This window comes from Pituophis catenifer, unplaced genomic scaffold (assembly GCF_029215685.1).
Source record: "Pituophis catenifer annectens isolate HBS135680 unplaced genomic scaffold, rPitCat1.0.hap2 SCAF_4, whole genome shotgun sequence".
In the NCBI taxonomy this organism is placed as follows: Eukaryota; Metazoa; Chordata; class Lepidosauria; order Squamata; family Colubridae; genus Pituophis; species Pituophis catenifer.
The window spans coordinates 34,060,148-34,204,326 of record NW_027256884.1 but is presented as its reverse complement, the minus strand read 5'-3'; the positions used below and the strand labels follow the sequence as shown (position 1 = coordinate 34,204,326).

The window sequence follows — 144,179 nt, the reverse complement described above, 5'->3', positions numbered from 1 at the left end:
CATTTAGATCAGCAGTGAAGATCTAGTGAAGACAAACTTCTTCCATTACGTAGGGTCCCAAGTGCAAAGTGATGGTGGCAATGATGGAGGAGTATGTGCATGAGTGAATAAAACATGGCTGTGGTCAAAGATTACTGGAGTACTCTGTGATAGGCGAATGCCAAATCATTTAAAATTGAAAGTATACAGAATGATGGTTTGCTCAGTAGCACTGTACAGTGCTGAGTGCTGTCCAACCACCAAAGAAGCGAATGCCTCCATATTCCATGAATGCTGTGTTGGTCATTACGCTTTTTTGACCACCCAACAACACAGTCCATTAGCAGATGAGTGTTGCACCAATAACAGAGGAAATGCAGGAAAAACACCTATAGTGGTATGGCCACATCTTATGAACAGCACCCCTACATGCATGGCCTTCCACTTTAACGCCAATGGAAAACACCTGCATGGAAAATTAAAGCAAGGGTGGCAGGACACAATCGATGCGGGTATAAAGATCACCCATTAGGACCCAGATGCTGCAGCCAATCATATGAAATAGCATTTGTTAATCTGAAAAGCAGACCCTGCCCACCCTGGGAAAATGCAAGGAAGATCATCATGAGATATGTATTAATTATGCTTTCAAAGTTTAATAAAACAAAATAAACAAAAGCCTGAGTTTTTTTTAAAAAAAAATAGATGTTGCAAAATTATTCTAATCCTCCATGAACTTCCACAGGAGAGGTATGTTCATAAATAACTTTGTCTGTCTGATGCCTAAGGTTAGAACAGTGTTTCTCAACCTTGACAACTTGAAGTTGAGTGGACTTCAACTCCCAGATTTCCCCAGCCAGCATAACATAGCTGGCTGGGGAATTCTGGGAATTGAAGTCCACTCATCTTCAAGTTGCCAAGGTTGAGAAACACCTGGTTAGAGGTTCTGGCAAAGAATTTCTGGGACTTCACTGAAACACAACCTCTAATCACTTTTTTAAAAAAAGGGAAACGCAAAAGAAAAGAGCTTAAAAGAGGACACTTTGTTCATAGATTTATATATATATATATTTTGCAGCGTAGCCTCTTGGAATGCGCCCATCACCCAAGCGTCCACCCACAAAGCTAGAATTCTCTCCTTTTAAAGAGCGCGCGAAGGACGCAGCCAAGGCGTGACGTAGCAGGCGCGTCACGTGATTGGCTTGTCCTCTCTCCGTCCTTCCGATCTTCCTCTCGCCCCGCCCGCAAATCAAGCGTCTTTGGAGCCGCGCGTGCGCGTTTTGTAGGCTATACACAGCGAGGGAAGCGGGGAGGCCCTTTCTTTTCCCTCTTTCTTCCCACCCCCCCTCCCTCGTTTTTTTTTTTTTTTTTTCCCCTAGCATGGCAACCGCGGCGGTTGGGCGCGTGTTGGCGGGGGGCCGCAGCTGGAGCACGGCGGTCAAAACGAGAAAGCTGCCGGTGGGGTCGAAGGTAAGGTCCGGGGGCGGGGCTAATAGAACCGAAGGCGTCGTAGCGCCGCTTCCCCGTGTTGTAGCCGCAATGCCTGAGCTCTGGGTCCTCCTCCCTCGGGCTGCTTTGATTTCAGTCCCCCCCCCACCCCAAATGTCTGACGTCGGGGCGGCGGTGCAGCAGAGCGAGGCCGGGACTTAACTCCAAGCCTCCGTTTTGATACCTTCCTGGGGCAAACCGAATATGGCCGTCCGCATGCGCGGGAGGCAGCGCTTCTGAAATATCGGAATCATTTCATGTTTTGTTGGTTTCAGGACCGTCATTTGTAGGCGAAAATGTCACATCTGGGGGACCCCAGAGGTCCACCTGCAGTGTCAGTTCAAAGCAGATAAGTTTGCAAAGGGATGATAGAAGATTATGATGATGTACTTTGCAGACAGATAAATGCGACTGATGCACACTGGCGAGATTTCTGTGCTGCTCCATCGTGTGACAGTAACAGGCTTGGAAGGGACCTTGGAGGTCATTTAGTCCAACCCCCCCTGCTCACGCAGGAGACCTATACGACGGATTCGACCCGCCAACCTTTCTGATGGGCAAGCTGAGGGTCTTAGCCACTGAGCCACTAATGTATGTGGGTTTTTTTTAAAAAAAAATCGGTAGAGTTCGAAATCTACAGCATTAAGAGAAACCTGAAGACTTTTGCTTGGAGGCAGAAAAGCAGAATCTAATTCAAGGCACAATTGGGTGGCTCCTAAAGTGCATGCATTTACAGACCTGTGCCAGTTTCTTGGCACATGTGGCATCACTGCTGCACAAGCTACATTGGCTTTTATTTATTTATTTATTTATTGGTTCGATTTATATGCCACCCTTTTCCGGAGACAGGGCAGCTTACAATGAGTTAAGCAATAGCCTTCATACTTTTGTATATACCTCCTTAGTAGGGCTTTCCCCCCCCCCCAAGCAGTGTTCTTTTTTATTCAAAGTCACCTTATTGCCCCCACAATCCGGGTCCTCGTTTTACCTACCTCGAAAGGATGGAAGACTGAGTCAACCTTGAGCCTGGTGAGATTTGAACTTGCAGTAATTGCAGGCAGCTGGTGTTACTTAACAGTGCTTTAGTCTGCTGTGCCACCAAGGCTCTTCTACTGTGAAATTCAAAGTGGTTGTTATTTTTAAAGTCCATCATGACATACATAGGACCAGATTACTTACAGGACCATCTCTCCCCATTCTACCCTATCTGGCAAAAAGGCATGCTCCAGGTATTTGTTGGCTGGTGGGCCCAGAAGGAGAGCCTTTTCTAAAACCTTTGGAACATCATTCTCCTCTGAGATTTAGAGTATCCCATTCCTGCTGGCCTTTTGTAAGGCCTTAAAAAAATTGACTTTATGCCTGAACCTAAGCATGAGTTAGTCTTCTGATTGTGTGAATAATAATTTAGTTTATGCCTGCTGTTATTATTACTTTTTATATTTGTGTGTGTGTGTGTTATAAGCTGTCTATAGTCATGTAAGCTGAGATGTGCAGCTATATGAATAGAATAAATGAATAAAAACAGAACACTTGAGAAGAAAAAATGTGTTTGGCAAATATGGCCAGCCTTCGGTTTTAAACTGAATTTGAAAAGTGAATGGGGTGAGAAATGAAATGTGTGATGTAAGAATTTCACAAAGAATTGTAAAATTGCTGAAATCGGCCTTCTAAAACCATTATGTGGGGGGAAAAACCTCACTGGCTTATAAAGTTTTTTTTTTTTAATTTGATTTATATGCCGCCCTTCTCCGGAGACTCAGGGCGGCTTACAATGCATTAAGCAATAGCCTTCATACTTTCTCCAACGCGCAGCTTGGAGAATCCAAAGCTTCGGGTTGTTCAGTAGTTGATAGCCTACACTGAGTGTGTTCCTTTAAGAGATTTCTCTTCAGACACGCCCACTTGCTCAACAGAGTCCCAGTTTAGTTCACTCAGTTGAGCCTGTGACACTGTCTGAAAATTTCTCTGGTTAACAACTAGGAACTATTCCTGAAGCTTTGGATTCTTCAACCTTGCCCTTTGTAATTTGCTGGGGGTGAGTCTTCCTGCGGATTCAGGCACGCTGCCAGTGACTTCTGCTCGAATTGAAGCCTGGCTTCCTTGCCTGCCCTTTGACAGCCGCGTGCGTGTGTGGTAGGCTTCCCACATTACGCTCTGACTAACTGGACTGCCTTTAAATTAGCGGCTCGAGATTGACGCCCTGCGCCCAGCGGCGTCTCTCTCTCTCTCCCTCTGCCTAAATTGGTGGTTCCTGGCGTCAGGATCACTTGTGAGTGATCGCACGCTGCCGCCCTAGCAGGGATCGTGATTCAGCCTCCCCCCACGGCCATTATCATCGCCGAAGCCTCTCCGGGCGCCGGAGCGCCCCTCGTCACGAAGCGCTCTCCTTAAATTGAGCAGCTGGGGAAGCGCTTCTGAGCCTTCGATTGCCCCCCCCTGCATTCTAGCCTGCTCGGAGCTCAAGGCGGCGGCGCTTGGACGGCTTTTCAAAGTGCGCGCCCTTTTTAGCCGCCTCACCGCTGGGAGCTGCGCTCAGCGGCAGCTCGCGCTCCTCGCCTTTTCTGACGTGGTTCTGTTCTCCTGCCTGGCCGGATTCACCGCCTGCTCGTGGTCAGTGAAGAGAAAGGGGACAGCAGCCTGCCTGGCCTCCACTGTCCTCCTGGGCCTGCTGCCCTGTTTTTCGGCGCCATTTCTTTGCCCAGAGTAAAGTCTCCAACGGCTGTCAATCTCTGCCCGGCAACAGCCTCCACGCCTGCGCAGTTGGTCCCTGGAGGCAAAACCTCATATTCTGCTGCATTAAGTGCATAGTTTTTTTCGTTTAAAAGTTTCTTTTTTCTTCTGTTTCCAACACCTCTCCGCCTCCTCCTCTGCTCCGGGACTTACCTGCCAGCCTCTCCTTCACCTGCCTTCCTGTAAAAAAAAAAAAAAAAAAAAAAATATTAATAATAATAATAATATAAAAAAAAAAAAAAACAACGAACGGGAAAGAGACAGAACAGGAAGCGAAGGTTCCGACATGGCAGAACGTGCTCTCTCCTCGGATCTGGAGGACAACAACAGCTCTCCCGAGCACCTCCACGAACAGGCCAAGCAGCGTAAAAGGTCCCGGAAACGCGCTGCACATCCGTCTTCGTCGGCTGCTCCATGTTCTAAAAAGACAAAACACTCGTCAGCTGCTGACAAGGACGCCTCCAGGAGACACAAGGCCCTGGAGCGCCAGTTTGAGAAAGCACGCAGCCAGTCAAGGCAGGCGGCATCCACTCACTTACCGGTTCCACTCTCGCCCGTAGTCGTGGCTACTGCCCAGCCCGTCCATCAGGATCCTCAGCTTGTTCCGCGACCTTTGTCTCACACGCCAAGCATGGGGGCTGTCCCTGAGGCGTTATCGACACACTACACGGAACCGGTGGACCTCTCGCGCACTGCCTCTCTCGACGGCCGCAACCGGAGGCAACCTTTACTCCTACTGCTGCGGGTTTGCGCGACTTGGAGACAGCCCATCCACCTTTTCAGTACGATATTCAGCAGATCATCTCTGACACGGTTACCAGGACTCTGGCAGCAACTTCTCAGCATGCTGCTCCATATGGAGCTTGGCCTCAGCCACAATTTCCTCCTCCTCCTCTTCTGGCCCGGGTCTCTCAACAGAACCCTATCCAGTATCAGGCTACAACGCATGAGTCCGATCCGTATCCGGACCATGGTCACCGCGAGGAGTCTTCGGAGGAGGGAGAATGCGACCCGTCGGACATGGACTTGTCTGATGATGCAGATATGCCACCCGAAAAGCCAGCTTTCTCTGGGCTCTTTAGACCCTCGTTATTCAAATCGCTCCTGCGCAAGGCCAAGTTGGCCACAAATATGGCTGACCCAGTCTCTCAAGTTGATCAGCCCGGTACCTCTCAACAACATGAGGCCTTGTTTACGGCGCCTAAGGCGCAAGCGGACTTTATTCCGTGTCCACAGCTTTTTTCCGAGGTGGTCCAACGATCCTGGTCCACGCCTTCTTCCTTGCCCGCTCCTTCGGGGCTAGACAAAAAGCTCTATTGTTCGGCGCCTAGTCTCCAAGATCTCCTTCAGTTACCAACTGTAGACGCGCCAGTGGCCAATCTGACGGCTTCCTCTGTAATTTCCAACGACGTCGCCGATGGTTTACGCTCAGAGGACCGAAAAGCTGAGTTTAACTTCCGACATATGCACAATGCGGCCGCATGGGTGGTTAAAGCAGCCACCTCTGCTTCCTTCTTCAGCCGTGCCTGCTTAATTTGGCTCCGTCAACTCCATGAGCGCCTTCCCTCTGCGGATTCACGCCTCCGCCAAGATGTCAACAAACTGGTGGCGGCTACCGAATATACGGCGGACGCCTCGCTCAACGCCGCAAAGTTTGCTTCGCGCGCCCTGGTGTCCTCCGTTACATCTCGCCGTTTATTATGGCTTAAAAATTGGAGAGCTGATGCCAAGTCTTGTTGGCGCCTCGCTTCAACTCCGTATAAGGGTTCCCGTCTTTTTGGAGAAGCCTTAGACCCCATCCTGGTCGAGGATAAGGATAAACGGAAGGTGATGCCATCCTCGTATAAGAGGGCAGATCGTAGACCATCGTCCTACTTCACCAGGCAGCCCTTTCGGAACGACTCCGGCCCTTCGGGGTCCTTCTCCTCAAGGCCCTATTCTCAAGGATTCGACCGTTCCCTCGATAGATCCTCCTTCAGAGACCGTGGTCGAAAGGCCTCAGCACCCAAACGGCCATTTCGAGGTACGGGATCCCGTACCTTTCGAAGAGGGAAGTGACTACATCCATCTTCCCATTGGCGGCCGTCTGACTCATTTTCTTCCCCAGTGGGAGATCTCGTCGTCGGACGCCTGGGTGCTCCAAACAATCCGTCTTGGCCTTACCCTGGAGTTCCGCTCCAGACCTCCCTCACACTTTGTCCAATGCCCTATTTCTCCCAACCTGGACAAGCGCCAGCTAATGGAGGCAGAAATCCACCACCGGTTCAAATCCGAGCCATCGAACCGGTTCCCCACCATCATCGCGGGACCGGCTTCTATTCAATTTTCTTCCTGGTCCCCAAATCATCCGGGGGTCACAGGGGCATCCTAGACCTCAAGAGGCTGAACGAATTTATAGTATATCATCAGTTCAAAATGGAGTCCCTCCGATCAATTCTGGCTTCCATTCGACCATCGGACTGGATGACCTCTATCGATTTGAAAGAAGCGTACCTCCACGTACCCATACGGCTGTCCCATCGTAGTTTCCTACGCTTTGCCTACAACAACAGGCATTACCAATACAGAGCAATGCCCTTCGGCCTCTCCTCCGCCCCAAGGACCTTTACAAAGCTCCTGGCAGCAGTGGCGGCCCATCTACGTCAACATCCGGTCCGCCTCCACTGCTACTTGGACGATATCCTAGTGCTCTCCCCTTCTCCGGCCCGAGCATCCCGAGACCTAGCAGTGGTGTGTCGCTGCCTTCGTCATCATGGCTTCTCCCTCAACATCCCGAAGAGCCAATTGCAGCCCACTACTTGCATTCTCCATCTTGGGACATTAATAGATTCTGTAAGGGGCCAGGTGTTCCTGTCAACGGACCGGTGTTCCAGTCTCCAGTCATTAACATCCCAGGTCCTCTCCTCTCGGAAGGTGCCCTTGCTGCTCCTGTCCCGCCTGCTCGGCAAAATGATTTCCTGCCTGTCTGTCGTCCCTTGGGCGAGATTCCATTCACGCCAGCTCCAGTGGTTCCTCCTCCCCTTTCAGAGAGCCAGGAGAAGCAACTCTCCCACGCAAGTTTCCCTCCCGCCAGAGGTCTCAAGGTCTCTCCTCTGGTGGTCCTCCCAGAGCCTACATCAGGGCAGCTACTTCCAGAATCTACAGCGCCTGGTAGTGACAACGGACGCCAGCCTGACGGGATGGGGAGGTCATCTTTTATCCCACGTTGCCCAGGGAACGTGGTCAGCAGAGGAGAGCCTCAACGGGATCAATTGGTTGGAACTCCGTGCGATCCGCCTCTCCCTCCAACGGTTCCAGCGGATTGTGTCGGGGCACCATGTCTTGATACGCACGGACAATGTAACCGCAAAGGCGCACGTGAACCGCCAGGGGGGGACTCGCTCGGGTCCATTGATGGAAGAAACGACCCTACTGCTGATCTGGGCGGAAAAGCACGTCCTATCCCTTGTGGCGGAGCACATTGCCGGGACCACGAACATCACAGCGGACTGGCTCAGCAGACAACACTTGGACCACGCCGAGTGGCGACTTCACCCAGATCTGTTCGCCGAGATCATCTGCAGATTCGGTACGCCTCTGATCGATCTATTTGCCAGCCGCGACAACACTCACCTACCCAGGTTCTTCACCCGGTACCAGTGCCCTCAGGCGGAGGGAGTCGACGCCCTCGCCTCTCCCTGGCCCAGGGGTCTCCTCTATGCCTTTCCCCCTCTACCGCTCCTTCCTCGTCTGATCCGCAGGATAATAGCAGAGAGGGCAGACGTCGTTCTGGTCGCACCCCACTGGCCTCGGAGGTCCTGGTTTGCGGATCTGGTGGACCTGTCGGTGGCACGGCCGTGGAGGATTCCAGGGGACAGGATCGTTCTCAGCCAGGGGGTCATTCTGCACCCAGACCCGCAGTGGTTGCAGTTGACCGCCTGGCGCTTGAACGGATCTTGCTAAGGCGAGCCAACGTGCCTAGCAATGCGATCCCCACGATTCAGGCATCAAGACGGCCGTCAACATGCCGCATTTACAACGCAACCTGGAACTCCTTCTGCTCCTGGTGTACTAAATTCCACCTGGATCCAACATCTGCTTCTGTCCCCGAAGTGCTGGGATTCCTTCAGCGGGGCATGGACAAGCACCTTGCGCCTAACACTCTTCGTCGCCAAGTTGCTGCACTTAGTATGGTCCTTTCGACTTCTGCAAAGCTTCCTCTCTCCCAGGACCCGACGATTCGCGACTTTCTGCGAGGGGCATCCAACCTGCGCCCTCCTGTTATACATCGATACCCGACCTGGGATTTGACTCTGGTCCTTCAGGCCCTCATGCACCCTCCATTTGAGCCTCTCGCCTCAATCAGCCTCCGCTTTCTGACTCTTAAGGTGGCATTTCTGGTTGCGATTACTTCGGCTCGCCGTGTATCCGAACTAGCTGCACTGTCTGTGAGAAGCGACCTTTGTGTCTTCCACGCAAATCGCGTGGTATTAAGACTAGACCCCTCATTCCTGCCTAAAGTAAATTCCACATTCCATCGAGCCCAGGAATTGATCCTTCCGGACTTCTGCCCCGATCCTCGACATCCTCGGGAAGCAGACTGGCACCTCTTAGACGTCCGACGGGCCCTGCGCCGGTATATTAAGCGGACTGAGCATTTCCGGAAATCTGAATCGCTCTTCATTTCTTTTCTGCCCGCCTCCATGGGCCGGAAGGTTTCTTCCACGACAATTGGGAGATGGATTAAATCCTGCATCTCTAGGGCTTATTCGGCTCGGAACAAACCGGTTCCGCAGAGAATTCTTCCACACTCCACCAGGAGCGCCGCCACTACGGCCGCCTGGGCCACTAATGCCTCCATTCCCGGGGCGGCTACCTGGTCATCCTTGAACCCCTTCATCAGGCACTACAAGGTGGATTCCTTTGCCTCGGCGGAGGCATCCTTCGGCCGCCGGGTGCTCCAAGCTGTATGCAACTCTTCAGACGACGTACAGCAGCCGGGTTCCCTCCCTGTCTGAACTTGCTTGGGTAAATCCCGAAGCTTTGGATTCTCCAAGCTGCGCGTTGGAGAACGGACGTTGCTTACCTGAACGTCCCTTCTCGACGCGCAGCTGGAGAATCCAACCCACCCACCTGGCTGCTGGACATTCCTTCCTGACGCTCTACTGCTCCTTACTTCGTGAACAAAACTGGGACTCTGTTGAGCAAGTGGGCGTGTCTGAAGAGAAATCTCTTAAAGGAACACACTCAGTGTAGGCTATCAACTACTGAACAACCCGAAGCTTTGGATTCTCCAGCTGCGCGTCGAGAAGGGACGTTCAGGTAAGCAACGTCCGTTTTGTATATTTATATAAAATCATCTTATTGCCCCCACAAACTGGGTCCTCAATTTATCTACCTCAGAAAAGATGGAAGGCTGAGTCAACCTTGAGCCTGGTGAGATTTGTACTTACAGTAATTGCAGACAGCTGGTGTTAAACACAATGCTTTCAGTCTGCTGAGCCACCAGGCCCAGTTATACAATTATACAATTTATATTCAACATTATACTGTAATTGTCAAAATGTGGTAAATAACCAACTTCAACTTGAGATCTTCATACCCAGAGTAAATGTAGTTTAATAGGACACAGTGGAAACCTGATTGAGATGACTCTTAAGACTGGAATATACAGTAATCCTCAACTTGTGGCTATAGTCGAGCCCAAAATTTCTGCTAAGTGAAATATTTAAGTGAGTTTTGCTCCATTTTAAGACCTTTCTTGCCGCAGTTAAGTGAATGACTGCAGTTAGATAGGTTAGTAACCTGGTTGTTAAGTGAACCTGGCTTCCCCATTGTCAGAAGATTACAAAAGGTGATCACATGACCCTGAGACACAACAATGGTCATAAATTGGAACCAGTTGCCAAGCATCAGAATTTTGATTGCTTGAGTATGGGGATTGCTGCAAAGGTCATAACTGAAAAATAGTCATGTCACTTTTTTCAGTGCCGTTGTAACTTTGAACAGTCACTAAATGAACTGTTGTAAGTCGAGGACTACCTGCAACAGTAGTACAGTACAGTACAGCACAGCGCAGTACTTTGATCAAAAGGAACAGTGGCCATAGAAAGGGAGAACTTTTTCAATATGTTAAAAATAATTCATTCCTGCTCAGAAATCCAAATACATGAACTTGCCATTGTAGAGACTATCAGAATTAAATAAGTGAAGGAACAAATAAAAGTAATATTGTAGTGTCTACCATTGCCTGCTCAACTAAAGAGAAGATGAGTGAGAAACTTCCAAAAACAAATTTTAGATCTTTCAAGGATGCTTGAAAATATAGTGATGAAAATTATAAGGAGAAAAATTGTACCAAGTATGTTCTTCCAAGATGTATTCCTGATTTAAGGAATGGAGCTTGAAGGCACAAAAAGGTTCAGTTATTCTTTACAAAAGTAATTAGTAAATCAGATTAAATTGAGAAAGTGGAAGTAGCAGGAATATTGGAGAAAAGTGACCTTGCAGTGCTACAGGTATTGACACTAAGGAAAAGTTGAATATAATCAACTGTGTATTGAATTTTAAAAATAGATAATACATTCAGAATTATAACCAATAGGAACCAATGGTAGGAAAAGATAATAAAGGAGCTCAGTGTGAATGAGAGTTTATAAAGATGATGATACTGATATACAATTGCAAGGAATTTCTATAAAAGAAAAAAAGGACATTAAATGAAGCCAGGGTACCTTGCTTAAAGATAAGCTTTCACAAAGATCTGAAAACAAGGACACATACAGAAAATGAAAAGAAAGCACAAAGAACAGGTTCCAGACAAACTTAACAAATAATAAGTATACCATCAGGATATTCTGAAGAACAAGACAAAGTGGTGTAATTTAAGCTTCAGTATAATTATATTTATAAATATATTTAATATAATTATTTTCAAAAAGAGGAAAACTTGCACAGTTTTCACAAAAAATCTGAGATCAGAGTTGTCTGTTGTCAGATCAAGAGACAATTAGAACTGTCGCTCTCACTTAAAAGAGGATGATTTCTAGTCCATTAACACCTTGTGAATAGGAGGAAGAGGAATTGGAATCTTGATCTTATTGAAAATATAGTTTAGCATTTGATACATAGTCCAGGATTTTTCTCATAACAGCTTATCTATAGTAAATCTATATGAAGCTTGATCCTCTGTTTATTGCTTTGCAGTCCATATTATATCATGGCAGGCATCTAATATACCGTATTTTTCAGAGTATAAGACTCACTTCCCCCCCCCCAAGAGCATGGAAATGTTGGTGTGTCTTATACACCGAATACAGCCATTTTTGGTCTCCTGAAGCCGCGCTCCACTTGTCCCATTTTTGCAAAAAACAGGGTGCACAGAGGGTTTGGGATGCCTGCAGAGTGTTCCTGGGGGCTGGGGAGGGCAAAAACGCCCTCATTTTTGCAAAAATGGGGTCATTTTTGCCCGCCCACAGGAGCACTCTGCAGGCCTCCCAAACCCTCTGCGCGCCCCATTTTTCTCAAAAACGGGTGATAAAATGGGCCCATTTTTGTGAAAAACGGGGCTCGCAGAGGCCTGCAGAATGCTCCTAGGGGCCGGGAAGGGCAAAAACCTTTTTTTTTCTTTCTTACCTCTTTGAAATTTTGGTGCATCTTATACACTGGTGCATCTTATAGTCCGAATAATACGGTAGATCTAGATCAGCTGTTGATCTAAGGAAGCAATCCATGGTTGGTAATCCTAAAATGAATTGGGAGAATGCATTAGTTGTTATTGAATAAATGAGTTGTTATTTATAACTAATAATCTTGAATTCAAGATTATTAGTTATAAATGATCTTGCAAAGAAATTTGCATGAAAATAAAACTAGATGCTGTTGTTTAAATAAAAGTCTGAAGAGCAGTTTTGCACCAAGTTTTCTGTCTAATTCTGAGAACCCACAGAAAGTCCGAGTCACAACATGGGAAAAACTGCCACCAATTGCTGTCCCTGAATATGTGATCAAGGCAGTCCTCAGCATTTTGTTTTGTCTTCTTTTCCCACAGGGCCTGTTGCCTTCAGCCCTTTGACCATTAGATGGCAACAAAGATGCCATCTCATGATGGCAGTCTTGTGGTCACCCTGATTTCTGTTGGTCAGATATAGCTGCTACTTAGGTGTATTTGGGAATTTCAAACATTTGGGAAATAGGGTTGAGTAGTGGGCTATCGGGACATGGTGGCTCAGTGGCTAAGCCGCTGAGCTTGTCGATTAAAAGGTTGGCAGTTCAGCAGTTCGAATCCCTAGCATCGTGGAACGGAGTGAGCTCCCGTTACTTGTCTTAGCTTCTGCCAACCTAGCAGTTTGAAAGCACATAAAAAATGCAAGTAGAAAAATAGGGACTTTGGTGGGAAGGTAACAGCGCTCCGTGTGCCTTCAGCGTTTAGTCATGCCAGTCACATGATCACGGAGACATCTTCGGACAGTGCTGGCTCTTCGGCTTTGAAATTGAGATGAGCACCGCCCCTAGAACTGGAAACGACTAGCACGCATGTGCGGGGGAACCTTTACCTCTATCTTAGTGGGCTATCAATTGTATCCACACATTTTTTCCAAAGTGCTTATTGATCTATCCAGCACTCATCATTTCAACAGCAAAGACTTAGAATGTTTTTATGCCTTGCTTGCCATCTAGCAGTCATTTGGATTTGTGAAGGCGCTAGATAAGTGTTTTTGAAATGTTGGAGGTTGAGAAGATGGTTTTGCTGTCGATGTGTAGATAGATAGTCCATCTTTCTCTTCTCTACAGTGCATAAAATAGCTGTGCAAGCCATGATTCTGGTCTCCTTTGCTGCCAGAGCAAAGGGACTCTCTCTACTCTCCCAGCCTCCTTCCCACCATCTATCCCTAACAGAAACAGAAGGATCCCTACCTTATATAGCATAATGGAAATCTTATTCTAGAGCAAAAGTGCAATGTCTATCTCTCAGTTGTTTTAAAATTGCACCATTCATTGGTTGAGGCAGCAAGCACTCTGCCAGTTATGCCAGTAATCAATCAATTATGTTATCTTTATGGAAAATACACACAACATACAAAGAAAGTGGCTGCAGCAACTGGGAATTCCGGTCTCCTTCACAAATAAAACTATTGCAAACCATCAAAATAGCTGATTAGCCCAAAGAAGGGGATCATCTCACAGCAGACCTGAAGAACCAATAGGATCTGAACATATTGCTATCCCCAACCTTGTCCATCTCCTCCATGTGCACTAGTTTATCAACATGGGAAGTCTTTTGATGACATGAGAAATAACATAACATGAGAAATAACTCTTTCTTGATGGAACACTTAAAGAATTCTTTACACTGCCTTAGCCATGGGCTTATGATAAAATAGAGGTGACATTTTGAGGATATATCCTTGGAAAGTGATGTAGCCGCAGTTAAGACTCTGGGTTTGTTGACTCGGAGGTTGGCAATTTGAGACCTGAGCACTGCGCAACAGGATTACTTGCCCCAGTTCCTGCTAACCTAGCAGTTTGAAAGCACACTAATGCAAATAGATAAAGGGAAGGTAGCAGTGTTCCATGTGCTTCTGTGTATAGTCAAGCCACATGACCATGGAAGTGTCTTTGGGCAACGCTGGCTCCCTAGGCTAAGAAAGATACTGAGATGAGCAGTATCCCTAGAGTCAGACATGACTGGACAAGGTAAACCTTTAGCTTTTTTTAAATATGTACATGGCCTCTATATTGACTGGCAAGAAATATAGTACAAGTGATTGTCAATAATGGTAAGTGGGGCAAAAATTTCCACCACTAAGCAATACAATTGTAAAGTGTGATGTCTCCTAATGTAATTTTAGGATGACGCATAATCCCAATCCTTCAGGAACTAAAATCAATTTCTCTCATATGTTTCCCTAAAGTAATACTTAGCAAATACAGCAACTTTACTTCTATATTTGCTTCATTAAAATCAATTTAATTTATATTGGAAAAGATATATTTAAAATTCTGCAGAGCAGAGAAATAAAATGGATATGTGTCCAGTACTATCCATAAAGTATCAGCTGAGTGGGCATATTTTCTAAATTGTTTAGCTTAGTCTATTGGATATAGCAGCCAAATTGCATCCTCCAAGTTCTGGGGGCTTTCTTCACTTGTTTCTTTCCATGGAGACAACTTCGATAATCTGTTTATAGAATAATTAGACTGCTGAGAAGCTTTGTTAATATGAACATAGGACAAATAAAGAAGTGCATGAAGATGGCTCTTTGCCAAGCTTGAGCCATTACTGCTTTGCCAGTGCTTCTTCTGTTCTTTTGGCAGAGTGCTTGATTGAAATTACAGTTGTCTTACCCACTGATTATCTTGGTAAAAGAAAAACAAATCTGTCTAGCCATATCTTGCCATCTTCCACAAAAGCTGGAAGATAACTGCCTTTGAGAATCATTGTTTTGAGGAGGAAGTGTACTTGCTATGATGCACTAGGGTTTTAAGAGGGATGGAATAAATTGTTCAGCTTCTGAATCAGGATTTTTAAATGGCCTTTCTAGGTCTCGATCGTAAGTTGTAGAAAAAGATGCTCAAAAGTCCTCATCGGATGTTGTAAAGAAGCAATTAGCAACTTCTGACACGAGTTATACTGTTCATCTTTCCTTAAACCTTCTGTCTAGGTGCTTTGGTATAGCTACAGTAACTAATGCCCAACACAGTAAAAAATGTATTCCAAAATGTCTGGAGGAGAACAAGTTAAAGAAAAGTGATACAAACAATTCTTGCATCAAGTATTTATTACTAAGATTGTGTGTTACAAATTGTCTGCCTTTAAACTTCTTTCAGAATAAATAATACCAGAATTCAGAAGAAATGCAGAATCAGTGCAAGAACTGTCCATTGCTTTTATAACTGCTCATTAAAGTAAATATGTGATTGAGCTGTTGAGGTGACATTTGGCATCCTGAGTATCTTGATTTTTAGCAGCAATAAAATCTTAAGTAAACCCTTTATTGCCCTCTCATAGGCTTCTGTGCTCTAGAAGCAGTGCACAGAACAGTCTTCCTTGCTCTGCACTTATCAAACTCTCACAGGTACACTTTGCCTGATTATTAGTTATTTTCAGTAGAACCACATAAAAGAGTCGTGCCTTAGTGTTTGAGGCAGGCAGTTTGCAAAAATAAATGGTAACTTGCTTCACTGTGACATCTGTTCCAAACACAAAGTTTATTAGGAAAGAATAGCCCTTAATGAGAATTCATTTACAAGTCAGATGCCAAGTATTTTTCAAGCAATCATTAATCTTAGTACCATATTTATTTGTAGTATGCTTGTGTTAGAAAGTTGCTATTAAAAGTAGTAAAATATACTACTAGTAGTACTAGTTTCTGCTACTAGTTTCCTATAATGTCAAGTCCATGAATACTTAATATTTAATATCAAAATACATATTTTCATATGAACAATATGAACTGGATTATTTTATATGAAGATTTGTTGAATCATACAGAGGTTCATGCAGTTTAGCTTCAGAAAAACTTTTCAGATGAATTTCTTAATGAGGATTTGCTACAGGACACTGAGTAAGTGTTTAAAGCTGATAACAAGCAAAGGAAGCATTGCTAGATGACAAGTTTTTTTCAACAAAGCTAATTTTTTACTTCTACATGTTATGCGGCACTTTTTTAAAAGTAGTTGTGTTTATGCTGGCCTTTCTCAGATATTAAGGCAGTGTTTCTCAACCTTGGAAGCTTGAAGATGGGTGGACTTCAACTCCCAGAATCCCCCAGGCAGTGCTGCTGGCCGGGGGATTCTGGGAGTTGAAGTCCACCCATCTTCAAGCTACCAAGGTTGAGAAACACTGTATTAAGGCCTTCCAGATCTATCTGCCCATTTGTTTGTTTAAATTTATTGGCTACCCATTTCCAATGGACAATGTTTCTGGTTGATGATGTTACATTAATTAATTCAAAATACTATTGTTTTAATATTTATTATATGTAACAACAAGGAACCAGGGATGGAGAAAAAATGTTAAATCATTTTTGTCTTGAGCAAATCCAAATCAGCCAGTTACTGGAGTGTCTTTTAAATTTGTTGATTTTGCAACACTCAGTGTAGTTGATTTTTATTAACAAAAAATATTTTCACCCAACCTTGTCCACAAAAATAAAATAATTTGCTAGTATTCTCATCTACACATTTATATGGGGAAAGTACAAACAGATTTTCTTCTGAATTTATTATTTAATGAGGTGTGATAGTGATGGAAGATAACTATTTGTTTAGTGATTGTTTGAAGCTACAAAAACACTGAAAAATGACTTACAACCGGTCCACCAATGCAGCATCCCCATGGTCACACGGTCAAAATTCAGGAAATTGGCATGTCTTTGACTTACTACCACCATTGAGCTCAAATTTTCCATTGTTAAGCAAGGCAGTTGATAGATGAATTTTGCCCTACATATACTTTGTGTTGTGACTCCGACCCCCGAGCCCGTCTTATCGGAGGGAGAAGACTCCGAAGATGAAGGAGAGGAATTGGCCAGGCCTCCCTCTCCAGGACCCTCCTTTCTGGCAATGCCTCAGGTGTCTCCCAAAGGAGAAGAGATTGGCCAGGAGCCAGGTATCTCCAAACAGTCGCAGTTGGACAGTGACAGAGATAAGTCTTGGCTGGATCCACGCCAGCGTCGGAGAGACAAGCGCATGCAGCAGAAAAGGAGGCGTGCCAGAGATTAAGCTGAGTCACTGGACCACACCCCACAGGGGATAAAAGGGGGTGTGGTGGCCATTCAGGCTCTGTGACGGACAAAACTAAACAACTAGCGAGTCGTATTGTATCTCTGAAACTACGTTATCTGCCTGCCTTGGATTTAATACGGACTGGACTTGACAATTCTGTGGCTTTGTGTATTTGTTTTGGTTTATCTGATGGAGGAGGAACACCTCCCTCTGTAAGTAAAGTTCTTGGCAAGCAGCTACTGGGTTGCTGCCAATCCTGTTATCGAAGGAATTTATTGTCTGCAAGTTTTATTTAACTCCTGGCTGACTGTTTGTGTACGTATGTGAGACAGGGACAGAACACTTTGTGATATATTGATTGTTATTAATACAATAAAAAGTATTGCTCATGTGTGGATTTGGGTATTTGTTTATTTGATTTACAAGCTCCCCAAGTCAATTAAAGTAAAATTTCTTCGTTCTAGACTGTGTGTCGGCAACCCATGGCTCTGGAGCTGCATGTGGCTCTTTCAGCCCTCTACTGCAGCTCCCAACACTGCTGCTGCCGCCTCCAAGGCCTGCACGCCATGCGCATCATGTGGAAAGCGCACTTCACAATGGGAGAGACGGGGTCGTCTCCTCCTCCTGGATCCCATTACGACATGGAGCCACAATGTGATCCTCCCCACTCGCCCCTGGCAACAGCAGCAGCGTTGGCTGCAGTGCAGCATTGGGCGGGCCAGTGTCTTGGGGTGGAGAGCAGATTGCGCATCCAGCACCAACCAACGCCCGCCATTTCCTGCTGCAGTCAGGCAGTCAGAGAGAGAGAGACAGATTCAGCTTGATTTGGCTCTGCCAGCTCCCCTCTCTCTGCCTTTGCCCAGTTTTGCAAGGACGCTGCCTTGGTGATGGCGGGGGGAATCATCCCGTACTTAGCTTGCCAAGCATCTACAGGGGCGCCTGGGGACTATATTTTTTGGCCACTTTGGACCGAGTTGCAGGATGCGTATGTGTGCCTGTGTGAGTGTGCTGCTGCTTGGAATGATGCTTCTCTGAAGTGCGTGCAGTGATCTAAGGCAGCAACCTTGTGGCTATGATGTAGTCACTCCTGACAGTCACTCCTTTTGCAACACAAGGTTTATTTTTGCATCTTTCCAGAGACAGAGAATGTGGCCGAATTTCCTTACAGTTATTCCCTTGGTGTGTGGGGTGGGGAGGGGGGGGGAGAGAGAGAGAGAGAGAGAGAGAGAGAGGTGGGGGAAGAGAGAAGGAAAAAGAAAGAAAGAGAAAGAGGGGAGATGGAGAAAAAGAGAGAGAGCAAGAAAGGGGGGGAGGGAAAGAGAAAGATGAGAGACAGACAGAGACAGAGACAGTCATGTGACCGGGTGGGAGTGAGTGACATCGAGTTGGTCACGCCCACCCAGATTTTGTGGCTCCCGGTGTTTTCTGTGGGAAACGGGTCCAAAGGGCTCTTTGAGTGTTTAAGGTTGCAGATCCCTAGTCTAGATCTTGGGTGGACAACGTAGAGCTTCCAAAACACGTTTTGTGGCTGTTGGAAGTTCCTGTGTCCCCAATGACAGGAGAAAAAAAGGTAACCTTGTTGGGTTGCAAAAATCTGGATAACTATTAAATAGCAACAAGCAAAGATTTTCTGCATCTCTTTTAGGCCATGTAGTGACTATCTAGAATTTGCACTCTAGATATGGTAACACTAAGTTATCTGATTTTCAGATAAATGAAGATAAAAGACAAAACATGTAGTTTAAAAAAGACATGAAGCTTAAAAAAAAATCTCTTCAAAACTTTATTTCCCTCAACCGTCCAAAATATTACTTGTGATCCTTTGTCTCCACAAGGGCTGCCTGTGATTGAACTGTAACATATTTTCCTTATATGTAGGTGGAGCACAGTGGTATGCATGTGTGTGTGCACAATGTATTTATTTATTTTATTTATTTTTTTGTCATCAAATCAGAGTGATATATAAAGACTCAGATAAAGTCTCATACAGATACTAACGAAACCAAGGCTTGTTTAACTTCAGCACAATTATTGTATCATGTATCTTCAGATGTTAATGAACGCTGCAGTTTTTAAAAGCTTCCTTGTGCTTTTTCTTCTTAGATGGTAAGGCTAATCTGCATTAGCACTTCAGCATCGCAGAAGACAAGTAGTGCTCCTTCAGGACCTAAACAATATACAGAATCTTTTATTAAAAAACAGATTGAAGAGTTCAACATAGGAAAGAGACATTTAGCTAACATGATGGGAGAAGATCCAGAAAGTTTTACCCAAGAGGATATTGATGTAAGTATGGTTGCGCAGTTGGAGAAGTAATTTACTGCAGAGCTTCAGAATTGAAAGCTCTTTGCTTCAGCATGAGTCCCTCAGCTCTCTGTGAATTTTAATCGAACTGTCAGCATACCAGAGAATACTACTGTACATAGAAAACATTACAGCGATGGCTTTGAATAGAGATTCTACCCCTACTACTGTGCAAGGTCAGGCTTCACAGGGTAGAACTCTATATTCTATCTTGCAAAAGCACAGCGGGTTCTTTTTAAAACTACTAATGGATAATCCCCTTGATCTGAGTTCGTTAAGAACCACTGTTGGGCTTTATATAGCATTTCGAAGCATTTATCTATAATTTGACCTGCTAGGTATATTTATGCTGGGGGGGTTCACATATGATACTATAACAGCCAGCAACTCAAGTGACCTTTCCCTAAGACCAATGTTTTGGGCAGCAGCTATTGCACCCTGCTTTAGAGGTTGATCCATGGGAATTTATTTACGAGAAAATATGCCTAAAACTAGACTTCTGTTTCACTTTAATTTCTTATTTCATTAAGTATTGGGTAGTGAGCCAAAAGCCTGTAAATGTATTTTTAGTATTACTTGTGCTAGATTATCTGTTTTATAACATTTTGTGGAAATTTTAAATAAAACTACTAAATTTAACACTACTTCTCTTCTAACCTAATTCTCCCTCATTCCTTTTTAAATGATTTTTATACTTGACCATCAGACTAAGGCAGAGGTCGATTGGCTTGATGATAATTTAACTTCCACATGCTTCTAAAGATAGAATGGTGGGACAAATAAGGAAGAAATATTATCATTGTACCCTGTCTCTTAGCACTGGAAAATATCTAACTGATTACTATTGAAAATTGAATACTATGCTGTATTCTTTTCTTTTTTAGCAAGACAATTCTTATATTTTACTTTCATTTTTTTTTAAAAAATATGTTTTTTAATTCTCCTGTTGGTGTATTTTCTTTCTTTTTTTAAATGACTGCTGAAAGATTCATGCATGTTTTTTAGTAGGAAGTGTACAATTCTTATATCTGGAACTGAATTCTCTTATGGGACTTAAACAAAAGGAGATATTTTCTACTTAGATCATTTTACAGTTTATTAGCAGTGTGGCTCAAGTTTTGACCTTTCTGCTAAGTATACCAGCATGAAGCCATATTTATATAGGATTCCATTGTTCTCAGGGTGATTGTACTGAGCATATGCTTACAGGGCCATGCAGCATTTAAACCCTTCTAATGAGTAGCCAATTATTTAGGCTTGAATATATATGTGTTGTTTAATTTATTAAGGGTAAAAATCATTTTGTTGGGCATGTTTAGAATGTTTCAGGAGCTCCAATTTCCTCTTGAATCAAAGCAACATGTCAGAAATATATAATATATTCCTGATTTTGATTATTTATTTTTCACAAAGCTCAGTTTTTCATAGTTAAAATACAGTCCAAAGTTTACCCTTTCAGCTTCACAGTTCTTCCTGAGAAGAAAGGAATAATAAGATGGAATATATGTTCATCAGAAGAAGGATAAAGCAAGTCTGGACATTCAGTAGGCATGAACAGTTATTCAGATTTATTTCAAGGCTTGTGAGGAAGAGGAGGAAAAGTAAAAATCAAGCTCCATTCAGCATGTGAAGAACATTCTTAGGAGTTTTGTTAGCATAATCTAGTGATTGCAAATAATGAATTGACTGCTGGAGTTAGCAAAATCAAAGCAGGACTGAAATGTTATTTTATCAAACATAAAATATAAATATTGAGAAAATGAAATTTAAAATGTTTTTCTTGCTCATTTTTCATGTTCATTGGAATTTAACTATCCATACTTCAATTCTTGCGTTTCTCTTGCAGAAACTTTTCTGCTTCTATGTCACCCAAGTCCTTCTTCTTAATATCTTTGTTTTTTATATAGCATTTGAGTAGAGATGCTGAAAGGAAATGTCTGGCACCTTGACCAGTTTCTTAACCTATTGTGTTAACGAATACTGATTTGGCCCAGAAATTAGGGACCTGGTAAAGAGAGGGAAATTTTAAAAACAAAACAACCAGTTAAAGTTCGTTTATGCAGTACAATGACAATATATACCCATCTCCCTGCTGTTTTCTCCGTCATTGATTAACTGAAGTCTTCAATGTGGTCAATGAAGAAGCATCTAAAGCAGGGATGTCAAACTGGCGGCACGTGGGCCAGATGTGTCACACGCAGAATACGCCCACCCCAGCTCCGTGAAGGCAAAAAACGTCACGATATGTCACGTGATGCCATGCGTTTGACACCCATGATCTAAAGGAATACGGAAGTATGGAAAAATGGAGCATGTTTGGTTGCCCACATTTTCTTTGCAAGTAGCGCCTTTCCACCTAACTGCTTTTTTATATATTGGCTTACTAGTACTCATATGACAGCACAGCTTGCTCCCAAACAATCTGTATCATGTTTTTCTTGGGACTCAGCAGAAATGAAGGAAAATATGACCATTTTTAACAGACAAGAAAGCAGCATCTTGAGCAACAAAAATCATTTCAAATCTAGACAAAAGCAAATAGCCCCCAGAAGTGGGGAGACAGAAGGAGTAAAATCTAGTAAAGTCATAGCATAATTTACCACAACTCTTCTAGGATATCATTGTTTCCTCAATAAAATGGGTGTATTCTGAAAATATTCTGAAAATTGTACTCGTCTTATTTGAAATGAACTCATTTTTTTCCTTTTAAAACAATGTCAATAAAGAATAAGATATTATTTAGTAAGTTTGTACTTATTAATAGCTGCTTCTAGTCCATATCCAGACTGAAGCATGCATGTTTTGTATGGAGACAGACCAAAGCATGCATGTTCTAGATAGAAGTGTTTGACGGGGACAGTGGGCAAAAACTAAGCACATCACTAGTGGCATTGGCAACCAGTGGGATGTAGGGAAATGAAGACTCTGGAAACATTAATGGTCAGATATGTGGAAGAGTTGTACTGGGCTTTCTCTCTCTGTATGACCTCACTGGATTATGTTTTGGTCAAAACCTGAAAGAACTAAAACTTTCCAGTTAGGTTTTGCCAAATCCTCCTGAGAATTATTTGCAAAAACTTCGAAAGAGAGTACATTTCAACTTTGCAACAAAACAGTTTCTGGAGTTTTTTTGCACAGTGCTGTTACTTAGCAAAGCATAGTGTCTATAATGAATGTTCAATTTGCTCTTATAATAAATATCAGGTGTTGTAAATACTTAGTTTGTGTAACTGCCTGCTATACATAATTAAATTTCTGTTACAAAATATAAAAGCCTCTTAATACTATGGGCAGAATTATCAGGGTTTACGCTTGGAATGGCAATAATTCCTTCTGATTAGCGTTTAGGCATCTCCTGTTGTCTGCTGTTAATCAGTGCATGCAGTGCATTTCCAAAGTAGACATCCTATGGTTCTTTTCTTTCTGGCATTTTGGATACATGTTTTGAAACAAGTCCTACAAAGAAATATGTTGACAGCATTGTCATTGCTTTCACAGGTGGTTTTTGCTCAGAACAGTATTTTACTAGAGGCTTTATTTTTTAGAAATAAGAAAGCTAAGCTATAAATTACACCATGAGTCTTGGTGGTGGTGGGAGCCCAGTAAATTGATATATAACTGTACAGAAGCCTACCAATTGCTTTTTAATTGGTATTATAGACCGTGCTCTGAAATCAGGATGTTTTATTCTCCTATGTGTGAATATGCAGTATGAAGTTTCTCTAATTGATTCGCTTTGCCCATTCCATTTGATGTATCATTTTTCACAATATTTCATAATTTGTGCTCATTTCTAATGAACAGAGTCGTTAGGACAGGCATGTCTAAGTACAACTGACAGCTAACATTAGGTGCCAGATGCAGTTTATAAAGCTATGTAGAAATCTAGAGAACAGTTTAAATAAATTAGCACCTGTACATTAGTCTCACTTGCTGGTAATTTATAAGCGAATCAGTAGAGATGACATTTAGGTAAGTCATTGATCAAGTTAACAGCTGCATACCCGCTGCCCAGCTGGGATACCTAATTAATAGAGATTGCAGTCCTGACCTAGTGCTTTTCCCTGACTTGAGAACATAATCTTTTTATTTTGTGATTTAACTTTTAGCATAAGGAATAAAGAATCTGCCTTGTTTTTGAATAGTCAAATCCTTTAACGTTAAGCAAATAAAAAGAAATCTGAAACAATCATAATTTCTAATGGAAATAATGCTTGATTAAATATTGCAGAACTATGTACAACTTGATACAACTTATTTTTATTCGCTTTGCTCATTCCATTTGATGTATCATTTTTCACAATATTTCATAAGTATTGAGCATTGCTTCTGATGATATTGTAAGTGTGCCCATGTACTTTCTTGGCAACAATATAGAAATGGTTTGTGATCTTATTTCAGGATTTTTTTTCATCTGGGTAATCTGATCTGTAGCCCTGGGATTTCTTGAGGGTGGTCTCCGATCAAAATACTAACTAGGTCTAACTTTATGTAGCTTTTCAAAACCAGCCAAGCTTGGCTATGTGCTGCCACCACTTGGATACTGAATTACTGTGAGATTGTGAAGGACCTTAGTGGGTTAAGGGAAGATCAAACATATTGATTGTTAGAGGAAAAATAGGACATTTGTCTACTGTTCCAGTGTAAAAGAAAAGTTTTAAGAAACTACTTCATTCACAATGCTTTCTTCAAGTAGTAGAGAAAGTATGATTTTTTTCTCTTTTTTTAATGGCAAGATAACTTTTTTGCAAAAGGAATACAAAACAGTAATTATCATTTATGTTGAAAGTGTCTTTTCTTGTATGTCTTTTCTTTTCTTATTCTTCACAGTACTGTATACAGTACAGGAATACTATAAAATGTTGATATGTATTTAAAAACACTTTTAATGTTATCTTTTGAAAATATTAATTTTATCTTCACAAAACTGTGTATGATAGTAAAATAATGCATTTAATAATTCCTGGGACAACACAAACATAATATTTCAAATGCTTAAATGTCCTAATACATTCTGAATGATAATTTGTTTTTTGGCAATAAAATACCATGATTGATAAAATAAAAATTATAAAGCTCATCTAAACTATATTGTCTGATGTAGAATAGTTTGTGTTTGAAGAGGAATTATGTATAATTATTTTGAAACAAAATATCTGTTTTTTCCTCCTATGAAGCTATTACAAATCCTGCTTACGCTAATTTTCTGTGAAATTCTTTTGAACTGTCAAATTACAACAGAATTTACTTTAAAAACATTGTTATGGTCTCAGTGTATATTTCTCTTAATAGGTGGGCCACAATGAATATTTCATTACTGGTATATATAATACAGTATTGATTTTGAATATATGAACTCTTACTTTATTGTCTCCTTTTCTCTCAATAGTTGTTTTTTTTTAATTTGATTTATATGCCGCCCTTCTCCGGAGACTCAGGGCAGCTTACAATGCATTAAGCAATAGCCTTCATACTTTTGTATATCTATACAAAGTCAGCTTATTGCCCCCACAAACTGGGTCCTCAATTTACCTACCTTAGAAAGGATGGAAGCCTGAGTCAACCTTGAGCCTGGTGAGATTTGAACTTACAGTAATTGCAGACAGCTGGTGTTAATCACAATGCTATCAGTCTGCTGAGCCACTAGGCTCAGTTTAATCCAACGATGCATCCATTGCTAGTTTTTATTTTGAAATTGAGATGAAGGAGTCACTTTATTTGGACTAATAGTTATGGTATTAATTTTTCAATTTTTTAAAAAATACTGGTTTGAAGGCAGCTAATGTAATAGTTGATAAGGTACTGTAGGAATGGACAAAATTAGAATTACTTAGGAAATTATGGTTTGAGCTCCATGGCAAGTAAACAAAAAATAAAAGGTTTTAAATAAATATGTGCACAGGAAATAGCAGAAATTTTCATTACAAAATGTACTGTTCTTATCATAATAGTAGCACAATTATAAAGTTGGCTGGGCTGTAATAAGATTTCTTATTGCCTTTGTACTATTACTTCACTTATGGTCAATTGACTATGGCAGAATCAGACATTTTTCTGCAGGTAAAATTTCTATACAGCGGATCTCAAGTGCTGTTAGATTAGATGAAAAAGAGCCTTTTGCATTTATTATGCAATATCTCGAAAGTATTATTTAAAGTCAGAGCTTGCCAACCCACTTTCCTTTTCCTTTTGTGAGTCTAACAGGAGATTTTTGTGAGTCCTTTTGTGCAAAGTGATACTTGCTTAGTAGATATCCATTTTAATCATTGGACTTTAATTTTCAGGAGATGAGCAAGGTGATTGTTCCCTGATAGGGACATTATAGTAAAAAGTGACATGACCTGCAAAAATCTTAATTAATGGTGTACTGGTCATTGCCTTAGGCTTGTTTTCTATGTCTTTAGCATATATGCAGATATTGGGCTATTCTGCTTTAATTATAGCAGTGTTGCAGTCAGGATTTTTTGCTTTCATAGCTGAGATTATTTGAATCATCAAACAGAAGCAAATATAGAGAAAACTACTTATGTATACACAGTTGGTCCCAATATTCCATAATATATTCTTTTGACATGTTGCTTTATGTGGTGTTTAATATCCGTTGGCTCACTATGGGTTTTTCTATTGTCATTATAATTAATCCCCATTTGTTCACAAATGGATGTTCACCTATTTTGTGTATGTACAATATCCCCATTGACTAACAAATGGGAATTCATCAAGCCACTAAGAGAATCAAAATACCCTTCTATAAAATCAAGCTAATCCTTTTTGTTTGCTGCTGAGTTCTCAGAATCCCTGTTTGGAATGCCAATAAGATATTAATAAAGTAATAGGTGAGATCTTTATACACTCCACACATATTAAGTAGGTTGACAGTGCTGACAAACCAGTCTGTGTCCACAGAAAATACCATTGATAAGAAATATCCTTGAGTTAATATAATTATAATGCAACACAGTTCTTCAGAAAAGAAAATATTAACTGCTTGCTTGAGTCTATTTCTTATCACTGTGGATAATTTTTTTTGCATTACTATTTCTTGACACAATAGTTTAACATTCATTCTCATAATGAATTATACATGATTGTATATGACTGCACTATGTGGGTATCACGGCATTGCAATAAAAACATTTCAAAATAATTAACAGGTGTAACAAATGATCATTCAAGCACATCATGCCTCCTTAATACAAAATTCTAAAAATACACAGCCTTCCTCACAGCCTTTCATGTACTAGGCTCACAAGGAGCACGTAGCCACCCTAGGTCTCCATTTATTATATCCTTGGGAGCAACTAAACATTTCTTCATTGTTGCAAACATTTGTGGGATAAACTTCTTAGTAAATTTAGTCCCACCTCCACCCTGAAAAAAACTTGTGCCTCAGAACTGTTTCCTTATTTGGTTCCATTACTTAGCACCATTCCTATTACCCATCTCTGTTGACATAATAACTTTGGGTAACAAGTTTGCTGCTCAGAATCCTCTAATTAGAATTTGCAAAGCAACAGATTTTATTAACTGTACAATGTTGAAGTAAAATTAAATCAGCCTTCTTATAAGCCTTCACTTAAAATAAGTGAATTATTTTCTTTTATCTTAGGAAAAACCAAGACTTTACTTTTAAGTCACAATTCAATTGCCTATTGAGACAGAGCAGTTTATATATTCTTGTTTTAAATCAGGGGTGTCAAACTCCCAGCCCACGGCCAGATGCGTTACATGCTGGCCACACCCATGCCTCGTTTAGCGAAAGGGGAAAAAGTCCCAATATGTCAGGTGACACCGCCATGATGACATGAGTTTGACACCCCTGTTTTAAATATTTTTTTTCTCCCTGAATAAAACAGTTCTCCATTTTGTCAACTAACTTCCTTAGAATCCCTTCAGGTAATCGTTAGAAGGTTACAATATATTTTTCTGCCTATATACTGGAACAAACAAGCTTCATACAGGAGTGCAATAAAAGCTTAGAATTTGAAATAATTCAAATTCATGGCTGTTTGAATTCCAAAATTTTGCATTCCAGTAGTTACAAGCTTGTAGCTTGTAGCAGTTCTCTACCCATTATTCAATTCTTCAAGTACTTCTGTGGTTGAGAGAATCTACATTTCTAGTCTGTTGATTGACAGTACATTGCCTGAATTTTCACACAGAATTAGTTGTAACAGTGAAAAATGACCAGAATCCAAAGAATTGTAAAGTGCTACTATTTTATAGACCAGTGATGGCGAACCTATGGCACATGTGCCACAGGGGGCACGCAGAGCCCTTTCTGTGGGCACGCCAGCCGTCACCTCAGCCCAGCTCCACCGCACATGTGCGCACCTCCCATCGGCCAGTTGGTCTTCGGGTCTCTGCCGCGCATGCACGGGGGCAGGGCCTTCCCTGATCTCTGCAGGTTCCACCCTCTGCAGATGCATCTCCGTGGCAGGAAAGCAGGAGAAAGCTAGGACGTGATGGGAGAAACTGCAAAGATCAGAGGAGGCACGGAAGGCAAGAGGCACTCAGTTGGGGGGAGAAACTTAGAGATTGTGGAAGGCAAGAGGCAGCTAGGATTTGATGGGGGAGAAACTGCAAAGATTGGAGAAGGCAGGAATGCAGGAGAAAGCTAGGACATGATCTCCACAGTTTCTCCCTCATCGAGTCCTAGCTGCCTCCTGCCTTCCATGTCTTCTCTGATCTTTGCAGTTTCTACCCCCCATCGAGTCCTAGCTACCTCCTCCCCCCCACCCTATTTTGGGCCTGAAAAGCCTCCTGCACCAACTTGGACGCCAAAACGGCCCAGGATGCATGCGCAGGGGGGCGCATGCGCAGGGAACATGCATGCATGTGCAGGGCATTTTGGGGGTTGTGGCACATGCACATGCATTCGTGTGTGTGTGTGCGTGCCTTGGGCACGTGGCACCAAAAAGGTTAACCATCACTGTTATAGACAAATGGAAGCTATCAGTCAAAAGAGCTTGAAATTGTCTTGAATGGATTCAACTTTCCTGCTTCTCTTGCATTAACATTAACTCAGTTTTTAAAAATCAAGCTTTATCAATAATGCCATTATTTTAATAGGAGAAAAGTGGAGCTAAAATTTATGCCTGTCTAGAGAATGATGACGGCAACGATCAGCAAAGTTTATATATAGTCCCTGTTATTTTAGCTGCATGGAAATAAAACTCCTGAAATTTCACAGAAATCTTTATCAGTGCTAATGATCATGTTTATTTTTCCTGAAAGCACAAACAAAACAAAATAAACTAATCTGAAATTTTCTTATGGGTTTTCAAAAGGGAATTTATTTCCTTCTCTTCATTCCAGAACATCCTGGGGAACTCAACTATATATGTTCCTTTATTAGAAGGACAGTACATGAATTAATTCTGATATTTAGTATTACCAGGTATTACTAACAAGCAAATTATATAAGAACTTAAAAATAGAATTCTGAAGTTATGAGCCAATGGTAGATAACTTTGTGGTTAATACTAGATTGATTAGATTTCTTAATTCTGAATGATTTTTTCACTCTTAAATTAACTTTTGCTTTTGGAATGTGAATGAAGTGAATATGCATTTGAATATCTGCTTTAAAGGTCTCCTTCCTTCATTCTGAAGTTATGTTAATACCCACACCCCTTTTTTCTTTTTTGCATCTACTATCACTTAATGGACTTACACTTTCAGTTCCATTATCTACTAATTGAAATAATAATTATATGATATCAAAAGCCAATATTCTAATAGGAAGTTATGATTATCATTATATTTTTTAAAAGTCTAATTTCATTTTTGTTTACAGAAAGCAATTGCCTATTTATTTCCTTCTGGTCTATTTGATAAAAGGGCCAGGCCTTTGATGAAGGTAAGAACATTATGCAGTGCTACCAAAATCAGAATATAATTATCTCAGTACAGTAATAATTATATTAATAAACTATTTTTTCTCTACTTTAAATAGCACCCTGAGAAAGTGTTTCCAAAGACAAGTGGTAAGTGGAGATTTGCATATGCTTTGTATATAGGGTAGGTTCCAAAGCATTAATATATGTCCCATCCAATGTCTGGTCTGTCAACTTAAATTCTTGGTTTTTCTTGTTCTGTTATCCAAGCACATAATCAGATGCTTTGCAAAGTCTCTAGTTGTGTTTTACTTGGGATAAGAGTATTGTATATGGAAAACAATCCTATGATCATTCACATATATTGTATGATTGTTTAGATTTAAAAAATTGATTGAGAGGATTATGGAAATACTGTAGTTAATGTTATCTCTTTCAGATACAAAAGGCGTCCTCTTTGGGGTGGGGGGAATTGTATATTCGCTTAGAGTTGTATAGTTACTGCTGTTTATGTTATATTTCTTCAGTTATTCAATGGGATGAAGATGGTCGTCCATTTAATTTTCTTTTTTATACTGGCAAGCAGTCATACTATTCTTTAATGCATGTAAGTGGTTTAATTTTTTTTCTCCTCAATGTACACATTTAAATTGCAATATTCTTTTGAGAAAAACTAATTACCAAATAAGGAATTAATAGCTTATTCTCCAATTAAGCTTTGGTTTGGTTCCATCAGTATTAAATAGATCTAACTATTAAAAAATTATTTACTTTGTTCATCAATATACCACACATTTCCAATCATAGGCCAGTCTTCAGTGGTTATAATTCTATTTAAAATATAGTATTTTTCAACTGAAAGCATTATAAAAAATATATTTATGAAATTCTTACAATACTTTAACATTTAAACATTAATTCAGATACTAGCTTGAGATTTGGGCACACTACAAATCTGTTTATTACTTCTGTGATGGTTTGCAGTCAATCTGATATATAAATGAAAAGTGGTGGACTTCACCATAGTTGAGGCTGCTCTGTTTAAAATAAGATGTCTAGCAAAGAATGACAAGGTGAAAACTAAAAATATGAGAAGTGGGTTGAAAGAAAGTTGAAGGAGTAACCAGGGAACAAGAAGGAAGACAGCCAAAGTGCTTCTCATAGTTCTTGACCTACAACCTACAAAGTTAGTGATTGTTCCAAATGACTGTACTGAATAAATTGTGGTTACAACCAATCCTTTTAGTTCAGGTCATCCCATCTGTCACATGAGCACAATCTGTGTGCCCTGCAACCTGTTTTCAGTTACGGCCAATTACTAAGTACCCTGCAATCATGTGATTTCTATTTGCAACCTTTTGTGTTGGCTTTCCCAGAAAGTCAGCGGAGAAAATCACAAGTTCCTGGACTAAGTTTCCCCCACCTGTGCATCTTCCCCAGCCACTCTGCTTGCACTATGTCAGCCATTGTGCATCCTCCCTGATCCATGTGATACCTTGTTGCATCCCCTTGCACCCTTTTCAACCCACGCAGCACCTCTCATGCAGCCCCTTGCATCCTCACCAACCCGTTCCTGACTGCCCACTCATTCTCCTCGTCCTTTTCCAACCTGCAGTGCACCTCTCACACAAACCGTGTGCCCCTCCGACTTGCGCTGTGTTTCTCACATCTCATATCTACAAGGTGCCTATAGCATACCCCTTTACTCCTTCCCGAACCTTTCATATATCTATGTTGAGCCTCTCACACACTCTTCTTCTCCCAACCCTGTACACCCCTGTCTCCGCCCACCTGGCAATAATCATTTATCTCCCTGCAGACCTGGAACTTGCAACTACCTGCCAGTTTCCCCACTGCCTCTGATTGTGGGAAGCCAGCAGGAAGTTGCTTCACCAAAGGACCTTGGGATTCAGTTAACAATGGCTACTGCAGAGTTTGCCATCACCAAGCTACTCATGCTTTAAGCATGTACTAATCATGCTTTTTGACTGCATTGAATAGCAATGGAAATTTTGGTCCTGGTTGCCATTGTAAGTTGAGGGCTACCGATAGACATTCTTATATGAGAGAGAGCTCTAAAGAAAGTGAAGAACATGTAATATGTGTTTTTAACTTTTCTTAGAGCATTCTGAAGCAAAGTCTTAATGGCCAAAAGTTGCTTTAAAAGCTTACTATATAGCACTTACAAGTAAATAAACAACAAATTTCCACCTCAAATTCAATTGCAGGGGAATTATCTTTAAAACCTTTCTATAGGGGCTATAGACACCATCCTGCAGCAACTTTCAGTTCACCATTCTGGCACAGCTCTTATGGCTGTTTGGTTGAAGTGATAATATACTAGTGGCTCTGCCATCAAAAATACTGATAGAAATCTTCTAATCCCATGATCGGTCATTAATCCGTATTTATTCTGTTTTGCATTTCAATTGCTTCCTTCAGGTGTTTTCATTTAATAAATTATTAGCTAGCATATGGCCTTATTTTCCATTTGAGAGGTTTTTTTTTATTAGCTTGGAAAATTATAAAAAAATCTGGATATGCTCTTTTAGTATGGAGAGAATCTAAAATTATTTCTGCAGCTTTTCCTAAAAATTGCTCATCTGTAAGATACAGAGACAAATGAAAGAACTGCCTCTTTTTAAAGAAACAAGCAAACATTCAATTAGAATTTGCTTTCCTGTAAATTAAATTAATTAGTTGTTAGCTTTTGAATGAGATAAAACCAGTGTTTATTTTCTACTTTGTGACATCTTTTCAAATACTTGGAGAATGGTATTGTACTCATAATCAATCATCTTTCCTAAAGGCTAAACAAGCCCAGTTACTTCAACTGTTCTTTGGAAATGTGATGAACATTTCCTCCATTACTTGATCCAATTAATTAATAGTATTGAAGAATAAAAACAAGTTCCTTCTGCTGTTTTATGTTTAGTCTTCATTGATATTACTTAGGGGTCTGATTTCATTATATCTTTAAAAATTGCTCTCACTTTATTAAAATCTGCTTTTTTAAGTCCAATATTTCATTTGATTGTATTCAGTTGCAATTTCCTTTTAAATCTCAAAAATTCAAGGATTATACTGTTTCTTCCCCCACTGTTCTCACTACAATTACTACGTGGGTTTCCACTGTACGCTCTGAACTTACTTACCTCAAAGTGCAACATTTATTGCATTTGCACAATATATGCATTTGTAAACCTTAGTCTATTGACTTCGGGAAACCTGAATCAGTATTGATAGTTACAAAAAAATGAAATGCCCATTTTCCTGAAAAAAAATAATAATACTTTTCAGCATAGTGCTGCTGTCAAAAGACAGTTTCTCTTGTTACTGGGTGCTGTAACACTAAAGGTGCAATAGCATTTAGAGGACTTTCTCTGTGAAGAGGATTGTTTTCCTGTGTTTTTTGGAGTTATCTTCGTTTGTACTCTCTGCACCCAAAGGACAAAATCCCCACTTGTCAGGTACATTTATTTCTTTAGAAGGAGAAGAGAGGAATTATTTTTTTTTTCTTTTGGTTGACCTTGGGCAAATGAGCTTCTTGCCCTGGCAGAAATGAAATGAATGATAAATGTAGAGGGTGTCTTTGCTGAGTAATGGAGCTGCAGCCTAGGCTTTCCAGAGAGTTTTCTCCTGCACAGCCTGAGGCAGCCTGAGGACCCCTACTGTTCATTTAAATAGGTATGTCAAATCTGCCTTGAAACGCTGCTGGTTTGATCTGTGGTAATATTTGTGAAGGTTCCATATGGACTTGAGCCCCCCTGCAGTGCTAAGAAATAATGTACAACGCTTCATGGTGCAGACGCAAATTTTCTCTGAAAAGGGATGCAGCACTGCGTTTTAGCTGTCGGAGAGGATGATGGAGCTGACGCACTATGCCTGTCAACTTGTTACACGGATGGGTTGCACGCAGAGAGGCTGTGGAAAATCTGTGCCTTTTAGCTTTTCTACTTAATCACGGTTGTAGCATTGCCTTTAGACTGTATGCTACATTAATTCTCTTCCTGCCTTCTGCCTTTCATCCCAAGTTTCACGGAAAAAAGTAAAGCATGCAGGTCTTGTAGAGGGGCCTTATCAAGCAGCTGTCATCTGACAGGCCATTTGCATTTGTTTTGGCTGAAACAGAGCAAGCCAAGGGCAAGATGTTTTGTTGCATTCCATCATAATGAAGAAATTATAGAAAAATTACAAGGAGTACAACTTCTTAACATTCGTAGCTCTTGCCTTTGAAAAAAAAACAGTGTTGGTGATTTTCTAGATGCACAGTATTTTCAAGTGGCCAGGCTCCCCATTTGATTAAATGTTTCTTCATTTGAAATTCTTTCAACAAACAAAGTGTAATTATGGTAGGATATTTACGTAGTTGCTTAGATAGTATCAGTGCATTTAGAAATATTTCCATTAAGAAACGGATACATATTTTATTAAGCATGATTTGTCATGCAACCATGCACAAAGCACGAAATGCGTACTGCGCTTAAGCTAAGAGACACCAGAAGCATATTTAAGTTCAAAACCTTCACTTTAAAATTTAATTTGCTGTGCGTTGTTTAGACAATCCTTTATCATTTATAACATTGTTTAACATTTCTGACATACTGTATGCTATTTTTCCTAAATATATGAGCATAATAATACCTCTAACTGAACGCTTTGGCTATTTATACAGAAAAAAATTGTAAGATAATAATATTAGACTTCTTTGGAAAATCAATATTAACCTTTATCAACTTAGTCCCTATCATTTAAATTGTTATGAAATACAATCTGGAGAATTTTGACCCAACATTTGGAGTATAGTCTGTATAGTCTGAGATACATTAGTTGAAGAAGTTAGCCTACACTAGCCACCCTCTTTGTTCTATTTCTTATGTAACTTATATGTTTGAGCTCATAATGCCTGCATACTTTCAACAAGCTTCTGCTGAACACTGGTTAGTGCAGACCACAAATTCTTGTTTATTTAGACAGAACATTGTTTATATTATCCATCTTATTAAGTAACAAACTTAGAGATACTATTCTCCTGTATCATGAAAAAATACAAATATGGCACATAAGTCTTTCATAAAATGTATTTCAAAATGGTTATTGTATGTATGTCATAGAGGCATTGACTGATTGATTGATTGATTGATTGATTACCATCAAGTCATTTTTGACTCCTGGTGACCACATATATATTCTTCATGATAATCTATCCCTAACCTAGTCTTTCAGGTGTTCCAATGGTGTACTCATCACCACTTTAACTGAATACATTCACCTTGCTTCTGGTTGTCGTCTTGTCCATCCACCTTTTCCAGTATTAGAGCCTTTTCCAGTGAGTTAGGCCTTTGCATAATGTGTGGAAAATAGGATAATTTGAGTTTGACCATTTGTGCCTCTAGTGAGAACTATGGGTTCATTTGTTTGATGATCCATTTGTTTGTTTATTTTTTGGCTGTCCACTGTATTGTCAGGAGTTTTCCCCAATGCCAAAGGTCAAAACTCTCAATATTCTCCATATCCTGCTTCTTCAAAGTCCAGCTTTTGTTTTCATAAAGTGTCAGAAGGAATAGCATGGCTTGCACAATTCTTATCTTAGTAGGTATAGAGACACCACATTTGAATATATTTTCCAAGGTCCTCATACTACTCTACCAACTGCTACAACAGTTGGTAGAGTAGTACAACTGCTACAAAATACAACATATTTTAAGAGACAGGAATATCTGTTAGTAAAATCTTTGCCTATCTATTTTGAAGAAGTTAAGATACATTCTTCAACTGTTTCAGATGTGAATGCTTTCCACATGTTAATCTTTGTATATTTTGTAAAACTTTTTCAGATAATATATATCATTATATTGTCTGTTCTGTTTGCTTGTGAATAGTATTTACCTGCCCTTACAGTGTTTATTAATATATTATGAACATTTTTAAAGAAAACTTGGAAGTCAATTACAAGTAACATTTTCTGTATTGAAATGTACTTTAATAAGATGTAAAAAGTCTTCAAATTATCTTTAGTTTATGTTCATTGTTTATTTAACAGTAAGGTACTGTATATCATGAAGGTGATGAACTCTATCCTAGATACAAAGGACTGTTTTTAACCTACAGTTTGAACACTTTTATTTCATAGCTAAATGCACATAATATTATAATACAGCCTGGGGAATCAGTTGCCATGCATGTTTGGAATTACATATTTGAATAGCTTGGTTTATTTATTTTTTATCAAGATGTTTACAGCTCATGTCAGTGAGAAATTTGGAAGATGTATTTGGTTCTCCATTCAGCCCACTAAGTGATTGGAGCCCACATACTTTCTCAAAGAATTGTGTGGAAATGAAATGAAAGGAATCCTGATGCATACTTTCTGGAATTCTTGGTGGAAAGATTGGATATGAATGCAGTAAATGAATATGAAAATTAAGGGACAATTTAGCAAGGATACCAAATTATATTTAGAATTTATAAAAACAAGAATTTGATTTAAATAAGAAATATTCTGCTTTAGAACAAAACTCTACTTCAGCATTCTGTTCGCAAATTACTCAACCGTTTAAATTCACTATTGGGTCATGAGTGCAGTAGTATTCACATATTTGTTTTTTTTTTCATTAGTTAATATTCATGTTATCCTGACAGTCACTGCCTGATTTCCTGTCTGCAAGTAGGAAATATACACTGCTCAAAAAAAGTATATATTTTCTTGAAGTTGAGCTTTAACTTATAATTTACCAATTTTTTCTGTGGAAATTTCACAACTGGAACTGATTTATATATATTTTCTGTATTCTAGGAGATATACAGTAAGATACTGCACATTCAAGATTATCAAAATCAACTGAATGCTCAAGGATTGCTTTCTGAGGATAAAGCGCCTATGTAAGTTGTCTCTCAGATTATAATGAATAAGGAAGATAGGTGTAGATCAGGGGTGGGTTCTAAAATTTTTTACTACCGGTTCTGTGGGCGTGGCTTATTTTGTGGGTGTTGCTTGATGGTCATGTGACAATTATTTAGGATTTAGCAAAGGTACTGGTCTACCAGGCTTTTAACTGTTTGCAGAGCTGTACCAATTTACCCATTTATTTTTTCAGGCACTGGTTTACCTATTTATTTTTGCAGGCACTGATCTACTCATGCATTTTTGCAGGCACTGGTCTACCCATTTATTTTTGCAGGCACTGATCTACTCATGTATTTTTTTTTTAATTTGATTTATATGCCGCCCTTCTCCGGAGACTCAGGGCGGCTTACAATGCGTTAAGCAATAGCCTTCATACTTTTGTATATTTATACAAAGTCAGCTTATTGCCCCCACAAACTGGGTCCTCAATTTACCTACCTTAGAAAGGATGGAAGGCTGAGTCAACCTTGAGTCTGGTGAGATTTGAACTTACAGTAATTAAAGACAGCTGGTGTTAATCACAGTGCTATCAGTCTGCTGAGCCACCAGGCTCTCTATTTTTGCAGGCACCGGTCTACCCATTTATTTTTGCAGGCATCGGTCTACTCATTTGTTTTCTTTTAACACTGATCAGCTATAGGGCGGCCCTTTGAAGCTCCGCGGCAAGAGTTTAAACAGTTTTTTTCCCTCTAGCTATCAGCTGGGACTCGGGAGGCAGCAATAGATTGGGGGTGGGGCCAAATAAAAGGTAAGAATAACGGGGTGGGGTGGGGGGCAGAACCGGTTCGGTGACATCATCATACTACCGGCTCGGCAGAACCGGGCGGAACCAGTGTAGATGCATTTCTATATAGTCATTTCTATGTAAAATTTCCATCATTTTATAATGATGTAATGAAAGAGCATATTTGGTTATCCCTCTGATGGATCCAAAAGGTGATATGTGGTTTGGCCAAAGTCTTGGACCATAACATCTTTATGTGGCATATCCCTTTTGACATATTTGTCAGATGAAATTAAGAAGATGAAATTAAGGAGACCTAGAACAACATTGGAGGAAGTCTTGGAGATTAACTATGGGTAGGAACCCATATTTGGTTTTACCTTCCAGTGATAAGGATGACAAAATGAAAATATTTATTCACCCTTACTTCATCTACTGAGTGTTATCTGTTGGCCTTGTTTAGGGTGACCTAATTTCTGCTGAAGAAGGATGGATCCCTGGATCATCTGTGGAGCTGCTGTGAAAAACACAGTATCCTAACAATTTGGCAAGCAGTCCCTCAGATCAGCTTGGAGCTGAATTCTGACTTAGGCAGATTAGGTTGAAATGCCTGAGGTTTACTCTTGTAGTATGGCCTGGGTTGAATGTGAATTGGGGATTCTTAAAGGAAGTAGAAAAGATTCTCCAAGCTGTCAGTCTGACTATCTGTTAGTTAGAGTCAGGTTCCTCCTTGATTATAAAGGCTTCAGGAAAATAATCAACAATTGAGTATGTGTGATGGTGTTGGCTTTTTTTTACAAAAGGGATGGTGCTTTTGACCTTGGAGGAGGCAATAGTGCATGTTTTCCTCAAGTGGTCATTCTTATATCGTGGACAATTATTGTCCTGTCTTCAGTCTTCCCTTTTCAGAGAAGGTGGTTAGATTGCATTTGCAGAGTCCTGAGGAAGTGGATTATCTGGATCTGTTTTAGTCAGGTTTCAGGCAAGGATTTAGTATAAAGATAGCATTGTTGTGTTTGTTGATGACTTTTGGGTGGTGGATGGAAGTGATGCATCTATCTTTGTGCTCCTTGATTCGATAGCAGCTTTTCATACCATCAATAGTATGCTTGGGGGGGGGGGAGCTGTAGGTGTTCGGTATTGGGGGCATAATTTTAAGATTGATTCCTCCCTCCTTCCTTCCTTCCTTCCTTCCTTCCTTCCTTCCTTCCTTCCTTCCTTCCTTCCTTCCTTCCTTCCTTCCTTCCTGTCAATATTGACAGGGGAAAATATGTCTCTTCAGTCTTTCCTTTATGGGATGCCTCTCTTTGTTCCTCATGTAAGTTGAGTGAGGCCCTCTGAAACTTCAGGTTTAATACCATCAGCATGTTGATAATATACAATTATATCTTTCAACAAGTAATGATGTTGAGATTCAGGTCTGCAAGATGCAAGGCTAGATGGGGAGAAACCAATTTTGACTTATCCTACTGACTGATTGTGGATATTAGGGGGTCCAGATTTGAAGATGTTCTATCTTTTATTTTGAGCCGAGCTGCACTTCTCTATTCAACAATCTGGTGATTTTCTTGGGCTTCCAGCTCCTGATCAAAAAGCACATGGTAGCTGTGGCCAAGAAAGCATTTGTACAGCTTTTGAATAAGTTGTGCTTTTCCATGGGTTGAAAGGCCTTTCAGGCAGTCACTTAGGTTTGACTATTGCAATATGATTTAAATGCCCAATATGCTCATTAAGAGCCCATGAAGATCACTCAGTGGCTTTAGTTTGTACAGAATGCAGGGTACAGGCAGCGATGGGCATGCCTTGGTATGCCCAGATGTTGCTGCTTTGCAAGCTGCACTGGTTGCCACGATATGACTGGATACAATCCAGGGTACTGGTTATCACGTATAAAGGACTGTATGCCATAGAACCAAATTATTTGAGAGATTACCTGTCTCTCATAGCTTCTGCCTAGGTAGATTGTTGGACCCCTTTGTTGGAGGAATCTTTGAACATATTGTATATTAAATGGTCAGATGCTGTTTCTGTTTTGTAATTTGTTTGATGTTATGAGCTACCCAGAGATATTTTAGAGCTGAGTAGTGCCTAAATTTAATTAGTTAAGTAAATTAAATAAATACTTTAGTTACATGTTTTAACAGGACTCCTGTAACAGCTTTAACTGAGGAAGATGAGATTAGTTTTGATACACGTGCATTTCTATGATGCTTTATCATATCTTTAGGAATTTTTTGATTTATTAACATTTATACCCCATTCTATTTGTAAGACTTTGGACAGCTTACATAAAGCTATGGGAAGTGATATAAGAAAAAAGATACAATTTTAGGAGAGATTCAAATGTAAAAGCATAGATAGTGAACAATAGATTAGTGGAAAAGAATATAATTTCTTGGAAAGGAGATCACCTAATGGATCAAACACTGAGCTGCCATAACTTCTTTCAAGTTTTAAATGCTCTAAGAGCCACAGTACATACTGTACTCATCACAGAAATAGCTAGTGAAAGTTATGTCTTCATGGGATATCCATAGATGTGCCTAAATTTAAACAAAAGTGTTTATCTCAAAGGATAACTTGTTTGCAGTGTTTACAAAGATATAAGGGTTTTAGAGCAGATAAATTCCTGGCATGTGGAATTAGAATTGGGCATTTTCAGAAGGATTAATAGTCTCTGGCTTCAGTATTGGGCCTGTTGTTGAAAGAGAAATGTAAGTAATATTGATTGAGGAGAGCAGTTACTATTAGGTGAAAAGCCAGATAAACGATTGACAATGGATTACAAATGAAAAAAGAAATTGAAATCAATTGAACCCAAATATAATCATGACCACAGTGACTCAAATTGAAAATTCCAAAACAATAGTTAGGCCCAGATTATAATATGAATTCATGAGTTCAAAAAGATCTCCTACGATATATGTAAATCCAGGGGAAAGAAATGATTAACTCTGAAAATGGAAGAATCTTTAGGAAGTTAGGAAAAACATTGATGTAAGCTGAATAAAGTAGAGATAAACCCAGGGGTGAAATGGTCCCGGTTCGGACCGGATCACCCGATCCGGTAGCGATGGCGGTGGGTGGTTCGGAGAACCGGTAGCAAAAATCCCTGCCCCCCCCCCCCCGCCCGCGCGATCATCAGAGGCTTTTTTTTACTTTTAAAAGCATTTTTTCTACAACCTCTTCAGCCGAAGAAGTTATTAAAAAAATGCTTTTAAAAGTAAAAAAAAAAAAGTTGGCCATGCCCACCCAGTCACATTACCCACCCCCCACTAAGCCACTCCCATAGAACCGGTTGTAACAAATTTTACATTTCACCACTGGATAAACTGAGTGAGGAAAAGAGACCACAAAAAGAAATAATAGTAAAATAAGTAGCTCAACATTCATTCCAGTATTTTGGGAATGACGTTTTAATTTTGGAAGCATATAATTGGTGCTAATAAAAAATAACAATGGGCATATTTTCTGCCACAAAATGTCGTTTACTGACAAACTGAGATAGTCCATTCTTCCTCTTCTTTCCTCTTCTCTTTCCCTGCTTCTAATTATAATTTGTTCAGTTTCTATATTTGTGTTCGTGAGTAAATTGATATATTTCTGAGAAAATAAAAGCACATATATACCAATTTGCACTGCCCCATTTATAATTTCTAAAAATGCCTATGAGATCTATAGGTTGGTTGTTATAACTTTGTACTATTGCAACTTCATATTTACTTTTTTAAAATTAAAAGAAATGTGTCAAGGCTAATCTAACACTATACTCAATACAGTGGGGCAAAAAAGTATTTAGTCAGCCACCAATTGTGCAAGTTCTCCCACTTAAAAAGATGAGAGAGGCCTGTAATTGACATCATAGGTAGACCTCAACTATGAGACACAAAATGAGAAAACAAATCCAGACAATCACATTGTCTGATTTGGAAAGAATTTATTTACAAATTATGGTGGAAAATAAGTATTTGGTCACCTACAAACAAGCAAGATTTCTGGCTCTCACAGACCTGTAACTTCTTCTTTAAGAGGCTTCTCTGTCCTCCAGTCATTACCTGTATTAATGGCACCTGTTTGAACTTGTTATCAGTATAAAAGACACCTGTCCACAACTTCAACCAGTCACACTCCAAACTCCACTATGGTGAAGACCAAAGAGCTGTCGAAGGACACCAGAAACAAAATTGTAAACCTGCACCAGGCTGGGAAGACTGAATCTGCAATAGGCAAGCAGCTTGGTGTGAAGAAATCAACTGTGGGAGCAATAATTAGAAAATGGAAGACATATAAAACCACTGATAATCTCCCTCGATCCGGGGCTGCATGCAAGATCTCACCCCGTGGGGTCAAAATGATCATAAGAACGGTGAGCAAAAATCCCAGAACCACACAGAGGGACCTAGTGAATGACCTGTAGAGAGCTGGGACCAACGAAACAAAGGCTACCATCAGTAACACACTACGCCGCCAGGGACTCAGATCCTGCAGTGCCAGATGTGTCCCCCTGCTTAAGCCAGTACATGTCCGGGCCCGTCTGAAGTTTGCTAGAGAGCATTTGGATGATCCAGAAGAGGATTGGGAGAATGTCATATGGTCAGATGAAACCAAAGTAGAACTGTTTGGTAGAAACACAACTCGTCGTGTTTGGAGGACAGAGAATGCTGAGTTGCATCCAAAGAACACCATACCTACTGTGAAGCATGGGGGTGGCAACATCATGCTTTGGTGCTGTTTCTTTGCAAAGGGACCAGGACAACTTATCCGTGTACAGGAAAGAATGAACGGGGCCATGTATCGTGAGATTTTGAGTGCAAACCTCCTTCCATCAGCAAGGGCATTGAAGATGAAACTTTTATCTTCAGGTCTTTCAGCATGACAATGATCCCAAACATACCACCCGGGCAATGAAGGAGTGGCTTCTTAAGAAGCATTTCAAGGTCCTGGAGTGGCCTAGCCAGTCTCCAGATCTCAACCTCCTAGAAAACCTTTGGAGGGAATTGAAAGTCCGTGTTGCCCAGTGACAGCCCCAAAACATCACTGCTCTAGAGGAGATCTGCATGGAGGAATGGGCCAACATACCAGCAACAGTGTGTGAAGAACACCTTGTGAAGACTTACAGAAAACGTTTGACCTCTGTCATTGCCAACAAAGGATATATAACAAAGTATTGAGATGAATTTTTGATATTGACCAAATACTTATTTTCCACCATAATTTGCAAATAAATTCTTTCCACATCAGACAATGTGATTGTCTGGATTTGTTTTCTCATTTTGTCTTTCATAGTTGAGGTCTACCTATGATGTCAATTACAGGCCTCTCTCATCTTTTTAAGTGGGAGAACTTGCACAATTGGTGGCTGACTAAATACTTTTTTGCCCCACTATATATATTATTTTCTATATTTGTTGAACTAAGAGGCTGGTCTGCCTCAGGTCAGATTGGATTCAGAAATGGTATTGAAATCTCTTTAAAAACTTCACATCCTACCTTTGGGTGTGGGAATTGTAATACGAGTGTTATGTATTTATGTGTTAAAATCCTGTAGAAAATGATGTCTAGATTTTTAATTATTAACTTTTTAACAAATTAACCTGCTTGCTAAGTTACAATTCTAGCCTGCATTTCCTCCAGCATAAGGAAAGTATATTTCCAAATTAAGTGTACGGTCTAGCTGCAATCTTATCTTTAATTGCATGATTAGTTAAAAGAGAATATATGTGATATTTTAAACAGGAACCTGATTGGCAGCAGATGGCTGATTAAAGAGGAATTGGAAGAAATGTTAGTGGAAATACTGTCAGATCAGAATGTGAGTAATTAATCTCCTTTATTTAATGAACCCCGTATCCTAACGGAACATTTAGTGCTTGTAAGGATTCTGGGGGGAAAATTCCCTGGGACATGGGAATTATTCATATTTTTGGTTTGAGTCCCATAAGTACACATCCCTAAATGGCTATGAGATGAAGTAGTTTTTTGTATGTTATTTCAGGAATAGCTATATTTCCCCAAATTATGAGGTAACTTATATATTCAGCAGAATTGTTCCACTTCATACTGTGCAGGATGGTGATTCTACTTGGATGGATATTAACATGTCTATGTAAACACACACACAAACTACCCTCAAATGCTCACAGTATTTTAGGATACAAGATTACTAATGTCTTGTCTGTGACCTTTCTCTTTGTGGTGTCCAGTGAGGGATTTATCTCAAGGGAGAACATTAAAACATGTAATTTGCCATTCCACTTTAACATGTTCCTGATAGCCAAATGTAATTATCATTACGTATTTTGTCACTCCCATATACAGTCTGTTAAATAACTAGTTACAGTACATCAGCAAATCAATTAGAAACTGTGTCCACTTCTATTCAACCGTCCTTTCAGCAACATCTGATGGGGGTTTGGAAAGTCAAAATGGTGACCAGTATTGCATGATCAAAGCCCTGCCCTCTTTTCACATGTGATTCAATGCGGATAAAAAGGGGAGGCCTTTGGATTCTGTCTTTGTGGACACCATCTTGACCTCCCTCTGGATACTTCCAATCCCTTTATTGTGAGCAGTGACAATCATGTTTGGAAATTGCCTCACGTTCTTATCCAAACTGTAAGGAAAGCCCGTGTGTGTTCAGCAGACTTCTGTGTTGGATGTTACCCCATATAAAGGAGCAGGTGGGAAATGAGATATCAGAACTAACAGGTTTGGGTAGTCACATGATCAGTTCACGTAAGGCAAGTGATTATATTGAACAGATCTTGATATTCTGCCACTGGGTTACTTGTACTGAGCAGACAGTGTCATTATTTTATCTCTATTGTATCCATTTAGGATTTATTTCTTTTCTCTTTTTAACTTCTACCTTTGGTTCTCTGCAAGCAAAAAATAAGCATACAGAAAGTTATACTTTTTGAGCCATTCAGGAAATGTTCCTTTATTTCCTTCCTTTTCCTAGCCCAAGCTGTATAAAATGACGTTAAACCTAAATTTGCTTCTTTATTTCTTGTGGTCGGGAGGCCCTGTATTACTTGTGAGATACTTTACTTTAATCACATGCTCAAATGAAAGCAGTAAAATTTATAGTAGCAAAGGATAATTATTTCAAGAGGTTGCCCTTTGAGTCAAGTATCTCTTGAATTTTGAAAAACCTTGATTGTTTGTTTTTAAAATCAAGTCTAAAGTAAATCCTTTTTGAACGACCAATGGCATAAATGCACACTTCCTGTACCTATTAGGAAATAAAATCATCTCAAATCAAATCTTTATTACAGTCATAGACTTGCATAAAAATAATCCAACAAGTAGAGTTTAGAAAATAGTTTCCTTAAATTAATTGGGACTTTTGTCTTACCACTTTTCCATCAAAAAGTACTTTTTTGAGACCCGTTAAATCTCTTTTTGAAAATCACGATTGATGTTAATGAAGATAGTCTGACAAAAAGTTTGCTTAAAGTTTTGAGCAGTGGATTCATTTGTTGGGGGCAGGGATAGAAATAGGTATCTTTATTCACATAGGAAATGATACATCTGCATGTTGTTTTGAAAGCAGCATGCAAATAACAGAAGTGTCATCCTGTCAAAAGTTATCAGTAAGAACAGAACTAAAATGATCAAGCAGATAAAAATAGAAGTTGTTGACAAATGCAATTACACTTGCACCACCATCCCTTAATGAATTTTTATTGTCTACAGTATTTAAGGTTTATTCAGCTGCTGGAAAGATTAGTAACACTGCCATACTGTGATATGGAACAAGATTATCTGCTTAAATTTCGCAAAGAATTACCTGTACAATCCAAAAAACAAACATTTGAACCCCTAAAATATGATGAACGAGGAGTGGCCTTTAGCACTGCAGAAGGTATGCTTTTTCCTAAATTTCAAAATTAAATAATTGGCAACCTGAAAATCCAAATATTTCTCAACATTAGCTACATGTCTATAAAGAAAGAAAAAAAAGATGCTGCCCAAGACCTCCAGTGATATTGCACTGTGTTCTGTGTGGTCATATTTGTTTCATTAAATTAAAAACAAATAGTTATAAATGTATTCTGTGTTTCTAACTTATTTGGCATATGTATTGAAGATGGTATATAATATTGCATCCACCGTACTTCATGAGGCAACTTAAATTACTTCACGGCTTACTTTATTCAGACTTCTTTGACAAACAATATGCGTTTTACAATCTCAGCCCTAGGAAGCAGGCAGTGGCAAACCAATCCTGAAACATTTTCCAAAAAACTTTCAGGGTTTAGTCCAAGCATAGCCAAAAGTCAAAAACTGACTTGAAAGCATACAGTATGTGTGGGTATTGACGCACACACCCAATTTGTAGTGTAGATAAAAAAATAATCCCCTTTGCATTTCTGTTCAAATACTGTATACTCTAAATCAAACAGAAACTATATATCAAAATAATTATTTCTTTTAGATGCTGGTTGCCATTTTGAATTATCAGGGTATGCCTCCCTCTGCTGGGAGAAAAAAGGAAATTTAACAGTGGTAGTTTTGTAAAACATATGTCCATTGTATTCATGGTATACAATATGGCATGAGTCCGTTCTCTTTTTACAGGGGCCTATTTGACAATGAATATTGACAATTACTGCTTTCAGACACATGCATAAACTTTTAATTGTGGAAAGATGTTAATATCTCCTATATGCTATCAAATGGTACCACTAGAGTGCTCTCCAGCCCTTCATAAGTTTAGAATCTAGATTAATTTTGCATATCTTAGGCCACTTTTCCACTCCCAAAATACAATTTTCGACTTAATCTCCTTGTGTTGCATTTGGTTAGGAAAGATGCTGCATAACATCTTTGGAATTAATCTTTGAAAGAATGTTTATTTTCTTTCACTTTTGCTAGAGTTTCCCTTTCAAAAGATAGTTTCATTTTTGTTTAGCATTTTGAAATGCTATATGTGTGGATGCAAAAAATGTTAAACATTTTGAAATGCTAAACATGAAATAAATGTACAGAATTTTTTTCCCTTTTTAAGGTAAGAGAAAGTCAGCAACAGCAACTGCTACACTTCACGCAAATGGAAATGGAAAATTCACTATAAATGGAGTTAATTATTTACTTTATTTTCCAGTGTTGCAGGATAGGTGAGTGTTAAAAAAGAGAACTTTTTTTGCTGAAACCATTTTAATGGTATCTTTCTAAAAAAAAATGTTTTCATGTATTTTTAAGGTTTTAAAAAATCTTCAGGGTATCATATTTTGAAAACTTGAATATACGTGTGAAAATGTTAGTAAAACATCAAATACTTCAGACTATTGGTACCTCAATATATCTTGGACTGTAATTCTCATAGTTTTTAGTTAATATATCAGTACAATCTGAAGATCACAAGATTTATAATCTGTACATCTGGAAAATTCCTATTGAAAAATATTAGATTTTCAGAAATGTGAACTTTATTGGAGGCAGTGGGAGAAGAATGAACTTGGAAATCTGAATGGAAAGTCTGGCCACAAAACTTTGCCATCCTTGGCTATCCTAAAACTTCTGTATATATGAATTACCCCAAGAACTAATAGATCCTAATCTAATTAAATTTGAATACAGATTTACAGTGAGAATAGATTTCTCAAAGGTGTGTGTTTACATAAAAAATGTACCAAATTGAGCCAAAGATACCCATTTGCAGATTACTCTGAAAAGATGACAGTTTTACTGTATGTTAGTTTAGGCCTCTTCTGTGTACAAGTGCATTTTCCTTTGCAAGTGTTGATACTTTGCATCATGCTAAGCCATGTCAGCCCATCAGAACCTTATTAAATGCTTATGATTGTTGCCTGTGAAATTGTAAACAAAGAGAAAAAAGATATTTGTACAGCCTGTAAACCAGGATTTGAGATTAGTAGAGTCCGTTTGGCTTGAGAAAAGAATAATGAATACCAATCTGCTTAGGAAGTCTGTCCAGTTTTTGGTTATGTTTCGCTTTATTTCTCATTTCTTCTCTTGCAAATGAGTTTGCTTAAGTATTATTTTAGAAGCTTTATTTGAATTTAAATGTTAACAATATAATCTCCAATGATATTACACTGTTTTGACTATCACTGTACTCTGATAACTGTAGGTATTTTTATGTGGATATATTTAAATAAAGAAAATATTTGTAGTAAATAAGCAGTGGGGCTGTGGGTGACATTTTTAATTCAGACTCTTGTAATTGAAACGGTTTATGTTCAGAGTGGCTGTTTTGTTCATTCTAGAAGTTTTTCAAGCTCAAATTCAGAGCATTTCTAAGTTGAAACATGCACACTGCTCCTGAGCAGCACTTGAGTACAGTAGTCCTCCACTTACAACAATTTATTTAGTGACCATTCAAAGTTACAATGGCACTGAAAAAAGTGACCTATGGCCGTTTTTCACACTTACAACCTTCATAGCAGCCCCATAATCATGTGATCAAAATTCAGATGCTTGGAAACTGACTCATACTTATGGCCATTGCTGTTTCCTAAGGTCACTTTTTGACAAGCAAAATCAATGGGAAAGCCAGATTCACTTAACAGTCTTGTTACCTACTTATCAACTGCAGTGATTCGCTTAACAACTGCAGCAAGAATGATCATAAAATGGACCAAAATTCACTTAACAAATGTCTCACTTAACAACAGAAATTCTGCAATCAATTGTGGTCATAAGTCGAGGACTACCTGTATTTGATTTAGCTTAATTAAATATTTCTATGGACAGATCACTAGAAAAAAAAGTTGTGGTTTATTAAATTACTCTTAACTGATTTTAACTCATTCACATTGTTATTCATATCTAATACTTTTCAGAGAACAGCTGATGTTCCCATTCCAATTTCTTGACCATTTAGAGAAGTATGACGTGATCTGCTCTGTATCTGGAGGAGGAAGAACCGGACAAGCAGGAGCAATTCGCCTAGCCATAGCAAGAGCTTTATGTAGTTTTATTACTGAAGATGAAGTAGAATTCATGAGGCAAGGTAATAAGAAGTGTATAGAGGAAAATATATCAATTCGTCCTAAATAATAAAATTCAATATCTTGTTCCCGATTACTTATCTTAAAAAACTGTAGTTTCTGCTATTTAGCATTCTAATGAGCTGTTTAAAATGAGGCAAATGCTCAGGACTTTCTAATATTATAAACCTAGGTTCAAATGCTAGATAAATGCTCATCTCCCTTTGACTTTCCTCAGCTCTTATGACTAAGTCCCTCCATCCTTCTCTGTGCATTTCATTAAATTGTGTAAATTTCTTCCTCGTCTCCGTGCAGCTGGTCTCCTCACTTCTGATCCACGTGTGAGAGAACGGAAAAAGCCTGGTCAAGAGGGAGCCCGCAGAAAGTTCACCTGGAAGAAGCGCTAAAACTGAAAATGAAAATGTTATATTTTATAGGAATCAATCTTTGTAATTAAACTGTATTTTACCTTCCCTTCCATCCATGTCTTTTATTATTTACTATACAAGAAGGATTAAATCCTAACATGTACAACCAGTAGATATCAGAACTGTACTAATCATTTGGAAATAATAGACTACCTTAGTAGCAAGTTGCCATTTTAACAAATCGCCCAATGAGAATTTACACCATAATCTTGAAAATGAAATGGTGAGGCTGTTTGTTCAGGGAGACTCTCCAGAATTACAAAAGTGCAAAGGAAAGATGCTGTCTGTTGCTGTTGAAGCACTAGAAGAAGCTGCTGCTGCTAAAGTTCTATGTACCATCAGATCAGTATCAATTCTTAGCAACAAATAGTTGATTTTCTCCAGAATGACCTGTCCTCAACCTGCCCCTTCAAATCTTCTAGCTGTAATTGAGTCTGTCCACCTTGTTGTTGATTGTCCTCTTTCTTTTCCCCTTTCCCAACATTATTTGATTTCTCCAGAGGACTAGGTTTTCTTTACAATGTGTCCAAAATAAGTTAATTTGAGCCTGGTCAGTTGTGCCTCATTTGAGAATTCTAGGGTTTTTTTTTATTATTATTATTTATTTATTTTTATATGCCGCCCTTCTCCGGAGACTCAGGGCGGCTTACAATGCGTTAAGCAATAGCCTTCATACTTTTGTATATTTTTATACAAAGCTTATTGCCCCCACAAACTGGGTCCTCATTTTACCCACCTTAGAAAGGATGGAAGTCTTGAGTCGACCTTGAGCCTGGTGAGAATTGAACTCGCAGTAATTGCAGGCAGCTGGATGTTAAATGCTGCCTTAGTAGGAGGCATTAGCCTCCTATGCCACTCAGGCTCCTGAGGTTGTTTTGTTCAATAATCCTTTTGTTTTCTTGTCCATTTATGGCATCCCTAGGAATCTTCTCCAGCATGAAAGTTCAAAAGTGTCAATATTCATTCTGACTTGTTTCACTTTCATAGAGTATCACAGGAAAAAATCATTGCCTTCACAATTCTGATCTTTGTAGGTACAAATACATGCAGCACCTGAATATCTTTTCCAAGATCTTCATTGCTATTCACATACTAGTCTGCAGGATATTTCTTATCTTTGCTGTTGATAGTCGATCTTAAAAGGCGGAAGTTATCTACCATGTCAGTATCTTCATTGTCAACGTAAGACTGCTTGGTGTACTATTGTCATTAATTTGCTCTTGATATTTTTATTTATCCAATTTATATTTATATCTATGAAACTCTGGGCAGCGAAAAAATGAAAATTAACAAATCTCATTAAAACAAGAATAAAGTAATTAAAACTTGCCCTGAAGCTTAATAAAAATATGAAATTGATAGACATATTCTTTCATAATTCATATGCCAACAAGAGTTGGGTGGCATAAAATTAATTCTTACCATCAGCAGCAGCAGCAGCAGCATCCTGCCTTCAATTACTGGATAAAAGTTAGGTCTTGTAAAAAAAGAATAGAGTAAGGGCTGTCCTTAGTTTTTTGTTGTTTTTTTGGGGGGAGGGAGGGGGGCTATTTTTTTTTTCTAATTCCATTTTTTTTTCAATGTGCTTAACTTTCAATAGTCAATATTTCAGATTGTTGTTCAGATTTTCAGTTAAGAGTTGTATCATCAAACAGTACAGGTTATTGATGTTTCTTCCTCCTATTTAAAACATTTCCAAGAAAACTACCCTCAATATATTTTTCAGTTTATGAAAGATCTATATTACTAATATTTAATGTGGAAGGGGACAAACATTCCTTGAAATATAACCCATTGTTAGATAAAAACTGTACAAAATATTTCTCAACAAAATTAATATATTACATGAAAGTTCTAGATCTTTATAAAATGTTTTTTTTCCAAGACAGAATGATAAGTCATCATTATAGAGTTTTAGGTATACATGAACATCATATCAATATTCTCATATATGAAATATAATGGTATATTTTTCTGATCTTATTCTATAAGAACTATTTTCAAAGTCGTATGTAATTTCAGTAACTATGAAGTGTTATCTGATTACTGGTATATATTTTGCCACAAGATGGAGCTGTTTACAACAACCAATAATATTAGCTTTCCAAAAAAAAAAAAAGTAGGGAAAACTTGTAAAGTTGCAATAAATCAAATTTATGTCTTTAATAATGCCTGTTTAAATATTAGGCTTGGTTGTTATTAAAACCCATTCAGTTATCCAGATTTATTTACTTATACCTTCATTCAACTGGCATTGAATTCCATGGATTTTTAAAGCTTTGCTGAGGTATGGATATAGATAACTCATTAGAAATACCCCTTTGTATCATTTTGATAACAACAAAGGTGCCCCTATTTATTGGGCAGCAGCTTTACTACAACTAGTTACAAAAACAACAGGCACCATCTAAGATAATGCACAGTTAAGGCAAGAATGATTTGAAACCAAAGAGTGATTTTTATTTTTTCTAATCCTGTCAATGATGTAAGGCCTTGGAATTTCTGCTTGCAGTATAAGTATCTAGGATGTAATGGGACCAAAGTTGGTGAGATAGGAGAGATTTGCAAACAAAAGATTGACTTTGGAAATGGGCTGGGTTTGGGGAAAAAAACATTCCAGGAAAAAAAATGTTCCAAGCTTTCTATGAGGGATACAGAATTTTGCATTGATCCATTTTAAATCCCTGACCACATTTTCTTCCCAGTCACGTGACATAGAGCAGATCATATGTGGCCCAACCAATTGCACACAGCATGATAGAAGAGCAGAAAAATAAGCATATATTGCCTTCCCCAATTAGTCTCAAGGAAAGAGGATGAACATACTTTATTATACAGAAGAAAATAAAGATATATCCAATGGTCATTCTGGTGAAGATCAGAATTTTCAGCAGCCATGTTTTGCATGTTTCCTTTGCCTTGATGTTCTGAATAATTTACTAATATTAAATAAGTACATATCTATTATGATTAATTACTAAGAATTATTGATGCTATCTACTGTAGATCTTGGCTTGTCTACATAAGTAAGCCAAGACTGTGTCAGAGATTGGGAAGTCAGAACTAACTGGGAAGTCAAAACCACCTGGGAAGGTAGCCATAGAAAATCATTTCCATGTTGTTACAAAAAAAAATTACATAAATACATTCATGAAGTCACTTAGGATCAAACTCAAGCTGAAAGATTTACAATTTTTACAAACAATTATTGCAGAAATACAAAAGATGTATGTATGTTAATGCAAAATACTTGCCAAGATTGAACCCATCACTGGTTGTCAAAAGGAAAGTACAGCCAATCCAGACTTCATTTATTTATTTAATTTGTATGCTTCCAAGTCACAGATTCACAGAAGTTTACTTATGGATTAAAAAAGTTTAAAGTGTGGTAAATATAAACAAATAATTACTAATAATTGATCAAAGCTGTAACAATGCTAGGATAAATTATGACAACAATGAAAACTAAAAGTACCAAGACATAGTTTTAGGCAAAACAAATCAATAATGAAGTCTCTAAATGTGCTAAAAAGTGTTTTGGAATGCTCTAAAAATGTTCCAGCTTTAGGAAGCTATTGAGATAGAGCAAGCCTTAATTTTAAGGGGTGGGTACTCCATAAACCCAAAGCAGCAGCAGCTGAGCAACAGTGCCTTCTGGCCTTCATTCCCCTTATTTCATAAAAGTGGACTATGTCTAAAACTTTCTCAATTCTACTTCCATTCAACTCATAACATGTGAGGAGGAGAGTTGGATGGAAGACAGTGTCAGGGTGAAACTCTTCAGTCTTTACTCATGTGGATCTTTAAGAAATTAATGATTGGTTGAAATAATACTAACTGCAGTTGAAGACTAGAAACAGTAACAAGAATAATTAGTGGTTAAGTTACGGGTAATTCTTGACTATAACCATCTGTTTAGTAATCGGGGTTGTGACAGCACTGGGGGAAAAACTGACTGATTTTCACAAGTATTGCAGTAGCAATATTCTTATGATCAAAATTTGGTGTGTGGCAATCAGTATGTTTTTACATTTACAATATCCCAGGATAATGTAATCAGAATTTGCAATCTTCCCAGTGGGCTTCTGATGAACAAAGTCAGATTTGCTAAATGATTGGCAAAAAAGATTGTAAAATTGGGAAAGACTCATTTAACAACCTTACTTAGAAACAGAAGTTCCAGTCCCAATTGTGGTTGTAAGTCGAGGACTACCAATACATTAACAAGCTTGTTGGTAGAACAATGATTCAGCTTGGGAGTATAGATTTTTCCTTCTCAGAAGAATTGGTATCGGAAGTATAAGAGCCACAGTGGCACAGTGGTTAGAGTGCAATATTGCAGGCTACTTCGGCTGACTGCCCGCTGCTTGCAATTTGGCAGTTCGAGTCTCACCAGGTTCAAGGTTGACTCAGCCTTCCATCCTTCTGAGGTGGGTAAAATAGGGGCAGATTGCCCCCAGATTGTTGGGGGCAATATGCTGACTCTGTAAACTGCTTAGAGAGGGCTGTAAAGCACTGTAAAGTGGTATATAAGTCTAAGTGCTATTGCTATTGCTATCTGTTTTGTATTTCTTTAGGAATACATGTTAATTTTTTAGACATTAGTTTGGTTAAACTAGCTACAGTTAGTCTTCGACCACAATTGGAACCAGGACTTCCACTGTTAAGTGAGGCAATTGCTACATGAGTCACACCTGTTTTTATGAACTTTTTGCCATGGTTAAGCAAATCACTGGTTGTTAAATGGATCACATGGTTGTTAAATGAATCTGGCTCCCCCCCCTTTTCTTGTTAGAAGCTCTCTAGGAAGGTTCCAAATGGCAGTCATGTTTATGACTCTGCAGCTGTCATAAATACATGCCAGTTGCCACATGCCCAAATTTTTATCATGTAATTGAGGAAGCTTTGGTGGGCAAAAGCGTGAGGATCAGGTTGTAAATCACTTTTAGTGCTGTTATAACTTCAAACACTCATTACATGAATAAGTCATAAGTCAAGAACTATCTCCTTTATATAATTTAGAGAAATGCATTTGACCACTTGAGGTTCTACATCAAACTATTTTTGTGTGTTTCCAGACCCACTGAGATTATCTACAGCTTCCCCAAGTTCTATTAAATCTAGTACAGATAGTCCTCAACTTATAACACTTCATTTAGTGATCATTTGAAGTTACAACTGCACTGAAAAATGTGACTTATGACCATTTTTCACACAACCGTTGTAGCATTTCCATGGTCACATGAACAAAATTTGAGTGCTTGGCAACTGGTTCATATTCATGACGGTTGCAATGTCTCGGGGTCATGTGTTCCCCTTTTGTGACCTATCTAGCAAAGTTAATGGGGAAAACCAGATTCATTTAACAAGTGGGTTACAAACTTCAGAATGGCAGTGATTCACTTAACAATTGTGTCAGGAAAGATCGTAAAATGGGACAAAATTCAGTTAACAACAAAAATGTTGGGGTCAATTGTGCTCGTAAGTGGAGGACTACCTGTGGCAACAGCAATAGCACTTAGACTGATGTACCGCTCCCAGTTTCCATTTTTTTAAAAACTTGCTTTTGGTGCAGCCATAGCAAAAGATCCGATTATATTGTTCTTTTATACTGATGTTTTGTAATATATCACGCTAGAAAGATTTCATACTAATCCTGGATGCATTTATGCAGGAGCGAGGGATTAAGTTTTTGCAGGCAAACACCAGTCCCCTGAACCTCGAGGTGACATGTTGCTTTTCACACATGCTGTAAATTGTTCCCTTGATGGAGTCAGAGATACCGGATTGCCACATGCATCGCCATATGACTTTCAGATCATAAAACCCAAGTTTGCATCTGGAACACTATCTCCTCACCAGGGGTAGGTTCTACTTACCTTTAATATCGGTTCGCAATGGGGCCATGCGCACTTTGCTTGCTTCGCTCGCTCTCTTCTGCGAGTGCGCAGAAGCATTTTGATGACTTCAGAGTCAGTGGGCGGAGCCTCCCGCTGGTTTTACTACCAGTTCTATAGAACCAGTGTGAACCAGGGGCAACCCACCGTTGCTCTTCACCTGTCCCAAAGGTGCTTTTTTCCAAGAGGCAACTGGACTTTCTGGTTTTTCTTTGAAGATGTTTCGCTTCTCATCCAGGAAGCTTCTTGAGAAATGAAACGTCTTCAAAGAAAAACCAGAAAGTCCAGTTGCCTCTTGGAAAAAAGCACCTTTGGCACAACCATGACCTGGATGACTGAGAATCTCCATGGACATTTAGCTATGCACTTTGGGATGAACATCTTCTGAATGGTGCGGGAGTGTGAACGGATTTCCAGAAAAATTGCAAACTACAGGAACCATTTGCGGTTCAGTTTGAGATGCAGGCAGCACAGACTCATCCCCAACAGCTCAACAGTGAAGGGACATAGGGCAGAAAACATCCTGCAGAAAGCACAGCTCCATCTTTTCAATGAAAGAATAAAACAAATTAATTTCACAATTGAGGTTTTGAAAGAGAGAGTGGAACACAAACTCCCAGAGCTGAAATCACTTCTACTAACAGAAGTATTGGAACAGGTCGCAGAATTTATAAAGAAGGTACAACCTAACACAACAACCAGAGCTGAAGAAGCTTCTTGGATGAGAAGCGAAACGTCTTCAAAGAAAAACCAGAAAGTCCAGTTGCCTCTTGGGGGAAAAAAAGCATCTTTAGGACAACCGTGACCTTGATGACTGAGAACATCCGTAGATTATCTCCTCACCTCCTTTGTTCCCCTCCCACCGAGGCCTGCAGGGGGCGCGCTTCCCTGACTCCAAAGATCGTGCGCTTTACTGCTGGGGACCTCCTGGAAGGGAGCTCAGAGGCTCAGCCTCCTGCACATAGTAAGAACGGTGCGCAGCTCTTGGCCGAAGCCGGTAAGTGATTGGGGAGGGAGGACCCCAGATTTTAGTTGAGTTTGCGGGCGGAGGCGGGAGAATGGGGGCGTCTGTCCCCCTAGCCTCAAAGCCCGCCCTGAGGCTGAGCTGCGGATCCATCCATCTTTCCCCCCGCCCGGGCTCCAAAATCTCGGCGTTGCAAAAACATTTTTTTTAAAAAAATGCAAGCCCTGAGTTGCCTCGGGTGAATGGCGTGCCGGACTTGAGGCGTGGGCGTTGCTTGGCTTTCTGAGTGGGAGCCTTCATTTCGCTCTGTGGGGAAGTTCAGTGAGCCGCCTCCGGTGGGTGGCACGCTCGGGGGTGAGCCAGGGCTGGGCTAAATCGGTGGGTGCGAATTTCCTTGAATTGCACAGAATTCTGTTAAGCTGCGGGCCCAATAATGCGGTAACAGAGGAACCGGGAAAGCCCTGTATTATATAATCACTGCTCCGTGGTCGTTTATTTCCTTTCGCCGTTTTTTCATGAACTGTAGATTCCATTCTAGCAACTTGATGCCATATAGATATTCACACCAAAGATAATGTTGGGGTGTTAATGTTGCTTGTTTTTGCTTTCTTATCAAGGATGAGATGTCTGGTAAAGAAGGTACTTTCCTACAATTATCAATTTCCCTTGAATTCTTGTTTTCACACACACACACACACACACACACACACACACACACACACACCCCTCCTCAGGTCCAAACGTTTCCACACACGCATCCTAGGTATAATAAATTGATGCAGAAGCCTTGCTGCAATTATGACATTTGTACCTAACTCTACCATCGATCAATAATCCTAACCCTAATTTACAGGTCTCTTTTTGGAGTGGGGAAACAGGAGAGAATACAATCGAATAGTGCACAAAACTCCTTGGCAGGTAAAAGAATTTTTCTGTACAAAAAAACGAACAAAGGCCCTCCATTGAAAAATGAATGGTAGTCTGTAGAAAACCACGCTGTGTATTGTATAACTTTACTTGGTTCCAAAAGACAGTCAAGAGGGATAAATCCACCCCATCCACAATGCCCAAGGCCTTGGTTCCTTCAGTGATCTATTGTCGGTTTAATAATATCACTGATCTCTTTTAATAGATTCCCAAAGTGTGCATTTAGAACATTCCTCAGCAATTTCTGAGGAATGGATCAGGTTAAAGGCCTTTTGTAACTTATTGTATAAGAGTGGAGCAGTTTACTTATGGAAGTTGTGGGTTCTCAGTCTCTGGAGACTTGGACAGCTACTTCTCAGGATGGTTTAATTGATTTCCCCACAGATTGTAAATGATAGTTGGTAATTCAATTGTTCCATGTATATTTATGTATGTTCAGAGAATATAGTAGGAACAACAAATCTTGCTTTTTAGGGAGAAGAAATTTATAGGTGGAATGACTCTTATGGATCATGTGCTACTATTAGGAACAGTTGCACCAAGCCCGTTTAATACCATAAGAAGGCCCTTGTTTCAATGTTTCTTCATTCAAATCTGTGTAAAAATTGGGTTGTTGTGGAGTTCCCTTCATGCAAAAAGTTTGTTGTATAGTCATCTCATGCCATCCATACATGTTTCTGACTTGTGGAGATTTATTTACTGCTTTATTGACTCAAGCTTCTAAGCTGCCTGCTTCCATCATATACTGACAACAAAAAAATCCAAGATCCATTCCAGAAGGGAAAAAAGCTTTCAGGAAAGGTATAGTCATAGAACCAAGAGTAAGGGGGTCTCATGCAGGGGTGGGCTGCTGGGGGTCCGCAGGGGTTCAGGAGAACCTCTAGCTAAGATTCTGTGCAGTTCAGAGAACCCCCAAATCCCACTCCTGGCTGGCCTTGCCACCCCGCCCCTTCCAGGATTCCCCATGCGGCCCGTTTTGGAGCAGGTAAGTGCATGGAGGCTTGGAAAGGGCAAAAAATGGGTTTACCGGAAGTTCGGAAAGGCCGGAAACAGGCCCGTTTCCGGTCTCCAGAAGGCCTCTGGAGCCTGGGGAGGCCATTTTCGCCCTCCCGGAGGCTCAGAAAAAGCCTCCAGGGCCTGGGGGGGCAAAAACACCTCCCCCGCCATGGGGCAAGAGGCCGACTAGGCCACGCCCACCCAGCAACCACACAGAGAACCCCTTGCTAAAATTTTGGAAGCCCACCTCTGGTCTCATGCCCTATAAACTATACTGAACACCATACATAATGACTGATATTCTAAAGATCTTTCTTTTTCTGTATGTCTCGGTAGAAGAGCATTATTTGAAAAAGTGTTATTTTCCTAGTTTAATCCTGAAAAAAATAATGTCATGGGATTTATTTTGGGCTCAGCAACATGCTTGAAATAAATTTGTATGGCTTCATGTCATATCAACAGCTCACTTTTTAAAGAAATTAACAATTGCTTATAGATTTGAAATTTGACATGGGAATCCCAGGAGCTGATTATAATCAGGATTTTTTTTCTTTTTAAAATATGACCTCTAGTGGTGACAACTCTTATTAGCTAGATTTCCAGATTGCTGAAAACTATCCATTTGAAATTATTATAAGTATTTATTTTTCCCTTCCACATTCCTTCGTTTTTATTAAAAACAAGAACACTGGAGTCTTTCTTCGGCAACCTAAACAGATGCAGTTACTTCTTTTATTTCTTTTTTGATATGGTTCTTCATAAAACATTTTCCAGTCCTGAGTCATTCGTTTAAAAATGGAATTAGTCCATTTTGTATTTATGTTTTGTTTATAAACATGAATGACTTGCAATAAATTTAACTTTTATGATAGAAGCAGGAGTAAAGATTTGAAACCTAATCTATTAAAGATCAAGGCCTTTATTATTTGACTCATTCATAAACTAAGCAATCACGCATTATGTATAAATGGCAAAAAATTACAGCTAGAACATGAATTTGTACACCTTGGCAGAATGCTTACTAAAGATGGGGAAATAGATGAAAAAAATTTAAAAGCTATGCAAATGATCTAATGCTGCTTAAGACTTCCCTAGAATGTGTGTGTTTATGTATATTTGTGTGTCTGTACCCATATCCCCCTTCAAGTTTTTGGCTACTGCCTGGTCTAGTCTCTGCAATTTTCTTGGTAAGGTTTTTTGGATTGGTTTTTTTTTTTTTACCTCCTCCCTAGGACTGTGAGCAACTGGCCAAGGTCACTCAGCAGGCTTTGTGTCAAAGGCAGAACTCATGGTTTCCTGGTATCTAGTCTGATGCCTTAACTACTACACCAAATCTTAGGCTTGTGGCAGGCAAAATCTTGATTAACCCAAAACAGCTGGATTTTGCTTCGGTTAGATTATGACTCACCTTGAATGTCCTAGTCAAATGCTGAACTGTGGAGAAAACTCATTTTTTTTCTTTGTCAACATTCCTTGAGTGCCCAGAATAAATGAAATATGATTATATGGCTGGCTCATGTGAAGAAAATGAAGAAAGATTTACTGACAAAGCGTACATGAAAGAAAAGTAATGGGGGGGGTGTTAGTAGAAAAGGGAAACTTGTGTGGGTGGGGTTGAAGAAATCCTCCAAAACAAGGTGAGAAGTTTGAAGAACGAAACGACGGAGTGAAAGCTAATATGGTAGCAGAGAAGTATGGAGATGTATAGTAGATGGTATTGATGGAAACCTGATTCTTTTTACCCAATTCCTCTTGCTTATTAGTAACTCTTTCTGCATTTTGCATATGTTGCTTAACCTGGAAGGGACCAGCATGATAGATATGTTTATATGTATTACATTATATATCCTATCAACTACTTTTCTTCAACGTTATGGTTCCTCTTCCCTTCTTAAACTGATCTTCCAATTCCTTGGCACTGACCTACTCACCCTTCTGGGTTTAATAAGTTGTTCCCCCCCTCTTTCTCTATTCCCTTTCATCTATACAACAACATCTCCAAGGAAGGTCAAAATATTTGGTTACAATGATGCAATTAAAGCCTTGGTATGTGTTAATGCATACTCAAAAAGGACACATTCTGTAGTCATGTTAGTCATCATGCCTCTTAGACTCTCTTTTACTGCAGAGACTCCTGCTGCAGCTATATCATCTTCCTATAGATATTATAAACGGGACTCAATATCATAAATCTTGTTCAAAATCTTCAGATTGATAAATTCTCCACATAACTACAGATTCCAGGATTCTGTAATCAGTAGCCAGATGAGGTATAAAGTGTACAAAAGTCTCTAAAGTTTGACCAAATGGATCCATATTAGTCTAGGAATCTGCCCCTTCAGACGTATCAGCTGTATTAAAAATCACATTTTAAGAAAATCTGACTTTCCATCTAAGGAGACTTCATTACACAAAATAATCTGCGCTTCACTTCTGTTGCAACTTTCACCGCTGTTTGAAAAATCAGCTGAAGTGTATGCATTTGATAGCTGAAATCACTTTAGCTTGGAATGATTTGCTAAATTAAAATAGCATAATAATTAAGAATTATGTTAAGAATAATTAATCAATATATCAACAGCTTCCTTACCTTTCAGTTGCCTCTATGTGTGTGAACTATGCAAAATTGCTTTAAAATGGGAGTAGGAGTGTTTGATAGATTTTGCCCCATTTTCAAAAACTCCTCTTTTGAATGGTGAACATTAGGGTGATGCTTGGAGAAAACACTCAAATCAAGTATTTACAGTTCAATTTTATGCAAGGTAACCATGGAGCATCTGCCCTAACATTCACAAATTGCTTTGACATTTGAATGCAAAAGCAATTTGTCAGCTCTACTAAAGACCTATCTGGGTTTTAAAAAGCAAAAGAAAACACTCCAAGCCAGGTTTGCATATACATGTTAATTACTTCACTGCTCACCCACATCTACAAATCATCACGATACCACAGAGAGAACATTCATACTACCATATATTAAGGTAATACGGTTTTGCAATGAATTGATAAGCACATTCATTTGTAATTCAAGACGGAGAAATCAAATGTGGATGTATGTCTCAGGTGAACTAGCATCTAATTTAGGATAAACATCTTTTGAACAAAAAAGCTAGTCAATTAATGGTATTTTTTCCAAGAGGTAAGATTCAACAATAACAAAAATGGACAAGAAAATTAATAAGCATCAAAGGTAAATCAAAGTACCTGGCTGGAGGATATGTGGGACTGTCTTTGTGACATGCAGAACTACATAAATGCTATTCCTTGCCTGACGGTTTCCGAATGAAGTCTAGTAAAGGTTTGCTGTGGTGCAAGCCACTATGGTGGCTTGCACAAAGAAGGCTGCAAACCTTCCTTGCAGAGGTTTGCTATACTGAGATGTTCAATGGATCAGAGATGGTCGTTATTACAAGATATGAAATGAGTTTTGGTTTGGATTATGTTAGAATGCATGAAGAAGTTTTCGTTGTTTCAGAGGCTTGTTTATTGGGGCAAAAATTCCGTGTGAGCCAGGAAGGCATTTTGGGTTTGTAGTCACAACAACTTAAAGGCTTGATCGATTGAAAAAACTAGATACACACATAGCAAATCTTCTTTACTGATTCTGAAAACAAAGCAGAAAGGATGAAAAATGTAATCCAAGCAAATGGTCTAAGCACCCTGTTATTAACACAGCTGCCTGCAATTACTGCTGGATCGAATCTCTCCAAGGCTCAAGGTTGACTCAGCCTTCCATCCTTTCTAAGGTAGGTGAAATGAGGACCCAGTTTGTGGGGGCAATAAGATGACTTTGTATAAAATATACAAAAGTATGAAGGCTATTGCTTAACGCATTGTAAACCGCCCTGAGTCTCCGGAGAAGGGCGGCATATAAATCAAATTTAAAAAAAATGGTTATTGGGTAAGCCAAGGTCCTTCATCCTTGTTACTTGGGAGATAAATGATGTGGGAATGCCAATTTGGCCTAGTGGTTAAGGTACCTGGTTAGAAAGCAGGAGGCTGTGAATTTTAGTAAATCAAGATGGCAAACATACACAACAAACCTTCCTCCTATTTTCTCCATAACAACAACCTTGGGAAGTGAGCTGGGCTAAGAGAGAGTGATTGGCCCAAAGTCACCCAGCTGGTTTTCATGGCTAAAAGCTGATTCAGAGTTGTCCACACCGTCTAGGAGTCAATGCCACATACCTATGCTGAGAAGGGGTTGATGGCTGATCTGTGCTTTGCTATTTGAGGGTCACTAGCCATAATGTTGAAATTCATGGATATATAAAAGGAATGCCAATGCTACCCTTCCCAAATAGATGCATATGTTCCACTCAAGGCAGTGCCGTAAGTCAGCTTGAGCCTTAAGGTGGGACTAGAACTCTCTGTTTCCTGCTTTCTAGCCTGGTGCCTTAACCACTAGACCTAAATGAGCAGATGAACTGTCAAAGAGTAGAATTTTTGGATCACCTGATTTTGAGATGCAATTTTCTATTGATTTGTATTAACTAAGATCATTTTAAAGAGCCGGTCTTCACAGATCTTCTGAAATAATGGGTTCCCTCAAAACCTTCTTGTTCTGTGTGAAGAGATCAGGATTTGAATACAGTGATCTTCTCTGCTTGTAGCTTCATGCTGCATGGCACCAAAAGGGGGAACCAGAGCAGATTGATTGTTGGATGGATAGGAAGAATACAAGAAAATGGCAATTTATTTAGGCAACCAACTTACTTTGGGACTTTACTAGCAGCAGTGAAACTTTTAATTATGCTCTCATTTGACCATAGAGATAACTGGTGAAACTTTTGTGGGATCGCAAGATCCTATTTCAGAAGTTAAGACACCTTTCAACATGTGTGATACAAAATCAATGTGTACACTTAAGTGTAAGGAAGATTACTTAGCACCTACGGGGTGTTTTCCAATCCTGAGTGCATGGTTTTTTGCATTTATGGAGCACTGATGCTTATGTTTTTTTTACTTTCTTATTGGGGGAGGGCGAAGTGCTTTAAAATTAGATATTGACTCCCAACAGTTTGTCATATTTTCTTGAATTTCAAATATTTCTTGAATATTTTATCCAGTTTTCTAGATCTCAAAGTCCCTGAAGAAAAGTTCTTGGCAGTGGCTTCCTTATTGTTCTCTGTTCAGAAATGCAACAACTTGTACGTTATTCTATGATCTGTCAACGATTGCTGAAAATCTGTTCTACAGACAGACTTGCTGAGACGGACTCATTTTTGTTTGGAGTTGTGTGGCAAACACAATGGAAAAATGGCAGGAGCTGAAGAGCTAGCAGGAAGACTATGGTGGCCTTGCCTTTTTCTTTCTTTCTTTCTTTCTGCCTTTCCAGTACTTTGTCTTAGAATGGCATGGAACAAGACACCTTCAGACATGTTCTTTTCCTTTAATGAGAGTATCCAATTCACCACCTCTACTCATACATCCTTGCCAGTTTCACTCAGGATATTAATGGCTATACTAATGCTCCTTATGATTGCCATTGGATTCTTAGGCAACACCATTGTCTGCTTGATTGTTTACCAGAAGCCAGCCATGCGTTCAGCAATAAATCTACTTTTAGCTACACTGGCTTTCTCTGACATTATGTTGTCTTTAGTCTGCATGCCATTTACTGCTGTCACCATTATTACAGTAAACTGGAGTTTTGGAGCTCACTTCTGCCGCATATCTGCCATGCTTCATTGGTTTTTTGTCTTGGAAGGGGTCTCAATACTCTCAATTATTAGTGTGGATAGATTCCTCATTATTGTCCAGCACCAAGACAAGCTGAATCCCCATCGTGCCAAAGTCGTGATAGCTGTTTCGTGGGTCTTCTCGTTTTGTATCTCCTTCCCTTCCGTTGTTGGGTGGACATTTATGGAAGTGCCAAGCAGGGCTCCCCAGTGTGTCCTTGGATACACTGAGTTCCCTTCAGACCGAGCTTATGCAGTGATGCTGCTTGTGGCCACTTTCTTTGTCCCTTTTGGCATTATGTTGTATTCTTACCTTTGCATCCTGAACACTGTCCGTCAGAACACAGTCCGGATCCACAACCACACTGAGAACATCTGCCTCAGCCAGGTGAGCAGGCTAAGTCTAGTAAGACTGCAAAAGCCTCACCACATTGATGTAGACATGAGCTTCAAAACTAAGGCATTCACTACCATCTTTATTCTGTTTGTTGGCTTTTCCCTATGCTGGCTTCCGTACACAGTCTTTAGCCTGATGTCTGTCTTCAGCCAACGGTTCTATTACAGCCCCTCTTTCTATACCACTAGCACTTATGTACTTTGGCTGAGTTACCTCAAGTCCGTTTTCAACCCCATCATCTACTGCTGGAGGATCAAGAAATTCCGTGAGTCCTGTCTGGAGTTCATGCCAAAAACATTTAAAATCTTTCCTCAAGTGCCTGGACGGACAAAACGGAAAATAAGGCCAAGCACAATATATATCTGCAGTAATCCCCCATCTGGAGTTTAGAAATAAACCATGATCATTAATGTATTAGAAAGGAAAATGTGGAATGAATGAATTCAACTTTAATGGACTCTAGATAGTTCATCCTGGTAAAAAAAAATCCTGGGTCAGCAGCTGTCAGTTTTGAAATTAGAAATATTTCTTCTAATACTGCCTTTAATAGTGTTAATACTGTCTGAAGTACTGTTTTATGAACTAGCTATGTACCCAGATAGTTGGGGGCAATATGCTGCCTCTGTAAACCACTTAGAAAGAGCTGTACAGCACTATGAATCGGTATATAAGTCTAAGTGCTATTGCTGTTGCTATCATATTTGAGGATTGTCTGTTTCAAGTTGAATTACAGCACATTATTACATTATCCTAAGTGTGGTTTTATCAAATCTTCTACCAATAATAACACTGCCTTTATAATTTTATGTTCTTCTGGTTAAAAGAATAAACATCAGCATACCTGCTTTTTTATTTCAGTGTCTATCCTTTCAATCAAATTGGTTATATTGCAAAAACAAGTATCAAATTGCAACCTGAATATCTTACAGGGAGAGCCATTTTTGCATTCTGACATTTTACAGTTGGGGTTGGTTTAGATCTCTGTCTTTAAATAATGTAAGATAATCAAGGTTCAAATTAAAAGAACATGGATGTTCTTTTAATAAAAGCCATTGAAAAATCCCGCAAATAAGGATTGTGGTCATCACGATCACAACAAAAGGAAAGCAAATTAATCCCTTACCTATACATATGCAAACAGTTCTGATTGTAATTATTTGTTGTTGTGATTTCAAAGGAAAATATGCAACAAGCAAATTAAATACACTACAGCATTTAATACAGGTATCCCCTGAACTATGACAGGTCACCTAACAACCTTTCAAAGTTACAACAGACCCCTCACCCCCGAAAAAAACTACATACTATCCTGTTTCAAAGTTACAAACACTTGTAACGCCCTTGTGGTCATTGATCCTTACAACCGACCATAGGGCTGCTGCTTCTCAAAATGAGCTGCTCAAAAACTTTCCTTTGCTTAACCCCAGGGGTGAAATCCAGCAGGTTCTGACAGGTTCTGGAGAACCAGTAGTGGAAATTTTGAGTAGTTTGGAGAACTGGCAAATATCACCTCTGGCTGGTCCCAGAGTGGGGTGGGAATGGGGATTTTGCAATATCCTTCCCCCAGGAGTGGGGTGGGAATGGGGATTTTGCAATATCCTTCCCCTAGGAGTGGGGAGGGAATGGGGATTTTGCAGTATCCTTCCCCTGCCACACCCACCAAGCTACACCCACAGAACCGGTAGTAAAAAAATTTGAATTTCACCACTGCATAACCCCCTCCCTCCCCTCAGAAATCCACATTTCTTCAGTAAAGAAAACAAACAAAAAAAAGCTGACATTCCCTTTTAAAATCCTCATTTGCTAAATTCACTGCATGCCTAGAAAAAGGGTGACAATAATCTCTAAAATACTCACCTTGACTCCAGGCTAGAGTAAAAGAAAGAAACAGAGAAAATATTTTTGCAGCATTCCTGGAAGGAGCCGAAAAACATCTAAAACACAAATGTGCAGCAAATGGCTAGGCCACAAACTTTGTCCTAAAGGCAGTCGACAGGCAGCAAAGGTAGAAACTGGGTTCTAAAGGCAGGCAGGCAGCACTTGGAATCTATTTCCAAATTTATCAAATGAGGTTCGTAAAAGGGATAGAGATTAGAGGGCAGAGGCGGAGTTTAGTTTCAACACATAATGGAGGGTGGGCAGTCTCCCCCTCCCAGGTTGTTTGTTTGTTTTCTTTATTGAAGAAATGTGTGTTTCTGGGGGAAGGGGGCTAAGCAAGGGGAAGGTTTCGGGAAGCTCATCTGAAGCTGCCGCCTTTGTATACACACGGCTGATTTCCCCAAACCCCAGCAAGAGCCAGGAGATGGCCAGCTGATTGGAGCAAAGGCCCTGCTCACAAGTGTGAGGTTTCCTTGGGAAGCTATCTAGCTTGGCTCTTCCTGCTTTTCAAAGCTTTTGCTGCTTGTCTGCTTCTGTCAGAATATTTATGACTGGGAAGACATGGTAACAGGGTCAGCCAATGAATAGGCATACCAACTAAGTCAGCCAATGGGAGCTGAAACAGTTTGGCGTCTGGGCGTGGCTTAGCTCTGAGTGCTGTGCTGAGAACTGAAACAAGTCTGGTCTTGTCTGCACTCTGAATAAAAACGGAAACCAATCTCTCCTCTCTATCACGTTGGAAGAATCAGCTATTGGTATTGTACAATTACTCATATGTTGTTATGTATATAAAGAAGTTAATGAATCCTGCTGAATCAGTTATCTGTGTGTGCTTTCTGGATGTGATTTTTGCAACAAACTCTGACAGCTTCTTTATAGATACAATTGGGTATCAATCTAGTTATTTGGAAATTGTCTGTTATGCAACTCTTTGGAGAATTCATTTCTAGGCTTCTCAGAAGTGGGTCTATTTTCTCAAGAGCCCTTATTCGGAATAAGGCCTTCCTAGGACAGGTTGTGATAATAGTAGGAAAGAAGACAGGTGACCAGATCTTATGTCCTGCTTGACTAATGGTTCCTCAAGTGCTTCATGTGCACAGCAGTCCTGCCTATACATACCTCTCCTTTGAAAAGACTGGGGCTTCTCCACATTAAAATTCACGTTTTGGAGGGGAAATGGGAATGCTTTCTTTAGTTCCATCCTTTCTCCCCCAGGATGACAGGGAAGGGCATTGAAGTGTTTGCAGTTAAAAAGTAGTGCTGACATTCTTGTCGTAGGAAGGCAAGGGGGTAGATGGGCATTGCCTGATTCTAGTTATTTTCATGTCCAAATCTCTCATAGAAGAATTTGAATCTGAATTGCTATCATCTTTGCTTCAAGAAACTTCGAAATCATGAGATAGGCAATTCTCCCTCCAACAGAGAAATGGAAGAATATAAACCACCATGTTGTTTGTCCATGTTCACCGTAAAAATGAAGCAGCAACATGAATTGCTATTATTCTCCTGCTGCAGCCAAGCTGGTATGGTAGAAACTCTCAAAAATTGACAATGGTGTCCAATCTGAAGCAGATTCCAAACTAAGACAAAACCTCATATCAAGGGTCTCTCCAATTCTGAAACTGGTTTTTTTAAAAACCAGAAGAAAGCTTTTACTACGGTACAACTAACTTTTACTTAATATGGGCTAGTACTAGTTCAAGAAATGAATTGCTGATAAATTAGCAATCCTGCTGCATTCTTTTCTGATTCTGTCAGGAAGACATAATTTGCTTCTGGCTTCCTACAAGCCTCATAGCCAAGAAGTAATTATGATTTCTCTTTTGAGCACATTCTTTTCACCCTGTCTGCTAACTCATTCTAATAAAGTTATTGGATGCACAAATAGTACACTTCACATATACATAGTTTTGGAAGATGGTCAAAATACCACTTCCAATAGCTATGCCTGCATAGGGTAAAGAGGTAGAAATGTTTATTTCATTTGATCTCAGTGTACATAACAAATAAAAGGGATTTCCCCCCCCGCCCCCCAAATTTAGCTAGGGCAACCTACCAAGCCTGAACTTAGGTAGCAATTGCAACACACTAAGCCAAAACCAAGCAAATCCAATGATAACTTCTCAGCCAAATGTAAAAAAATAAAAATTGAATATGTACAAATGTTAATTCCAATAGACAAATATGAGGGAATGGAATGTTGCAGCAGTCCTATCAAGTATAATAAAAAACAGAACAGGTTTAGACCACAGTGAAGTTAAAAATATCACAAATAGTGAGGCTTTGTTGTAAAGCTGCATCTTCACAAGAGGTTTTTATACAAATTCATGTTATAGTACTGTTGTGAAGATTTAATATATATCTGGAAAAGAAAGGAAAAATCATATTCCTGCAATGCTCATTATCAAAACAATGAAAACTTTCCTGGTTTAATTACATTCCGAGGTAGGTAAAATGAGGACTCAGATTGTTGGGGGCAACATGTTGACTCTGTAAACCGCTTAGAGAGGGCTGTAAAGCACTGTGAAGCGGTATATAAGTAAGTGCTATTGCTATTAAGCAAAACACATATTGGGACACATGCTGCCAAAATATGTGAATGCTGTAAAGCAGCAAAACGGGTCCCCTAGACCAGGGGTCTCAAACTCAAGGCCCGGGGACCAGATCTGGCCCGCAGGTGCTTAGAACTGGCCTGCGGGACCGTCCTGGATACAGCAAAGGACTGGCCCGCGGTGCCTCTGCCAGCGAAAATGGAGCTCAGAAGGGCCACGTGAGGGTTGCAGATGGCCATCCCAGCCAAAAACGGAGCTTGAGAATCTGTTTTTGCTGGCAGAGTTCTCAGGCCACCATTGGCACCCCTGACACAAGCTGACATCAAGCTGGCCACACCCACCCTGGCCATGCCTCCTGGCCCTCCTGAAGTCAAACACAACCCTGATGTGGCCCTCAGTTAAATAGTTTGACAACCCTGCCCTAAACCGAGGGCACAGATAAACCTCCAAGTGGCCTCAACAAGTCTCAGACCAGATGACTGCAAGGAATATAAATCCTTCCATTCTCCACCATTCAGTCAGAAGTGAAGCTTTTTGGATGAGAAGCGAAATGTCTTCAAGGAAAAACAAAGTCCAGTTGCCTTTTGAAAAAGCACTTTTGGAATATTAAAGCTACACAACATATTTTCATTGCACAGAAACCTCCTAATCCAACTGGATTTAGTTTAATTGAAGTAGATGGGAACTGTTGACTAGAAAACAACACACACTTGTGCATGTTGTTGCCAGGAGTCAAGAAGGACTTGACGGGACAAGCATATATGTTGAGTCATAATGCCTTTCCTCAAACCAAGGTGATTTAGTAACTTGAGGGGTCCTTGGTGCTCTCTAAGCTTGCTTTTTTTATAGCAGAATTTTCATTAACCAAATTAGGTAACATCGTCAGTGCAAGAAAACAAGCTCAGAAGCACCAAGGACCCCTCATGTCAACCCTGAGCTACAAATATTCTTCTTTATTGATGATTAGTAACTGTTAGCCCTAGAAGCTGTATAAGGCTGTAGCTGGTGAGTTGCTTGCTAATATACATTCATAAGCATGCAAATAATATAGTTTATTCTTCCAAATGTTTACAGTGCTCATTTTCTAGAAGACTTAATAACCGTAATGTTCAATTAGTATGAAAATCAAAGTATCTGATTTCTAGCATTCACACTGAGCATCATCTATACAATGTCCTTTTAAGAAGTCAATAGTAAATGCAGATGGCCTAACATCTGGCATTGGCAAAGGAACCGTATGTAGCTGAGGGGCCGGGTTGCCTGTTCTGCTTTAAACACCCAATTTCATAAAGCAACCTGTTAGTTTCTTTGGTTATGTGCCTAAGACAGCTATGAACAGCAGATATTGCTATTGTGTGTTTCCCTTTAAATAATTCTGTTAAGTTGAAAAATTGAAGGAGCTCAACAGAAGAGATCCATTCTAAGACTTCCATGTGGTATAGAAAATATGAAGCTATATAGTGGTGAAACCTGTAAGTTTAAGCAATCAAACAAAAGTTAAGTTCAGAACTTGAAAAAAAATTCTTATCCTAACCACCTGAACACTCTTCTCCTTTTTTCCCTATTAAGAGAATGGACTTCCTTGCTACACGGTCTACACGGTGAAGTGTGAAGTATGTGAAAAACACCTTAAAAGAAATAAATGGGATTCTAAAAGAAAGCTTTCCATCTGCTGAGCTTTCTGAACTTTATCTTATTGTCAGTAAACTTGCTAAAAGACAACCTTGCTTTCAGTTGAAATGGGCTCTCAAGAATATGAGCAAAAGCCTGTTCCGAGTTTTAAGAAAATAAATTTAAATCTAATTCATCAGATAACCCAAGGACACAATGTTTCCCCTCTTTAAATTCAGTAATAAAACCGAATTGGAGAAGCGGATTCAAGTTTGTGGATATGAGAGACAAAGAGAAGGGGGAATATAAATGAAAAAGCAACTTCACGTCATCATATTTTTGATTTTGTACTTTTAAACTTATTTGCATATATGTTCAGAGTTGGTTCCGATTGGATGGGCATATAAATTCTGCAGATTTATATAATGTAGCAGGTATTACATGGCAAGTTTCAAAGAGTTTGGCACACTTTCAGAATTCTTGAAGTATTTTATTAACTGTTACCAAGCATACTCAGCACCTTGAGAAGTCACCTGTTGATTTGTTATTTTTTTTTTCTTCATTTTGTTATCCCTTCGAATAAAAGTTTTCATGTCATTCCTGCAAAGGAGAGGCACTGGTTTCTTTGCTTGCAGGAAAGATTAACAATGGCTCTTTGTAATGATGGGTATAGACTCTTAAACAAAACAAAGAACACTACCCAGGAATCACTGATTAGTTATGTTAGTTCTAGAGAATGTTGAGATATAAAAAAACCTTTTCATTCAACAGTATTTACAGAACATTTGTATGGTAATAAATAAGTCATTACAATTACTACAGCCTGTTCCACCAGATCTCCCCCCCTCCCAATCCCAAATGTTATATGCTTCCTACATGAGAGACACCCACATTTTGACTTATTCCTAAGGTTGGAAATGGTGAGTCAGTGGTCTTTGCATTGTCCTGCCTTGCTCATAACTAAAGCAGGAATTACTAAGAGCTCAGTGCTTCCATCAGTTTGTAATAGGTGAACATCCAAGGCAGAAAAAGGAGGAAAACAAAGGCTCAAAAGTGCTTCAAATATTAACCATATTGAGGGCACAGAACGTGATGCTGTCCCCTCTCATTTCAAGACCAGTTGATAACCAAGTTCAGTGCAAATTTTAATTTTAAAAAAGTTCTTTCATGCTGAACCACTCACCCTTCCTGTGAGGAAAGGATCCATTCTACATAAACCCCTGTGATTTCTTGTGCTGTCACTTTTTTAAAAGTTCAGTGGCTCCGTTTCACATTGAGCTTGTGCCTTTCCATCTACGCCAAGCCAGCCTCTTCTTCTTGCCTTGTTCTTTTTCCTCCAGATCCTCCTTTGTTACTCCCAGGAATCCAATCCTAGCACAGCCACTGACTCAATTCATTTCATGTCCGTCCACTGGAGCTGGATAAGTGATGGTTTGTGTTGGAATTCACAAGTCTCTTTGCAGAACAGTGCGTGTGGACCACAGTGTCGTTGGGATACCGGACAAAGGCAGGTTCACAGAAAGGTTTCTGGCACACCTGGCAGAGCTTTTTGTCAGAGAGAAGGATTGGGCTTTCTCTTAGTTTCACCTAAAAGCAGCAAGAAGAGGAGAAAACATCTGTAAGGTTCTTCCAATTTTGTTTTTGCAAAGCCACTGTTGGTGAGGTAAGAAGTTGACTAGAGGAGGTTGAATGACCATTCTCTTACACTGGCTTTCAGCATTCATCGTGATACAATTCTAATGTTCCTTTAGGGAAACCCTAATACTTAATGGGAATGATCACACTAGATCTTTGACAGCACCCTGGCAGTGATATGAGAAAAGGCTTCTTTGAGGATTGGTTGGATCCTTGGAAAGCTTGGGAATCTAATTACAGTGGAAAGGGAAAAGCAAATAAAATTCAAGAAAGGTAGACCCACTCCTGCTCACACTTTTTAATACAGAAATAGCACAGGAAGGAGAGATAAGAATCATAAATTATCATGTACATATGAATCAGAATATGTTGTTCTACGATGAATTAAAAAGGAGAAACTTGCAAGCAAAACGCCCCGTTAATTAGCCCCTATAAACCTACCTTTTCATGCTTGTAAATAAGGTTCTCAGCTTTCGCTAAATTCAGTGCAATCTCAGCCATTCTTTGTGAATGGAGACTTTCCCTCATTGCACCCATCAGAAATGAGGAGAGAAGCTGTACAGACCAGCTGGCAGGAATTAGCTGCAAAACCCATGCAGCATCAAATTCAGCTGCATGATTGTTCAGTAGGTCAATGGCTGCTATATTCAGTTCATGGTTGGGTGTGCTGGAATTGAGATATGTTGAGAGCAGCATATGAAAAAGCTTCTGTCTGTAGGGAAGGCCTTTGCTCTCGGAATTCCATAGGCAGTAGTCCTCAGCGGCTGAGAAGTCCTTCAGTTCATGGACCAGAATCCGTAGAGCTTTGTCATGTTCTTCTAGCTTCCCATACAGTATTGCACACTCAGCATGAAGATCTGTGCCAGCAATTTTATCTGCCAAATGTAAATTTAAATATAAGCTTTGTAAACAGAAGGGATGCTTATTTCACTTGGGTTGGCCTGCAATACATTTCATAACCAGATATTTTATCTCCTTCCATAGATCAGGGGTCTCCAACCTTGGCAACTTTAAGCCTGGTGGACTTCAACTCCCAGAAGTCCGCCAGGACCTTTGCTGGCTAGGGAATTCTGGGAGTTGAAGTCCGCGAGGCTTAAAGTTGCCAAGGTTGGAGACCCCTACCATAGATGCACACCTCTCTCAAAATACGTCTACATCTAGTGAAATGAATCACAGTTCATGAAATCTACAATCAATCTGTGAACTTTTAAGGTGCTACAAGACTTGATTATTTTATGCAATAAAAAGTCAACTGAAAAATACATTCAGAGCAAGATGCCTACTAGAGTTCTGACCCATCATGACCTCTCATAAAGCAAAACTGGAGTGTGTGAATTCAGTTTTGTTCTGAAGATATGTGCAAAACATTACACATGCAGTATACATATAATAGTAGGGCATCATGATTATTCATCACAAAAGACTGATAACACTAGTTTAAAACAATATCTTTTATCAGCCTTTTCAGTAGAAAAGCACGTTTGCTTGATCAAAACAAAAACATACAAAATTATAGTCTACTTGCATTATAAAGATGATTTCTTTAAATTGAATCCAAGTGGATAATCTAAGAGATAATGCATCCTGACAGCAGTCATATTCACATGTCAGTGACTGCTCTTCGAGGATGGTTCTTAGACAAGCTCAAAATATTACTTACTGTTATGTAAATATTCTTAAATATCCTTAAATATTTTAACAGCTATTTAAATTAAGTAATCAGCATGAACAGTACCTCTGTCACAATCTAGGTGACATGGAAGTAAGCAAAACATTTATCATCACAATCTGCCTAACAATAAACTTTACCCAAACCTTTGCCACTTATAAATAAAAATTCTTAGGGTGAGGAGAATTCTCCCAGGCATATTTTGCCAACATGATCACAAATCATATTGGAGAAATGTATGATTTCTTACACGTAAGGCCCAATGCTGAAGAACTATCTACTCTATTTAATTTGAATCAACTATTAAATCTTTTCTGATATAACAGGCAAATGGAGAACAACCTGTTTCTCTTCTAACTACACAGCTATGTCACCTCTTTAGAAATCAACCGTACATTTTAGAAATGAATTTTCCAACCATATTAATGCTTCTTCCATGGTTGACTCCCAAAATGCACTCAGAGGCAATGACTGATTACTTTAACCTCAATGCTTTTTCTACATGGGAGAATAAAGCTGTCTAATTCCCAAATGTTACAAACGTCATGAAAAAAGGTTTAGCAAAATACTGTACACCACTTCCTGAATCTTAGAAACTAGATTAAAGTATACTTCTAGATCCTTAAAACATATTCAAGGAAAGTTACGTTAAAAATGGCAACATAGGATCTTGGTTCCATTTCAATTAAGGTTTAATACAACCAATTAACAGTCATCCTGGAGCAGTATTCAAGTATTCTAGCACTAATTAATGGAACCATGTGTAATGGGACAGATTAATATACATCCTTTTATCCTAAACAACCAGTATTGGCTGTTTGCTAGAATTAAATTTCTCAATATCAAATATTGTGGCAATATACTGTATGTTTTCTAATAATTACTTGAACTGCTTCATATTGCATTTTACCAGACTTCAGATTTCAGTTTGTTGGATCAATTCTGAGTTATCCTGAAGCCTAAGCTGACTATAAAGCAACAAAAACTGGTCTCAATACAAGATCTTAAACATAATCCTTCAATAACATAACATAACTTCACATCACATTGTACCTTTCTTGGCATCATACCTTTGAGCCTCTATAATAAATTTCAGACTGTAGATTCTGTTTCAGACAGAACAGAATCTGTTTCAGTCAAGAGACACAAAAGGAGATAAAAATGTGTGTGTGTGTGTGTGTCTGTGTGTGGGGGGGATGGAGGGAGGGAGGGAGAGAGAGAGAGAGAGAGAGAGAGAGAGAGAGAGATCATGGAGAAGTAGACTCAAACATTTTGGAGTCTGGCAGTACACATCAGCTCAGCCCAACATTGGACTCAAATGCAATAGATTAAACCTTGAAAAGAATAAATTTCTTGCTTCTGATTAATGTAGTTTGAAGTGTCTTACCTAAAATGAAATGAACTCGGTAAAGGTCAGATCTCTGCAGAAGACTGCGTAGTTTTGTCTGCATTTTTGTCAGCTTCCCCTGCCTCTTGGCATCCAGTGACTTCAGATGGAGCACTTCATTGAGGTAAAGCACTGTTAGATGGGTATGGTACTTTTCCTTCTGTGAAAATAAAAGTAACCAAGCCATCCTCAAAACAGTTTTCATACACCATTTTTATCAATTATTTCAATAAAACTCAAAAGTATTAAGACATAATGTCAACAGCTTCTATTACTTAGCTGTGTTAAAAGTATAATACAGAAAAAAACAAAGTCACAATCAAAGTAATTCTGGGAGAACAATATTTTAATTTCTAAAGTTGCCCAAATATATACCTCTGAGATTAAAGGAAGTTAAAGAAAATTAAGTCAAAATCTATATTTCATATCTGTGCTGCAGTGCACGACACAAGTACAGCATTAGACATAGCAGAGAAGGATACCTATTTTTATAGCATTTTAGCTAGTTTTTTTTACGCAACTACAGAAACTAACAGAGGAAATAATGTAAAAAGTAATTCTTTGTTTTTAAAATTATCACGTGTACCATAAATACAAAAACTTGTATGTGTATTTTAAAAATGTGAATTTTATGCCATTTCCACCATTTACTTTTACAACATCCAATGTCATTTGGCAGTTCTACTTAGAATTTGAATAAACAAGTGGGGATGAGAGAGGGTTCAACCCTCAAGTTACCCTACAGAGAATAAGAGAATTAGACAAAGATGTTGAATATAAAACACAAAATGTAAAGGCACAAGTATAGCTTGGAACATTCAAACACATTTACATAATTCCTTTCAAAGCATTGATATTCTACAGAAGTCCTCACCCAAACTTACTTTTATTCTTTTCTCTAGAACTAAGTACTCCAAGTATTTTACTAGTGACACGGGATATTTTTTAAGGCATTTGATGACATCATCTGGGTTAAAGCTGTTTTTCTCTTGGTCTTCCAGGGGCCTTTTAGTGAAAATGTATACACCAACCTAAAACAATATAACATTTAGAGATTCCAGAACTGGATAAGTCCACTTGACAGACAATTCACAGATTGTTCTGAAACACCTGACTCTTTTCTTGCTTTATTCATATAGAAATTAAAAAAAACCTCATTGTATAGCAATGACCAAAAAAAAGCCCAGAATAAACTTGTGCAACATTTGCTAGATACGTTTTTTGGTCACATTTTGTAATACACTGTATTTCAACTGAATGTAATGTTTGAAAAAATCAAAACAAAACCTAACATATTTGCACTTCCCTCCTTAAAGTGAGGAATACAATTTAGACTTCATAAAAATTCTAGAGAAAATATTGCATTTCCCAGGTATTGAATTCTATGCTCCAAAATCAAGGAAAATAAACCCTGAGAAATACTGCCTTAAATGCAAGAGGAACAACAAAAATGAAGGTCCCTTTTAGGGTTACACACTAGTACCTACAACTATAATTTCATCCGAATGATAGTTTTGACACCTTAAGCACTGTGACTTTTGCTTGGGGCTTATGACACTGGAATATCAAGGGGACAGCATTAAAGATTTCAGGAATAAAACCCAATGTACAGATCTAATATTCTAGACAAGGTATCCAAACAACAGCAGTTTTAAAGGATTTAGCCACATACCTCCTCGTTATGCTCTAAGATCCATTCTGCGTACTTCCACACCAATTCATGGTCAGAACAGGAGGTTAGGAAGTCTACGATATAGTCATATAGATCTGTGCGTGTAGAGTCTTGAATCTCCCCATTGACTATCTGTATCCATATCTAAAGTAAAGAAACAGAAGTTTCATTTCAATCTTTAAAGGACAAATGCTATTTTTCTTTTATTCAGCCCCAGGCTACCCTCCTAACAGGCCCTAAGGAACAGGCCCTAAGGAATAGAGGAGAGCTTCTTAAAGCCATACGTAACAGTTAAGGCTACGCAGTGTTTCACATTCAAAAGCAAGAAGGTGCTTTAGAGATGAAGGTCGATGTTCTGTCCCCCTTCCTCACACAGGCAAACGTAATACCAAGCACACCTGCCAATATTTTATTAGGTAAACAGATTAGAATTCTTGGCAGACCAAGGTTTTGGCAGCAAACTGCCGAATGCCTGCCAAGGCCGGTTTCACTCCCATAAAGCAGAAGAGGACTTATCTTCAATCTGTTCCAGGAGCAACAAATTATCCACGACACAAGAGTTTAGTCAATGTTCAGTCCAAAATATATCCAAGCCGAATTTCAGAGATCACGATGTGACTTTCAGGGTTTAACTTTGTCCGTCACAAAGCCTGAAGAGCAATCCCACCCACTTTTATTTCTGGTGGGGCGTGGCTCCGTGACTCAGCTCAATCTCTGGCCCTCCCACGCCTCTTCCGTTGCTGCGCACACTTCTCCCTCCAACGCTGCCTGGGATCAAGTCAGGATTCATCATCCTCGCTCCCTATCAATTGGTGCTCGATATGCTTTCTTCCTGGTATATCCCAGGCTGTTCCTCCTGGCCTTCGGATGGAACCTGAGGCATTGCCAGAAAGGAGGGTCCTGGAGAGGGAGGCCTTGTCAGTTCCTCCCCATCACCTTCTGAGTCCTCTTCCTCTGTTAGGACAGGCTCGGGAGTCGGGGTCACAACAGTCACCAGCAAACCACCTAGCTGCTTTCATGAGTTACAGACAGGTTTAACTCCTCACTTCAGATTACAATATCTTCTTCTTAGTCCACAGAGGAGTGATGGAATTCAAAATTTTTTACTACCAGTTCTGTGGGCGTGGCATGGCAGGCGTGTCAGGGGAAGGATACTGTAAAATCTCCATTCCCTCCCCACTCCAGGGGAAGGTTACTGCAAAATCCCCATTTCCTCCTGATCAGCTGGGACTCGGGAGGCAGAGAATAGATGGGGGTGGAGCCAGTCAGAGGTGGTATTTACTGGTTCTCCAAACTACTCAAAATTTCCGCTACCAGTTCTCCAGAACTGGTCAGAACCTGCTGAATACCACTCTGCCACAGAGCAACCTTATATTCTCTATGTATTTATGTACACATACTCTCACACAGAAACACAAATTCCCTTTTATCTATTGTGGGGGGGGGGCATATATTTCAACCACACAGATCTTTCTTCCTCTCTTTCAATGTACAAATCTTTATTTTATTTTGTGTAGGTCTTACTAAATACCCTCCATTCCCAATATTTTTCCATTTATCTAAAATGTATATTAGAATGGCAATTATTAAGTTATATTAACAATCTTGATCCAAAGTCATGTGATATTTGCACTGAGCTGATTATAGGCAGCAAAGCATTTTAAGTTTCTGAAGTGCACACTGTCGCCCCCCCCCCCTTTTTTTTTACATTGGAAAAGTAACTACAGAGGAAATATTACAACAGGACTCCCCAACTTGCGGGCTAATTGCTATTGGACCGTGTGAATGGTCGGCCGGTGCATGCGCCTTCACATGTGCATATGGTCCCACTCACATGAGTGTCGTTGCAGGCGCTTGCAACCCCACTCGTGCTAGTGTTGCCACGAATGTCGCAGGCACTTGCATGCACACATGTGATTTCCTCTCCCACAAAATCATCCCTTCTTTCCTCCCCCCTCCCCCCCATGTTCTGCACCACCAATCTGGAAAGGTTGGGGAACTCTGCTTTGTAATTTACAGGATGCACCAAGAAACACAGAGTTTGATTAGACATAAAAACCAAGGTTAACCATTACAATAGTTTAATTGGCAGAATGTATCTAGGTTGAGATGGCAGTTTAGCCTAGCTAGGAAACTTAACTGATACTGGTGCTGTGGATATATAAAGAGCAGGGGTGAAATGTTCCCGGTTCGGACCGGATCACCCAATCCGGTAGCGAGGGTGGTGGGTGGGTCGGAGAACCAGTAGCAAAAATCCCTGCCCCCCACATGACCAGATGAGCCGCGCGATCATCAGAGGCTTTTTAAAAAAAAATTTAAAAGCATTTTTTCTACAACCCCTTCGGCCAAAGAGGTTGTAGAAAAAAATGTTTTTAAAAGGAAAAAAAAGCCTCTGACGATCAGGCAACTCGTCAGAGGGATCGTCAGAGGCTTTTAAAAGCATTTTTCTTACAACCTCTTCGGCCAAAGAGGTTGTAGAAAAAATGGTTTTAAAAGTTAAAAAAAAAGTTGGCCACACCCACTCAGTCACATTACCCACCACCACCAAGCCACGCCCACAGAACCGGTAGTAACAAATTTTATATTTCACCACTGATGGAAGAGCTAAACATTTTTAAAAGTGAATAAATAGAAAAGGAACACAGAAATAAATCAAAGATTTCATTTTCTTTGCACTGTCGAAGTGTTTGCTAACAATGAATTTACTGGTTTTAAAAACGTCCACTTGTGACTACTTTGTTGTTGAGTTCTTAAAGTTATCCTACAAGGTTGCTGAGTGTACTTCTTTTGCGCCCCGCACTTACCTTACTTACAGCAAAGCTATCAATGCATGATATAACAACAAGTTTTGTTTATCAGCTGGTTTGTTGTAGAGACTGATGCTGATTAAGGAGTGACTGGCTTAAAAGTTACACAGCAGGCTTACATGCCTAAGGTAAAAGTAAAACCAATCTCCCATCTGCAGGTTCAGGACCTTCATCACTCCACCACAAGTTTTGAATGGACTTAAAGTGGAAAAAGAAAGAGCTAAGCCATTCTGTACACTAACCTGTAGTGCTGCAGCATCTTGACCATTTGAGTGATACAGGAGCCCAAGTGCAAAAAACCTGTACAACAAGGAATATGAAATAGCAAGTGACTTAGGCAATACAGCAGGAATAAGTATGTATTATTTTAAGGACTTTGAGAAAAGTTTGAGAGCCCTTGGTTTAGGTTTTCAATACATCCCGATTCTTCCAGTCTCAGATTAGCATAACTTTATTCCAAAATTTGCCTATAGCATCTACTTCCTCTACAAGGTAGAAGAAAAATGAGGGCTTAGCAATGAAAGTGTGCAACGAAACAAACTCTATCCATAAGATGGCCTGCTACACTACCTGCATTTCATTTAGATAGCAGAGATTTACCAGGAAGGAGTAATTTTACTAGCTCAGCAAAATTGCCCTCACCTCAGAAAATGGGAGTCCGTCCTGGGCCACCAGTCATGCAATGGTCCTTTGAAAAATTAACTTGGATATATCTTGAAAATCAGATTCTTTCTGATTTATTTTATCCCTTCTTTATGAATTTTTATAAATAATTCAAGGTGGCAAACATACATATTAGTTCTTTTTTCCTCCATAGGAACCATGTGAGGCAAGTTGGGCTGAGAGAGAGTGACTGGGCCAAAATCACCCAACGGACTTTCATGCCTAAGAACTCACAGACTCCTGGTTTCTAGCTTGGTGCCTTAACCAATAGACCAAAGTGGCTCTTAAGACTTTTATTTCTGTAAGCTACCCGGAGTCACCATGAGTTGGGCAGCCATATAATTTTTCTAAATAAAGAAAAAATAGAATAGAATAGAATAGAATAGAATAGAATAGAATAGAATAGAATAGAATAGAATAGAATAGAATAGAATAGAATAGAATAGAATAGAATAGAATAGAATAGAATAGAAATTAGAATGTTGTCACTTTAAATGTACACCAAACATATACACCAAACAGCATACATTAAATGAAATTTCGTTGTATTCAGCTCTCAAAATATAACTAGTTGACAATTCTAGCAGCAAAATAGTGCACATAAATTTTGAATCAAAAGGATCTAGTTTGGAAAACTAAGATGATCTAACATATGATTCAAACTCTTTGGAAATTGTGAACCATATAAATTTGAAGGCAAAGAAGCAGTAATAGTAGTATGTCTAAGGAGATTCTCAGCCATCCAAGTCATGGTTGTCCCAAAGATGCTTTTACGAAAGACAACAGGACTTTGTTTTTTCCTGAAGACATTTTGCTTCTCATCCAAGAAGCTTCTTCAGTACTGACTGAATGGTGGAAGATGGAAGGATTTATATTCCTTGCAGTCATCTAGTTGTTAGCACTTTCTCTGAGCATCTGAAGAACTGAATAAGCTTCTTGGTTGAGAAGTAAAACATATTCAAGGAAAAACAAAGCCCAGTTGCCTTTTGAAAAAGCATCTTTCAGAGTATTAGTTGTAGCTGCACAGAGGTAGTATTACAGTATCTGTTTGTAAAAGGATTTATTATTTTTTATTATCAAATGATAATAAAAAAGATGGCCACTATGAGTGGCTTATGCCAAAGAGATGCAGGCCTCTGGTTCAGTATACCAAAAGGTGAATAGCAAAGTTGACAGGGCAATTAGGATAAGAGATGTACAAAGCACAGGATTATCTGGGGAATTTTGTGCTTACTTTTTGTGCTTCTCCAACCATGCAGCACTGTCTGCCAGAAGGCAAGAATTCTCAGAGACCAGAAGATCCAGAAGACTTTCATGATTGGACTCTGCGTAGAGTTTCAACAGAGCTGTGTCAATATCCTCCTTGTAGCCATTTGTGACGTCAGTGCTGCGGACCTCACTCAGATAGGTCATGAGAAATTGTTTGCACTTGATCATCTTCTCCTGGTCCCCTTGTGTAAGTTGGTTTAGGTCAGCATATTCGTGCAGAGGAGGGTGTGACCGCATGAATGAAGAAGAAGTAGGCAACAGTAAAGGGTAGAGGGAAATCAGCTCGCGGACATCCAGCTGGCTGCTTCTGCAATTATAATGTCAAAGGAGATGTAATAGAAAGGAAGACAAGCATGCCTCATACACACACACTCACACACACTAACAACAATGCTCCTTCCTGGTCATCCCTTGGTTGGATTACCGCAAGATACTCTACCCGGGGCTATGCTTGAATAGTATTTGGAAGCTACAGCTGGTACAGAATGCAGCAAGTTCTGGAAACCCCTTAGATGGCACAGGTGACACTGCTTTGCATGAGCTACACTGGTTTCAATTTGCTTCTGGGTCCAATTGAATGTGTTGGTCATTACCTTTAAAGCCCTTTATGGCAAGGTATCTGAGAAACATCTCATCCCGATGGGACTAGCCTGCTCACTCATTACAGGGGGAAAGGTTTACCTTGGATCGTATCTGCCAAAAAATTTTGACTGGCATGGTCCAGGAGAAAAGCCTTTTCTGCTGTGACACCTACCCTCTGGAATATACTCCTGTTTGAGGTGAGATCTGTCACCACACTCCTGGCTGTCCGGGAGAGCCTGAAAACTAATCTTTGCCATCTGGCCTGGGGTTCCAAGAGAGATCTGCTACATTGGGGTAGCTGAGGAGGTAGAGAAAATGCCTACCTTCATGCTACCATTGTCTTTTGTTTCTAGCTTCTCTATTTAACTCTCTTAAATTTAATTGCTTCGTACAACTTTTTTACTTATTATATTGTAAGATGTCTAGAGTCATTGTACAAGTACAACATAAAAAACTAATACACAAAAAATAAAAACAACAAAAAAGACAGTGCTTTCTAATTCAGAAATCCTACACTTGGGGTTTTTTTTGTTTACAACAGCTGGGTGGCCATCTCTAGCCAAACTCGGCTCGTCTCAAAAAATTAAGATTTACATCCAGTTAATATTTGGATGGAAAACCACTACGAAAACACGAATAGACTGGGAAGTCAGAAAGCTTTCCAGAAAAAAGCGACAAATTACTCCAGCATTATTGCTAAAAAGTTACAGAGATGTAACTTTGTGGACAAATGTCCACTAAATTACTAGAAATTTCATCTGGGCTCAAGGAAATAGTAAATGAATTCTGCTAGGATTGTTAATGTCTATCCAGTGTGTGCACTTGAAAACTTAAGAGGCAGATTCAGCAAGGAAAACCCAGGGAGGTTTTATAAAAGTATGTTTCAAAATCCTAATCCCACTGTAAACCAATACTTAAAAAAAAAATTCTGCACAAAACAACCTGTTTTCAAATTGTGTGCCCCCACCATTTTTAACAAAATGGAAATTTGTTTTTTTCTCCTATTATGAACAGAACAATAAAATATCTATTTATAAATTAAGTGCTTTTAACAAAGCCAGGCAATAATTTCAATTTCTTTTTTTTAGTCAAAGCAATTTTTTAAATATGACAATGGTTTAAAATACATCATATAATCGGAAAACTTGGACTGTACACATTATAGATTTCAGATCAATCAAACGGTCATTTGAATAATATATTAATGTAACTGTTTCTTCTTTGAGAACAGCCTACAAAATAATTTCTGCCTGTTTTGATCTTGGCTTGCTTTTACTGTATATCTCATACAGTATACGAGAAACTTGGACTGCAAAGAATGTAAACTGGCCAAAATTGTTATCAGCCGCATAACACTGAGAGGTACAGGATGTAATCTAGTTCCGAATCGGAATTTGCTTAGCCTAAATACTCTGCATTAGAAATCCAGCTCCCAAATTTCTCTCCCAAATTCTTCTTGGATTGAGAAGCTTAAGATTCACTTATAATTATCAAGTAACTCACACTCAGCTGCTTGAGTAGCAAATACACAATCTTATTTCAGTATTAACTCTCTATCCACTGTATCCAACTAGAAAAGCAAGTGAATCCACCTGCAGATGAGAAAGGCAGCAGTTTACAGTCCTGTCACAAGCCCAATGTACAGGAATCAAGATTAGTCTGTTTCCTTGGATATCACTTAAAGACCAGCTCCAATTTCATTTGGTCCATTGACTAAATCTCATGCTTTTTATATGCTTCGGGCCAATGTCCTAAATTTTTTAAAGCCAAATGTATGAACCTAATCAAGCAATGGTGAGCTAGACCAATATTTCTCAATCTTGGCAACTTGAAGATAGGTGGATTGCAGTTTTTATAACTCCCTAGGCAGTATCCACTCATCTTCAAGTCACCAAGGTGGAGAACTAGACTGCAAGAATGTTTCTTACCCCATGGCAGCATTACCTGAAGAGTTCTTTGGCTTCAAGGAACTGGAGCTGTGCAAACTGGATAAATCCTGCTTGCTGCAAAATTCGCTTGTACATTGTCTGCAAAGGAAACAACGAAAAAATAATTTAAATTGAAAAGGCAACTGCTAGAAAGTGACTAATGAACTACCTGGTTTCATTATAAGAAGAAGAAACAACTGGCCCGATTCAGAAGTCATTTGCACATCGTGTGCCTGAGATATAGATTGAGAGAGCTGGGAATGGATTGCCCTTTCACCTTGGGACTGCACAGCACAACAGTCGGGCACCAGCTAGTTCAAAGGAATCCTGAGTACATTCCAAAAAAAGGTAATTGCAGTAGAAAATTCTGCAGGGCATTCAAATGACTTCTGTACTATTATCAAAAGTATGCTTTAAAATGAAGATTCTTCTTGAGAACCACTCACAGGGGAAATAGCACTAAAGTATTAAGTGCACTTACATATCTTAGAGCACACTTTCTCGACCTTGGCAACCTTAAGATGCATGGACTTCAGATCCCAGAATTCACCAGCTAACCTGCTAGCTGGAGAATTCTGGGAGTAGAAATCCACGCATCTTATAGTTGCCAAGGTTGAGAAACACTGTCTTGGAGAATGAACATGTGTTGGAAAAATTCATAGTTTCACACATGCATGCCGCATGTGCATTTGCAATTTTAAGATCTTGGATGCATATTCTTCCTTCCATGAAATGCTTGCCAAAAGTTCTAGGCATGCAGAAGCACATGTTATTATTTTAATCAATTTATATCACTAGCCATCTTTATTAAGGGGAAATAGAAACAAAAAAAATCTGAATTAAGACCCAATATTTTAAAGTGTTCCAATTATATTTTTATGGCCATACAATAATTAACCATTTTCAATTATTTAGTCCTTTCACTAGTTCAAGCACAAGCTTGATTAATCCTACAAACCACTCTTAATTTATAGTCCAGATACCCTCTATCAAATATAAAGGTAGTCAAACTATTGTAACTGAACTTTGTTACACATTCAAAACCCAGGCTTCCCGTTTCTGGAAGAAGATAAGCATGTTTACTGGGACACGCCAAGACTAAAGCCACAAAACTGGAATGGAGGTATCAAGACTTAAATTAAAATGACAGTCATTACAGGTAGTCCTTGACTTACAACAGTTCATTTAGTGACCGTTCAAAGTTACAATGGCACTGAAAAAAAGTGACTTATGACCATTTTTCACAGTTATGACCTTTGCAGCATCCCCATGATCATGTGATCAAAATTCAGATGCTTGGCAACTGGTTCATATTTATGACGGTTGCAGTATCCCGGGGTCATGTGACCATCTTCTGTGACCTTCGGACAAGCCAAGTCAATGAGGAAACCAGATTCAACTGGGTTATTAATTTATCAACTGCTTTGATTCACTGAAGGACTGTGGCGAGAAAGGTCCTCAAATGGGGCAAAACTCACTTAACAAATATCTCACCTTGGAAGCACGAGGTGGAAGTTAGAATGTGATAGAATCAGGTTAGGTGGGAATGGAAAGAGATACTATATAGGTATTAGAATGTAGGTATTAGAATGAAAGATAAATTTGATACTCTAGAACAGTGTTTCTCAACCTTGGTAGCTTGAAGATGGGTGGACTTCAATTCCCAGAATCCCCCAGCAGAATCCCCCAGCAGCGCTGCTGGGGGATTCTGGGAGTTGAAGTCCACCCATCTTCAAGCTTCCAAGGTTGAGAAACACTGCTCTAGAATATGATGGTCAGAAATAACTGTACAGCACTAGCACTGTTTAAAATAGTACATATGTTAGTTTGTTTTTAACTTTGTTTCATGGCAAGTGGAAAGCCAGGACAATTGCACCGTATTCATTATTTTTATATTTAAAGCAATAAAAATATATTTAAAAAATAACAAATGTCTCACTTAACAACATAAATATTGGGCTCCATTGTGATCGTAAATCGAGGACTGCCTTCCTTTCTCTGATGAACAGAATCTAATGTATATTTTGGCTTTTTATTACTGTAATTATATTTGTCTAACCACATGCACTACCAATTAAAAAGCAATTTCTTAGTAACCATAGTAGCAACTACATTCTATTTAGTACTGCAGACCTACAGAATGATTTTATTAGTTCTGCTGAGGTATTAACTCCATTGGGCATTTCAAGTCCTTTAATTCAGGCTGGTTATCAGAAGAATTTCAGGAATAACTGGTTCCCTAAGTTTGCTTGCCTCCAATTTCCAGCCATTTCTCTTTTTGCATCTTTGAATTTGCAAGCTTTTAGGCAGAGATCCCATTCCTTGATTGTGCTCAGGACAAAAGAACATGATAAAATCACATACTGGAAGGCAAAGCAATTGGATGCCTTTACCAATGCAGGAAAACCAGTCGGATATAAAAAACAGTGTGTACCATGCTTCAAATATGTGAATTATCTTTGATAAATAGATATCAATAGATATATTGGTGACGCATATATTTAAATGTTAAGTAGCACTTAGCTGCCAGCTGCCTGCAACTATTGCAAGTTCAAATCTCACCAGGCTCAAAGTGAGCCTTCCATCCTTCCGAGGTAGGTAAAATGAGGACCCAGATCGTGGGGGCAATAAGCTGACTTTGTATAAAAAGAACACCGCTTAGGGGGGGCTGAAAGCCCTACTAAGCAGGTATATACAAAAAGTATGAAGGCTATTGCTTAATGCATTGTAAGCCGCCCTGAGTCTCCGGAGAAGGGCGGCATATAAATCGAACCAATAAATAAATAAATAAACAATAAATACCTTAATCTTTGTAAGTGTGCTAAATGAATACATTGCATAGGTAAACAAGACTTGATGAAGTCAGTTGTCTTCAGGTAAAAACATTTAGATCAAGGGTAAAGCAAGCCACAAGAAGTTTCAAGATGTTTTTTTTAAAACATTTGTTTTTTGTTTTTTGTTTTTAATTTGATTTATATGCCGCCCTTCTCCGGAGACTCAGGGCAGCTTACAATGCGTTAAGCATTGTTAAAATGTTCATTACAATTACAATATCTTAGGGTAGTTCATCACTCCTGACACAGCTAATTTAACCACAGAGCTGGGGAATTCACTCAAATGCACTCCCAGGATTACTACTGTGCAAACATTTCAAATTTGAACCATTTAAATGTTCACAACACCCCCATACACATACACCCTAACATAAAATAGTTTACTTCAAGGAGCAAAGAGACTGCTTCACACATACAATATTTTTATAATATTAAAAAAAACTTTTGAACTTGTAACAAGGCTTTCTGAATTCAAAGCACGCTTGGAAGTGCATACTGGAAGTACCCCATTTCATATTCAAAGCAAAATAATATTCTTGCTTAAAACAAAAGATTCAAATTCAAAACGTCCAACACACAGAAGTATATTTTTAACTTCATAGTTATCTGAGTACAGTCAGAGACGTTTTAAAATCAGAGGCAGACCTGAAACTTCTCCTTTGGAATATTCCTTTCGGCTCCCTTTGCTAACACTAGTGCTTCTTCAACTCTTCGGCTGCCCAAAAGGTCTTGAATTTGTTTTTCCAGAGGCAGTGGGACCAAGAAGTATACCCCTTTGGTAGTAGCTACAATTACTTTCCCTAAATTTAAAAACAAAACAAAATGTCCAATTTACGAAACAAAGCATGAGAGAATACATATACTCTTTTAAAGGGAAAATAATATTTCCAACGCTATACAGTAGGAACGTACAAAAACACAGCCATTTTTCTCAAATTCAAATTGTAAAAATATAATTTCTGCTAGGGCTGAATAACTCTCTTTCACCATTTCAAGTGATCCCAGATACAAGTGCCATCAGTTATTCAGAAGGTCTTTATGGTCACAAATGTTTGCTGATCTTTCACAAATAATTTTCCTTTCATTCATTTAGATGAGGAAATGAAACTCCAGTTTACAACAGTTCAGATTTGCTGAGGTTTTCCTGTTATTTATATATGATTGCCAACACAAACAGAAGCTTCATGCAGCAGTTTGCAAAAAGTACTTGTGATGTTTAGTCTCTTACACAACAAACCAATCAATATAAAAGAAATAAAGGCAGATTCTGGGTCCTCTCAAGCAAACAGTTTTGACTCCTGTAGAAAAGTCCCTGCAGTTTTCTGCAACATTTTTGGAAGTGACTTGCCATTACTTACTATATTCCTAGGCCTGAGACAAAGACATGAGCCACAGTCAACCAACTGATTGATTGGTTGGTTGGTTGGTTATTAAATTTACCCTGTTTCCCCGAAAATAAGACATCCCCTGATAATAAGCCCAATCGGGCTTTTGAGCGCATGCGCTAAAATAAGCCTCCACCCAAAATTAAGCTGTCCCCAAAAATATTTAAACGCAGAGCTGGTAATCAGGTAAGACGGCAAGAGGAACCCCATCTTGCTCCACACACCCCAAAATAATAAGACTTCCCCGAAAATAAGGCCAAAAGCTTATTTTGGGGTTCAAAAAATATAAGACAGGGTCTTATTTTTGGGGAAACATGGTATATGTCACCCATTTCACTATCAAGCAACTCTGAACAGTTATGTGCCCAAGGCAGGATGAAACTCCATAGTTTCCCACCTTTTAACCCCCCACTTCAATCACTAAACCAGACTGATTCTCTCCCTCTTATGTACCTTCAAAATCTTGTAGGATATGCCCATCCTTAAAGGGCAAGGTTTGTTTCTGCTGCTGGTCCAGCATACTGTGCACAGTAATGAATTCTTCATCGAGAGCAATTACATACGGAAAATAGAGGGCAGCCCCAATCACCTTTTCTGACCAGCGAACAGGAGCCCGCTGGGAAATGCCATCCACAGTTGCAAACATACCTGCCAATGTATAAAGAGAAGAAATTAGAACTTTCTCACCCTGAATTCCAAACTGTTGTTTGTATGTAAACCTGCTGCAAAAGCAGGTGATGGAGCATCATGATAATTTCCAAGCATGACCCAAATATATTCTGCTGCCTGAAGAAGTGCATCAGATGTTCCTACTCCATTCTGTAATTTTAGGCTATAGAATTGTAGCATGCTAATTATTTGCACACTGACATGCAATCTTCCAAAATTATCTTGTTTCCTTGATGGCAGGGCTATTGGTTTTCCTTAAAGTATGGCTGCCTCTACAGATTTCTACATTTAATGCAAGATCACAATACAAAGACTCTTATTGCCCCAGTTCAGTCAATCTCTCTGTGCTTTGGTTGTCCTTTATTCTTATTGCTAGAATTAAATTTCACTCTGAAGCACAGAATTGGAAGGATCTTAGTTATTACTTGCTCATCTCCTGCTCAATGAAAGAATTATATTATTCCTGGCAAATGGCCGCCTAATTCAGCTACTAGCAGTGAAGGCCTGCCTACATCCTCTTGAAGCAGTTCATTTCATTGTCAAAAAGGTTTTTAATAACAGTTCTTACTGTCAGCATTATTTTGTCACTTACGTGGCGGTTTTTGTTCAGAAATAAGTGCCATGGAGTTCACTAGTACTTACTTTTCAGTGGAACTATTTAGCAATCACAGTTAACACAGAACTTCCTGCATCATATAAAAAAGAGGCAATAGCTATTGATAAAATCCAGACAGTCCCATTTATCAATAGAAAGAAGAGGACAATTGCAGATTCTCTTCTTTATAACATTATAAGCTATTTATCTGGTTAATAAACAAGTTAAATCACATATTTTATGTTTTAACAAGTTTTTGCATACTTAAATAAGAAATTCATCCCAAGAATTCTTATTCCATTTATGAAGAGCAGTTTCATAAAAATTGAACTGATTACCTTTCAGAAAATTCAAGCAAATCAGAATTTTGAAGCCAAAATTCTAATTTTAAATACCCATAGTAGAAATGCTACTGTTCTATGAAAAGAACATTAAAAACATTTAATGACAGCTTTTAGATGATATTTAACAAAGCTTATCTATTTGCTCTTTTATATTTTTACTCTATTTTACTATTGCTATCTTGATTCTTTTGCAGAATGTTAAGGATTTTAGATTCAGAAAGTAACCAATTACAGTTTATTTAATACTTTAATCCATTTCTTTTTTCGATTGCACTTATTGTTAAAAGTCAGCGGGGTGTACTTGTCACAGAAATGTGGAATGGACCCAAATAAAATCCTGCACAGGTTACTAATTCCATAAGGAGAGGTACTTTCCTAAATGAACAACTAATTCTAGATATTTTTAATGATAAGACAGCAATACAGTCTAACATTCACCAGCATTTTGTGAATTTTGATTTTACAATTTTTTTTGCAGAAGTCTTGCAAAATTATTATGCAGGAGGAAGAAGGGTTAAGAAAAGGTAAAGCAAAAGTTCCCAAATAATGAGCTGAAGCAGCTTACCTAATCCTCCAGGTGCAGCCAACAGGAACTCTTCCCTGCCTATTCTTTTCACAATTGGTCGCTTCTGTTCACCAGTGTAAGGAAAGAGCTCCTGGGAAGCTCCAGTATTGTAGTTCAGTATAATATATTGGTTAATGAAAGCAAGGCATAAGTAATAGCCATCCACCGCTACAGCACAAGGCTGTTCTCGCGTGCAACATTCTTTCAAAATCTGTACTTTGTCCTCGTAGACCAAATATATTTGGATGGTCCTCCGTTTCACTGAAACAATACACACTTCCACACAGAATGGATCCCCATTCACAGGGTTCTCATTCAATGTGAACATCAGGGCTCCTTTGATTCTGGCCCCAGTGGAGATGGGTTCCAAGTTGATCATGTTCATTAAAGTGATGGTATTGTCACAGAGCACCAGAAGTCTGTTAAGTGCAGAAGCTGCTTTCAACTCTCCCACAGCCTTCCGGCAACTGAGATATTTATGCAGCTGCTTGGAAATAGAAAAAGGTGTTTTTTCAGAAGGGGAATTTTTCTCCTCCAAGAGAAAATGGCAAATAGAACCCTCATTTGTTCCAATGTAGAGGTTTCGTCCACAGCACTCCACACATTCGATACGGATTTGAGATCTGTCACCCATCAACAGCTCCCACTCAACTGCGGGAACAAGCTTGAAGGCTTTGACACTCATTGTGCTTTCCAGAAAATGGCCTACTAAATTAATAAATAAAAGAAAGAAACTGGAGATCTGGACTTCTGGATTGAAAGCTACATTGTCTTTTCATCATTCAAAACGCCAGGCTTCCTGTCTCTTCAAAACTTTAATGGTATGAAATTGACAATTTTCACAATACCTGTTCACCAAACTGCTGAGGAATAAATTTCTGAAGATAACTATTTTAATATAATTGAACTCTTGCATTTGCAGCTTGGACAGCCATAGAAATTGTACCTGTAAATGTAAATAAATACATACATAAATAAACACTGCTCTAGAACACAGATCCCTCAAAATAATAAGACAGAGGTTAGTTTCATGACTGCTTTGGAGCATACTTCCATCTTCTCAAGAAGTCCTCAAGAAGTTATCATCATGAGAATTACCGGAACTCATGTCCAATCACAACAAGTAGCCCTACCGATGTCTCAGCGCAGTATGCAAGTATCTTCTAGCACTGATCTTAACACATCTGTGCCACACAGTTACCTAAGAGAAATGCTGGTATTTTCATTCCAAATTTTTGGAAGCATGCTATAGGCCACTGTGCAAGACAGGTATTCTTCCCCAGCTCAGTCCTATTCAGATATGCTCTATTTTCATGGTTGATAAATTCTGTAGAATTTAAGTTGCCAGTTTTCAGATAGAATATATTCTTGGTAATATTGTATTTTTTTTATAAACAGTGCAATCTAAGTATGCTTATTTAAAAGTAACTCTCATCATACTGGACAGGCTTTAGTCCAGTGGTGAAATCTAAAATTTGTTACTACCGGTTCTGTGGGCGTGGCTTGGGGAGATAATGTGACTGGATGGGCGTGGCCATTTTTTTTTTCGGTGAAGAGGTTGTAAAAAAATGCTTTCAAAAGGCTCTGACGATCCCAGCTGAGTTGCCTGATCGGCAGAGGTTTTTTTTCTTTTAAATGCTCTGACGATCAGGCAACTCAGCTTGGCTCGTCAGAGGCATTTAAAAGAAAAAAAGCCTCTGCAGATCAGGCAACTCAGCTGGGATCGTCAGAGCCTTTTGAAAGCATTTTTTCTATGCTTTTAAAAGCCTTTGACGATCCCAGCTGAGCCGCGCGATCATCAGAGGCTTTTTTTTTAACTTTTAAAAGCATTTTTTCTGCCGAAGAGGTTGTAGAAAAAAATGCTTTTAAAAGTAAAAAAAAAAAAAAGCCTCTGATGATTGTGCGGCTCAGCTGGGCATTGGGGGGGGGGATTTTTGCTACTGGTTCTCCGAACCACCCGCCTCCATAGCTACCGGATCGGGCGATCCAATCCGAACAGGGAGCATTTCACCCCTGCTTTAGTCCCTCTTCACATTGGTGTCTGCAGTTCTAGACACTGTAACAAAAAGACCACTGGCTGAACAGTCATAACAGCTTGTAGGTTAAGCCATTTTGCTTTTACAACAGATTTTACAAAACATGTTATCATCTCATTTACATTACATTTTGCAGGTGCAGAATGCAAGACACTCTGACCCACCTTTCCTCGTATTGGATGAAACCAACATTCTAATTATTTAAACAAAATTTGTATGAATATAAGTATGCACTATATTTAGATCTAAAAAAATCCAACAGACTCTAAATAATATTTGATTAAGATGATTAACATGATTTTTAATGATTGCACCTTTTAATTTTTTTTTCTTCTTCAATAGTCAATCTTTATTTACTAACATAAATATATAAGTAACCAAAGTATGGGAAATTACAATTAAGACTATGATTACAAAATACATCATTTCATTATATCTACAGATGAAACTGTCTTTCAGTCTCAGCTTCATGTACATAGGAGGAATACTAGTCTATTTTATGGGGCTGTTGTAAGAATAACTAAAAATGTAAAGTGCATTTATAATCTGCATGCACTTAAATATCAATAAGTCTATAAGTAACCAATTTGCTGTAATGCACAAAATAGAAGTAACAGTGGAACCACATGGAGCCCTAATTAAACCTTGAAAGCAAGCATCCTAATATAGTTTAATTAGGAAATATAAGGATATATATTCAGAAATCCTGATGACACAATGATCACAATGAAAGTACAGCATCTTCCTTAGGGATTCTATCATGCCTTTAAAATGGCACTGCTTCAGTAAGTGTTCAATAATGCCTGTCTTTAAGGCAATTTTTTTCCTCAACTGATGTCTGCTGGCCTTGCATACTTTTAACTTCAGCTGCTATAATCAAACACATCTGGAAAACATCAGGTGTGATGCAAGATTCTGGATATTTTTGTAAACAGCTTGAATGCAGGGGTTAAGATGCTGGACTAGAAATGGGGTTCAGCCCACATTAAGCCAAAGCTCATGGGTGACTTTAGATCAGACATCTTCTCCCAGACCTACCGAACTCATAGGATCATTGGGGGAGGGGGGAATTGGAGGTGAGAAATATCCTTTTGAGCTTCTGCAGGAAAGGCAGAATATACGTCATACATACAAATAAATAAATCATCCCAAATTATTGTCATTTTCAAGAGCATCAGCCCGTCTTTGGTGGGTATAATTCTTTCTCCTTCAAAAACGGAGCAATAACTCTGGCACCGGCTGTCATTTCAATTTTATGGTATCCACGGAGGGATTTGGCGCAAGAGATCACCTGCCAACTCTCATCTTCCACCTGAAGGAGATCTCCCTATCTCGTCTCCACTGAGTGCCCCATCCTTACCATCAGCGAAGCCTCAGCTCTTCTCCAAATCACCCTCCTTAATTCCTCCAGGCTCAAGCCAGCCTTGGCAGGATCCCGTCCTTTCCTGCTTCCTCGCCCACGGAAGATGGGTGGGACGTGGCGTTCCGCATCCTCTCGTTTCCAGCGGCACCTACCCTGGCCAGGTCGGGCTTCTGCGCCACACACGCCCCTCTCCAGGCTGGGTTAAGCGCGCGGGCGGGAGGCTGCTACACCGGCGAGGGCCATGGGAAGAGGCCGGAGCCGAGAGCGAGGGGAAGGGGAAGGCAAACAGCAGGTCGGGCGCAGGAGTGGAAGTGGAGATGCAACCTGCCTCCTCCGTCTCTCCTCCCAAGCCGCCCCCCGAGGCCTCCGCTCAGGGCAGGCCAGCCGGCGCCACCGCCTCCGCTCCCCGCCGGATCCCCGGGAAATCCGCGGCTCCTCTGCCAGCGCCGTGCGCTCCTGCAGCTGGCTCTTCCTCCGGGGGCGGCTCCCCGGCCCTTCCGGTCACAAGGCAGGCTGACAGGCGGATTCTTCCCGCTGGCTGGTGCGGGGCGGGCTGGGGGTGGCTCGCTGGGCGGGTTTGACCGGCGCCAAGTTTCGTTAGAGCGAAAGCCTCGGCTCAGCAACCGGATGGCTCTCGGAGACGGTGTTTGGGGTTGGGTTTCCACCGGAAAGCGGGGTAGAGTTTTGTCCGTGGGTGGGAGAGCGCAGCTTTGGCTCCTGTGCGTCGAGAGCTGAAGCTGGTTCCTAATGCTGGGTTTCTTGGATGCAATTTGGAAAGAGTAAACGTTGACCTAATGCTTCTCTAATGTTGGATTTAAAACCACGCATATAACTATTTTAACAAAAGTGATGCAAAAAAAAAAAAAGAAAAAGAAAAAGAAAGAAAAAAGAAAAGAAAAGAAAAGAAAAATAACTGCCCTGGAAATCGAAGAAAAGATCTGGAGGTCTCTGTTCCCACAATTAGTTTTTTTTTTTTTAATTTAATTTATATGCCGCCCTTCTCCGAAGACTCAGGGCGGCTTACAATGCGCTAAGCAATAGCCTTCATACTTTTGTATATTTATACAGTCAGTTTATTGCCCCCACAATCTGGGTCCTCATTTTACCTACCTTAGAAAGGATGGAAGGCTGAGTCAACCTTGAGCCTGGTGAGATTTGAACTCGCAGTAATTGCAGGCAGCTGATGTTAATAACAGTGCTTTAGTCTGCTGTGCTACCAGAGCTCCTGGTTTTTGGCCAACCTCTGCTGTGTACTTAAAAGTCCAGGGCAATGATCCTTGTAATATAGATCTAGAGCTTGCTGTAGGTACACCACTCCATGAAGCAAACAGCAGCAGCAAAATGGGCAGTGGTGGGATTCAAATAATTTAACAACCGGTTCTCTGCCCTAAATGATTTCTTCCAACAACCAGTTCATCAAACTGCTCAGAACGTTAACAACCAGTTCTCCCGAAGTGGTGCGAACTGGCTGAATCTCATCACTGAAAATAGGTATATAAAAATAAGCAGTTAGCCACCTTCCATCACAATTTGCATGCCCAGGTGAGGGTTTTCTGTGAAGGAAGACTAAATTATCTCAGGTTCTGTGCCTTTAGCACAAGCATGGCTCTCCTAATCTTTCCCCCTTGTGTAATGTATATTGGCCCAAATGCTACCAGAAAATAAGAAATAATGTCTTGAGCCAGTCACAGTGTCCACAGGGTGCAAATCAAAAAAGTGAAAGCAGTGGTGACATGCAGTTGAAGCTTCTTTACCTATTTTTATGTGAAACACTTCGCTACTATTTTTTTAAACCATAAGCCCCAGATCTCCTGAAGTCAGTCCAGATGCTATCACGAGAGTGTCCAGATGAAAATCCTTGATGAACTGAAATAGAATCCCATCTAGTCCAAAGCTTTCCATATATGCCTCAGCCATTATAAGAAAAAAATGTTCTCGGTTCTAATTTAGCGTGGGAAACCAAAATGTGATTTTTAGGAATGTTTGGTTATGCCCGGTTATTGAATCAAAATTTTTATCAAAAATAAAAGGTGATATAAGAAGAAACATAAAAAAAGGATAAATGTTACTTCCCATTGACCAGACATAAAAATTAAGAACAAAATTGAAAAAAAAGATCTTAAAGATCAAATGCCTAAACAAATATACTGATAACTTTAAATAATCTTTCTTTTTAAAATAAAAATGGCAATAATTCATAAAGCTCTTTATAAAAATGAACATTTTTAAATTAAAAAATCAAGCTTTTGTAAATGTTAAGCGCCTGCAGCTCTTAATGAAAATATTGAGTATGAGTAAGATAAAAATAGAATAGAATAGAATTTTATTGGCCAAGTGTGATTGGACACACAAGGAATTTGTCTCAGTGTACATAAAAGAAAAGATACGTTTGCCACACCTGATAAATGCCTAGTTAAATAATTGCCATCTCTAGTGGTGAATTTTAGTTCTTTCAAAGACATTTCTGTAATCTTACCTACCATCTTCTTCCTTACTTTCCTTAAACTGGCCTAGCTTAGCAATTTGTAGTCAAAGACTATCTGTATTACCATATAATAATTAAGCACTTAATTACTACTACTATATGCAGCTGGTAATTATGTTTCTCCTGATATACATATATACAGCTCCAACTTCCATATAAAAACCAGAAAGCAGGCTGGAAACTGGGAAACCCCAAGTTCTAGTCCTACTTTAGGCACAAAATCAGCTGTGTGACTAGGGGCAAGTCACACTCTTTGGCAAACCATTCATGAAAAATGATGGCAAGATGCATTTTCCTTGTCTTACTTACCTTGGAGATGGGAGCCATGTGGTCCATTGGGGACCAGACTGAAATTTAGGACTCACATAATAGAAGACTTCTTTTCCCACATACGGTTCCCATGTACCCTAGTAGTTGAGCTGTGGGAGTGGGGCATCTTTAGAACTGTCCTCTGTGGTACTGTTTAGATTGAATGAACTCCAGGAATTCCATTTGAATAGGATAAGCAAGATAGCCAAATATTAACAACCAGTACATCAAGTCTGTAGGTTAATGATTTCTTTATGATATCTATTGCATATCAGATATTTAAGTTTCTGACACTGCACTATGAACATTCTGAAGGCCAGCATGAATTAGATAAGCAACTGATTTTAGAGCCAGTGTTCTAAATTTGGGAGTAAACTCTTAATCAAAACATTTTTCAATATTGTATCATATTTCTGTCTTTTACCTGAAAAAAAACCCTGAAATATTTGTAGCTCTCAACAACGACAACAAAACTTCTAAAACTTCCTATATTTTGAAGGCAATCTAGAAATTATTTCTGTTAATCAGAAATGTTCTAAAATTTTAAAAAATAAAAATTTTCTGTCATTTTTTCACATATTTGCTGCTGTACAATGAATGATCGATTTAAAGTTTTGTTATATTTAAAGAGAAAAATAGTGAAATGACTGAGTATTCCACACTGAATAGACTGCCTTGTTCATGAATTGTTCCATGCAGAATATAGACAAAATAAAGGAGATGCATGCAGCCAATTTTCTTTTTGCTGAGATTTCTGTCTGAATGCACAAAAAATAGCTTAAGTAAGATAAACCCATAAGGATGTATAAAGTTGGGTTTTACTATTTATTCCCATGCCTTATTGGTATTACAGAATGTCTGCAACTGAGATGAAATTATTGATAACGAATTGGACTAATGAGGTCAGAAGGTGGTCTAGGAGAAAGCCAGGTTCAGATGAACTGAATTATCTTATTCTTAGAGAAAGGGGCTTCCAATGTCATGAACCCACATTTTAAAAGTGTGATTTGTAGGATACAGGTCAAAACACCTTTAAACTGAACTGGATTTTTGGTGACTTCAGAGATACATCCATGGAGATTTCCTGGTAACTGCAGAATTAGTTTACTGTTGTCTTTTTGGGGGGATATTTTTTTAAATGCTGATTTTCATATAAAGCCATAACTTTTTTTATGGTCTTCAAAACAGTTAACAAATCAAAACAGATTCTGTTTACCTTTTCAAAATCAATCAATCAATGAGTTCCTCCCCAAGATGGCTGGTGAGCAGTAGGGATATTTTTCTCTCCTGCTGATGATCTGCTGATTTTGCTACCAAAAGCTGGTTCTTTGACAGACTTGCTCCCTGGATTTGAATAGGAGCACTTAGCCAGGATGTCTTTGGATAAGAGTGGACCCACCCAGGATGAGGAATCTTGAAGATTACTGTTCCAAGTGGGAGTGGCAGAAAATTAGGTCATCATCTTTTTCCTTTTGGCAAACAGTTCTCTTAAGCACACCTACTACACTTCAACTACACTTTTTAAAGTTTCTGTTTTGTTTAGTTTCTTATCTCTAAAAGTTGACCAGCTGGTTGAACGCTGATTTATTTTAACCCCTGCTGCATTTTATCTCTTTCTTGTTCTTTTCCTTAAGATCTTTTTTTCACTTTTTAAAATATCCTGTGTCATAAGAAAAACAAGACATGCCTTGAAGTAGTAAGTGTTTGGACTTGATTTACATTTATTTTGGACCTTTATATTACTCTGAAGATTATTTTTTCAAAAATCTTTTTAAATCTGGATTGAAATAGTGTCCTTGCCTCTCTATTTTGACAAATATCCTCCTTGTCTTTGAGAAGCTTTATTTGCCAAGTTACACCAGAGCAACAGAACCTTTTGGTTATATGCAAATCCAATTTGAAAACTTTTAAAAACAATTTGACAAAATAATGCTTGCAAAACAACCCATCCAAATGCAAGTAATTGGAGTTAAATTAGATTTACAAAAGGAATTGGATTTGAAAACAGTAGATTCAGTGAAGGAGATTAAGAGGTACAGGTATTATACATTTAGAACTACCTGAGATTATACATTCTTGCATAATGCATGTCTTCAGGCTTGCACTCTCTTACAACAGCAGAAAACTGAATGATCAAATGAAGGGGATTGGAGAATGGATTTATCATACTCAACTCGAAAACAACTTCAATTGGCCTTTTTGGGGAATATAGATCAATTTTGGAGAATGAATCTAATATATTTGACTGGACAACAATAGAAAAGAGATGGCATTTGGAAATAATCCTGAATATTCAATCCAGAATAAATCAGTTAACTGCTAAATTAACTGTAGATAAATAAACTGTAGTAAACTTCCTGCAAGTTGAATTACAATAGTAGTAGTTTGTTAAGAGAATTCTGATATTTTACTGTTGCTTTTTTTTTTTTTTTTTTGTTCACCAACTTGAGTTATTTGTAAAAATAATAAAGGCAGGAGATAAAGTAAATTAATATTTCTCACATTTTGGGGATTGTAGAATTTGCAGATATTTTGCAAGCAGTAATGAAAAAATATGGCCTTCAGTCAAAGTCTCATATTCAAAGTTATATTCATATATACTCATATTCAGTCAACTTAGTTTAGTTTAGTTTAACTTTGTCATTGTAGGCATATACACAGTATACCCATACAACGAAATTCACTTAACACCCAAAGACCAGGCCCAACACACATAATCCCCAAACACCCCCACCCCCCCCACCCATCACAAACTTTCTCATATTGTTTTCCAAGTACGCATAAACACCCATAATTTCTAGCTAGCATAGCCCCAACAAAATTTCAGGAGTTGTAGTTTAACACATTTAGAATCAAGTTGGCGAAAATTTATTTAAGATACACAATGGAGCTCTTTTTAGAATTCATACACAATTATTTGAGATTGCCTTGAAAGGCTTGCTTGTGCCATCACATCACAGTGCACTTTGTCACTTTTACACCAGCATAACAAATGGTGGGTTTCAAATTTTTTTACTACCGGTTCTGTGGGTGTGGCTTAGTGGGCATGGCAGGGGAAGGATACTGTAAAATCTCCATTCCCACCCTACTCCAGGGGAAGGATACTGCAAAATCCCCATTTCCTCCCGATCAGTTGGGTCTTGGGAGGCAGAGAATAGATGGGGGCGGGACCAGTCAGAATTTTTGCTACCGGTTCTCCAGAACTGGTCAGAACCTGCTGAAACCTACCTCTGAGCGTAACTTGTAGCAGTTGTCTACAGAGACATTATACAATTCTTTTAGTTCATTAGTTTTAGAAATTTTTCTTAACAATTTGCATCTGAAACTGCAAAATGCATTGCTAATAGTTATAGAATGATTGTTATAAGAAATATCTACAGCTAGCTGAACACATAGACACCTTTCTATTAGCATAGCCTGCAAAATCCATGTTAGCCAACAAGATTTTGAATAATTTTCTATAGATGACTCTCCTTGTTCTTCATAGTCATTCGTGCATATTCAAGCTGAAATATATAAGTATTTCAAAATACGGGGGTAAATATAATTCATAACTTTTTAATTAAAAAACAATTTGGGTCAAAACCAACCTATCTTTCTAAATTTGCACGCACCACCTTTTCTAACCCGGATGTTTTGCAGTTGGGGGGGGGGGGGGAGTTGCTTCTCTTAAAGTGCTTCCCAATTCTCTCTTTCGTCATTTAGATGCGCATCTTCCAATTCTCAAAGATATAGAAAAATGAAGCATGGCACAAAATGTGCATCTCTCAACATTTCCCCTTCGTGTGTAACAAGCAGGGGTGAAAAGACGGCTCCATCAAGTCTAGTTTGGCTTTTTGATCGCCTTTATATGACTACTTTGGCAACAGGGACGATGGATTTTGCCAGAAAAATTGGGTTACCTGCTCCTGGGATCTCCTAGCCTAGCGCCTCCTTTCTCCAAGGGAGATGGTCTCCCGATCCACTTCACGAGATCTTCTGCCGTGACCAGGAGAGCGACTTGAACAAAATAACGCAGAAATTCAATATTTAGTTGCTGGCAAATAGCAATATGCGGGGTTATTCCCACGCTGCAGCATGGGGGGCGGGGGGGAGGGGAAGGCTGCTCGCGAGCCGATATTTGCAGACCGTCAAAAAGAATTAAATTCTTCCCCTAAAAAAGGAATCTCTGCAATGAGAAACTCAAAGCGGTTAACAGGAAGTCAACATTCACTTTTTGCAATGGCTTTTCAAACTTAGCGTGCTTGCCTGCCCGCATACAATCTTTTGTAACTAAATGTGATCGACGTTATAGAGGAGACCATGTTTCATCCATCATTTCTTGTCTGCCCTCAAGGTGCTTTGGTTGACCGCCTCTTCTCTGTGATAACCCTCACTTATTGGAAGACTGTTATGTCACCCCCTTGTCCTTCTTTTCGTATGACTAGACCAGGGGTCTCCAAACATGGGACCTTTAAGACTTGTGGACTTCAACTCCCAGAATTCCCCACCCAGCCATGTTGGTTGGGGAATTCTGGGAGTTGAAGTCCATAAGTCTTAAAGGTCCCAAGTTTGGAGACCCTTGGACTAGACTTACCCAGCTCCTGCAAGCGTTCATAGTATGTTTTAGTCTCCCTAGCCCCGATTCATTTTAAAACTTAAACGAGTATTCACATAAGAAGTTCAAGTTTCATTTATTGGGTCGAACACAGAAAGTAGGAAAGTGAAGAATTCTGCACTTTTCCTGGGTTTTGCCTCAATGCCGGCTACGCTGAAACTCCCCTGTTCGTTCTTTGCAAACGGGAACCCGGAAACGGACACCTTCGTTCATTCTACATTTTCCTATCTCAGGGGCGCTTTCTCTGAACGTCGCTCGTGACGTCACCGGAAGGAACCTTTCGAAAGAATGCTCGGGCGGCCAATCAGGATCGCGTTCGGAAAGATGGCGGCTTTCGAGGACCGGGGGCTCTCCGCGAAGGATGGAAGCGGCGACGCGGCGCGGGTGGACTCGGATCTCCTGTTGCACCCGGAGCTGCTCTCGCAGGAATTCTTACTCTTAACGCTGGAGCAGGTAGCGAGAAGGGGAAGGCGGGGCGGCGAGGAAGGAGGGGCTGGGCTCGGGGTTCCTGGGTATCCACCTTCCAGGGTCTCTGCCGGGCATCTCTGGCTTTGCCACAGCCCTGGGAAAAGGAGGCTTGGCTTCCTGACCCGCTTTAACACTCCCGCGACGTTCCTGCCCCAGTCTGCAGTCTGGCATTCTCCCTTGCTGTTGGTAGCAACCCAATAGAAGAAGTTCGCTCCCTAAGTCATAATCGTAAGTTTATTTGTCAAGCATATATAAGATAAGAGGTAAAAGTATAAATATAATTTGAATACATGAAAAGAGTAAGTAAAAATCAAATGAAAAGTAAAGTAAAAAGGAATATTAGGACAGGGACGGTAGGCACGCTGGTGCCCTTATGCACACCCCTTATAAATCACACATTCTTTTTATATATATTATGTGATCACACGTCCTTTATAAAGGGCAATCCTTTATTTCAGAAATGATGTTAATTATTGTAAGAATTAAGTCATTTAATTTTCTTGCTTGTCCTTGGATTTTTCTTTTTAAACCAACGTTATAATCATACACCGGTAAGATCCCACAGAGTTGGTCTCCTCACGGTCCCGTCAGCTAAACAATGCCGGCTGGCGGGCCCGCGGGGGAGGGCCTTCTCTGTGGCTGCCCCACTCTCAGTTACCTCCTGAGATCCGGGCCATCCCCATCCTATTGGCCTTCCGAAAAGCGGTGAAGACCTGGCTCTTCCGGCAGGCCTGGGGCCGTTGATCTCACTGCTGTGATTTGGCAAGATCCGGCCATGAATGGTGTGAATGGGTTTTAATTGTTTTTAATGGTTTAACTTTTAATGTTTTATATATGGTTTTTAAATGCATTGTAAGCCGCCTTAAGTCTACGGAGAAAGGCGACATAAAAATTGAACTAATAAATAAATAAATACACAATTTTTTTAAAAAAATGTTTATTCATCTGTTTATCTTGCCCACTCCCACCGCTCCCAGTTGATCTCCCATCTTCTGGCTCCTGCTGCTTGCAAGGTGTTCCTGGCATGAACCTTCACCAGGTGGCCGAGGGTGCCAGGCTTGGTGGAGCCAGCCCAGGGCAGAGGGCAACACAAGGAGACAGTGGAGTGTAGGCAGAGGGTGGGAGAAAAGGTGAGCCAGGCAGGCGAAGTGCACCTTGTCAGCAGTGAGAGGTAGAAGATGGAAAAGATCAGCTGGGAGCAGTGGAGGTGCAGGGCAGTAAGAGTGGCGGAATGGCAGGAGTAGAGGAGTACAGGGCCACAGGGATGGCGGAGAGCACTGTGCCTGGGTGGTGGATGGAGAAGATAGGCAGGTGGAGAGAGAGGAAGCAAAGGTGAGGAGAGCAGGGGCAAGAGAACCGGGACTATTGAACTGCCATTGTTAAGCAGTATGATCATGTGATGTTTTGTTTAATAACTGCATCGCTTAGCAAAGGAAATGAAGGCCCCAATTAGGCCCCTTAAGCAGGGACTACCTGTATCGCCTCTGTTATCAACATGATACCTAATCTTGCAGATCTGTAACATGTACATTTATCATGAAACATAAGAGATGTCTTTTGGGTTTTGGGTCCCCCCCCCTCCATATTTTAACCAGCAGCATGGTGTGTTGAGAATAAGGAAACGTGTAGTTTCTCTTGCTTCGTCTTTGTTCCATCTAGTAAAATTTACCACCTTTCTCCTAGAAGTGTAATGTATATGGGTGGAATTTTTATATTAGGGAGACCTTCCGTCATATTTGATAACCAGCTAGTAGTATAGGCTCCTTCTGTTTTTGTAGGTCTGGAGTAAAATGTACATTCTGTACAAACTGAACTGTAAAAACATGCCAGCAAACCTTTGGCAATTTTCTATCTATTGTATTGTACAAAGTATATTGCTACACAGAGAATTGCTTTCAAGCACATTATGAACCGTAATATTCATAACATCATGATTTCTATTGTTTTTCATCAGAAGAATATCCCAGTAGAAGATGAAGTGAAAATCAGTAAAGATTGCCTTACTGACTTGTATATTCAACATGTCATACCATTGCCTCAGCGTGATTTGCCCAAAACCAGATGGGGGAAACTAATAGAAAAGCAAAGAGGTCAGCAAGTGTTGAAACATGGCACCCAAAGGTAAATTTGCTTTGTTTACAGTACTTGGATTCTCTTCAAAATCTTTCAAAAGTCTGTGATGTAACAGGAAACCAACTTATCTTGAATTAGAGAATATTATTTCCATTTTAATTTGTTGTTATTAGATTTTTGTCCTGCTTTCTTTATATATAACTCAGGACAGTGAAATACTTCATATTCCTGCCTCCTATTTTCCCCACAATAACAACCCTGAGAGGTGGATTCAGCTGAGAGTGAGTGACTGCCCCAAAGTAACCAGGTGGCTTTCACTCCTAAAGGAGGCATAGAACTCACAATCTCCTGCTTTCTAGGGCAGCATATTAAATCACTGTACTAAATTTATTATTTGCATCCTCCCAAATTGTCGTTCAAGTAAGGAAACAATTGTAAAGTACAGTAGTAATTGATAACTAACAGCCCATTTCTGCACTCCTCATCAAAGGGCAGAAGAGTAATTACCCTGTAGGTCAGAGGGAGGAATGAGTCCAGTTGAGCAGACCTCAGTGGGGAGAGGGGGTTTCACTTGGTTCTTGAGGCCCACTTTCCACAGGACAGTTGGTGGTAATGCACCTGTACTCTTTGATAGTAGCTCTCTGTGAGTTCAGACTCTCTCAGCTTTATCTGAGAAAAAGTCTGCCAATTGAAGAAAGGAAACATTGATTATTTTGACCTACTCTTTGTCAGATAAATAAAACAACTATTTTGTTATCTGTATTGGCAGCTTAATGTTACACATTATTATGAAAAGAAATTGGATGTCAGCAGTCATAAATTAGTGTTGAGATCAAGAAGGGTTAGCATGGAACTGCTTTCATTTATCTGTATATAATATATTTCATGCATAACCCAAGTACCTAACTTCATCCAGGGAATTAAATCAAAAAATGGTATGCCACATATATTTATACTTCATTAAGCAACTTGTTGCTCCAGTTGTAGCATCTTATCTGAAATTGGTGGCACCAATGCAAATCATAATTAAAAAGAATTACCCTCAACTGAAAGTAGATCAGTTCTGGAAAAGAATCTTGACAAATTTCTAAGCAAAAACATCAAAAGTGGTCAATGCTGAGGCAAAGGATTTAACCTGGCTCTGGAATCTTAGTCCAAGATTATTATCGATCTTTGAATTAATCTTTGGAGAACATATGTACAGATTTGGACTATTTCAGTTTGGTTTATCCAGTTTTTCATTATGTTTTGAAATGATTAGTGTTCCTTATTCTTAGACTGGATTAATTGTGAAATAAATGCACATCTGATGATACAAAAGCATTGCCGTTTGTGTGAGATTAATTCCTCATCAGTTTGAATAGCTACAGTCCTGATTTAAGTATGCATATGGGGGAAAGTTATATTGGAATTGACTGAACTCTCTTCCAAATAGTTATTAAAATGGGATACTATTTAGAATATTCTAACAATTTTTGTTTCATATATATGATTAATTTTTATGTCACTTTTTCTTGTTCAGCATTGTGGCAATGGAAAGTCTAAGAAAAAGGCCTCTCATTGTTTTTGATGGTAGCTCAACAAGTACAAGTATTAAAGTGAGGAAGACTGAGAATGGAGCTGCTGATGGTTTAAAATTCCTTTCATCTGGAAGTACCAATATCACATGTAAAAGACTGCCTGTTCCTTCAAATTCCACATTGTGCATATCTGCTTCCACTTTCTCATTGGATGTTAAGAGGGAATCTAGGAATAATGAGGGTAAACAGAACAATATTGTAGTTAATATGTCACCTGATCAAAAGCCATCAACTTTAGAGCCTCTTACAGGAACTACTGTTGGGAAATTTAAGAGAACTGCTCCAAAAGAAGAATTGGATTCATCAGTAAGTATATCTACTATTTTATGAGGTCATTCTTGAATGATGTCCCAGTAAATGTCTCGGTAGTTAACAGCTGCCATTTTTAACAACAGAATTTAAACTTGCACCAGCTTTTCCTATCTTAATTTAGTTCAAGAAGCCGGTAGACTTTTGTTCATTATTACCATGTTGTTGTTGTGTTATCTTGATAGAGTTTTATTATTGTTAAAAATAACCCTCAGTTGGCACAAAGCAAGTAATATGCTTTGCCCTAAAAGTGCTTTGCAAAAATCTGTGTGAGATGTAAAGATAATTATTTTAGAAATGGCACAAATTTCATTTGATTTTTTTTGTGTGTGTGTTTTGAAAATGTTTTCTAAAAATAAAGGGGTTTTTTTTGGACATTGATACATACTGAGATATATACTGAATATATAATAATCTGTATTCTCCCTCCCCATGTTCTAAATTCTCATTCTCTGGGATCCTAAAATATGTTAGATGTCAGGTGCTAGCAACTACACCCACTCGTGGATAGGCCCAAGATATTTTATTATTGGTTACCTATGCAGATACAAATCTAAGGGTTTGATCTCAAATGTTTACTTTCTGGAATAGATTTTAAGATGGAATGTCTCTTTACTCCCACTAGAGGGGCCCCCTCCCTTTCAGATGGTGGCTCTACCTCATTGGCTTAAGAGAGACTGCCTCCTGTGCTGCCACAAGTTGTGAACTATGTGGGATGGAGCACAGAGGTTTATAGAGGAGGTTTTATAGAGGAGAATGAGAAGCCTGCTGAGGAAAGGAGACATTAGTGTGCCAAGAGATCCCGTTACACATCTTAAGTGGGACCTCTTGTTCTAGAGCACGGGTGTCAAACTCGATCACTCATGTGACATATCATGACTTTTTTGCCTTTGCGGAGCCAGGCTGCACGTGACACATCCGACCCGCAGGCCCCAATTTGACAGGCCTGTACTAGAGAGACTGCAGCCTATGCCCCTAACTCGCCATCCACACTTTTCATTGCATCACTGGACATTGTGGAAGATACAGATGAGTGCAGGAAGTAAGAGACAATAAATAGTAATGATAAACATCCTTCAATTAATTTGGGATACATACTAATATTTCCTTCATTATGTTCAGTCCAGACAAGAACTTAATATGTTATGGAAAATTGAAGTCCTTTTTAAAGATTTCAAAACACCTTCGTTTTAGCCACTAGATGAAAACAGAAATCAAGTTCTGGATGCTTTAACATGTCTCCTTAAATAATCTAATTCTTTCTTCCTTCCAGAAGCCTCCTGAATCAAAAAGGAAGATCCAGCATGTAACATGGCCATGAACCTACAAGAGTTAGAAATGCAAATGATGCTTAGTCTTCATTTCAGTACAGAAGAATTCTACTAACCAGAGATGCAGATTGCAGTGGGTAATTGCTTAGAAGTTCACGGTATAAAGAAAGCACCATATGTTCACCATCAACCTGAGAGTATTTATCTTGCACTTTGAATTTATTCCCCATTTTAGAAGTTAATTTTGGTAGAACAAAATTATTTTACCAGCCTTTCTTCTGCATTTTTAACTGTAGTCTATACATCAAGTCTTTGCATGATTTGATATAAAAAGTTTCTAACTATTCTGTTTAGTTGTATAATAGTATATTTTTTTAAACACATAACCATATATTTAAATAGTATGGAAGACTGTTTCCCTATTCTGCTGATTTTACTAAGATATTTGCACATAATAGTTCTGTTGAAAGGCCTAGAAAAACAATTTCTCATTTTTAGGTGCCAATATTATTTTTTGAGAAACTATTTGGGTCCTTTCCAGTTTTCTTTAGGTGAAATCCTGAACTGTACACTGGTTTTGCTTCAAATTGAAGTTTTTGCTAAAATGGAAGATCAAATGGATTTCTCTTGTCTTTAGAGGCCCCCACCCTCAAGATTGTGTGTTGGGAAAAAAAATTGTGTGAAGCAGAACTGCATTTTTATACAGTGTGTGATCGGTGTTTTATACTAGCATTTTTAAGGAAAGCTTATTTAACTACAATTAAATAATGCCTGACAAAATTGAGAAGGAAAGCAATGCTTGCTCTATTTATTTATGCAGCTAGAAAAGAGATGAACTTAGTGGACGTCTGTAGGGATGAAAGTTCTGTCTATGAATAAATTCTTTGAAACTTTCTGTATTTTTTTCTTATATGAGGTAAAAGCATCCCAGGGTTTTAAAATATTAGAATCACATTTGTATGCACAATGTAGTTTTAGGTCATTAATGAAATTGTATTAGTTAAAGGCTCTGAAGAAACTGGCAGCATCTTGGTGATACAGATAATTTAGTTTCAAAACCTTTAAATTTTAGCAGCTTCTTCACAATGAACACAAAGCAGAAGTAAAGTGAGATATAATTGTTGTAAAATTGCTCTTTGTATTGGGGAAGAAAAAACCCAATTTCAACAGACACCGAGTACATTTAAGTTGTGTTGATATCAGTAAGGTAGATAAAAGACATAGCACTTCTGAACATTTATAAGATTTAGCCCATATTCCTGTATGCTACTGCTTCACAGTAAATTTTATTTAACTTACGTTTAACTATTCACTCTTATGATTGCATTAACTGACATATAATTTCCATTGCCTCCATTGTGCCCCAAGACATCACAGAGCACTTCAGAATATAAAGAATGGTGTATTAAAGTGTAGTTGAATTCATTTCTTAAATAATTGTACAAGTTTTCTACTTGAGTACTGTATACAATTTAATTTTGTGTTTTTGTATTTGAATTGCTGTCATTTTATTAGCTTATCTAAATTAAATTAATTTAAGTGTGATCTCTTGTATAGATCATCTTTATGCTATAATTTTATCATGTTAGGCTGATCCAGCTGAGTTTTTATGTCTAATAGAATTAAACATCTATGCCAGCATTGGTGGATTAAGGTACACCTAGCAGCACTGTTGCAATCCTGGAAACATTTAAATAGTCTTTAGAAGTGGCGTACAGTAGCTTTACTCTGTGCTGTAAACAACTACATTGATTTTTTTTAAAAAATCAGCACTTTTGATCATAGCTTGATGTTATTATCCTTTGAAATGCATCTTTGGTCAGTACATGTATAAGGGTTTGTAATTCATTTTTAAAAATCTAGGTTTGTTCTACGTTTTTAGGAATTGCAGTAGATATTCCAAACTAGCAGCTGTAGATTGTAGATTCAAGTAAAAAAGTAATTATGCTTACAAAGACCATAAAAGATAAGTTCCTATATGGTCACCAAATGTTCTTATTAAAAATAAAATAACACAATAATTGTGTTCCTGTCATGAAGGTGATAGAAAGACATAGATTTTAGATTCCAAAGATTTTGTTTACATGTCACTTTTAGTGAATGATTATCTGGTGAGGCAGCCTTAAAAATATCCTGAGGAAAGGGCAAGAGCTGATACAAAGATTTGAGTTATTAATATTTTCATGTTTTTAAACATGCAAATAATTTCAAAGACAGTGGCTGATCATTTTTGAGAAGAATTGAGATGGTAAGCCAAGTGGGATTGTTTAGTAAACAGTCCTTAAAAATAACATGAATTAATTTTTTGTCATCTTAATTGAAGCCCAAACCTATTGTTGGTAACTCCTGCTATGAAATAAATGTACTGTATAGCAGTCTCAGTCCTAAAACTCAGCTATCAAGGGTCATTTGGGACAATAGATAGTGATTTTCTCAGAAATGTAATTTCATGTAGCCACCACACTGTATTTGGGCATCTTCATATGTAGTGTTTTCTTTTTGATCCAGTGTTACGGAAAATCATGTTGTAGGTGGCATGCACCATGCTGCTTCTTTTTCAATTTCCTCTAGATTGAGCATTGAGATATGGCAGGAAAGGGCAATGTAGCTAATGTGAAAATGGTACTTCGGGCAAAGAAAAGAGATTCTCTTTCTGGGATGGGATGTTTTGCATTTCCATCTTATATGAGATCAGAGGATGAAAGCATAGAAACAAAATGTTTACTGACCATTATCTGCTCTGTTTTAATAGTGAAAATAGTGATAGTGAAAATGTTGCTCTGGTGGGTTTTTTTATAAAGATGCTTGGGACTTTTTATGTATTGTTTTTATTGTGCTGTTTGTTCTTAGTCAATTGACCAGAGTCTTGGAACAGTGTGATTAGAGATATCCTATAATCCATCTATCTCCAATTGCCTTGAATTATGGCCATGTCCGCAGCTGCCAATCATAATTGCATGGACTTAGTGCAGCTCTCAAGGGAAAGTAAATTCTCCCTTCCTGAGCTGGGAAAGAGATTTAACCTGTGCAATAACCTGGCGTCCAGAGAGATGATACCTAATACTTCTGTTCAGCTGTGTTTTTAATGCACTTACCAAAGAATCCCATTTATTTATTGATGAATATTTCTCAGTAAAACATTAACTCAGTAGATTTGTAAAGAGATTACACAGTGAATCACCTGTAGACGAACAGCTGTTGTGATCTGGGAGTTGAAGTCCACAAGTCTTAAAGCTGCCAATTTTGGGGACCCTGGTCTACACAAATAAGGAAATGCAGCAAATAGATATCATTCATTATCACAACTACAACAGCACAAGAAATAGAATGGAAGGTAAATTTTCATTATGGTCTATTTCAGGAAATTAGAGCAATTTGTTACCTCCATATGAAGTAATTAACTATGTCCCATATTTTATGATACAGTGTGTAATGGTGAAACCAATATAAAATGCTTTGATTTTATATTGGTTTCTGAAAATTGGCTTCTTTTAGAAATCAACAGTTCCTCTTTTTATGTAGATTCATATTTTTAAAGAGAAGGAGTCTACTCAAGCTTTACCTTAATGGTTAACATTTATTAAAATGTCCGAATTCACAAAAATACAACACTTTGCTAGAAATACATTTATTACTTTGCAATCTCTAAGGTGCAATGAAATTTCAAAAATCTGTTAGGAGTAAAAACTTTATTTTGTGCAATGATCTTGCAACATCCTGAAATAATGTATATATTATACATTATTGTATATTTGCATCCACCAAACTTGGGCATTTATTTGGGAACAAGTTCATGTGTTTGGAAATGGGAATAGCTCCGAATGCTGATGAAGAAAATCATCATGATTCTTTAATCAATCTTTTTAAGGTATGGCACAAATATAGTATTACTGATATGTATCTAAATTAACCTACATTATTATCATCTATACATTTGTGAACTGGGAAGTTTAAATATTTATTCTTCCTCCACCAACACTCTAATCAGTGGCAATTGTAATTCTTCAGAAAATCTTATTGTATCTGACAAAGAAAATTATCTAAATCACTCAAATTTTGTATTGGTTGTTTTGCATTTAGGAATGAGAAGTATTGCTTGATAACTGATATAAAAAGAATTACCTTTTCTCTTATACCATGTTTTCCCGAAAATAAGACCCTTCTTATATTTTTTTGAACCCTGAAATAAGCATGGCCTTATTGCCATGCGCTCAAAAGCCCAATTGGGCTTATTATCAGGGGATGTCTTATTTTGGGGGAAACAGGGTATCTACTCCAATACGTTTCTACAGTCTAAAAAGAGAAAAAAACTCAGATATAATGCCTACACAAGTTCTCCCTGTTAGCCAGGCGCCATCATCCAGACCAAACCTTTTTATTCCCGATCTCTCAGTTGAGCTCAGTAAGACCTCTGCACAATTTGAAACCCTGCTTTAATTGCTCCATAACATCTGGAATATATTGTAGTGATGTTTTTACTTCCTTTCAAGTAAATGAGAGTAAAAAGGTCTCTTTCAAATGAGTTCAATTCCTTGGTGACTTAATGGAGATGAACTTTTCTTCTCAATGCCAAAGCGGCTTGCCACTGCCTTCCTTCAAGAATTTTTTTTTTTTAATTCTCAGTCAAATCTATAGCCTTGGAATTTCGAGTAGTTTCCTATCCAAATATCTGAACTTGCTTAGCTTTTCAAGATCAGCTGATGTTGACTAGATTCTACCACCTAATTGTTTAAACTTGAGTATATACTCTCAAATCTGCTCTATGAAGGGAGGCTGAGGTCTGAAGGATGAGCTCTAATGTACAATACTGCAGGTGTGACCAGCAATCATGGCTTTGTTTCCTTTGTATAAGTATATTGTGTTGAGGCATAGCATCCAAAAAGAGCTAGTGTTAACTATTGCTGAGGGAAAAAAATACTTTCTGCACTTGATCAAAACAGGCACATCATTATGTGTATTAGAAAACATTGTAAATACAACTTTTTTCAAAAATGCTTTTCATCTTTTAAATGTCTTTCCCACATTCGGGACACAGGATGTCATCTCTTTCTGTGAGGAAACCACGGCCCACCAATGATAGGGAACATTTCTTGCAGTTGAAACAATCATTGTGCCATTGCCGTTCCTCAAAAGAAATATACTTGGTGCCACCAAGCCCTGAAAAAAGATGGTATGAGAAAAAAAGTGAGGCACATCAGTGTGAAATAGTTGGAACTGGATCTTTGGTTATGAAGCAACCTTTTCTGACCTAATATCCCCAGATATGTTTGACCATGACTTCCAAGAAGGAAATAGCAGACTGAAGATGGCTCCAAAAAGCAGAGCCAATGACAGCATTGGAATGAATAGCCAGTAAGAAGACTGGATATTCAATAATTCTCTAGATGAGAGAGGACTTGAGATTGTCCATAGTTGCTCTAGAGCAGGGGTGTCAAACACAAGGCCCCAGGGCCAGATCCAGCCGTGATGTGGTCGGATCCGGCCCGCGGGGCCATCCTGGAAAATGTATGGGGCCGGCACGCATGGTTTTGGCTCAGTCTACCCAATGCGAAGAGGAAACATGCCAGCTGTTTGGGGAGTGGCGTCAAGCTAGCCATGCCCACCCAGTTGGCCACACCCACTCAGTCGCCTACGCCTCCCGCCCCAAGGTCAACCACAGCCCTCAATGAAATTGGGACAGTTGCTTATTGTGCAATGAATGCATGACAGCAACCTGCACCAGATTTAGAGCTCTGGGAGACAAGGGAATAGACAGCCTGCTCAAACTGCAGTTGGCACCTTTTAGTTTGCATACTTCCATACTTCATTTTTTAAAATTACGTGTTAACTGCTTTCCAGCTATTAGGAACATTTGGATCAACGTGTTTTACCGAACCAGGTACATTTCCCTCAATCCTTTTGGAATTATTTATTTTAAAAAAACCTGATTGGAAAATGCCTTTGTTTCACTTTAAAAAAAAAAAACAGTTTAAAAAATTGGACACCTAAGAGAACTAGAAGCAATTAAAGTTTACAATCAAAAGCAAAAGGATACTTAAACTCAATTTGCAATTCTAGAATGAAGCAAAATATTTTAACGTTGGACATACTAAGGGATATTTTTGAACGATGGACCCAGAAGTTAATTTTTATACTCTCTGCCTTTATAGAAAGATCGTGTCTAAAAGATATAGAAGAGAAACAACCTGTATTTGACAAGACTGAGACTGAATTGAAAGTAGACCTACAAATGACAGATTAAAGAATGTTATAAAACTGATTGATGTTTTATTAATTAAAATCAAATCAAGAGCAAATCAAGAGAATGACCTGGCTAATTTTTTATACTGCATTTATAAAAGATGTTTGTTAAAATTTGGAAAAAAAAATAAATGAAAAGAAATCATAGTCTGCTACATTCTAAATTGCTAAAGATTAAGATTATTAGATGTAAAAGGAAGGAATATAAAACTGGCCTATTTAATCAAGGTTAAAATAAGATACATGACCATCTCTAGTAATCTTTAATAGACTTTTGCTTTCATGCTGTTTCTTGAATGCAAAAATAGCCACTTGTATCAGAATGTAAATAATTGTTTTGTGATGCTGCAGCTTATTTGGGCTACATCAGAGCTGGATATTTTTGGATGAGAGTTACATATCCTTGTTCCATAACCTCATATACATGCACATACACACCCCCTTTCTCTGGCAACAAGAATGGGAATGTGTGATTGATTGTATACAACAATACCTGTTCCCCAATACTATGGACACTATTCAGGGGTATTTTCCCCAGCCCATTCTCTGCCTCCCACCTCTCCAAGTAATTGAGTGGATAAGGAATTCCCAAACATACTTTTCAGATTAAATGAAGTTGCTGGGCATAGAACCACTGGAAGCGGAAGCTAAATAAATTGACAGAGGAAATGGGAAACTTTGGAATACAACCGAATAATAATGGACTGAATGTGATGCCCTTTTTGTAACTAACTAAAATGAGATGACCAATGAGATGTGAGGAATCTATGGACACTGCAGTGGTTGGACTGAATCATGGACACAAAACCCTTTAATTCTTCTCATTCCTTCTCCCCCCATCAATGGCAATGTTTTCTGATAAGTTCTAGCCATTATTTCAATTTCCTGCACTGCCCCAAACAGGCTTTAGATAAAAACAATTGTGAGCCTTAAATAGACACCAGAAGGAAACTGCTAGGAATCATGGTCCTGCCAGTTATCAAAGATGCCAAGTATTAATGGTAAATAATGGCATCTGAGTGATAACAATAGCTCTACCCCATTATTGTTGAAAGCGTGATTTCAGTGCCATTGACTCTTCAGGACCTCACAATCTACTGTACTGGCCATAAGGGGCAATGAGTAGAAATAGAACTAAGGGTTTATTTACTCGGTGTTACTTCTGACTACACTTTTTTGACAAAATTATTGATTGCATGTGACTTTCTCATGCCTTATTCTCAGACTCTTCTGCTGATAGGAAGTAGCTATTTAGGCACCAGTTTTTACATTTGTCTATTGTGTATTTTTAAATAATTCTTTTTGAGTTATAAACCTGCTTCGTCATCAATGTTCAGGTTACAGTCCTTCTTTTAGGAATACTCATAGGCAGATGCCAATGCTTTCCTTCCAACAACTAGTGCACTGTTTTTCAACATTGGCAGCTTTAAGATGTGCAGAATTCTGGGAGTTTAAATCCAGACACCTTAAAGTTGGCAAGGCTAAAAACCCTGAATTGCACTCTTCTAGGATCTGGCACTTACAGGCATATAGTGGATATCAAAGATGGACTGTGTATATTCTTGGAATTAGTATTTCCCCCCCTCATTTAGATCTTTGGGGACCAATCTAAAACTTTATGTACCAGATTTTTAAATTAAACATTGCTACAATTTTTACAAACTATCACCACTACGGTAGAGCATGGTTTTGCTCATGATGATGATAATTTATATTGACTACTAATAGAAATTCTTCCTATTTTCAAAGAAGGCAATATCAAAGTACCTACCACTTATTGGGTTAGTGCACCCTGCACACTTCTTGGCATAGAGGCTACAAAAGCAGTTCAGACAATATGCAAACTCATCTCGGGAAGTGAAACGTTGTCCAGATAGCTGTTTTTTGCATCCAGTACACACAAAACACTCTTTGTGCCATGGTTGCTCTCGGTAAGTAATTCCTCCAGTAGTGATTGGCTGTTTATTTAAAATAGGAATCGGGGGGGGGGGCGAGGGGGCAAGGAAAGAAAGTGAAGAGTTCATTTTTTGTTTACTATGTGCAATCCATGTTCTTTAACTTAAATAAAATGCAAATATTTTAGAAAAAAGCAAAGTAATCTTGAGCAGTAGCTCCTAATATTTTAAATTAAGATATTATCCAATGTCCAATTACTCCATAGGTTTCTAATCAATGGAAGTTTTCAAGGTTACAAGCACAAGAAGGCAACACCTTCCATCTCCCCAAAACATACACATATTCATGTGTTACATTTTCCATTATCTCCCCAAGATAATTTCTATTCCCAAACCAACAGGCTTCTCCAAAGGTATCAGTATTGACCCTCAAAGCTTGATGCGGGTAGCCATTGTTGTTGTTATTCATGGTTCTATTAAAATAGTATTTCTTAAATTATTTTCATATAATAAATGTTTTGGGAGGGTCAATAAATAATCTGAAACTTCATGAGAAAGTCAATAGGCTCAAGAATTTGTGGACTCATTCCTTAGACAGAATTATTCTATTAAATAATAGAATAATAGCGGTGAACGAGAAAGATCAGCACTGACTTTGTATCTTAATAATGGAGATATGATATTGCCAGAACATGTGTGTATTATGGTTACAGATGAAACTCAAAAAATTAGAATATCATGCAAAAGTTCATTTATTTCAGTAATGCAACTTAAAAGGTGAAACTAATATATGAGATAGACTCATGACATGCAAAGCGAGATAGTTCAAGCCTTGATTTGTCATACTTTTGATGATTATGGCTTACAGCTCATGAAAACCCCAAATTCACAATCTCAGAAACTTAGAATATTGTGAAAAGGTTCAATATTCTAGGCTCAAAGTGTCCCACTCTAATCAGCTAATTAAGCCATAACACCTGCAAAGGGTTCCTGAGTCTTTAAATGGTCTCTCAGTCTGGTTCAGTAGGAATCACAATCATGGGAAAGACTGCTGACCTGACAGTTGTGCAGAAAACCATCATTGACACCCTCCATAAGGAGGGAAAGCCTCAAAAGATAATTGCAAAAGAAGTTGGATGTTCCCAAAGTGCTGTATCAAAGCACATTAATAGACAGTTATGTGGAAGGGAAAAGTGTGGAAGAAAAAGGTGCACAAGCAGCAGGGATGACCGCAGCCTGGAGAGGATTGTCAGGAAAAGGCCATTCAAAAGTGTTGGGGACTTTCACAAGGAGGCTGGAGTCAGTGCATCAAGAGCCACCACACACAGACGGATCCTGGACATGGGCTTCAAATGTCGTATTCTTCGTCAAGCCGCTCCTGAACAACAAACAATGTCAGAAGCATCTTACCTGGGATAAAGAAAAAAAGAACTGGTCTGTTGGTCAGTGGTCCAAAGTCCTCTTTTCTGATGAGAGCAACTTTTGCATCTCATTTGGAAACCAAAGACCCAGAGTCTGGAGGAAGAATGGAGAGGCACACACTGCAAGATACTTGAAGTCCAGTGTGAAGTTTCCACAGTTTGTGTTGTTTTGGGGAGCCATGTCATCTGCTGGTGTTGGTCCACTGAGCTTCATTAAGTCCCGGGTGAACGCAGCCGTCTCACAGGAGATTTTGGAGCACTTCATGCTTCCTTCCGCAGACGAGCTTTATGGGGATGCTGACTTCATTTTCCAGCAGGACTTGGCACCTGCCCACACTGCCAAATGTACCAAAACCTGGTTCAATGACCATGGGATTACTGTGCTTGATTGGCCAGCAAACTCACCTGACCTGAACTCCATAGAGAATCTATGGGGCATTGCCAAGAGAAAGATGAGAGACATGAGACCGAACAATGCAGAAGAGCTGAAGGCCGCTATTGAAGCATCCTGTCTTCCATAACACCTCAGCAGTGCCACAGGTTGATAGCATCCATGCTACGCCGCATTGAGGCAGTAATTGATGCAAAAGGGGCCCAAACCAAGTACTGAGTACATATGCATGCTTATACTTTTCAGAGGTCCGATATTGTTCTATGTACAATCCTTGTTTTATTGATTTCATGTAATATTCTAATTTTCTGAGATTGTGAATCTGGGGTTTTCATGAGCTGTAAGCCATAATCATCAAAATTATGATAAATCAAGGCTTGAACTATCTCTCTTTGCATGTCATGAGTCTATCTCATATATTAGTTTCACCTTTTAAGTTGCATTACTGAAATAAATGAACTTTTGCACGATATTCTAATTTTTTGAGTTTCACCTGTAGATTGCAAGCAGGAACACAGTTGCAGCAGCAGGGTGAACAATGCACTAACAAACTCCTAATCTGATTCAAACGCTCACTGCAGAATTCAGGCAACTGCAACATAAATGGTAAAGAACAGATAAGAAGCCTCAAGATAGATTCTTTCTCACAGTTCTTGAGTCTCTGTGTGGACTTCAAGTTCCAAAACTGGTGGACTTTAACTCCCAGAATTCCCCAGCCAGACAAGCTGGCTAGGGAATTCTGGGTTGAAATTCACCCAAATTAAAGTTACCAAGGTTGAGAAATACTGCTCTGTACTGTGATTGTAATGAATAACTGAGAGAGCACAGCAAAGGCAGAGTTTTCTCCCTGTTCCTTCCTCTGGTCTGATTTCTCTTCCACAATTATGTCATTGATAAGAAAGCGTTTATTTTAGATCAATTTATCTTTCAGTATCAGATTTAACAAAAGAAAGGGCAGGTTATGGTAGGATAAAGCCTGGAACAATTGGCTTAGATAAAGAGGAGAAGCAGACAAAATACGTATTTCGGAGCATAACATTTCATAGCAAAATAAACTTTACCTTCTTGCACTGTACACACTGCATAGCGAACTGCTTCTCATAGCAGGGCACACAGAAATTCTGATTGTCCTTGGGAATAAAACTCTTTGTTCCAATGGGCTGTTGGCACCGATGGCAGATAAAACAGGTCTCATGCCAGCTGCTTCCCTTATATTCCATCTTCCGTGTCCCTATGAGAAGAATAAACCCAGGACCACCCTTTAAGTTGTTACAGCACCAAAAACATAGAGATTCCATGTTTCATTTCTACCTATTCCATTTTCCAGTTAGTAAAAGGGAAGAATCTGGACAGGTTGCCAAAAATTAGGAATAATGGCACCCTATAATCTTTAATTTCTCAGATCCTCAATAGCAATAGCAATAGCCCTTAGATTTATATACCGCTTCATAGTGCTTTACAGCCCTCTCTAAGCGGTTTACAGAGTCAGCATATTGCCCCCAACAATCTGGGTCCTCATTTGACTGACTTCGGAAGGATGGAAGCTGAGTCAACCTTGAGCCTGGTGAGATTCGATCTGCCAAACTGCTGGCAGCCAGTGATCAGCAGACGTAGCCTGCAGTACTGCACTCTAACCAGTGCACCACCTTGGCTCTCTCTATACTAAATACTACTAAATACTAAATGCTAAAAATAAGCCCTCTGAAGAATAAGTTTCCCTAATTTGATGCCCTTCAGACACAACAACAGATATTGCTAACCCAAGTGGCCACTAGATGGCAGGAAAAGATATGAGATTTTTTTTCTGCCACCTAGTGGCTGTGTGTGTTATTGCAGTCTGGATATGGCAACCCTGGGCATTGTAGAATAACATTTCTAATTGACCCCAAAGAGGATTATTTATTAAATGAGTTCACACAATGGAGCTAGGGCATCATGGTTGGTCGCCAACCATGGTTGGTTGAAACACAGCTGTTAAAATCTTGGGATTTTTGCTTCTTTTTGAGGAGACAGGAACTGATTTTTATTGGAGGAAGATCATTTCAAGTCGTACACAAAAGGATCTATGAAAATCCCTTTTAAAATGAACAAACATGAAAAATTGTTTTGCCCTTCATAATTCATCCTTTTTTGTAATAGCAATATGGCAATATTGGTTTATAAGGAAGCTTAAGGAAGACTGAAAGGAGGATAATATAGAACTAGTTAGAAACCCTAACTCCGTAAAAAGAAACAGAAAAACTTCTGATTGTACCTACAATATATATGTTGCAACTCTGCCTTTTCTGCAGCTTCTCTGCACTGTTGTTCTTGGCCTTTCAAAAGACATCCAGTGCAGCTCCCACCCACCCCTCATCCCAGCTTAACTGCCCTGTATGAAAAATGTTCTCTGCTGGCTGAAGAACACATTTCTACTAGATCAGTGGTGGGTTTCAAAAATTTTCACTACCGGTTCGATGGGCATGGCTAGATGGGGGGCATGTGACTGAGTGGGCGTGGCCAACTTGATGTCACTCATGCCACACCCACTCAGTCACATGACCCCTCCCCACCTAGCCATGCCCACAGGAAAAAGTAAGAAAATTTTTGGAATTTCCACCTATCTACTCCCGCTTTCCCTTCACCAGTCGCCCCCGTTTCCCCTCCTTTAGCGGCCCTGGCCCTAGCCCCACTTCCTTCTCCACCACCGCCTCTTTGTTCGGGTTGCTTACCTTCCGCAGCGGCTGGCCAGAGTCCGGAAGGCAAGCTGACCGGAGTTTACGGTAGCCTCTAGCCAGCCTCCACTGCTGGAAAACGGCTGGCAAAGAAGCCTCCCAGCCACCACCTCTTTAAGAGCCACTTTGCAGTTGCGGTGGTTAGCTGCAGGCTGCCGAAAAGTATCGGAGGTTGCAGAAAAAGCTGCTGCCATCGCTGTCATGTTCTTCGCTCATGCACATCCCATTGGACTTGCAAGGCAATGGGATGTGCAGGTGTGAAGAACATGGCGGTAACGAACATGGTGGGTGGGCAAGCGAGCAGCGACCGGGGGACTGGTTCGGGAGCATGGCCAGCCGGCTATTGCTACTAGTTTGGCAACCTTGGCCAAATTTCCACCAACTGTTTGCACGAACCGCTGCGATACCACCTCTGTACCAGACCATTGGAAGGCAAATAAAAGTCTTGATAAAGCATCTTACAAAAGAACCTTCCTCTGGTTTTAGAAAGTATTTCACGAAAACCCTTTTGTGTCTCCAGAGCAGACAAGATCTAACCTGGCATGATGGTCTTTTTGCACTCGCTACACTTGGAGGAATATTCATTTGAGTAACATTCGGTACACAGGAGGTGCTCTTCCTTCGCAGCAAAAGGTTTGTCCACCAAGGAGTTCTTGCACTGGAAGCAATGGAAGCAGGTTTCATGCCAATGACGATCCTTGTAGGACAGGTCCTGTGGAAATCCCAAACCACATAAACCTACATGAAGAAATACTCCATGCCCTTGAGACAAATTGATCACATGAGGATTGACAACTAATGGAAAACATGTGACCAGATATGATATTTGAATCTATCTAAATTTAACCTCTAATTTTCTAGCCAGCATTCATTTTTTTAAAAAAATCTTTGAATAAGCCACTGTTGCTATCCTTTTAATAAACACAAGCTGTATGAATGGCCCTTTTACCCCCTTTTACCATAAAAATATTATGCACTGACATTTTTCCATGTTTTATCCTTGAGCTGTATGTAGTATCTTTGTAGTCTGTCCAGAGTTGTATCCTTGTATGAATGAAGGTGAACAGGATGTGCCCCAGGATAAAGTTGCAGGATCCAATCCGGGTTGGTCACCAGGATCAGACTCCAAAACTTCCAATGTAATCCACTGAATCCCCTGCATGGATTGCCTCTGGTTCAGAATGCGGCCGCGCGGGTGGTTATGGGGGCGACTCGACACTCCCATGTAACACCTCTCCTGCGCGAGCTGGACTGGCTCCCGGTGGTCTTCCAGGTGCGCTTCAAGGTATTGGTTACCACCTTTAGAGTGCTCCATAGCTTAGGACCCGGGTACTTACAAGACCGTCTTCTGCCACTGGTAGCCTCCCACCGACCAGTACACTCCCACAGAGAGGGCTTCCTCAGGGTGCCATCAGCCAGACAATGCCGGCTGGCGGCCCCCAGGGGGAGAGCATTCTCTGTGGGGGCACCTACCCTCTGGAACGAGTTGCCCCCAGAGATACGGCGGATCCCTGACCTTCGTGCTTTCTGAACTGCCCTAAAGACGTTTTTGTTTCATCAAGCCAGGCTGGCCTGACCTACTCTTTTTAAAAAGAATTGTTTTAAAAAATTAGGGGTTTTAATATAGGGTTTTTAACTATGGGCCAAATTGATTTAATTGGATTTTAATATTGTTTTAAATTTTGTATCTGTGTATTTTATTTGCTGGCTGTTCACCGCCCCGAGTCCCTCGGGAGAGGGGACGGTATATAAATATAATAAACTAACTAACTAACTAACTAACTCTGTGACAATGTAGGACAGATGGGGAGGAAGCTAACCATCAGATTGCAAGAACACATTGCCTGCTGATTGTTGAATCAGCAGGCACAAAAATAGCCAGAGAAGTGATTGAAGCCTGTCAGTCAACAGGAGTGCTGATTTATCACCAGCTTATCAAATACTTAGGAGGTGAGGGCTTGGCAACACAAGGAAACAACAGCCAATGACTTAATAGCTGGTCATCAACACCCCGATCAACAACTAAAAAGTCATACACAACCAGGCACTTTATAATACCACACACAGACACACAAGCATACGCTCTGCTAGAGAAAAGTTCCCAGAAGATGAGCTCCAGCACGAGTCCGAAAGCTCAGAAGATTAAACCTCTGGTCCTGGTGACACACCCAGATTGGATCCTGTGTCCTTGTATGCTATCCAGAGTCACTATTGTGAAATAGATGGATATACACACATACAAACACACATACAAACCACGGGTGAAATCCAGCAGGTTCTGACAGGACCTGGAAAACTGGTAGTGAAAATTTTGAGCAGTTCGGAGAACCAGTAGCGGAAATTTTGAGTAGTTCAGAGACCGGCAAATACCACCTCTAACTGGCCCCAGAGTGGAATGGGAATGGAGATTTTGCACTATCCTTCCCCCAGGAGTGGGGTGGGAATGGGGATTTTGCAGTATCCTTCCCCTGCCATGCCCACCAAGCTACGCCCACAGAACCGGTAGTAAAAAAAAAAAATGGATTTCACCACTGATACAAACACATTGTGAATGCAATTCTATGCATCTCGCTGGAGCAGAGAAGTTTGGGACCAGGTTATTCATGCGTTTGCTGCTAGGTTTATTCACTCTTGATGTCAACTTCAAGATTTTCCTTGCTCTCTCTCTTAGGGTTCTTTACCTAAAATCCATATCGGATTTTAGGTAAAGATTAGGGGAAAAATGCTACCATATGACATCTCCGATAAAGCCAATTCCCATATTAGAAGAGCCTTACTCTACTAGATGGCTTGCACTTTACTAATAATCAAATTAATAAAATAATCAAATGAACATTACTTAGAACTGGGCTGCTGGAAAATTTTTACTTTTTTATTTCTCATGGAATTTTATTTCAGATTCAGTCAAACATGCCTTCCTGTGTTCATCAATTTTTTTATTTTCCTGCTAAACTGACTGGAAAACAAACCATAAAATACGGACAGCTGCTGACCTTTGCAGAACTATGCATATACAAATCTGTTTTACTGGGGTTTAGCTTGATGTGATTTATTATTTAATGCAAGAATGGGATCTTAGAATTGCATTATTTAGCGTATGGCACGTGTTAGCCAGGGATCACCGAAGCAGCTGGCTGCCTCTGTGAAAGGAATGTTATTTTACCCGTGGGACGCCTGAATGCCAGTAGGCAATATGGAGAGGCTCCTTTCCTGTCCCTATGTGGTTTATTCACTCATGGGAGTCGAACCGCCAAGCTGCCATCCTCAGTGGAGCGCAAGCTCAGCGTCTTACGTGAGCCACCGTGGCCCCCTTTAGAATTGCAATTAAGGGAGTATTAAAAAGATATTATGAGAAACCTATATGCCAAGCTTGTCTGCTGCACACAAGTAAAGATGTACCAGGCACTCAAATCATGTATCATCAGGAGAAACTCACATACTTATTATTTTCAATAATTTTGGAAAGTACTGTCTACTGAAATGTTTCTCAAGCTTAGCAGCTTGAAAATGTGTGGAGTTCTCCCAGAATTCCCCAGCCAGCCATTCTGAGAGTTGAAGTCCACATATCTTCAAGATGCTAAGTTTGAGAAATACTGATCTATTGTTTATCATTTCTGTGAGTTACTGGATGGTTAATACCATACAACCATCAATATCTGCTTGGTCATTCTCTCCCATTGTAGTTAAGACATCAAGTCAATGCATAAACAAGCATGTGTGAACACACCACTTTTCACCTATATTCCCCCATCGCTAACAAATATTTTCTTAGTTGTTCACCCAGAGAGGAAGGGGCCCACCATCTTCTATGACTCACTTATTTGCTCTTGCAGAAGGGCCTGTGGTGTAGGAGAGATCAGGTAGCATTAAGCTTCCCCAATCCCTCTGTCTGAGTTGAAAAGTTCAACTAATTCCTGCCTTGCTTTGAGATATCTTGAAGACAGGCCAGCAAAGGGATTCAGGAACGTCAACACACACAAAGTGCACAAGGGATTTAAAAAAAAAAAAAAAATCCTACTCAAAAGAAATTCTGGGAAGAAACAGTTTGTCAGCTTCAGGAATTTCCACATACTAACCTCTCTTTTTTTGGCTTTTTGGGTTTGCTTCTGCTGGCTGCCCCTCTTCCCCAGAAGTCTAAAGTAAATTAAACTAATAAACTAATTAATCATATTAGTTTATTTTGGACACTTGGCAATCAGCTCATTTTTATCAACATTTACAGCATCCAGTGGCCACATCTGCAATTTTTGCTGTTTTTTGCTGGATTTTGACATTTACTTCCAGTTTTCAGCAAAAAAGCACCCACTGGATATAATGGCTTCATTTAACAACTGTGGCATTTGCTTAAACCGCCATGGTGTTTGCTTAACAACCACTGCAAAATATTTAATAAAATCAGGTCTGGTCACATGGTGACCCACTGAAGGACTGCAACAATTAACAACCATAAATCTGGGCTCAGATACGGTCGTAAATCAAGGACGACCTATAATATATATTTTTGCAATTTAGATTTTCAGTTATATAATTTTTAACATTTTATAAAAATAAGGGAAGTAAAAAGGCCTATTTGTTACTTGGTTACTTTTATGAATGGGAACAAATAAGTCTTTGTTGCTTTTATTAAAGGGCTGTATTCTTTCCCTTTATCCCACGTCTGTCCTCCTCACAAATCAAGTTGATTCCTTGTGCCTTAAGCTGGGGAATCATTCAAGCATCTTGCCCAGGCTAGGATGAGTACAGTGCATGGGAATGGGTTCCCTCAAATCCAGCAGCACTTCTGGTCCTTCTTGGTTTTCGTGGTATTTGTTTTAATATAGAAAAGAAAAGAAGCAGAATGCATCAGAAGGAAAAAACAAAGTCAAACCAAAAAATTGCTTATCTCAGGACTAGAGAAAAGCAACATCTGGAGCAGCTGTTATAAGGAAACTCTGCTTTGGCTGTTTTGAAAAGTTCCAATGAACCAAAGCCATTCGAAATGCATATATTTCTTGCACCACTTGACATGGGGAGAATCAGGGGTGGGCTTCAAAAATTTTAGCAAGGGATTCTCTGCCCGGTTGCTGGGTGGGCGTGGCCATGGTAGGCGTGGCCTACCATGGCCACGCCTCCTGCACCATGACAGGGGGCGAGTTTTTGTCCTCCCGGGCTCTGGAGGTTTTCCTCAAGCCTCTCGGAGGGCGAAAATGGCCTCCCCAGCTCCGGAGGCCCTCTGGAGGCCGGAAACAGGCCCGTTTCTGACCTTCCCGAACTTCCAGTAGGCCTGTTTTTCACCATCTCCGAACCTCCACGCACACCCTACGCTTACCTGCATCCAAAATGGGCCACATGGGGATGCCTGAGAGAGACAGGGTGGGATGGGCCAGCCAGGAGTGGGATTTGGGGGTTCTCCAAACTGCACAGAATCTTAGCTAGAGGTTCTCCTGAACCCCTGCGAATCCCCAGCAGTCCACCCCGGGTAGAATCCTTGGGGAACCTTTTGGAGAGACCCGATGGCAAGTAAGGAAGCTTAGGTCAGAGAAAAGGCAGGGCAGCCTACCTTACAATCACAGCCAATTGGCTTCTTACATTCTTCACAGTTGTTGGAGTACAAGCTCTCATAGCACTTGATGCAGTAGGGACTCTCCTCCTTCAAAATATATTTCTTGCCAAACAGTGTCTCCTTGCAATAGTGGCAGTCAAAGCGTTCAGTCATGTTGGCATCAGGGATTTGATCAGGCTGTAAACAAAAAGATGAGAAGTGTTAAGTTCAAAAGGGTGGAACATCAGCAGGGAGGAGGATGAAGATGATTCCACGATTCCTTCTAGGAGCCTCACTCAGGATGACATATGAAAGGACCCTTCAGACAGTCATTCAGATGCCTTGATCATCTCATGGCTTGACTAGTGTAACCCAAAAGCTTCAATGGGCCCAGAATGCAACAACTATAGGCAGCGATGTGCATGTCTTGGAATGCCTATGTAACACCTCTGCTCCACAAGCTGCACTGGTTCCCAATGTACTTCCAGGTGCAATTCAAGGTGCTGGTCACTGCCTATAAAGCCCTACTTGGCATAAGGCCTTTTAGCCTGAGAGAACACCTGTCTCCCATAGTATTTGCCTGGCTGGTTCAAGGAGTTGGCACACTCCAGATTCCTTCCGTTATACAATGTTATCTATCAGATGCGTGCCTTCTGTAGTTGTACCTGCTCTCTGGAACCTGGTTTCCACCCAGATTCCAATGGTCCCTACCCTATGTATTCAAAGGGCCCTGAAACGTGGCTCTTCAACCAAGTCTTTGGTGAGGATGATTGACCTCTCTTTTCTTCTTTTTCTTTCTTCTATTCTGGGTTTGCTTTCTCTGTCATCTTTGCTTCTTTTGTTGTGTTGTGTTTGGGTTTTTTTGTCTTTTTGTGTTATTTCTTTGTTTTTAAAAGTTTTTAACAATTTACAAACTATCTAAAGTCACTGAAAGGGGGAAGCATATAAATTCAATAATATTATTATTATCTTCTGATAGGAAAAGAAGATGAGCTTGTGAATTGACAGCTTGCTAACCCCAGGATAGGATCTTCACCAGAGCTCCTTTTGTGTGATAAATACAGTAAGGATAGTAGCTTTCCAAAATATAATAGCCTATCAGAATACAGATGGATAAACTGTATAGTCAGTAGTGGGTTTCAATTTAGTTTGCTACTGGTTTGCTCGTGTGCGCGTGCTCGCGCACAATGCTTCTGCACATGCGCAGAAGCGTCCGGGCTGGTGGGTGGAGCGTCCTGCTGCCACGGCTACCGGTTCACCCAATCTGGGGCAAACTGGTAGCAACCCACCACTGTGTATAGTGCAATATCCTTTCTGCTTTGAGCATGAGCACAAGACTGATATCTTCTGTAGGGGAAACAAGATGAACCGGGAAAGCCATATATTTTCGTTTTCATGGGGAGAATAATATCAGGAGCAAATATCAGATTAAATGGCATCATTGCATTGCTGTAAATGTCTCCTAACTTTAGAAACTCTAGATCTGTCATGTAAAATTAACCTTGGTGATTAAGCAATGTTGTGAGATTTTCTCCCAGTATAAACATAGCCTAGTACGGGTAGTGTTTGTAGATCCACCTCTTGTTTTGATCATGCCTGATAATCGAGCAGACCTTTGAAATCTACACATATTTGCAACCATTCTCTGTGGATATTTGAACAGTCACAAGCATGATAAGGAAGCCTGTACAGAAGTCCTGCTGATTTTCACCACAGAATGGTTTTTTTTTTTTTTTTTTTAAAAAGAAAATGTTGTATATTTACTATTCTGTATTCAATCTGAAAAAATGTTTGGAATGTTTCCTTGCAGGCTCAAAAAACTGCAGGTAGAAGATCCATCATTCCATCCCATTGTTCAATTGCAGATAATGGGAAATGGCCACTTTCGTTCTATCAACTTGGATTGCTCCTGTCAATCAAGGGTTCAGAGATTTCATTTCATTGATGGGGCTTCTAATGTTCCTAGGCCTGTCATACAGAATGATCTTCAAAGCAAGTTGCTTCAACCGAGCAACTTTCCTAGTCATTGTTGAGAATCTTCTATCATCGTTAATATGTGTAAGATACCCAGGAAGTTTGTTCACATGCATAAAGTAATCATGAGAATACATCAGGGTTGAGAGAGAGGGAGGGAGGGAGGGAGGGAGGGATTTTTTCCCCAAAGCCTGCCACATCTATGTCCTTCTTTAAATCAAGTGTAAGAAGTTAGCTTTCTTCCAACACAAGCATTCAGCTTTATGAACATAAGAACATCGGCAGTGCCTGTAGGAGACAAAAAAACCCCCCTAAGAAACAAAATAGGGATTGCACCAATTTCCCCCTTTGTCTTTTGGATATGACCAAAGTCAAATTCAGTTCATCTCTTGGCCTAATCCCCATCAGACTGAAATGGACTCTCCTTATCCCCAGACAAAGCCCAATGCAAGCTCATCTACACCAAAAAATAGTTGGCCTCATCTCACCTGCCCTCAGTCTTGTCCAAGACCAGTGAATTACAACATAAAGAAACTCCAACATTCCATCCTATATCAATTGATGACCTCAACATTCCATCTCCACTGCAATGGACTTCCCAGCTCTGCTGCCCTCCTGAAAGGTCTATTTACCTAATAATAGAACTAACCACAGGTACACTGAACCTGACAGGCAGCCAGCAAATCAGATCCCTAGGATTTCCTACCTTGTATCAAAATCTTTGTTTTTCCTTTGTTCAGGGTCCCTCTTTTTGTAAAGCAGCCCCTCAATGATCCTTGATTAAACATGGTTCTTCTCCTCAATGATCTCTGGGACAGTCAGACTACCATCAAAACTAATTTACAGCCATTAATTTACAGGATTTTCATGAATGGTACACTAATTTTTGAAGCCAACACTATATACCATGGCAGAAAATTCCAGGGCTCAATTGTTTTGTGCAAAAAATATGTCTATATGTCTGTCCTGATTCTTGCAGTACTCAATTTCATTAGGTGACTTCTGGTCCTAGAATTTTGGAAAGAGGAAAATAGCTTCACCTTGTCCACTTTATCCATATTTTGCATACCATTGTATATTTCAATCATGTTCTCTCTTATATGTCCCCTTTCTAGACTAAAAAGCCCCAAATGTCATTCCTTTGCAGAACTGATACAAGAGACAGTAGCAGTTATCAAAATAATTCTGCAATGGAAATATTTAGTAACATTGTCCTGTTAACTTAAATTCTTAGGATGGTTTTAAAATGAAGAATGAAACTAGGGAAATTGTGGGAAAAGAGCAAATGTTGTCATGGATAATTTTAAGTTGCCTCACATAGTCTGAACAAAAGAATGTCTGGTCATGAAAAAGAAATAATGCATCTAATGGACTGTGCTTTGAAGACAGGACAAGAAGCAATAGAGAGAAACTAAACTAAGAGAGAATCAGCCTACAACTTAAAGAGTTCTACAATTTTTTTCTTGAAGATCACCCAGAAATTACCATTGGTCCAGAATGCAGTCACTTGCACAGTGTTAAGCATCCTTCAGTTTGTCTATGTTGCATTTTCTCTGTGTGAACAGCAGTGGCTCCCAGTTTCTTTTGGGATGTAATTCAAGATGTTGAAACTCCTGGCAGTGAGCTGAATTAGCCTGCAATACTAAATTCTAACTACTGCACCACAACAGCTCCTCTGCCTGTTCTGTCAGGCTGGGCAACTCCAGATCCCTTTCCTTAAAGGCTGCTGTCTAGTGGGGTGTAAGAAGTGTGCATTCTCTGTAGCAGCCTCTGCATTGTGGAATATCCAACCCTTTTAGACTTCTGAAAAACCATGAAGATTTGGCTTTTTTCTCTAGCACTAAGATAAAGTGAGGTTGAATTCTATGAATTCTATGGTTTCATAGATTGGAAATTGCGGGTTTTCTAGCATTTGGTTCTATTATTGTTATGAGCTACCCACAGTTATGTTTTACAAGATGGGATGCTATATAAGGTGTATGTATGTATGTATGTATGTATGTATGTATGTATGTATGTCAGGGGTGGGTTCTACTTACTTTTACTACCGGTTCGCAATGGGGCCGCGTGTGCTTGCTTTGCTCAAACGACCGCGCACTCTTCTGCACATGTGCAGAAACATTCTGATGATGTCGGGGTCGGTGGGCAGAGCCTCCCATCGGTTTTACCACTGGTTCTATAGAACTGGTGCGAACCAGGGGCAACCCACCACTGATGTATGTATGTATGTATGTATGTATGTATGTATGTATGTATGTATGTATCAGGGGTGGGTTCTACTTACCTTTACTATCGGTTCACAATGGGGCTGCGCACATTCACAGAAGCTTCTGCGCATGCGCAGAAGCATTCTGATGACATCGGGCTCAGTGGGTGGAGCCTCCCTCTGGTTTTACTACCGGTTCTATAGAACCGGTTCAAACCGGGGACAACCCACCACTAGTATGTGTGTGTGTGTGTGTGTGTGTGTGTGTGTGTGTGTATGTATGTACAAAGTATATAAATAAGACTAGACTGGTACCTGATATCCTTCTTTCCCATTTTGGGTAAAAAGATAAAAATTTTAAAGAGCTCAAAGGATATAAAAATATTATTGTCTTCACAGTGATATCTATAAAGTTCCCAGCAGCAGATAAATTTTTGTCTTTCAACAAAGATACTAAGGGCAAGAGTGCGGAAAACATACCTTTAATCCACAAGTTTTAATATCCATCAGTTGGAACAATCATCTCACTTTCCCTGAACCTGCACCAGAAGAAAAAATTTATTTACCATGTCTGTCTACATATTAACCAACTTTTTTTTACACGGAAATCAGTTTTATTAGAAGACAACTGAATTATGCTACATTCATAGTTTAAAGTGTATCAAATGAGAACTTTGACTCTTCTGAGGGTGTAAATTATGTCAGCAATCAACCAGTGTCATTGAATTCCACACACATTTCACTTTCATCGTACTGACCCACATCCCCTGTCTCCAAATTTTCAAAACAAGAAGCGAAAGAAGGCAATTGGGCAACAGCAAAGAATTACCAAGACATTATCTAGGATTTTGCAATCTAAATAGATAAGTGAGATTCAGTTAAAGAATACTATTGCTAGGAAATATCAAGTTGGCTTCGAAAAAAGTTCCTTTTGTGCCAGGCTCAGAGAAAAAGAGCCACCAATTGCTTCAATTATTGTTGATCCTGCATTTGGCCACCAACCAACTCTTATAGTGGTATAAAATTTTACAATTATCCATTGGAAAAATATATTGTACTAAAAGGGTATGACTAACTTGGAAAGTATAAATGTTTATAGTTGGCAATAGACTGATGTCAACATGTGATCATTCTTTTAGATACTTTAGGATTTCATTCAGTCATTTACAGTACAAGATTTCTATTTCTCTCCATCTCTTAATCATATGCCTACAGACGTTTGACTCATGCATTATGCAGCTAAACCATAATGCATTTTGCTTAGATTTAGCTGAGAATGTGAACTATGAACTCTGTCAAATAATGATCTCAATTTAAGCAATACAGCATTATGACATAAGCCAGGTTAAAGTAAAACTCTATTAATGTCTGAGGTTTGGCATCTCTCTCATCCCTCTATCAGCTTTTGGAAAAGAAATAAAAACTTTTTTTAAAAAAAACACCAAAAGATATCAAAGAATTATTGTTTTGGCAGTCACCAAATTGGCCAGAGACTTCTAGAAAGATCTCAGGCACATTCGTTCTTCTTCCTTCCTCTTTACACAATTAGTTTCCTTCCCACATAAAGGAAAAAAAATGACTAAACATATTAAGGATTTGTCAGCTCTACACAACAGGAAGAAAGAGACCTCCTTTTAAGAACTCCTCACCCTACTTTCTTTGGAGTGTGTGGGTTGTTTTATAAATCTGTGGTGATTTATTCAATCTGGTAGAATGCAGGCCAGCTCATACTGGGCTATTTAACCTGGGGAATGTTTAGAATGTGCACTTTTCCTTCTCATGCAATAAATTGAAAGTCCAAGTTTCGATCAGCAACAGGAGCTTGGCATGGGGTGCAGATTTTTCTAAGGCTGCGGGGGACAGGCTGCTATAATTTTTCTTTTCTAAGTTCAGTGTTGAGTTTCAAACTGTAGGATAGAATCCAGTTTTTCTATCTGAAAGTATCCCTAAGTAGTGTCTGCGCATTAGTTTAGTTCAGAAGACATATATTAAGGCCATTTTTGAAAGCGTATCTCTTTATACAATATTTATTGCTATTATAATAATTTTGTATTCAAATAAATCTCCTTGTAAATGCTAGAGTCCAGGCCTGTCAAACTGGTGGCCCTTGGGCCGGATGTGACACACACACAGGCCACGCCTACCCCAGCTCCGCAAAGGCAAAAAACATCACGATACGTCACATGACGCAATTGAGTTTGAAACCCATGTGCTAGACAAATGAGGAAAGTACTATAGCAAGTTTTTTTCTATTCCCATAATATAATCTAGCAGAAGTAAATTGTGACAATGTATAGTTGATATCAATGGGAGTAAATGCACTGATTAAACTTTTAACCAGATTTAAATGGAGCATGAAGTCCTTTTGATAGACTGAATTTCAAACCTTCAAGCTCTGCACAAAATTTATCTTGCTTCGGGGGAAGAAGGATAATAAAGTAATATAATGAATGATAAGCCAAATAATAATTTCTTTTAACAGCGTTCAGAGATGATTTTGAATATCATGGGCAATAATCCAAAGATATTCTGAATAAAAAGAAAAATGCAGTGGTAATAATCTACTATGGTGGAAAGAGACATAAAGCATTCTGGATTAACAATGAAGTAAATATGTAAATAACTCACAAAACATGAAAATAGGTGCTGACTGTAACATATATCATGTACCGGCATGTACCACACAGAAAATAGTATAGCTGTCAAAGGGTCAATGGGAAAAAAAACTTTGCTCCATGCTAATATGATAAATTGTGAATGCTATAATTTTTCTGATGTGTAATACAGAGATCACAAGAATGCAAATGGGCAAGACACCCTTTGTTTTCTGTGCTTCTGCAGAACTGGAAAATCTAATAGGGTTCTTTGTTCCTGTACGGATCAGGATATATTTCCAGGAAGACAAATAAATCAAGATGTCACCCGTTTCTGATCGTCTCTGGGGCTTATTCAACATAGCATCTGCCGGGGGGAAAAAAAATGTTCTAATGCACAATGACATGCTGGGGATATCCCTTGGCTAACTTGTCACAAGCAGAAAAGAGCAATTTCTCTGAAGATAAAGAAGAAACACATAACTCCTGCCCTATCACCAGCCCCTGTCTGGAGTTTTTTTTTTAAAAAGGGCAATCATTCCCCATTTGGATATCTATATATCTTATGCTTAGGGTTTTTCTGTGCCGTCCAACCTCACAGCACACAGCCTTTGTTAATTACCGAAAAACATCTCAGGGTTCATTGATTGGTTCAAAGATTCTTTGGGACAAAAAAAAAAGGGAGGTGTACTTACAGGCAGATAATTAGTAGCAGCCTCTGGAGCTGGGATGGAGAATCACATCCATTTATGAATGGGTAACCGGGTGCTCAGCTGGAAGAGAAGGGGTGTGCGGTTAGCGAGGGAATCCTTACGTCTGTGCACTCTGGAGTCCTTTTCCACTGTCTGTGTAGTGTGGAAGCAGGCGTCTGCCTTCACAGCCTAGTGAAAAACCCCTGTGTATCATTTTACCATATATGGAGAGAAAAGAACCGAGACACTCACTCTCTGTGCTCAAAGCAGCTGGCATTCTCTGAAGAAATCATTCCTCTCCACACCTACCTCTCTCTCTCAAGTCATCACCCTGCCTTTGATCAGTTCCACTCCACAGGGCTTTCAATCATCATCGCCATTGTCATCGCCGGGCTCCCCACTCCTGTATTTATTTCCTTGTGACAGATGTGCCTAAACATTTGAAATCTTTCTTTCTAAGCAATACCTGCGGCTTGCATCAGAAAGAGAGCAAGAAGTTCACAAATGAAGTTTTTCAATATTTACTTATGTGTCCACACCCTCGTCTTTATTAATCTTACACCTCTTCACCTAGTTAAGGTCATAAACAAGAGGAGGATGAGATTGGATGGCTCGTTCTTTACTGCCCATTGAGAAGTAATCTAATATCTAGAGCAGCCTTCCTTCATCCGGATGTTGGTGAAAAGTGGTAGGCAATAAGGGTGGGCAAAGGCCACATGTCCCAGAATTCAATGAATTAAATCTTCCCTCCCCTCCCCTTCCCTTTCTTTTCTAAAAATTTTTAAACCTTTTAATAGCTGAAGCTATCTGGGTGGTTTACAATAAACACACCAAAAAGGAAAATAAATAAGACACCATAAAAGTAGGCAGCTGCAAAGTGGTAGTTCTCGACTTATGACTACAATTGAGCCCAAAATTTATGCTGCTAAGTGACATATTTGGTAAGTGAGTTTTGCCTCATTTTACAAGCTTTCTTGTAAAGTAACAGGGTTGTTAAGTGAATCTGGCTTCCCCATTGACTTTGCCTGTCAGAGGATCATGAAAGGGGGTCACATGACCTCAGGATACGGCAACTGTCATGAACCGGTTGCCAAACATCTCAATTTTGATCACGTGACCATGGAGAAGTTGCAACTATTGTAAGTGTTAAAAACAGTCATAAATCATTTTTTTCAGGTCCGTTATAACTTCAAAATGTCACTAAATAGACTGTTGTAGGACGAATATCCAGGAGGAATATCCAGGGGTGAAATCCAGCAGGTTCTGACAGGTTCTGGAAAACCGGTAGTGGAAATTTTGAGCAATTCAGAGAACTGGCAGCGGAAATTTTGAGTAGTTCAGAGAACCGGCAAATACCACCTCTGGCTGGCTCCATTCTGGTGGGAATGGAGATTTTGCAATATCCTTCCGCCAGGAGTGGGGTGGGAATGGAGATTTTGCAGTATCCGTCCCCTGCCACGCCCACCAAGCCACGCCCACCAAGCCACACCACACCCACCAAGCCACACCCACAGAACCTGTAGTAAAAAAATTTGGATTTCACCACTGGGAATATCTATAGTTAAAATTTAAAACATTATGAATTAAAATATGAAATGATCAAAGTATGGTTAAAAAGTCTGGGAAATACCGATAGTCTTTGACTTACAACAGTTCATTTAGTAACTGTTCGAAGTTACAGCAGCACTGAAAAAAGTAACTTGCATCCATTTTTCACACAACCGTTGCAACATCCTCAAGGTCACGTGATCAAAATTCAGACCCTTCTGAACCAGTTCATATTTATGATGGTTGCAATGTCCTGGAGTCATGTGATGCCCTTTTGTGGCCTTCTGACAAGCAAAGCCATTGGGGAAGCCAGAATCACTTAACAGCCCTGTTAACAATTTAACAGCTTAACAACTGCAGTGATTCACTTAACAACTGCGGTAAGAAAGGTCGTAAAATGGGGCAAAACTCACTTAACAAATGTCTCACTTAGCAACAGAAATGTTGGGCTCAATTGCGGTCGTAAGTCGAGAACTACTTGTAATAAGGGTTTTTTTTTTCCCATTACAGAGTTAGATTGCTTTCCATTCAACACTGAGCTGGCAGACAGGTCAACATGAAATTAGTTGTTCCCATTTTTCATCCCTTTTCTTTCTCTTCTATGTCTTTCCCCAAACATGGCCCATGATCTGACGTTCCTCCAAGTTAATGTGAGAACAACCCTATTCAACTTCAAGTTGGCCATGGAAGGCTGCTTAATACAATGCCTGATAAAAAAAATCAACATTTATTTATTTATTTATTTATTTATTTATTTATTTATTTATTTATTTATTTATTTATTTATTGGTTCGATTTATATGCCGCCCTTCTCCGGAGACTCAGGGCAGTTTCCAATGCGTTAAGCAATAGACTTCATACTTTTGTATATACCTGCTTAGTAGGGCTTTTGGCCCCTCCTAAGCGGTGTTCTTTTTTTTATATACAAAGTCAGCTAATTGCCCCCACAATCCGGGTCCTCATTTTACCTACCTCGGAAGGATGGAAGGCTGAGTCAACCTTGAGCCTGGTGAGATTTGAACTCACAGTAATTGTAGGCAGCTGGCAGCTAAGTGCTATTTTAACAGCACTTTAGTCCGCTGCGCCATCAAGGCTCTTCCCTGTTCTTGCCACACTGCTCCCATCATTCATGTGCATTTATACAATGTGTATAAAATAAGGGTTTCTTGTCTAGGATTAGAACTGTAAAAATTCAGATCACAGTTAAATGGCGGGCTTACAGTGTCTATCTCTTTCACTGCCATCTTTTCTTAAAAATCTAGAGTAGTAGTTCAGTGCTTTTTTACATTTAAATTTTTCTAATGTATACCTTAAAGTTTCATTCAGGTTTACCTTTGAGGAGAAAACAGGGACAGCTGTGTTTTAATTCATTCATTTCAATTAGAAATGAGGACTTCTTTTTCTCCAGTATTCTCATCCACTTCTAAGTACATACAGTATTTATTTCTATGAAATGGTCTAGAAAATAAGAGAGAGTTGCCTTCCAGATACTGTTGAATGGGATGCAACAATAATGCTATTTTCCTATATTTTAGAGGGTAGAGAATGCCAACTAAGACAATCAGCATGATTGGATTCTACAGATGGTGGAAATGAAATTGGAAGTACTTTCAAAGGAAAGGGATAATCCCCCCACTTAAACCCCTTTGTTGGACTGCTGATGAAAACTGTGCACACAAGTGAAAAAGTTTGGATAATGCAAACACTGGAAGAAGGATGTGGAAGAGGGGAGTAGGGAAGCATGCTATGGTTTCCTGGGCAGGGGGTGCACAGTTGAAAGGAGTCTTTCTGAGGAAAGTCAAGGCTTTGTTTCAGTTTGTTTTAACCACTTATTTTCTGGTAAGCACTCAATACAGTTATATTTTCTAAAATAAGTTTTTTTTAAAAAAACAAGGAAAGATTTAAATTATTCTAAAATTGACACTAAAACCAATTAACCATTGAAAGCCTAGTGACGGAAGTCTGCCTCTACAGATTTTCTGGACACTGAGAGAGTTGGGGGACAAGTGTGCCATGTAAAAGAGTGGCTGAGGCAATAGAAGAGAAGATTCTCTAGTACAGGTAGTCCTCAATTTACAACAGTTCATTTAGTGACCATTCAAAGTCACAACAGCACTGAAAAAAGACTTATGACCGTTTTTCACATTTACAACCATTGCAGTATTCTTATAGTCCAGAGGTGGGTTTCAGCAGGTTCTGACCAGTTCGGGAGAACCGGTAGGGGAAATTTTGAGTAGTTCGAAGAACCGGTACTAAAAATTCTGACTGGCCCCGCCCCCATCTATTCTCTGCCTCCCGAGTCCCAGCTGATAGGGAGGAAATGGAGATTTTTCAGTATCCTTCCCCTGGAGTGGGGAGGGAATGGAGATTTTACAGTATCCTTCCCCTGCCATGCCCACCAAGCCATGCCACGCCCACCAAGCCACACCCACAGAACCGGTAGTAAAAAAAATTTGAAACCCACCACTGCCATAGTCACATGATCAAAATTCAGATGTTTGGCAACTGGTTCGTATGACAGTTGCAGTGTCCTAGAGTCATGTGATCAGTTTTTGCGACCTTTTGACAAGCAAAGTCATTGGGAAAACCAGATTCACTTAACAACCATGTTACTAACTTAACAAACGCAAAGATTCGCTTAACAATTGTGACAAGAAAAGCTGTAAACTCACTGAACACATGTTTCACTTAGCAACATAAATTTTGGGCTGAATGTGGTCATAACTCAAGGACTACCTATACCCTCCAAAAAATAGGACTTCTGTAGCTGGGGATTGATACAAGGTCTTTGCTTACCAATCTTAACAGCTTGACAGATTCATAATGGGACAGGTGTTTCCTTGGTATCCACATTTTAACTAATGGCCAACAGCCATGTAGAAACCACTCCAGATCTAGGCAACAAGTTTAGACTTTGCCCCAAGGCATGGAAAGACAGGGATGAGAGACAAATACAGCATTGGCTTGTGTTCTGGACAATATTGGTCTGACCAGGACAACAGGTAAAGTGAATGAACATATAGCATTCTGGTATGGTAGTAACATCTCCAGGCATTTCCTGCACTCAACCATTGCTTTTTAATGCAGACTAAAATGGAATGCAATGGACTTTGTATACTGGTAGGAGCACCGCATTTTGGGAAGGAAGGGGGAGAGGGGAGTGGAGCAACGTCTGTTGGCAGAAGATCTGAACAAGGTAATTAGAATTGTGACCTTGACAGCTTGGTACAAAGCAACGATTATGAACAAATGTAAAGCAGCAGCAACCAATTTTAAACACCATCTTTTCCCAGTATGGTAGTAGATCAAACAGATTTAAGAACTGAATATATAACCATGTATATATATTTATGTACATAAAAATGGCCTGGGCTTCCATCACATGGTTGCAGCTACTATCCTGCCTTTTCTGGGGGTCTCTGTAGATGCCCCTGCTTTCTTCCAGTTGCTAGGCAACACACAAAGAGAAAGCAATCAGAACTGCAGCTTGTATGACTCTTCTTACCAAATATGTTACAACTTGAAAAAGAAATCTTGTACTTCCTTTGCATGATTCCAACACTGGATTCTGACACTGTTATTATTATATATAGGGCTTATTCCTCCCCCACATTTTAAAAACAAAAACAACAATAGGAGATCCAGTTGGGAAGAAGCAGCCTACCGTCCCTGTCCTATGGTCCCCATTTATTTGTACTCATTTCATGTGTTCATGTCCATGTTTATACTTATACCTGTTATCTCGTACATGTTTGACAAACTAATAAAATAAATAAAAAATAAAATAGATGATGAAAAGTTTCTTCCTACTTTTCTGTTCAACTTTCCATACTGTCACAAATGTCATTTTTGTTTCTCTCAAGGAAAAGATTCCAGTCCCCTTATTAACTTCCATTCAAGGAATGAAACTGCTGAGAGCCCCTCACTCTTTTGCTTAAATTTTCAGGCTCTTATATGTAATTTTTATTTTTTTTAAAAAAATGTTAGCAGAAAAATGCCTATCTTCTCAAATGGTTGCATGCATCCTACCATTCTCACAGTAACCAGATTCTTAATAACAATATATATGTGTTTAAAGTATTGGTTTAGGATCCATGATCAATTTAGTTAAGAATCAGCCAAAGTGATTCTGTAGCCTCCAACAGAAATACATTCCACCATGTAGCAACTGGGTTGGGTGGGGAGCTCAGGGCTTCTAGTATGTCAGGAGGCAGATCAAAGTTCATTCAGTAAGTGATTATTACTGGATGTAGCTCAAGTTTGAAAAGAATCAGTTATGAAGTGAGATCCTTGACAAATGTGTTGATCTTGCTGAAAACTTTCCAGGACAAATATAATAAACCTAAAAGTTCCTGAGCAAGCGCTAGTTGGTAGCACTAGGACTGTAACATGTCTATGTTTGTTTTAAAACAATGGCTGCAGTGAGTTTCCTACAAATCTTGGAATAACAAGTATGATGGATCATATGTCAGCGTGTACCCATAGTTTTCCAAAACCCACTTGCCGAAGGCCTAAAAGAAGCATAACTGCAAGTTTTAAAGCTGGAAATGTATTTGATGGAAATTAAAGAGGATGAAATAGGAATTATTTTTCGTAGAGAGCCTTCTCTTCCACTCAGAAAGGCACAGGGGTTCTCTAGGGAGTCTTGCAACTCTTTAAATGCTTTTTTTTCTCTAATCTGAAAAAGAATAGCTGGAAATTTAATCTTTGAAGTTGTATTCCTCTAGATTAGAAGAAAAGAAAAGCGATTTGTTTCTATTTTAAAAATCAAATATATTATTAAAAATCTATGTTAAACTTTCTGACTATGAAAAATGTCCAGTTTATTTCTACTTGTTTTCATTTACTAGGAATTTTAGCCAAGGATGCAGCTGAAAATTACATATTTTAAACTAGGGGAGCCATTACTGTTTGCTTCTTCATTTCAAGGAGTCTTGAAATCTTCAGAAATCTTCATTCAGAGCCTAATTTAAATGCTTGCATACTTCATACTCCACATACCATTTCAGACCAGTACTGGATTCACATAACATGCAAGCTCATGGATGGTTTTAAGCATGATTTGTTGAACAAGCCATAATCTCATGATTCACTCATAATTTCAAGCCATAATGTTTTTTCACTGATCACAGCAACTGGGTGCAATTATCATGCTACTCTGAAATCTAATCCACTAAATTACACCTAACACAATGTAATGAAGAAAATATAAAGCCTTAATAAGAAATATAACCACTCATAGAAGTTTCATAAATGTACAAAAGGAATAGTGGTTGTACTGTGACGCCAAATCTGTCATTTTGAGGTCTAATACATGCCTTGCAAACTGAGGAATTCAATATACAAGACAGGCAGTCTATAGAAATTCTGGTCTATAGAAATCAGGCTTATACAGGATAGAAAATGACAAAAGAACAGCAGAAAATGCTGCTTAGTTTTTCACCTTAGTGGAAGAACAACTCTGGCAGGCCAGGAAAATGTCTGTAAACCTGTATCTCTTGTACCCCATTCATGTAAATAGAAGGCTCTGCTCTCTTGCATAAGGAATGCCCTTTGACTTTGATGAATCTCATTCAGCCTGTAGAGAACCATCAACATTTAAATTATTATTATTATTATTATTATTATTATTATTATTATTATTATTATTAAATTTATATTGCCATCTATTTGCCCATGGCGACTCAAGGCGGCTATCTGCAATAGGAAATGTTGAGATCTGCCTTCTGTATTTGTTGATTCATACCTAATGTGGAACATTTCAAATATATTATCATTTCTGCATATATCTTCTAGTCTTGACATAAAAAATGTTTTACCACACACAGAGTAAAGTACCAGTAACAGCATTTGAAATCCATGCAATCTACTTTTCTCCGAATACAACATAAAAGAAATACTACAGCATCCCTCATAATAACTCAAATACAGAATCAAAATCAATACTGAAACTGAAACATGATGTGGTCCCATTCTAAGGTTTTAAATTTAAGCCTTAGAAACACTTTCATGGAATGTCTGCAAAATATGGTTAGAAAACTACATTTCATTAAAATGACAAATATATCATCATAAGGTTTTTTAAAATATATGTTTATTCCATATATAATTTTCAAGGTAAAACAATTCAAAACCGTTCAATATTTCAGTACAATTTACAATCTCTTCTGTTTTCTACAGAAGATAACTACCAGTGAACAAAAGGATTAAGTTATCTTCTTGATTGGCCTAATAAAATATATTTTAAGAGCACATTATGGATATATATTTTCCTCTGTAACAATAGATATAGTTATTTATTTGAGAAGAATGAAAATAAATAAGATTTTAGTGGAAAAATGTGGATCATAGAAGATGTGTTAGCAAATAGAACTCTAACTTTCTATCTGAACAGAAACCGCAATTGATTTATAGGTCAATTTACAACTTGATCTAGAGCAAGTCTAGGTACCTAAATCTAGAAATAATTTGTTTCACCTAAAAGCAAACAAATACAATTTTTATGGTACATTCAGAAAGCTGCATCAAAGTGACTTTCTCTGTGCCATTAAAAATTATACTGCATTCATGTCAATTTATGTTCTACTTCATAGTTAAGCCAGTGAGTTAAGCCAATGAGTTAACTTCTCCTTATAGTTCTTTATATATTAAGCATATGGAAAAAATGTTAAAAAGTATGTTACAATTATATTCTCAATAAGCAAATATGAAACTATATACAAATTCAAAGGTAGACTATTTATATAGTCAATACATGACGAGTGGCATGCAGAAAACCTCTGAGGTTTCCCTGATAGATATTATATGCTCAGAGGGCACTGTTCCACAATATGTCACACTGTCTGCTGGACCGATTGTGGTGGTGCTTTTAATTAATTGATTGTGGTGGTGCTTATAATTAATTTCTCTTTATAGATTTAATGCAGGACAAGCTAAGTAAAGAGATTAATGGATCTCTAAACTTGTATCTTGCGGTAAGTGTCACCTGCTTGTCAGAGCCATCACTCTCCTAGTCATGTGATTGCCAAGGGTTTTCAGCATGGTTATTTAACCAAGATTTAACAGGGTGTAGGTATAGAGGTGCTCTATACCTATTACTGTCAGTCAGACTACTCCTGAACACAAAACAACCCTAAACCCTTGTCCAAAAATAGCTTAGTCAAGAGGTTGCACATAGAAGAAAGTTACACAGTGAAGCAAGCATTGATAAAGAGCAAAATCCATCATTGGCCAGGATGCTGTGGCTAGGAGCATCTTGACATTGCTCATTAAATAGTCAAAATGGCGCCGCCTTCCCCTAAGTAGTAAAAATAGGAAAAAGTGAAACCACTTGTTAGCAAAAGCAGCAAAAAAAAAAATAAATAAATCTGTAATGTCTTGATAATAGCTAGCAGAACCTCATTCTCTTTTCCTTATTTAAATTAACCAATCATTAAATCAACCAGTCTCTCAAGGAGAGATGGGGAAGGCTGGTCTTGTGTTTTAATCATAGGTCTAGTGCTCTTTCAAAAAAAAAAAAAAAGCCCTAAATCTATGAATATGTTAGACCTGATAAAAATGTGTCAGTCAGGCATTGCCCAAGCAAATGGCTGTGCCAAAGTAAAGAGTCTCATATCTAAACAGTTATAGAGAGCAGCAGACTGTGACTGTATTTATTTATTTTATTCAATTGGGTGGTGCACAACTCCAGAATGACTCTGGGCAGTTCCAAGTACAATAAATAGAATCTAAATAATAAAATAGGAGCTTCCTTCTCTAGGAGAGGGGATGCCCACAACAGCTTATGCCAGGCAGATTTCAACTCCTGACTGAGATTTCAACCACATCACTGATGAAGAGTCTAAACTGGGTCCAGAGAAGAGAGCAAATATTACTCAAAGCTGGGACTACTGACTACTTTACACTGTCTGTCTCAGCTATGGGCCTGGGATGAGATGAAGCCAAGATCTTAATAGAGAATGTTTGCACTGCAGTTAAGTTAATGTGAAGGCAAACTCTAAAAAATAATACTTCTCTCTTCCCCATAAATTCTGGTATATAGAAAACTCAAACTCTCACAGATTTGAAATTAGATTTAATGTTCTAGACATAATATCATACAAGGACATTTGCTGTAGAGATCATATGCATAAATAACACTGTGCAATAGAATTAGTTTGTGAGACTTACAGAAAAGGGTCTTATTTTAAAGCATCAACCATTCTGATGAAAACTTTACCCAGTAATCGGTTTGTTTCTATTTTCATTTATTATAATGGAGTTAAATCCGTAAAATGTCAGATCTTGTCTTTTTCTGTATTTTTAGCTATAGGAGTGCTATATATAATGTACAGAAAAATAATTGCTATGTTCATTTACAGTGTCAGAAAATACTCATAAATAACCATGCTAAATTCCCATACAGTATAAACACATTTGACAAACTAAACATAGTAGTCTCTTGAGATCACTTTAAAAGGCAATGTACTAAGTATGCAAAGCATTTCATCATGGATGTTTGGCAGCTCTGGGTGCTGTTTTTGCACAAAGATAGCACGAAGTCTCTTCTATTAAAAAAAATCTCACAGAAATCAGTGGTGGAAGCCTTTCTTGGCAGCACGTCTTCTTTCCAGCACAAGAATGTTGGATTGCCAATCACCTTTGCAGGATGTTGGGAAACACCATCAGGGAACGTATATCAAAGTGCCAAAAATAGATGTGTTACTTTTTTATTTCATAATTTGAGAAATATTGACAAAGCTTTCCAGTTTGACGAATAGTTGCAAAGGGAAAATTCAAAGTTCCCCTCCTCCAAGAATATTGTTCCATTTTGTACAATCAAAAAAAAATCATTTTTTTCTTTTCTATATTTTACTTAATATGAAGAAATTTGATAAGTTTCCAAAGGAATGGATTTCCCCCCCCCAAAACAACCATTTGTAGAGGTACAGTAGGAACTATCAAGGTAAGACATCTAATACCCTAGAGGAACGTTTTTATACTTTAGGTCAGGGTTATCCAACTTTGGAAACTTTAAGACTTGTGGATTTCAAGAATTCTTGGAGTTAAAGTTCACAAGTCTTAAAAGTTTCCAAGTTGGACAACCCTGCTTTAGGTTGTTCTTGATCCTGGGCAATGATCTGGCAAGTCCATGCATTTTTCTAGGTAACATTTTTCAGAAATAGTTTCCCTTTGCTTCCTTCAGAGAGCTGAGAGTGATTACTCCAAAGTCACCCAGCTGATATTTCTGGGTAGGACTAAAACTCACAAACTTCCATTTCCTAGCCTTATGCCCTTAACCACTGCACTTAAACTGCAGGTAGAAGGAGATACAATTCATTACATGTTATTGTAGTTCTACAAGTCAATGTTGAGTCCGGGTAACCATACAGACAAGTATACACAGTTTGCTTGGCAACATTTTCAGAAGTGTCCCAAAGGTGCTTTTTTCAAGAGGCAACTGGACTTTCTTGTTTTTCTTTGAAGATGTTTCACTTCTTACCCAAGAAGCTTCTTCAGCTCTGAAGAAGAAGAGCTGAAGAAACTACTTGAATGAGAAGGGAGACATCTTCAAAGAAAAACAAGAAAATCCAGTTGCCTCTTGAAAAAAACACTTTTGGGACAGCCACCATGACCTGGATGATTGAGAATCTCCATAGACATTTTCAGAAGTGATTTTCAGTGCCTTTTTCTGAGATATTTTTCAGAATCCCAAGCTAGATTTGACAGTGTGACTAGCTCAAAATCATCCCCTTGGCTTCTGTGCCTATGAGAGGACCAGAACTCATGGTCTCCTTGCTCCCAGTATAGCACATTTAATGCTCCATAACACTGTCTCTCATTAAACGTGCCCTCCCTTTCGGTGAGATGGGCAGTGTAGAAATCTGAGAAAGAAATGTTCAGATTTTTCCTTTATTGTGCAAAAACAAACACCACATAATACAGGAGAACTTGGATTTGGAGTAGAGAATAACCAGCCACTTTGAAGGAAAAATATTTTTCAAAGCTGAGTTAGATAAACACAATAACTAGAAACAGATGAAACATTTTTCCTTGCATTTCAAGGACTGCAGTTTTTTCAAGCAGCCTTATTAGAAGGGCGCTTCTGTTTATGTTTATGATAATTGAAAGTCCCTATTAGGAGTAAAAACTCTGCATACTTAAGTGCCATTTAACTGAAAAGGTTTTGCTTCTGAGTAGATGAATATTGGATTGGATTATAAGCCTGCAATCTTACTACCTGGGAATTCATGATCCGAATCCACATGCAAAGTTAGCCTTTCATTACTCCATAACTAGGGTAAAAATACAGCTATATTGAGATACAATTTATGCAGTACAATGGTTACCTATTCAAAAATGTAAAGATCCCATATATTGTGCATTTTCATGTTTCTTCCAGACTGTGGGGTGGGGGTGGGGGGAGTGAGGGAAATTTGGTTGCCTGCAGCTGAGTGGAAAAAAACACACAACACTTTTAGCTCTTACCTTCAGACATCTGTAAGTTCACTTGGAGAATGAAGAAGACAAAGACAGACAGAGTAACCGTGTTATTGGATTACCCAAACTATGCATTTAACCATCTGACTGTCAAGGGTTCATTTGCCATATGAGCTATAAATACAGTAACTCTAAAGAAAGAGCCATCCAAGGAGATAAGAACCCTCAACATCATTACAAGTTCCAGCCTTTTAAGGCATCACTAAAGAGGAGAACCCAAATTGGCAATGGTCTTCCACTGTGCTAGTCAGTTTATATCCAAGTGTACACTGTGATAAGCAACACTTTGAAAACCAGCAAGTTTATTGAGGCAGATACTTTCGTGAGCTGGAAACCATGTCATCCATTACTATGCTCCATTTCTTAATCATAATCATAAGTTTATTTGTCAAGCATATATAAGATAACAGGTAAAAGTATACTTTTAATTTGAATTTGAATATAATATAAATATATATTTTATATATATAAATATAAATATAAAATAATTTGAATACATGAAAAGAGTAAGTAAAAAGGAATATTAGGACAGGGACGGTAGGTACGCTGGTGCACTTATGCGCACCCTTACAGACCTCTTAGGAATGGGGTGAGGTCAACAGTGGATAGTTTAAGGTTAACGCTTTGGAGGTTTGGGGAAGAAACTACAGAGTCAGGTAGTACATTCCAGGCATTGACCACTCTGTTACTGAAGTCATATTTTCTGCAATCGAGTTTGGAATGGTTTACCTTGAGTTTGTATCTATTATTTGCTCGTGTATTGTTGTGGTTGAAGCTGAAGTAGTCATTGACAGGAAGGACATTGTGGAAGATAATTTTATGTACTATGCTTAGGTCAGACTGAAGTCGGCGTAGTTCTAAATTGTCTAAGCCCAAAATTTGGAGTCTGGTGGCATAAGGTATTTTATTGCGGTTAGAGGAATGGAGGACTCTTCTCGTAAAATATCTCTGGACTCTCTCAATTGTATTTATGTCCGATATGCAGTGTGGGTTCCAGACAGATGAGCTGTATTCAAGAATTGGTCTAGCAAGTGTTTTGTA

General features: G+C 39.2%; 5 protein-coding genes across 8 annotated transcripts; 3 read left to right on the top strand and 2 right to left on the bottom strand.

Moving 5' to 3' along the window:
- Positions 1–1,296: 1,296 nt before the first annotated feature.
- MRPS9 (mitochondrial ribosomal protein S9) lies at positions 1,297–48,117 on the top strand. 2 transcript variants are annotated; one of them, XM_070943121.1, is made up of 11 exons: positions 1,297–1,449; positions 19,009–19,191; positions 29,009–29,071; positions 29,168–29,198; positions 29,576–29,655; positions 35,845–35,930; positions 42,416–42,491; positions 44,378–44,546; positions 45,693–45,801; positions 47,491–47,660; positions 47,953–48,117. In XM_070943121.1, the coding sequence occupies exons 1-11, from the start codon at positions 1,360–1,362 to the stop codon at positions 48,042–48,044; spliced, it is 1,149 nt and encodes a 382-aa protein (XP_070799222.1). In that variant the 5' UTR covers positions 1,297–1,359; the 3' UTR covers positions 48,045–48,117. The 2 variants fall into 2 exon arrangements, with proteins under 2 accessions (XP_070799222.1, XP_070799223.1); XM_070943122.1 differs by lacking the exons at positions 29,009–29,071; positions 29,168–29,198; positions 29,576–29,655 and having other exon boundaries at positions 1,303–1,449.
- Positions 48,118–62,140: 14,023 nt separating this feature from the next.
- On the top strand, positions 62,141–63,317 carry GPR45 (G protein-coupled receptor 45). The gene is given in 2 exon segments (XM_070943384.1): positions 62,141–62,161; positions 62,163–63,317. Coding segments are annotated over 2 exon segments (1,176 nt in total).
- A 6,120-nt stretch (positions 63,318–69,437) lies between these two features.
- TGFBRAP1 (transforming growth factor beta receptor associated protein 1) lies at positions 69,438–92,656 on the bottom strand. Of its 2 annotated transcripts, none has more exons than XM_070943389.1 (12): positions 92,369–92,656; positions 88,973–89,918; positions 87,253–87,447; positions 86,060–86,214; positions 82,597–82,679; positions 80,036–80,377; positions 78,381–78,438; positions 75,332–75,475; positions 74,544–74,690; positions 73,660–73,819; positions 71,045–71,478; positions 69,438–70,555 (listed from the first exon to the last, which is right to left on the bottom strand). In XM_070943389.1, exons 2-12 carry the CDS (start codon positions 89,655–89,657, stop codon positions 70,367–70,369), a joined length of 2,592 nt encoding a protein of 863 aa, XP_070799490.1. In that variant the 5' UTR covers positions 89,658–89,918; positions 92,369–92,656; the 3' UTR covers positions 69,438–70,366. The 2 variants fall into 2 exon arrangements, with proteins under 2 accessions (XP_070799490.1, XP_070799491.1); XM_070943390.1 differs by lacking the exon at positions 92,369–92,656 and adding an exon at positions 88,111–88,154 and having other exon boundaries at positions 88,973–89,040.
- A 7,394-nt stretch (positions 92,657–100,050) lies between these two features.
- Positions 100,051–107,038, top strand: CUNH2orf49 (chromosome unknown C2orf49 homolog). Its single transcript, XM_070943172.1, has 4 exons — positions 100,051–100,215; positions 102,185–102,351; positions 103,826–104,189; positions 105,466–107,038. The coding sequence occupies exons 1-4, from the start codon at positions 100,051–100,053 to the stop codon at positions 105,511–105,513; spliced, it is 744 nt and encodes a 247-aa protein (XP_070799273.1). The 3' UTR covers positions 105,514–107,038.
- A 1,991-nt stretch (positions 107,039–109,029) lies between these two features.
- FHL2 (four and a half LIM domains 2) lies at positions 109,030–143,253 on the bottom strand. 2 transcript variants are annotated; one of them, XM_070943263.1, is made up of 8 exons: positions 143,127–143,253; positions 131,115–131,192; positions 128,306–128,364; positions 123,664–123,843; positions 118,662–118,836; positions 116,472–116,641; positions 113,475–113,661; positions 109,030–110,620 (listed from the first exon to the last, which is right to left on the bottom strand). In XM_070943263.1, exons 3-8 carry the CDS (start codon positions 128,330–128,332, stop codon positions 110,469–110,471), a joined length of 891 nt encoding a protein of 296 aa, XP_070799364.1. In that variant the 5' UTR covers positions 128,333–128,364; positions 131,115–131,192; positions 143,127–143,253; the 3' UTR covers positions 109,030–110,468. The 2 variants fall into 2 exon arrangements, with proteins under 2 accessions (XP_070799364.1, XP_070799366.1); XM_070943265.1 differs by lacking the exon at positions 143,127–143,253 and adding an exon at positions 138,103–138,237.
- Between the last annotated feature and the right edge of the window lie 926 nt (positions 143,254–144,179).

Coding starts and splice junctions, on each gene's coding strand:
- MRPS9 (XM_070943121.1), top strand. CDS start 1,360: ATGGCAACCGCGGCGGTTGGGCGCGTGTTGGCGGGGGGCCGCAGCTGG. Junction 19,192..29,008: donor TTACCCAAGAGGATATTGAT/GTAAGTATGGTT, acceptor TTTTGTTTACAG/AAAGCAATTGCCTATTTATT. Junction 45,802..47,490: donor TTTCCAGTGTTGCAGGATAG/GTGAGTGTTAAA, acceptor AATACTTTTCAG/AGAACAGCTGATGTTCCCAT.
- TGFBRAP1 (XM_070943389.1), bottom strand. CDS start 89,657: ATGAGTGTCAAAGCCTTCAAGCTTGTTCCCGCAGTTGAGTGGGAGCTG. Junction 82,680..86,059: donor TTCCAAAGGAGAAGTTTCAG/GTCTGCCTCTGA, acceptor TTTCCTTTGCAG/ACAATGTACAAGCGAATTTT. Junction 74,691..75,331: donor TCTTAGAGCATAACGAGGAG/GTATGTGGCTAA, acceptor ATATTGTTTTAG/GTTGGTGTATACATTTTCAC.
- CUNH2orf49 (XM_070943172.1), top strand. CDS start 100,051: ATGCTCGGGCGGCCAATCAGGATCGCGTTCGGAAAGATGGCGGCTTTC. Junction 102,352..103,825: donor TTGAAACATGGCACCCAAAG/GTAAATTTGCTT, acceptor TTTCTTGTTCAG/CATTGTGGCAATGGAAAGTC. Junction 104,190..105,465: donor AAGAAGAATTGGATTCATCA/GTAAGTATATCT, acceptor TCTTCCTTCCAG/AAGCCTCCTGAATCAAAAAG.
- FHL2 (XM_070943263.1), bottom strand. CDS start 128,332: ATGGATATTAAAACTTGTGGATTAAAG. Junction 116,642..118,661: donor CAAAAAGACCATCATGCCAG/GTTAGATCTTGT, acceptor TTCTTCTCATAG/GGACACGGAAGATGGAATAT. Junction 113,662..116,471: donor AGTGTGTACAGTGCAAGAAG/GTAAAGTTTATT, acceptor TTAAATAAACAG/CCAATCACTACTGGAGGAAT.